General features: G+C 47.9%; 1 protein-coding gene across 1 annotated transcript; it reads left to right on the top strand.

Annotated features, from left to right (window-relative positions):
* Positions 1–44526: 44526 nt before the first annotated feature.
* ZNF516 (zinc finger protein 516) lies at positions 44527–102643 on the top strand (the record flags this gene model as incomplete). Its single annotated transcript, XM_079717155.1, has 5 exons — positions 44527–46309; positions 85481–86887; positions 92927–93031; positions 93883–93950; positions 102584–102643. The coding sequence occupies 5 exons, from the start codon at positions 44527–44529 to the stop codon at positions 102641–102643; spliced, it is 3423 nt and encodes a 1140-aa protein (XP_079573281.1).
* Positions 102644–143550: the final 40907 nt, after the last annotated feature.

Below are 143550 nucleotides of genomic sequence, written 5' to 3'. Positions count from 1 at the left end.
AAGGCGACTGGTGTAACCTGTGGAATTTGAAATGCAAATAAAAGCCCGTGGGAGTCGAGGCAGAACAAATCAGCGTTTATAAAGTGGAAAAGATTTAATGTCTTTGAGATCATTGCGGAGGAAAAAAACTGGAGAGGGGGAGTGATTTTTCAGGGAGTGAATTGTGACGTCAGGTCTTTTTGGAAAAGATGTTATTTTTAAGGTCTGAAACCCGGGTATGTAAAGTGCTTACAGGAAAAACAGATTACAAGATTAACATCTGTTAACATGATCGTTTATCTCCAGCCAAAAATAGGTCAGTTCTTTCTTAAGGAAACACGATTGCTGGCGCATGCTTAAATAATAAAATTAAAATAATGAGTTCATAAATTAGGACCAGCGTTTGTTCTAATCTGACCTGTGAAGAACATTTTTTAATTTCGAGATCAATGAAAGGTCAAAGTCCCTTTTGGGTGTTGAGAACAGCTTCACCCTGCGTCCATCCCCTCCCGGATGACCCCCTCCTTTTCACCGCGCTCTCCCTGTCCTCCCCCACCCCGATTGCTAATTTCCCCTTTCATCCATTGAGGAAGTACAAAATATATTTAAACGGATATTGTCTGACGCCCCCCCTCGTTAACGAAGGCAAACTCTCTCTCGGCGCAGATGGCTAACTTTCAGACCTCTGCTGTTGTTTTACCAATAAATGAAACGGTAGGGAAGGGGAAAAAAGGAAACAGCCTTGCGAAGTCTCCCTGCCCCCTGGGTGTGAGTGACGGCTCTCCCGGCCAATCCGCAGCGGCTTTCTCCATCCCGGAGGTAATTTGGGGTGTGAGTGTGTACGCGCGCGCGCGTGCATGCGCCCATGTGTCTGCACACTGTTAAATCCGACCAGCCCCGCGCGTCCTCAGGCTCCTGATTTGCACAGTTGTGAGCTGTAGACGTGGACACGCTTTTATCTGAGTCTTTGCAGCTAGGTGGGCACGCGGCAGTCCAAATGGAGACCCTCCCTCCGCCGAGTGTCCCCCCGTAAGGAATGGGCGTAAGAAGTGCTTTCGGATTCAAGTCGAAACCTGCAGACGGGGAAGAAAAGGAGTGATGCGATTGTGCTTCTCAGAGACTGGGGAATCGAAATGAGTGGTTCCTTCCGTCACGTTCCCACGCGGCAGGCGCGCCCTGCGCTCTTGGGGTCGGAGGGATGGAGCCCACTCGCCGGGCGCTAAGCGTAGCCAGGTCGAGGATTGTTGAAACTGGTGTTAACTGTAAAAGTGAAGGGCTCATGGACCTTGCAACCTCACATTTTATTTTCTCACTGGCAGTTGATACTTAGTCCATGGCAAAGGCTAGAATGTGACCTGCTCATGGTCAGAGTTCTGCTGCCCACCCGACTTATGAATGCGAAGGGCTGGCCGTGGCTCCCGCGCACAATGGGCACATTCACGGGCGGAGCGCGTCACGGGCCGCCAGTCGTTTCCTACGGGTTTAACCCGGCACCAACTTCCCTAGGAATACTGGTAGTGTTGTGTGTGGACACATGCTACTAGCCATGTAGCATCTCTGTTCCGTGTTGGAGTCGCTCTGGGATGGATGGTGATGCTGCAGGGAACGGGTTAAGGACCCACATGTGCCCCCTGCTTCTCCGATACCCCTGGGAGGCATCCTGCGACCCGGCCTGGTCCACGCACGGTGTGTCCGGCTGCAGAGCCGCGCGGAGGTCTGCCGGAGGGTCCCCGGGCGACCTTCGTCCTCTCCCATCAGGATCCTAACTCGGTTACAAGGTGGTGTCGAGAGCCCCGCGCCTCCCGCCCGGGCCATTTCCGCCCCCTAAATCCGAGTACGACTCGATTCCCTCCCCCCCGCCCCCCAATCTCTGTGAGCTCGCGGACTGAGGAATGGGCAGAAGGGGGAGGCGTCGCTAGATTAAATCATTCCTATTTCTGTTGCTCCCGCTGGTGCGGCGCTGGGCCTGGGGCGCCTGGGGAGGCGGGGGCATTTACCTGCCCGCCCCGGGGGCGGCGGCCTCTCGCGGCCCGGCTAACTGGGGGAGGGCCGTGGGCGCGGCGGGCGGGGCGGGGAGGTGGGGGAGGGCCCGGCCCGCCCCCTCCCCCCGGCGCCCGTCCCCCGCCCCCGTCATGTGGAGCGGACGTCACACGCCTGCACTGTAACCCAAGAAGTGAAAGAGACGGGGACCCACGGCCCAACTTCGCACCGTAACAAAGGCGGGGGTCCGTGCGGGCCGGAGAGGGTCTAACTGGGGAGGGGTCGGGACGGCGGGAGGGGGCGGGGGATGAGGTTGGGGGTGGGGAGTGCAGGGCCCGGGGCTGCTCTGGGGCGGGAGACTGGGGGGCCCGGCCGGGGGGTGAGGGCCTGGTCTGGGGCGGGGTCTGCGCGGGGCGGGGGAGTGCGGGCCGGGCCGGGCCGGGCTGGGGCGGGGGGCGGGGGGCGGGCTGCGCTGGGCCCCGGCTGGGGCGGGGGTGTGCGCGGTGGCGGGGACCGCGCTCCGGGGGCCGAGGCGCGGCGGAGGCCAGGTAATTGGTTTCTATTTTAAACTTCACTTTGTCCTGGCGGAGGTGGGGCGGTGGGAGAGGCGTGGCCCCCGAGCGATTACATAAGTGTTCATACCTGACCTGGTGCCGGGCCGCGGGCAGCGCGCGGATTTGTGCGCGAGGGGCTGGTGGGCACCGGGCCCGGGCGTCCCCGTGCGGGGCGGCCGCGCGTGGAGTTGCTGTGTCCTGCGCGTGGGACCTGGTGCGTGTCGGCCGTGGGGACCTCGCGTGCACTCTGGGCTGCGGCTGGAAGCCCCGGGGTGTCCGTGGTTGGGGGCCGGGCCTGCCGGCGGGGTCCACCGCGTAACAAAGGGCAGGGCTGCGGGACCCTGGGCCGCGCACCGCGCCGACCTAACGGCAGGTCACAAAAGTCTTCATTAAACGTGTAACAGACCGGCATTTCCCCCATGAACCTGCCCGTAGGTCTCCAGTCTTGATTAAAGATGACTTAAACATTGAGGTGCTCCCCCCCCCGTGGCGGTGTGATAAATACCATTAAAGGTCCGACCGGAGGAGAAGCAAGGGTGGTTATTCCCCCAACAGGATCTTCGCCAGATTATTTTTCATGCCTTCCTGTTAGTATGATCGGAGTATTTTGGTTTAGGAATGTAAGTGCTCCTTTAAGGAACTAGGCATGCATGCAATTTGGTAGGATCTTTCTACTGCCGCGCAAAAAAAGAGAGCTCGTTTTATCATTTGTTTGTCCCTCCTTCATTTTCTCTTGCATTCTTTGATTGTGGCGTCAAAATAGCTGTGTTATTTATGTTGACACAGACTGGCCAGAATTAACTATCCCACGTGCCACTGCCGCGCAGTTTCCCCGCCTGTGTGCGAAATTGGAGGGTGCGGAGCTGGGCGGCCGTGCCTGGGTCTGGGAGTTCGGGTCCCGGAGAAGGACAGTTTTACGAGAGCAGCTCCCATGCTGTCTTGAATGGACCCTGGGAGACCCTGAGCTCTGAGCGAGACTCCAGTGTTGTGGTAATGGAATTCGAATTTTGATGTGTTAAGGTACAAATATATTATGTCTGGTATTTTTCTTAGTTCATGAGTAAGGCTTTATTTTGTTAAATTTGCTAATTTGAATAAAGTGAAACGTTTAGAGCACATTAACATTCTAAAAAAAATAACAAGCCCAAGGGATGTGCCATAAAGCTAACTGAGAAGAATGCGAATGTCTGTAAAATGAAACAGAACAGCCGAGGAGCGTATTTGGTAGGTACAGGATTCAACAGTGGAAAAAGAGAGAGGAGTTTTGCTTCGTTTCATTTCCGAAAGCTTTTGTTTGTCAGCGTAATCTTTCCAAATGGCTTAGTATACTGAAACTTGCTCCATCAAGGACTTTTAACTTTTGGATGTGTAAGTGATACTAGTCAGTGATGACTTGAGAATAGTTTTCATCACTAGTCTTAATCCCATTGTTATTTGTAGAGGACCTTTAAAGTTGACTGGCTAATTTAGAGATTAAAGTTTCCTTGGGGCTCTGAAGTCCCACATCTAACTTTATGAGACATCTCAGAGACCAACGCAGAGTGAATAGAATGGGAGATGTCTGTGAAAACAGGTCGATGCTGAAATCACCTTGTCTCCACTTCCGGGAATTAAACTTTAACTTCATTTACCTTACTTGCTCCTACGTGGAGATATTTGAGTCTTACAGGTGGAGCATTTAATGGGGAGATTAAGTTTAGCAACAATTATGTGAAAAAGAAAAGGAGACTTCTTTAAAGAAGAACTCGAAGTGGGGTAAACTCTAACAGATGGTTTTCAGCGTTACTAAACAGGGAAAAATGATAATGTGACCTAGGAATTTAAGTAGAGTTTAGTCATGGATAGTTCTCGAAAAACCAGTGCTCAGTTTATTGGGTTGCTGTGGATTCTTACTTATTCATTTTCCAGGATACGTATTGGTCTTATTCATAATTTACCAGAAGGACTCTTATAAAGAATTTTGTGGGAGTGGCTCTAAGTCTGGCTGGAGATTGTGTTTAGAGTTTCAGCTGCATTATACCTTAATGGCATAGAAATCGGAAACTGAAATAGAAGCTGATTCTGTTCAGGGGGAAGGAGCTTGTCCAGACGTGTGTACTTTCCTTTCATAATATATTTGTTTTCAGTGTTCAAGACGCTGCACTCTTTTGGTTTTTATTCCATTTTCAACATTGCTTTTAGTTATATCATTAAAAGTGGTATTTTGCTTATAATGTGGCTAGATTTCCAACTGAATAAAGCAATGCTGTTGTGCAGGAAACAAATAACTTTTTCATTGGTGTTTCATGGCCAAATTTAGCTGGAGACAGCTAACCTTTCTGGGTGATAGGCATAGATTTCAGCTGAAGGCATAGAACTAATGGTAGAAAGCAAAAGAAAGTGAAATGTATTTGATCAGCTATCTGCAGTTATAAATATTTGAACGTAGAAGTAACGTTCCTTCTTCAAAAGCAGACATCTTACATGCTGTAAATGTTTATACCTTTTAGCACTTGGATGGACTTATTCTGACACAATCAATTCTTTCAAAAAATGCATCTCTTCGCTGCCCTGACCCCTCCCCCTCAAAAGCTCTAGAGGCTGTGGGGAAAGTTCCATTAACTCTCTTCTTACTGAGTGCCGTCCAGAGGATGCTTCCTAGTGGGCCTGTGTGCTGCATTGCCCTGGCCCCGCTGCCGGTGTCCCCCTCGCTGTCCTTACACCGCAGAACTAGCACCCAGCACGTGGACCTGCCTTGGCTTGCTTAGCACTGGGCACCTTTGATCTTTTCTTCCAGAATTATCAATGTCTAAACAGGAAGAATTCATTGCATCACTGTCTTTAGCTCCCAGACCCTTATGCTCTTGGTAGGAAGTCTCATCTCATTTGGATTTCATGTTTCAAGTGAATAGAGCCGTGTCAGGAGGTGGATTTGTTCTGAAGTCTGATCAGGTGGTGTTTGGAATACATCTCCATGTGTGGTATAGAGACAGGCTAGCAGGATGGAGCTTTGAGAAGGCAGATGTGAATGTGGAGTGTGGGTGTGCGTCCCTGGGCTGCCGTTCTGTCTGCTCTGGAGTTCGGGTACCAGCGATTTTTCGACTCTTGTTCTGCGCTGGGCTTGGTGCTAACTGGTGGCATGAGTCACACAGGTGACGGTGGCTCTCTTCTCCTTCCTGTCTTCTCCTTGGGGATGTCACCCCCAGCCTTTTCCGTCTGATGACCAGCAGTATGTTGGCAGCAGCCTGTTAGGGTTTGAATGTGCCTTGGGACCACAGGAGTGACAGCATTTTTTAGATTCATGCCTTTGCCTCCATCCTGTCTGGACCCAGGAACAAGTGAATTGTGTGTGGGGGGGGACGGTAGGGAGGTGGGACATTTCTCTTTGATGGAGGGGTGACCTCTGCCCTGAGTGAGCTGAGATCCCGCCCTACCTCTCTCACCAGAGGGGGAGTGATTTATGGGAGGGCATCCTCTTTATCCTCTGACTCTAGCTATGAATACCTTACAGTTTTTAGAAATTTCGGCAAATTGCCCATTTTAAGAAAGAAGTCACATCAAATGTTTATTTAAGAAGAATTTCTTAATACAAGAAACCTCATGGGAAAAATAAAGAAAAACTTTCACTATAAATTTAAAATGTCTCATCCAGTTCTTTTAAAAGCATCTTTATTTTAAAATTAATTTTCTTCAAGAGAGGACTATTTGAGGGTTATGACTTAAATAGTCATAGGGAGGATACATATATAGGCACTATAAATGCATTGCTTGTATTTGAAATTTATACTATCTGCTAAGGTATATCAAGTATATTTTAGATGGACTGGTAAAAATTAGCAGTTGCAACTGTCTGTTTTGTGTATTCTTTATCCCTTGCATCTGGCTACACGTGATTTGAACAGCTGAAGCTTTTCTTTCCAAAGCTAGTGCTGGTTGTCATATTTATGCCCAGAATGAAATGTTTTCCAGTAGCATACATTGGAATCGTAACGAAGTATAATTTTGTGGCTTTCAATATCCCTTAAAAGTAGTTTTCCGAAAAAGAGCTGGCATTTAGTCTTCAGTGCCAACGGTACTGAAAATTACAAAGCAGAAGTAATTAGAAACGCAACTATTTTTAGAACCCAAACATGTAAATATGTGTAAAATGATGAGTAAAACACCACACCGGTGAGTCGAAAAAATAAATTTAAAAAGCAGCTCCATTGGGTTTAGGTATGTTTTACAAATATATTTCAAATATACGTTTTACAAATATATTTTACAAGTATATTTCAAATATGTGTTCATTTGGTAGATGTTCTTTCTTTTTCTTTCTGCTCTTTTGTTGTTGTTGATGATGTTTTGCTGTCAGGAATTTAATCAAGTCATTGCACTCCAAAAACTGACTTTAAGAGACATGTATTTTATGTGATTGTGAGGTTCAGACACCTCCTCAATGGAGTGTTGAAAGTCGGTTGAGATATTAACGTATTTTATTTTCAAGACTAAAGTAAGCTGGTGTTTTATTCCTTCAGAAGCAGGTAGGCTTGTCTCTCACCGTTTCTGGCACCCGGAGGATTGCTGTTGTCAGCTCAGCCCTCGGATGCAGCTGTCTTGTTATTTTCTTGCTCATTTAGGGGATGGGGAGCTAGGCTAACTTGTGGTGTTAGCTTTCAGGATGGAGTTGAAGGGAGACTGAAAAACTGAGGTTCTCTGGTAAAACTCTAGTTTTTCTCTTAGGCAGTAAGAGTGAAAGAAGAAAGCTTTTTTCAGCATTATTTGGTCTCACTTGAAAAACCCTCCCCTCTTCACCTCTTCCCATGTGGAAAGAAAGGATATTTGTTTAGGAATTTTTGTCCTTTGTCTCAGAAAAGGGCAACATGCGCCTGTGTTTGCCATATAGCACCGTTTAACCTATGTTGCTTTGGCTGACTTGGGCTGCATGAGGTACTGATTCATTTCAGCATTCCAGAACGTTCTTCGAAAGTTAAGGCAGTGAAGGATGCAACCAGAGATGTGCCGAGAGGCTGTTCCTGTCTCTAGCAGCTTCTCATTCTGTTGATATTTGAGGGCTGTGAGCAAGTGTCACTTTTTTTTCCTGAAATAATTTTTGTGGGAAAGAGTTTGACATTAGACGTTGGCTGATTGTGTTGATTCAGGAAGACACACAGCCCAAAGTGAGCAGTTAAAACTTCTGCTGGTTGTAAACAGGCTGAAAGTTGGGCTAGTGAGACAGGACTTTCACTGTTTCGTTCCTGATTATTCTGGTGACTTTGACCTAGAGCTAAAAAAAAAATGTGTTGTTTTTTTTTCCCCTTAAAGAATTAGCTATTTTTTTTTTTAAATGGATGGATGAGCCAGTGGACAGATGGGTGACCCTGTTCTATAGTTTAAACTTTTGTGGTGCTGTTCTGGGATTATCTAGATGTTTTCACCTTGTTTTGTTTACACGTGTTATTTTGAATTTTCAGATAGACGTGGATTTAACCACAAGGGTAGCTCCTCTGCTAGATGCCATGTCTCAGGAAGCTGTGGACGTGGAGAATCAAGATTTCTGCCTCCATTTTTAAGGTCCCGTATGGCCGTGGAGTTGCCCACCAAAGCTCATGTGTGTCCAGATAGTCTCCTGCTGAATCTGTCTCATTAGTTTTAATCATACTGTGTTTCCTGTTTTAAGGAGAGGAGTAAACACATTTATACTCATTCATGTGTGTTGCCTGTAAAGCGTATGTGGATGGGAAGGTACCTCAGAGAATCTGAGTGGTGTGATTGAAGGCTGCTTTGGGTGACACATCATTTATATTGACACCGTCAGTGCCCCGGGGAGATTTTTGTGCCAGTTGGAGAAAATATGATCATTCACATTGATAATCATAGTCCCGCCAGGTGGAGATTCATCATACCAGAGCTTTTTGTGTCTTTAGCATGACCATTAGCATAACGGTGATAATTTGTTCCTTTGAGTAACACCAAGCATAATTTAAATTAGTGTTATTGTGATGACCCAGCCAGGTGCTCAGGTGGCTTCCTTAGTTCAGACGTGGCTTTTTACTTTTTAGAACAAGAGGCAAGGACGATGATCTCATTTCTAAAACCAACTTGAAAAACACAACTATGAGTAAATAACTGAATTCCTAATGTAAAAATACTTGCCATAGCAACGTAAACTTGGGACAATTCTGCAGAGTCATGGGATTAGTGGTTTAGTGGTAGGATTAAAATTGGCCTCAGTAAATTACCCTGGTGACAGAAAAGCAGAATCTGTTAAGGGTTTTACAGGAAGATTGGCTTATCAGTTATTTTCTAGGTTGATGAAAGATTATGGGCTGCTTAAAATTTGAACTTTACAAAGGAAGGTTAATTTTCCTAATAGCTACACATTTTCAAGTATCTGTCGGGATTGGTTAAAAAAAGAGGTTACAGCAGTTAGAATTTGGGATTTTTTGTGCATGTGGGAGTCCATTGACCATCCGTGTTCATTTAGCTACAGACGTTCAGAGGGCAGTTGAGAGTATGCATTTCAGCCAGCGGTTAAATTAGGTCTTTCCAGTGTCCATGGAAATAGTAGACTATTTTGGAAAGTGCATTAGATCTTTGGGGCCACAAAGGCACCATTTAGACGCTTACTGAGCCGTACCTTCGTGGCCCGAGCAGGTTACGGGAGTGCATTGCTCCAGAGTAGGGTTTTCATGTCTATTGGGAGTTTTCAATTGATTCTACAGAATGACCATGAAGGGAAAAATTTACTTTCCTGGTTATTTACCTTTCTTTGTACGTTTATGGTATTTCTATTTGGACTTGTTTTAAAAGGCTCATACTGAGAGTTATATGTGTGTTATTTGCAGCTGACTTAGAGATGATTTGGGGGTGAATCTGGACATTTTACAGGTACTGAACTGCAGAAGGACTTAGTGATTCGGCTGAGGCCCCAGTGATGGAGCCGAGCTCAAACCCAGGTTCCCTGAGTCACAGTCTGGCCTCTTCCTGGTACCCCGTGCTGAGCACACAGAAGAAAGTGAGGTCGCAGTCTGAGTCCAAGATGAGCCTGTCGAGAAGGTGCAGCGCTGATCGAGCTCTGTGAATGTAGACCCAGCAAAGTGGTGGATTATTTAGGACAGGAGGGAGAGGGCTCCACTTCACTTTCACTTTCTGATGCTTAAATCTGTCTCCAGAGAGAAGAAAAAATGTTGACTAGATTTTTGCAGCTCTCCCTGGGGATATCGTGTTAGTGGGAGAACTGGATAAGCCGTCCCACTTCAAGGCCACCCAGCATCGCCGAGCTCAGACTGGGAGGAAACGGGGAAGCCCCGTCGTCACCCAAGACCTGGCAGCTGTGGGCACCCGTTCCCAGCTCAGCACAGGGCCCGGGCACAGATTTTCTTGGGAAACCCAATGGTAACACCCTACTCTCATCACTTTTTATAAGAGAGTAAATATAGAAAGCAAATCACCAGCAGGGGATAGAAAGTCCTAGAAGAAAATAGCCAGCAAAACATGCAGGACAAGGGGTCCTCGAGGACCAGATGGCTGAGATAGAGCCGCGGTCTCCGGTGGGCCTCCTGTCTGAGGCCGCGGCAGAGGTGGAGCGCACGCTGGTGCAGAACAGGGCACGTGCAGGGCTAGGCTCTCGTCGCGATGGAGCGGGTGACGGCCAGGTGGCTTGGCGAGAGCCACAGGGGAGACCAGAGCAGGTGGGCACCTTCCCTCGTGCACATCTCTGGTGCAGGTGGACAAGGTGGCAAGGAAGAGGAAGACAGGTGGGGGAGAGTGGCAAGCCGACCACGGTGAGACCACACTTCCCTTTTCCCTGTGGGCGATGGCCGTTCGGACAGGTGACCACGGCACCCATGGGACGGGCTGGCGGGGTCTTGCTCTGCGCTCCTGGATGCTGTATAGGGGATCCGCTCCCTCTACCTGCTCCGGCAAATTTGGGAGCTGGGCCAGGGTGCCGTGAATGTGTCTTCATCGTGCAAGAGCCGCTTAGAAAACCTGTCTCCTTCGCGTTCTCCACGTGGGCAAACAGAGCCAACGTTCTAGGTTTTCGCTTAAGGGGAAGAATCAGTAAACTGAGACCCAGATTTTGCATTTGTTTTCCGTTCTCTTTAGAAGATAGTGCTGAGTGCTTCTTCATTATTTTCCTGACACTGTGCCCTAGGTAGTTTGCTACCTTTCTAGAAATTTCTCAAAATACGTAATGACCCATGTAAACTCAGATTGTAGAGATTTATTTAATCGGTGTATGGACATCATCCTGTATTCCCTTCTGTGAGGATTTTGGCAGGCTTGTTGGAGAATCTGGTGATTGAAATCCTGTTATTCGTCTGTTGGTAGGAAGAGTTTGCTTGTTTATCCCCATTCCATAAAGGGTATGAGGTACACTTGAGGTCTACATTAAATATAGAGTAAAACTTAAATAAAAGTCAAGAACAAGGAAATGAAATAATAGGTCCTAACAAGGGGAAAATAGGATTCCATATCCAGATCATCGTGTTCCCTCCCGTGGGTATACTTGGACCAAAATTTGTAATCTGAGCTTTCTGGTCACTAAAACAAGAGTGAAACAGGGCCATTTATATGTCGAATTGACAATACAGGCAAAACTCACCGGTTCTGTGAAAGAGAAGCCTTTTCTAGCCTGTAACCCTAAAGGAGACCCCTCACGTTGATTTGTATGTTGACCTTTCTCACAGGCCACGTGTTTTCATGTAGACGGTCTTCAATGATGCTCTTAGGGTGGGTCGGCGGTGGCTTTCCAAAGGCGGTTCCTTGGAGCTTCCCTGGTACGAGGAGCCGAGGGCATCAGAACACAGTACCCTGCATTGAGAGCTATTTTTTGAATCACCATGACAATATGATCCCAGGTATTGAGCATTAACAGTTTCTTGCTATATTAGAAGTTGAATTTTTATTACCAAGGACTTAATAGACGTGAATCAAATTGGGTGAATGCCTGAAAAACCAGCCCCCCAAATAAATAGCTCATAAATGCTCTACCAAGGCTCATTTCCTTTCCACAAACATCTATCTCACACCCGCTGTGAGCAAGGCTCCCACATTCTATGTGTATTTTTTTTTTTTTTTTTTTTGCGGTAGGCGGGCCTCTCACTGTTGTGGCCTCTTCCGTTGCGGAGCACAGGCTCCGGACGCGCAGGTTCAGCGGCCATGGCTCACGGGCCCAGCCGCTCCGCGGCATGTGGGATCCTCCCGGACCGGGACACGAACCCACGTCCCCTGCATCGGCAGGCGGACTCTCAACCACTGCGCCACCAGGGAAGCCCTTGTGTGTATTTTGTTGAGTATTCCTAACAGTTAGGAAGTCATTCTAGTCCCCTTCCCCCCACCTCCTTAACCACTGAGACTCTCGCGGTTAAGGAACTTGGGTTATCTGAGCAGAGCATCTTCTGGGTAGTCACCTTGAGTATGACCTTCCGCATGCTCCTTGAAGCCTAGAGACTTTGAGTCTTGGTCTGAGCCATCTGGAATTGTGTCGCTGTGGAGATCACATCGTGGAAGGCCAGTGTTCCTCCTCCCGGCCCCTCCCCCTTTCTAGGTGGCCGGGGTTACTGATGGATCCCCAGGAGGACCTGGGAGCCAGTGTCAAGGGTGCCCTGAGCTGGGGCTGGCCACCTGAGCGTGTGGGCCCCCGCTCAGCACGTGGCCATGTCTGCTGTGAAGGTGCGCGGAGGTTTCGAGTAATAATCCATCAAGAAAGAGGGTGGTCTGGGGAGTTGAACCAGGGAAACTCCTGCATCAGCGTCCAGCCGTCCGGCCAGCTAGGGGGGCTTGGCCCACCTCAGCTGCCTCTTCTGCTGGTCGGCTTAGTGAGCCTGCACCAAAGCCCAGAGGGGCCTGAGCTTGGGAAACTGGGGTCTGTATTTGCAAATCTCTAGGGCAGGCGTCGGCAGCCTTTTTCTTCTTCTCTCCCTCCCTCCCTCCCTCCCTTCCTTCCTTTCTTTCTTTTTAAAAATTTTTATTAGAGTATAGTTGATGTACAATGTTGTGTTAGTTTCAGGTGTATAGCAGAGTGAATCGGTTATACACATATATATATATATATATATATATATATCCACTCTTTTTTTCTTTTTTTAGCTTCTTTTCCCCTATAGGCCACTACAGAGTATTGAGTAGAGTTCCCTGTGCTGTACAGCAGGTTCTTATTAGTTATCTGTTTTATATATGGTAGTGTGTATATGTCAGTCCCAATCTCCCAGTTTATCCCTCCCCACTGGCAGCCTTTTTTTGTAAAGGGCCAGATAATAAATATTTTGGGCTCTGTGGGCCAGAACTTCTTGTTAGAGCTAATTCACTCTGCCTTGTAGCAGTTATAGAAGCAGCCACAGACAACACATCAGTGAGGAAATAAGCTTTATTTGTGGACACCGAAACTTGAATTTCATGTCATTTCGTGTGTCACAAAATACTGTTCTCCCTTTGATTTTTTTCCAGCTACTTAAGAATGTAAAAACCATCCTCAGCTCACAAGCCACACAAAAACAGGTGGTGGGCAGGCTGGCTTTGGCCTTGGAGCCGCAGTAGGCTGACCGGCACACGAAGACAGTGCTGCCTGGTAAATAGAATGCTGCTGTCGTTTTCAATTTTCTAGTTACCCCATGGAAAATGGTTAAAGAAGTGGGTAAAATTAATAATGTGTTTTATTTAACTCAGTAGATCCAAAATGTTCCTTGAACACGTAGATGACATAAAAGTTACTGCTGAGTTAGTTTTCACTCTTTATTTTACACTAAGCTTCGGAAATCTGGCGTGGCTCTTACACTTAGGGCTCAGCCCGACGTGGACTCACCCCTTTAGCCCCCATGGAGATGGCACAGCTGCAGGGCTGGAGGTGCTGCCCGTGCAGGCGCCCCTGCCGTCAGCCAGGGCCTGGTGCTGAGGTCGATGAGGAACCTCCACTCCTCCAGTTCAGCTGCTTGTAGACAAGGACTCTCAGGGGAGATACGATACTTTGGAAATATCTCAGTCGAATCCGAGCAGCTTAATTAAGGGAGAAAAAGTTCATTTTTACCACTCTCAAGCCAGGAGCCGGGGTCGGGGGGCGCTGGGCGCTGAAGGGAGGCTGGGGCCTGACGCCGCATTGTGTCTGTCCCTTGGCGAGTCCCTAGTAAATTGGCCCAGCACGCTGGGAATCAGGAGCCTTCCTGTCTCCCTGTTCCCTGCTGCCGAGCCCCGCCTCTGCTGTAGCATCCAGAAACTCAGAAGTGTTAATCCCGGGTTGTAGGTGTGTGGGAAGGAATTGTAGTAAGAGGCAGCCTCTGGCTTCCAATCCAACATCCAGTCGTGGTACCTTCTGGCCAGTTCTGGAGCCGGTATGCCTTTACTTGTTCATCTGTGAAATGGGGTGAGATGCTGGCCTCCCTCGAGGGCCAGTTAAAGAATGATGTGCTTTGTACCCAAAAGAAAGGGAGCGGAAAGCAGACTAAATTACTCATGAAGGTCACTTACCCGAGAAGTTCAGAACACAGAAGGGTGGTTCCAGTTTATTCTCTGTCACATCTAGTGGTAACATGTAAACGTATAAACTTTACATCCAGCATAAAAAAGCATTTGGTTCTTCCTACTTTTTGCACATTAAAAAAAATCACCTGTTTATGTTACAAAGGAGGTGAGGATCGTGGTCTAATTCAATTAGATAGATGTGCTTTATATTGAGCATATTAAGCCTTAAACCTGTTTTAGCCTCATTTGCCACCCTTTTGCTTTGTTAGCCTCACAAGATAAAAAGAAACTTTATAAAATATAGAAGCTGTTAACTTCGCTTGGGGGCTTAAAGCATCTGGAGTGAAAACCCTGGGCAGAGTTCATTGATTATTTTGTACATCGTTGTTGTAATGACGGTAGGACACCAACAAAATGCCCTTTGTTGGAGGAACAGAATATTTTTCTGAGATTATGCTTTTGCAGGGCCTCCCCCTGCATTCTTCACGGATGAACTCGTGCCGATCTCATTTCTGCTCCCAGGTCCTGGGGATGTGAAATACGGTTGTTGGATGAGAGCTCAGTACACTTTGAGCTCTGTATCAAAGCTCGTGAAAGTGCTGACGTAGGGGGTTTGCACTTAGGAGGGCCGTGTGGATGGAAAGGCAAAACTCCTTTTCCTCAGAATGGATCTGGAACCAGTGTGTTTCATCAGTCTTTTTAAAGTAGGTCATTTCCGTGTAATACTATTAATAATAAGAAAAATGAAGATTCTTTCCCCCCAAATGGGTAACAATAATGTTCAGAAAAGGTGTTTCTCAGAGGGAAGAATAAAGTAAATAATTCAAAGCAAATGACCTCCTTTAAAAGATGCTTCTGGGCTTCCCTGGTGGCGCAGTGGTTGGGAGTCCACCTGCCGATGCAGGGGACACGGGTTCATGCCCTGGTCCGGGAAGATCCCACATGCTGCAGAGCGGCTGGGCCCGTGAGCCATGGCCGCTGAGCCTGCGCGTCCGGAGCCTGTGCTCCGCAACGGAAGAGGCCACAACAGTGAGAGGCCCGCGTACCGCAAAAAGAAAAAAAAAAGCTTCTTTCAAGGAGATGAGGGTTAAATACAGTGTCGTGAATTTTTATTCCTTCATGTCAGCAGTATTTTTGACTATGATTTGTATATTATTCATGTGCTGTTAGGAATTACAGCCAGAGACACAGGTCCTGCCCTGAAGGACTTTACAGTGGGCCATTTTGTGAGTGTTGCAGAGATGCTTGGGGGTGGTTTGGCAGCCAGCTGGAAGGGGATTTATAGGTATAAAATTGCAAGGGAGTCACGTTGTGTTGGGATATTTATTACCTGCCACAGGTAGGCACAAAACCCTGCCGTTTTAGAAGACGGCGCAAAGCTAGTCTGTATCCCCGTGTGTCTCAAGATTGCTGTTCCGTTTGGTTATTAAGTTTTGTCACCTTTTGAAGGTGAGACCTGGTGAAATTGCTTCCTCATCCTGGGGCTGGTCCTGCTCTTTGCCACGATGCTGTGGTTTACCTGCTATTCCTGCCTGTAAATCCAGGTTCAGGTCAGCAAGTTTATTATTTAGACTGAAGGTCACGTTCCATATCTTGCCCTATCAATCACTGAAATGCTTCTTTGGATAGTTAAATGGTGTCGAGACAGACTAGAATTCTGTTTACTCTCTTGCCTGTGGACTCGTAGTATCAGTGTTCAGGAAACTTATCGGACTTTAAAAAAAAATAAGATCGACTGGCGTTCAGGTAGGATAACAAAGTCCAGATCCACATTGTTCAGCCCTGATAAAAAGCACTGTTTCTCTTTTTCTGTTTCAGTGGCCCAACAGAACAGTGCTTTGGAGACGTGTGCAAGTTTAGGCAAAGGGATACTTCCACTCAAAGAAGAAGTGAGAACTTCTTAGGATCACCGTTTTTTAGTGTGTGGGCCTGACATTCTTTGCAGAGTTTTCTAAATTCACATGCATCTCGAGTTAGATTTCATAAGTTGGCTCTTATCTAGGGAATGATTGAAGACCACAGAGCCAGTCACCCCAAATTGGCCATACATCTGGGGGACTCAAGAGCTTAGGCAATTTCTACCCAGTCACGTGAAATTTATGGGTATTCATTTGCCTGAGGATCTGCTCGTCAGATGGACTTCAATATGACAATAAATGCAAGTGTTCTGATTAAAACATCCCTTTCTTAGACAAACCATGGCTGGGTTTGGAGGTTAGTGGAAAACAGACACAGGACTGCAGGCTTACATTGAATCACTCAGGGCAGAATTTCTTTCCTGTTCACTTGAAAGTGACTTTGTTTAATTCACTTTAAGATGTCTGAAGTTGGAACTACGAATATGAGCTCTGTCCTATTGTTTTAAAATAAATTTATTTATTTATTTCTTTTTGGCTGTGTTGGGTCTTTGTTGTTGCGTGTGGGCTTTCTCTAGCTGCGGCGAGCAGGGGCTCCTCTTTGTTGTGGTGCGCAGGCTTCTCATTGCGGTGGTTTGTCTTGTTGCGGAGCACAGGCTCTAGGCACATGGGCTTCAGAAGATGTGGCTCTCGGGCTCAGTAGTTGTGGCTCGCGGGTTCAGTAGTTGCGGTGCACGGGCTTAGTTGCTCCGTGGCACGTGGGATCTTCCCGGACCAGGGCTCGAACCCGTGTCCCCTGCATCGGCAGGAGGATTCTTAACCACTGCGCCACCAGGGAAGCCCTGTCCTATTTTTAACTGAGAGGACTTGTAGTAGCTGAGCACAAGTGGGGTTCCTTTCCCGTTACCCCTTAACTTTGTTTCTTGTGTAGCATCTCATTTGCTGTAAGGGAGTTGATCTGAATGTCATTATTCCAGGGAATTAATATGAAGCTATACATTTAAATTATTGAACCAGAATTAAACGTGGACAGCTGGGACCCGAGGTCTTACACTGTATTTCTCTTGCATAAGGGGGTAAAGACACACAGTACTTCACTTTGAAGACACAGAGATTTTCAGAAATAAATTATGTAGAAGTTCACAAAATGCTACGAAGACACAGCACTTTTCCGTTAGGGGTGGGTGGTGTGGAATTCATGGCAGATAACACGTTAGTTGATTTTCAACCACATATTTGAGTAATTGAGTTATAGCCAAATACTTAGGGTAGTGTTCCAGTTGCCTAAATTAAACTATTCCTTTTCAGATAAGTATACAAAATGCAAAGTTCGTAGACTGCAAAGACTCCATCATCTTTGCCGGCAAGATATTTACCATCCAAAGAGGAAATTGCATTTTGAGAAAAAAGAACGTGTGAGAGATTTCACAGCATGAATGTAATTTCATTTTATGCAGGCTATGATTTGTTGAATGCCTTCTAGATGCCATTCGCTGTATTAGGCATTTAAATCCAATAATAGCTTAATGAATATATGTAGATTTTTAATATACATATATAAACTTTAACTTAAAAATTAAAATCTGACCATGTTATGTGAGTTTTCCTGCAACTTTAAAAAAAGATTTATTTTCCCAAATTAGTCCTTTTTAAAAAAGTGTTTTATTTTGTAGTCTTTATTTATCATTTTTGCCCACGCTGCACGGCATGCGGGATCTTAGTGCCCCGACTAGGGATTGAACCCGTGCCCCCTGCAGTGGAAGCACAGCGTCCTAACCACTGGACCGCCAGGGAAGTCCCTGCAACTTACTTTTTTTAACATAACCTCACAACTTAATCTTTAAGGGATGGGTGGGGTACAGATGTTTGCACACCCCGTCTGTGGTTTCCAAATGCCCAGTACCCAGTGTGGTCCATTCTGATGCATCGGAAGGGAATTGGGGGTGAGCATCAGCCAGTGGGAGTGGGCCAGCTCCCGCCAGGTGGATGTTGCCCGGGGCAGCTGCGCTGTGTTTGTCCCCGTGGGGGACTTTGTGTCGCTACCCATTTCCTAGTGTGCAGTATACCTCTGTGATACACAATTTTGTGCACGTGTGAGAATGTTTCTTTGGGATTAGTTCCCTGAGACGGAATTTTTGGCAGGAAGAGGCATTTTCATTGATGGATGTGGACGCATTTCCCAACAGGATATCAAAATGCCATTTTACAGCCCCGGCAGCAGTCAGGGACCTGCGGCTTTCTCTTTGTCAGCACTTGGCGTTATCAGTCTAAGTCTTGGGCAACTTGATAGGGAAAACACTGCATTGTGTTTTAAAAATTTAAAGCCACATTTAGCGTTTCTTAACGTTTGTTGACTATTATTTCTCTTGTGAACCACCTGTTCACTTAACTTGGTCGGTTTTTCCACTGAGTTATTCATGATTTGTTGCTTTGTAAGAACATTTTGTTTATTTAGGACAGTAGCTTTGTGCTTTGCTGTTGCTCCCCAAACATTCAAATAGCCTACATCTGAGTTGTTTCTCAAAAGGTGTGTGACTGAAACTGATTTTTTTTTTTTTTTTTTTTTTTGCATTTGAGTGGGTGAAGGAGTGTGTAACAATTCTTTTGATTTCTTACCTGATTATTGTTCTGGTTACTTTTTCTCTTGATTCCTGGATAGATTTTGGACATTTATATTTTATTAGAAAATTAGTAATTTCTTTCAATATTATCACACTTATTAATGTTTTGAAGAACATTGTATTCTTTTAATTTTCCTTCCTTTTGTGGTCAGTAGACCTAATTTTCCCCAGCCCCTGCCTTTTTTTCTTTTGATTAGGCCAGCTTGTCATTTTTCTCCTTCATTGGGCTTATCAAAGAGCCAGTTACGGACTTCATTTATCAGTTTTGCCGTTTTTTTCTTTTTTTCTACTTTGTGGTTACCTTTTAAAATTCAAATTTAAGGATTTTAATTTTTCTTCGTTACTTTTTGATTTGAATATTTCACTTACGTATTTTCTTTATTTTTAAATCCTGCAGCTGGTTATACTTTCAGTTTTCTGTGTGTCCCATAAATTTTGACACAGAGGAGTTTCAGGAGAGTTTTGCAATTGCCCTGTGATCTCCTCCTGCCCCAGGAGTTGTTACAGAGAGTTTAAAATTTTCCAAATGGGTGGACTTTTGTTAGTGTTGTTTTTGCTTTCACTTGTTAATTTTTGGTATCACAGTACTATGTATGGAGCTTGGGAGATCTGTGCTGTTTCTGATTTAAGGAACTGTTAGAGCCCATCTTTGTGGTCAGCATGCAGCCACCTTATCTCCTATTGTCACTTTAGCAAAGTGGCTGGTGTGGGGTTTGATACTTACATACTAGATTGGACTCTATTTTTTAATTCAAGTCTTCCATTGTTTTTGCCTCTTTAATCTGCCAGCTTTAAGAGAGATTTGTAAGTCTCCCAGATCCATTTTCTCTCTTTTGATCTTTCCATGTATTCACTGGGGTGTTTGCTTTGTATCTTTTGTTCTCTGTTATTTGAGTTTAAAGGTGTAGGACAATCTTATTCTTTGTGATTTCTTTTTTTTTTTTTTACCCTTAATCATTATAGTATGACTTGTGTGCAATTGAATGCCTTTTGAACCATGAATTAAACTTTTCATGATATTTCTATCTTCACTGTTGTTTTTGTTTGCATTTTTCTGGTATATTTTGTCTGTGTGTCCAAATTTTCTGAGTTCCTTCATTTTGGGTGTCTTCTGTACAGGGCATATAGTTGGATTTAATTTTTAACCCTTTCATTGAGTCTTTTAAATAAGTAGATTCCATTTATATTTTTTGCTGAAACAGATTTCTTAGGTGTTCTTTCCTAATTTTTTAAAAAAACTTTTATCTTGTTTTATGCTTTCTTCTTTTTTCTTTGTTTTCTGTTTCTAGGTGTATGAATTATGTTTCCTCTCCTTTAATCCTTGAAATCAGAAAGTAGATAGAAAGTCCAATGTTTTCAGTTTTACTAGTGGTTATATTTATAACTTTTGCCTAAACCCCTGTTTCTCAATTTATCAACTTCAGTAACAATATAATTTGACTTCCTCTTTGGGAAGGGTGAAGAAATGAGTGCTTCTGTTACCTTCCTCCCTTTCTTTATCTCTTCCCCCTCCCCACACAGTGTTGTAATTCCTTTTTTGGATGTTGTTTTAGTCTACTATTGTTAATTTATTATTTTACATTGTATATGCTGTCTTGCAAGGAATGTCATAATTACATGTTTATATGTATGTCACAGTTACTTAGACTTGATTCTATTTACACTTATTTCTTTGCTTATTGGGTTTAGTGATCATTACCAGATATTTTTCGTTTTTATTTTTTTGCCTGTGAGTTCTTTGAATCTTCTTTGGTTTGGCTGGATTCCCTTTCCAAGTAGATGGGAAAGGATGGCTCTGGGGAGGACAGGAGTCCTTGCTGGAGTTAGTTTCCTGAGCAGGAGAGGGTGCTGGGGAAGGACCGAGCAGCGGGCAACGGTCAGAGCCCAAGAGAGCCTCGAGGTGCTCGTGCGTGTGTGTGCGCGCGTGGGCACGTGTGTGAGCACGGCAGGTGACGTCTGAGAGGTTGTTAGGGGCTGTGAGTGATCTTGAGGATGCTGGGCTCTGTCCACAGGGTAGTGGGCGTCCTGAGGGCTCTCACCAGTGGTGAAGTGATGGGATCTGGGTGGCCCCTCAGTGGTCTTCAGCAGGGGGCTCGCCGGCGGGGGGACTGAAGAGGGGGCTGTTTAGGGAAGGCGGTGCAGGGCAGTGCGGAGGGAGGGTGGTGCTCGGGGCCAGACCTGTGGCCATGAGACTGGAGAAGGGGGACCCGAGAGGGGCATTGGAGGGTGCGGTCCTGGAGACGTGGAGACGGATTGGGCCGGTGGGAGATGGAGGGAGGCCCAGTGTAGACGTGGGGAGTGCGGGGCCCGGGCTTCCAGGTCTGGCCCTGGTAGAGGCTTCACCCAGACGGTGTGGTCCAGCTTCCTAAGACGGGCAGTGTCTCCTGCGCTGGGCCAGAATCTCTGTCCAGTTACATCATACAGTTCTGTGAGGCCATCAAATGTTCCGGAAGAGGCCTGACTGCTCCTGCGGGAATGTTTCGACAGCAGTGGCCTGGGCCTCCCGGATCCCAGAAACACTTGTGTTCCCTGCACCCCCGACAGAAGTGGGCAGGTGACAAAGCACTCAGTCCACACACGGGCACAGTAAGGGCCAGAGAAATAACGCAGAGGCCACACATCCCGGTACAGAGAAGGGGGGGATGAGGCCCAGGGAAGCTCCCCGCAAGGGGTTGCTTCTGTCTCATGCCAGGGGTCGGAGGGGATGCAGACCAGCCTTCTCACCTGTCCCATCAGCATGCTGGTGGCAGAGGATGCCTGCCTTCTGAGTTCAGGAGGTTGAGGGTTTGATGGCTGTCATAACCTCTGAACTGGTGATGCATTGTGCACACGTGTAGAATTATTCTTTAAAACTTCTTAACAGCAGTCGTGTTTTTATCTGATTCTAATTTCTTCTGGCCAGCAGGTTGGTGAGGGAGACCGTAGGTCATGTCTTTGATGCGGGTAGAATAGGCATCTGAAAGTTGTCTTTTAATTAATCAGCTTGCAAGAATACTTTTAAGAAAACTACGTGGGAAGGAGAAAGGAATATAGAAGGAATTTTAAAAATCAGGTTTATGGAACTTTATGGAAACATTGTCAAGGGAAGGGTAAGCCCTGCAGTATGTAGGATTTAACATAAAATCACAGAGAAGAAGTTCTTAATGTGAATTAGGTCAGAGCTTCAGTGCTTTTGGCCGAGGATGGTTGTAAAATATTTGTTACCAAAAAATGAAGTGGATTAAAATTCTCAGAATAAACCAGAGAGCACAGAAGAGGATTCGTATGGAATTTCCAGCCCAGGAAGAAGTGGGACATTCCAAAGCTGATTTATAAAAGGGCTCCTTGGATCAGAACACTGCATAGTGTCAGTTAAATGCCGCATCTAAAATAACTTGAACTTGGAATTTCTCAAGCCATTAGTGCAAAAAAGAGTCACTGTGGGAAGCATATCGTGCTGGATAGAAATATACCCTTTATGGGTCTCTTCCTTCCATATTTGAATTCGAATTGTATTCTGAAAACTTCTGGTTTGCTCCAGAGCTAAGTTAAAATTGGGGGAGAAAAAAAGGGACTCTTTTCTGTAAGTTTTTGGCCCAGACAACTCAGCAGAGAGCATGAAGTGTAACAGGGAGTTTACAAACAGGCTGTTCCAGATGCAACCCATGAAAACTGGCTGCCTCACCTAGAAAACAAGTTTTTAAGCAGTTCGTGGATTCTAGTGATGACCTCTGACATCTAGAGGTCTAATCCTCATTTGAGGATAATACTGTTTCCAGAGCAACATATTTTAGGTAATTTTAACAATTGATTATTGACCTCATGAGGCCTGTAAATATTATTCACTTTTGTCTTATGATCTTTAAGGTAGTACAGTATTCAAGCATTTTAAATGATTTTAAGCATTTAAAATCTACACTGTTTTGGCTTTTTATTGTGGTAAAATATATAGAAGGTAACATTTGCCATTGTAACGATTTTTAAATGTACAGTTAGTGCCTACGCTGGTTTTTTAATTAGTGAATATTAGTTGAAAGGAACATAAGACAACACCATGATTTTTCTAGGTACAGTGTGACTTAACCTTTCAGATTCCAGGGCTTGAGAATAAAAGAAGATAAACATAGAAAGTGAAGTCTCTGTTTAGTCCCAACATTAAAATTGTATTTTTAAAAATATTAAAGTTTCTGGTCAGGAGACTAAAGTTACCAAAACCCCTTTTATCTGAAAAGTGAATCTCCTCCCTTGGCCCAACTCAGTAATTTTATTTAATTTCTTTTTACATTGAAAGAAAGCACTTTTACTCTTAATGCAGTAGTGGAAACTATTACTAGGTTTTTGGTTATTTCAGTGTGGAAGGGAAAATATGTAACCTGAAATCATGAGTACTTTCTTTTAACTGTCCGCTCTGTACAATACATACATTCATAGATCTGTACTAAAACTTATTTTTAAAGAGCCCTCTAAATATAAGGATGTAATGAGTGTAGCTTTCTTAGTAAATGTAAAAACAGGACAGCAAATCCCTGATAATACTAAGTTTGGGTGTCATTTTGGGCTGGTGACCTCACTGTTGCTGCACAGTTTACTAATTTTACATTTTGCAGGGAGAAGGTAAAACCTTTCTCCAGGGCAAGGGAACTTTAGCACAGCCTGACTTGACTACATCAGCTATTTATATGCAGGCAGACGGAGCTAAACCTGTGGAAAGACTGTAACTTCATTTAAGAAAGACTCTTCAGGAATGAACTTTGAATGCCTGTAACATCGGTATGGGAGGCTGGAGGCTTGGGACCTGGAAGCTTCCTTTCAGTGCCGTATTTATTCCTTCTTTGCAGTGCTGTGCTTCGATGGTTCAGGATCTTTCATGGTTGGGGAAGCACAGAAACTGTGAAGCACTGCTAAATGCAATCTGTACACCCCAGGCCCTTTGTTGAGGTCTAAACAGGGTAGGTAACGGGAGTGTGGATCGAAGTTTCCATTTCTTCCCCCCGAGTGAGAGTTTCTGTCTCATAAATACCAAGTGTGGTGGGGTTTCTTATTAAGGGGACGTGGGCCTGTCCCCAATCACAAACGCTGAAGGACACTGCCAGTCTTCATTTTGCCGTCTCTAATTTCAGATAAATGAACACGTTTCTGCGAAAGTGGGAAGTAGAGATCGGTGGCCCGTTTCTCGACCTTTCTGGTCCACGAGAGCAAGTCTCAGTGTCGTGTTGTCACATATGCACCAGGAGACCTCCTCCAGGTGCCTGTCAGCATGTCTGGAAGTGGCGCTGAGGCTTCTGTGTGCAGATGGGCACGGGCCGGGCTGCGTTTACGGCCGTCCAGGGTTACTCAAGGTGTCCCCTTGTTCTCAAGCTCAGGTCTGGAAGAGGCTATGGTGCCTCTTGGGGAGAGGCTGTCCAGCAGGACAGAGGGAGCTAGAGATGACCAGGCAGTGGCCAGAGGCGCTCAGACTGCCCTGCGCCTATTCTTACTTTTCTGTAGTTGCCTTGAGGGTCTGTGATGCATGTGGTTACCTTATCCAGGGAAATGCATTTCTCTGGTAACAGAAAAATCAGGAATTGAATGTACTTACAGTTTGAACATGTCTGCAGATGCAGGAAGTTACTAAACTTCTGCTTTGAAAACGAGGCTGCCCATCAGATTGCAAAAGATTTTTGAGGCTCAGACTCTAAATTGATTTGACGTGTCGTGTCTTTCTGAAGATCACAGTCAGCACCGGGGCCAGGACCTGGCTTCACGTCCCCTGGCCAGCACCCTCTCTGAGCCAGTTGTAACTTGCAGTCCCTGGCGGAGAGGGGTCACTTCTGCCCCCAGTGCTCAGAGGGGTGGGCCTGGGCAGAGAGACTGGTGGGAGATGTTTGCTTTCACCAAAGTTGTTTGTTCTCTGAGGCGAGAGAAGCGGGACCAGTGGTCCTTCCATCCCTCCTGGCCGCAGATTCCTGGCGATGCTCCCCGAGACCCAAGGCTGCTTCTCATGGACTCTACATCCCGGACCCCAAGGCCTCACGTCTGAGCCTCCGGCAGGCCCTGAACTGGCCTCTGTTTTAGTTTCTCCTTGGAAATCTAGTCCTCGGCCCCTGCCTTGTCTGCCCCATTCGCATGTCGCTGCAGGGTCCACGGGCCGGGCGCTGCAGGTTCCCTGGTCCTCTACCCATGGCCACAGCACGTGGTAGCTTCCTGTGTCCTTGAGAGTCTGACTTCAGGTCCTCCTGGCAGTGAGGGCCTTCATCACCTTTGCCTTCTTTGTCCACTTGCCCCCTGTTCCCCGCCATGGTCCCCTCCCCTGGGGCCTGCTTCCCTGCCAGGGCCGCCTTGCCGACTCCGTTCCCCAGATTCGGGGTGCGCACCCCGAAGGTCCCCTGCGCCCTCTGGCTCTGCCACAGCGTCTCCTTCTGTGCGTCTGCGGGAGCCCCTCCTTCCATCCCTGCTGCCTTGGTCTTGATTTCCCTGGAACCGACTGCATGCACGGCGCCGCCTCCGCCCTCCCCGTGGGCAGAGCTGCAGGTCCGATTTGACCCGCCGGGCGGGGTTCTCTTTCGGGTCCTCCTCACGCTGCCCGGGGCTTGTAGGGTGAAGCCCGTGTGAGGAGGCGGGTCCGCGTGTGGACAGTGGTCGTCGTGCAGGAGACTGGGTGGTCTGGGCCGGGCGGGGGCCAGCTGGGCGTGGAGGTGACAGGAGGTGGAGGAGGCCCTGGAGCCACACGGGAGGAGTGTCCCCTGGGTGATGTCACCGCCCCTGAATCAGCAGAGAGGCATCAGGGCCCCGGCAGTAGGGGCAGCCACACAAATGTGCACTGTGCCCGTTTTTCAGCAGGACCCTAATAGCAATTAATGTAGTCAGTGTCACACATCAAGAATATGGAAGGAGGGCTTCCCTGGTGGTGCAGTGGTTGAGAGTCCGCCTGCCGATGCAGGGGACACGAGTTCGTGCCCTGGTCCGGGAGGATCCCACATGCCGCGGAGCGGCTGGGCCCGTGAGCCATGGCTGCTGAGCCTGCGCATCCGGAGCCTGTGCTCCACAACGGGAGAGGCCACTACAGTGAGAGGCCCGCGTACCGCAAAAAACAAACAAACAAACAAAAAGAATACGGAAGGAGCTTGAATTAATGTTTGCTCCCAAGGGACCTCGGCAATTTCCAGCAAGACTTAGATGAGTCACGGGGGACAGGGAAAGTCCGAGAAGCAGCGGTTGGAAGCCCGGGTCCGTTTTGAATCCAAAAAGCCTCTGTGCTTCTAAAGCTTGAATCCAGGGTGCAGTGAGCACAGGAGAGTATGGGCGGAAGCGGGTCTCTGCAGTCCTCCCCGCTGCTCAGGCTTGTCATGTGCCTCCAGCTGTAGAAGCTTCTCCCTGCCTGGTCCTCCGTGGGCCTTCGCCCTCCCACGCATGTCTGTCTTCTCCGTTTCATCTTCTCTGTTCTGCCGTCTTTATTTCCAAGGTGTCCTCTTAAATATCCAAGTGTGGAGCTCCACCCTCTGCTTCTCCCCGGTCAGAGCGAGACCCCCAGCTTCCCTGCCCGCCCAGCCCTTGCCTGGCCACCTCCGTGCTGTGTGACGTTAGCCACGTGCTTGCCTTCTCTGTGCCCTACTTGCCTTATTTGTAAAGTGGAGAGAACGACCATAATTACAGGGGAGATGGAATACGTGTTGAGCTCATGCCTGGCACCTGGCAAGCCCTCAAAACATGTTAGCTGTTGTTGCCTGTCCACTGAGTGGCAGCCTCCGTGGGGTGGTGTTCAGGTGCCCGCAGGGAGATCTCGGAAAGAAGCCACGAGGACCCTCATGTTGCTCCGTGGAGGCGGGTCCATTGTGTGGTTGGCTGGGCCGCAGCAGGGGTGCTCACATCTTCCTTAGTTTGGAGGGACCTGTGTTTCCCGCCTCTCACGTGCTGGCCTTCTCTTTACTCTCTCTGTAATTTTGTTTCAGTTATTTATTTTTTTGCAGGTAGACAACATTTCATTTAAATGAGACAGCCTTTGTAAAAGCATATGCTCTCTAATAAAACGTTTTGTTTTGATTTTAATGGGTGATTAAATGGTTTTCTGCACAGCATGCAAGGCAGTGTAATTTTATTTTAAAGTTTGGACTCATTCTAGATTTGCAGAAAGTTGCGACAGTAGTTCAGAGCGTCCCGTCTCCTCTTCACCCAGTTTCCCCTGATGCAACACCTTAGACAACATCAGTGCTTTGGTCAGGCCTGCAGGAACCGCAGTGGTGTGTTGCTCGGGGCTGACTTCCGGGCCCTGTTGGGATTCACAGTTCCGTGAGTGTCCGCCTCCTGCCCCAGCCAGGTTCCCCGCTGCATCTGGTGGTTACTTCTCTCCAGTTGTGATGGTTCCTTGGGCCTCCTTCGTTTCTCCTGGCCTTGGCAGTTTCCAGGAGGACCAGTCCGGTGTCTCGTAGTTTGTGCCTCCGATTGGGTTTCTCTGATCTCCTCCCCGTTAGACCTGGACTGAGGGTTTTGGGAGGAAGGCCACGGGGAGGGGAGGCTTTAACATCACAGCACGTCAGGGGTCAGTCTTTTAAAAATTGACTTATGCTTCACGGTCTTTCCAGCTCTGCTTCCTTTGTCTTTTATTGCTTAATGAATCTACAGATAAGGGTACAAAGCGCCTGTCGTCAAGGCGCTGGCCCTGAGATTCTCCCCTCTGACCGTGTGTTCAGCCGAATCTGGAAGTTTCCTCCCAGGTGCCATGGGGCATCACAGTCTCAGAGCTGTCCTCGATGTGGACTGGCTCCCTTGGCCCAAGGGAACCGGTAAATAGAGGTTTTTTTTTTTTTCTTTTTGCGGTACGCGGGCTCCTCATTGTTGTGGCCTCTCCCGTTGCGGAGCACAGGCTCCGGACGCGCAGGCTCAGCGGCCATGGCTCACGGGCCTAGCCGCTCTGCGGCATGTGGGATCTTCCCGGTCCGGGGCACGAACCCGTGTGCCCTGCATCGGCAGGCAGACTCTCAACCACTGCGCCACCAGGGAAGCCCAAATAGAGTTTTTAAACGGCCTCTTTCTTCTTTGAGTTTCCTTGACTAATGAATCACAGCCAGAGAGTAAAATCTTTTATGTTTCCTCTCCCTGTTCACCTTCTGTGTCCAGGAACAAGGAGTGATCTCTGAACACACGTGGCTCTGAGATATTCAGTCAAGGAAAAAAACTGTCAGAAAAAAGTTAATGCTTAGTTTTAAAAACTCAAACGTTGAAGACAAGTCATCCAGCTGGTGTGAGATAATGAAGAGCCTTTGGGCACCTAGAGAGTCTGGTCCTGGGGCCTCCTGGTCCTGGTGGGGGCCAGGGCCTCTGGGAGATCCCCTGATGGTGAGGCAGCAGTGAATTCACCACCGAATGTCGTTCTTACACCCAGTGCTGCTTCTCTGCATTGCTGATGCTGCTTAGATGATATCATCCTTTCTCACTGGCCCTGCTGCATCGTCCTGAGCTGCCCAAGATACATCTCAGGTCTTAAAAGATATGTCCAGTAAGTAATTTCTTTAAAAGGGGAGAAAGGAAAGGAAACGTCTCAACCTCTTCACGAGTGAAATGACCAGGCCTGGGGTGCAGGAGCGGCCTTGCAGGCCCCCCGTCACCTACCCTGCAGTGGGCTCTGCACTCCTGGACCCCCGGGACCCTGGTGCCTCCCAGCAGCCCTTCCTGGACACCAGCTGCTAGCTCGTGGGATGTAGTCTGAGTTCCCGCTCCTGAGCCTGGAGATGCCAACATGTTACGTGATCGTGTAAAGAAAGGGAAATTACCAGGAGCTCTTATGTCCAGGGATCCTCGCCTGCCTTGCTTCATTTATAAAATAGTATGTTTAATTTATGGTTAAGAAGATCGACTTGCATGCACTGCTTGTGGCTCATACAGCAGAAGTACTTCATTTTAGACTTAAAAAGATGTCTGCAAGTGCTGTTTTTAAAGCTCGCTGTCAGTTATCTACTGCAGAAGGCCTTTTGAATGCAGTGAGGACAGCAGCACACCCCAGTCAGACTCCCGATCCAATGCTTGCCCTCGTCAACACAGACGAGCAGGGCAGGATGAGGTATGGAGATGCCCTGAGATCCGAGGTCCAGGACAAGCAGCCACCCGGGTGCGGTGTTTCTGGTGGGGCTCAACCTGCAGGGAAGCACAGTGTCGCCCAGGAAAGCACGTCCTCGGGTCTTTGTTGGTGATGTGTGACAGCCTGCATCGGCGGACAGTCAAGGTTATGAAACGAAAGGCCCTGTGCAGTTGGCAGCAGTTTATTTCTTTCTTAAAGAAAACCAATAGCAAACTTTTCTTAAAAAAATTATTGATACTGTAATACCAACTTTTGATCATTTCAGATTCTGAGAGGCCGGGAGAGTCCTGTCTCTTCCCCAGAGCACCAGCGTCAGATGAGGGGGCTTATTACTTCATTTAACACATTCAGGGCAAGTCAAATTTGGTTCAGTTAGAATTCCTTCCTATTTAATCCGTCGGACTTCCGTTTCGCAGACCTGGGATTGAGGGCCGGCTAAGCACCAAGTTGTTACTTTGACCTTGGTGTGGGACCGCTTTGCCCGGCTTAGCTGGAAACTGTTAAAAGGAGTTTGATGGTAAATAGAAAAATAACTGAGCATTGAGAAGCCCTCTTATCACCTCCTTTTTATTAGGACCAAAGGATCATAGAGTGAATTTGAGCAAAACTCTTCAAGACTTTTTCCCTGAGAGGCAGCTGTGTAAGCAGATCTGCAGAGCCTATGAGGACTTTCACTTTTATTATCTGGGAAAGCCTTGCTGAAGGACATTAGTTTGCATATGAGTAAGATTTTTTTTTTTTTTTTGCCCACATTTGCATAGCTTGCTGCTCCTGGGACGGTATTTTTGGGCAGAGTGCTTCCGAGATGCAGAGAGCTGACCTTTCCCTGCTGGGAGGAGCCATCTCAGTGCAGAAAGCAATAATGCGATCATTTATAAACTTTGGGATGTTCCTGTTTCCATCTTTGGTTTTTCTGGGTGGTCTTTAACGAGAGGGGCTGTAGGTCTTTCTCTGCACCCTGTGTGCCCCGACATGCGTGGACTCATGCCTTTGTGGCTTCGGTGTTTCCACCTAAACAGACCTCTAGACGCTTAAGTATGTTGAGCCTGCAGTTCCTGATAAGGAGATGGACGGTGGTGACACACTTTTTCCTCCTTCTCCAGTAATTGTGTGGATTGTCCTTTGATTAAAGTCATGAAATGGTTTGATTTGAATTTGTACGAAGGAGTCTCTGGGTTTGAAGAACGGAAACCTCAGGTGACATTCCTCTCCCAGGAGGATCCCACGCGGTGCCTGGCGTGGCGATGGGCAGGCATGGTCTTGTGACTCCGTGTGGCCACGGCAGACTCACCGGGAAAGCCTGGATGGCGCTGCTCTAAGTTTAGAAGCCCGAAGGAAAATACTAAATGTGATTTTAATATGAAAGATGTTACGATGCAAAATAGGGTGGAAAGGGAGAGCTCATACGTTTTCTTTCTGGATTTGGGGAAAATCACTGGATTTTCAGTGTCAGAGAAGGAGGGAGCAGAGGTGGGATTTGCACGTGGAGCCCTTGGGGGCGGGGCGGGAAGAGGTTCCTTCTGGCGTCTGCGTGCCTGGGGTGAGGGTGTGGGCCCTCCTGAGAAAACCATGGACCCTTGTAACTCAACATGACGCAGATTCTCTTTTTGAAAGTTTCTTTCGGCGTGGCTTTTCTGTAAGTGCTTGTGACATCAGGAATCAGAGCTACAAGGGATAATTCGCTAAATGATCTGTGATTATGAAGCATCTGGAGAATACGGTCCTGCACACGTGGAGAAGTGCAGTGTGCACACATGCTGGGTGAAACTGACCCAACAGCAGTGGGTATCCTTTCAAACAAATAGCTGTGCTGCACGTCGGGACTTGAAGGTGAGTGAGAGGTTTACCTCCTCAGAAGAAAAGTGAGATTTCCTGTTTGTTTCCTAGTGAAGCCATGTCTTCAGAGCGTGACATGGGAAGGAATTATCCTGATTGATTGCAGGACAGGATGAGCGTGTTCTTAGGAAAGGAACCTCCTTGTGTTAAAACAAAACAAAACAAAACACGTTGATTATTCCTTCTGCACGCATCACTCCTTAAAGAGAGCATGGTCTTACTCGGTTCTAATTTTGAAGGGTCTCCTGTCACTTACTTAGCTTATTTAGTATAGTTTCCCTTGAGAGACTTAAGAACTAGTTTGAGAAAACTCCCATTGACTGAGAAAGCAGTGAGGGTTTGCTTCTCTAAAATGCAGGCAGGTTCAGTTTAAGGACAAAAAGCTTAAGTGTTTACAAATCCTGCAGCCCCTTACTGAGAACTTTCCAAGGAGGAGCTTCTAACATGCAAGGAACTTATGCAGATGTTTTCTCTGCCCCGCCCCTCCCGTGGTGTAATAGGGACTTACCTAAGAATTCTCAAAAATAAGCATCTTTTGTTGCGTGTGTGGGTCTTACTGGCAGGTCTCGGTAACCTTCCCATGAGCCCTGCCGGCTTAATTCAGCGGCTTAATTCAGTGGAAGGACAAGTCTAAGGCCCGAGTGTGGTGGCTCACCTTCCCGTGGCATTTGCAGCCCCTGTAACTGGGCACCCTTAGTGCGGCAAACCAATTTTGGAAAAAAAAAAAAAAGACAAAACTCAGAGTAAATGTAAAACAAACCGAAAGCAGTTTTATGGTGTACATCTGTACGAATCACTTGCTCATATGATTTTAAGTGTAGAGCTGAGAAGCCAGCAGTACTGTAGACTCAGAAGTCACAGCCCACGACTTCCCTGGTGGCTCACTGGTTAAGAATCCGCCTGCCGATGCAGGGGACACGGGTTTGAGCCCTGGTCCGGGAAGACCCCACATGCCACGGAGCAGCTAAGCCCGTGCGCCACAACTACTGAGCCCTCGCGCCTAGAGCCCGTGCTCTGCAACAAGAGAAGCCACTGCAACGAGAAGCCGGCGCACCGCAACGAAGAGTAGCCCCCGCTCACCGCAACTAGAGGAAAGCCCGCGCGGCGGCAACGAAGACCCAACACAGTCAAAATAAATAAATGAATAAAAATTAAACAAACAAAAAAGAAGTCACAGCCCGTATCCACCCCCCAGTGAATCAGTGATTGGTGACCGCATGCGGTTGTGTAACTAGGGTATAACTGGTCCATGGTTCTGAGGGTCCCAGTGAAGATGCTTGCACATCCCGGGGCACCCCTGGCTGACGTCACGATGTGCCTCTGTGTGTCTGAGGGTCTTGAGGCCCCGGGCTGGTCCCTCGTTCAGGGCAGCGGTGGTGCCTGGGGCGGCAGCTGAGGAACCTGGCGGTTTACGTGACTCGCCACCGGACATCTAATTGTCCTTCGATTTTGCAGCTGACCAGCTTGCACTTGGCTGTTTATGGATAGAAAGAGGCTCGAGCTTTGGGGCTGTAGTTGAACGAGACCCCCGATGTGTTTTGTTCCTCTTGCCTATGAGTCCCACGCGATGGTCCAGACCTGGCTTTGGAGCGCGGTCCCTGAAATGGTACAGCTGCTCGTCGCGGGTCCGGAAGGGCGGAAGGGTTTTGCTAGATGGAGGCTGGCAAGGCTGGTTCAGAGTCGGAGTTAAGGGAGCCGTGCTGTTGGCTGTGAGCCCGCTCCGGCGGGGAGTGGAGCCAGAGCATCTTCCTCCAGGAACGGGAGCCTGTGAGGGCATCTCAGGTCGCTGGGACCTGGGTCCTCCGCGAGTGAGGCAGGAGCAGACTGCAGTGACCCATGTGCCCTGTCTCTGGTTGGGAGATGGGAGGTCAGGGCGGCCTCCGATCATCAGCCGCATATTTGTCAGGGGACATAATAGAAGCTCATCCAGACGATGGAGCTGGAAACGCATACTTTAGAGCAATTGCATTGTGTTTCGTGTCATGTGAAGTCTGTGGGCAGGCTGTGCATGTCCCGCTGTTTTCTCCCCCAGGTCTGTGCTCACGGGACACCTGTGTGTAGTCACGTGGCCCTGTTGTGCGACAGACTTGTGTTGACCTGTGTCCTGGGTAAAGGACACGAAGTTTATGGGTAACTGTCTCTTTCACCAAACAGGTGTCGGCAGGGTTCGTGTCGGTGAACTCTAGGGCCTGAGTAATTGTCCCTAACCTGGATGTCACAGCCCCTGAGAACACGAGAGCCGCCGCCCTGGCTTTTGGGTCACCTGCCTTCACCCCGCCACCTGTGCCCACGCGGCCCCTCACCTTGTCTGTTGCCGCGATGCCTGCAGGGCTGCTCACAGCACCTGGTGGAACGGGGCGAGAAGGGCTTCCCGGGTTGGATGTGTAGCAGCCCGAGGAGGTGGGGGAGTGGAGGGAGGGAGGGGCACCCCCAGCACCCTCCAGTATGGCCCTGGTTCCGGGCCGGAACCAGACGGATGATCCAGCTGTGCTCGCCGAAGCGGGGTCCTGGTCTCTGGGTTCCTGGAAAACGTGCCCACTGTTCCCTCTCCATTCACCGCAGGCCCGCACTGTGGTCATAAAGCGCGACACTTCCCAAATAATCCAGGCTGGGCTGCCGGCGGAGAAATTCGATTTCAAGTTCGACATCTTTTCTCTCCAGGGACGGAGGGGGCAGGAGCTAGGAGCTTTGGAATTCAAGAATGTGCCTGGTTTTATTTTATATTTACTGTTTCCAAAAGCTGTTGCTGGGTAAGATGCTTAGTAAAAGCTTAGTAAAAGCCCGTCCTCTTTTCTTGCAAGATCATTTAGGATCACTTCAGGTACAGAATTTTCTTAACTTTAGTAGCTGAATCACACAATAATGTTATTATGGGGACTGAAAGTGGAATTTTGCTTGTTTATTCTTTTCTCCTTGCAAGGAAAGTATAGATGGTCTTTTATCTTCAGAACTTAGAACTTGCAGTGATGTGTCATTAACTGTGCTTGAAAATATATTTTTAGACAAGCAAGGCAGAATAAATCCTACAGCCATGCGATATCATGTTCTTGTCAAGAACTGCTCTTGGTAGGGCTTCTTGGTAAACATTCTGTGATAGATCACTCTGCTGAAGAGGCTGAACTACCCAGCTGCTTTCAAAGGCGCTGCTTGGGTTAGTGATAAACCAGGTCATGTTACAGTAGTTATTGCTAGTCAGGGACCTGGAAAATTTAAACTGATTATGGTGTATGCGCTTTATCTAGTAAAGCATTTGGGGAAGAATTTGTCCTTTTATAATTTTGATCCTCTTACAGTATTGATTGGTGTTGGTACAATGGCAAACAAAGTCGTAAATAACTTCTTGCATGATATACCTTTCTGCTGTCCTACCAAAACGGATTCAGTTCAATCAATTCCTGTATTCTTACAGGAAATGTTTGGTAAGCTGTTGCTTAGAATTTATTAAAATTGATTCTTGAAGTATTTATCTGCTGTGTGCTCTTCATGAAGGGATCTTTGGGGGCTGAGTTCTCTGCTGAACAGAACTACCTTGGAGGGTAATGTTTAACAGAATGGTTTATGGTTTACTGCACATAATTACCTCCTTCTGTATTCTTGGACACAATTCTTTCTTTTACTTTGTGGTGGGGACTTCTAGGTGCTTTCACAAAAAGCACAGAAGAAAGAGATACATTTAATAGGTGTTAATTGCGCTCTATTTTTTTATACTGGGAGAGAAATGTTGGTTTTAGGTAAGAGGCTGGAAAACAGGTCGGTGTATGCATGTTGGAGGTGAATATTGCCCTTTGCTGTTGATTTACATGAAATAAAATACAGCTTATTTCTAGAAACAGATTTCAGTTAAAATACATTTACAACCAGCTAATACACATTTCAAGGAAGTGTTCCATAGGAAATGCAATGCAGTGTTTCTGGCCATGACTATTTTGTTTTCACTGCTGGTAATTTCTAAACAACAAAAAAAATGAAAAACAATTTAAATTGGACACCGAATTGGTGGCAGTTTCTACACGTTTGAGGTTAGGCTGAGTAAAAACCTACAAGCCACTTTTAAACGGGATTTTTCCCTGCCATTTATCTAAGGCCTTCTGGTGTTCCATGTTTGTTTTAAAAAAGAAATTGATGAGTCTTCATTTTCTCTGGTGTTCCCTGAGTTTTCAGTGTTTCTGAATTAGTGGAAACGTTGGCTTTCATCATCTTGGTGCAGGATGGAAAAAGAGTGAAAGTAAAAACTTGTGCTTTTGTGGTTCCCGTACTGAATAGCAAGTGATTTTCTTCTATTTTTGTAAAGCCCCTCGGTGACGACAGATTTCATGGCCGCCCAGTTTGGGGGAGATGCGGTTCTGAGCTTCTGGAAATGCAGCTCTTAATGGAAATGTTGACAAGATCATTAACTACTGCGGCAGTGCTGGCCCCTCCAGGAAGCTGGATTTACTGCCTGATCTCAGCTCTTTGTGGTGGACCCGGGGCTCCAGCAGGACACCTATCTGCAGAGAATTACAGAGCAAGCCCCTGCTCCTGTGACTTTTCTCTTTTTCCGGCTTTGTGAAGTTTCCTTTTGTAAGGACAAATAGATTGATAAGGGCACTACTTAATATGAGACTTAGGAACTAGTAAATAACAAGTATCAGTAAGGTATTCATTTTGGAGAGCAGGAGAAAACGCAAGTAAAGGGATGCTTCTTTACTTAAACAAAATCCATTGCCTTTATTTTCACGTGGATGCTTCTTTATTAAGTCTCCATAACCATTTTGGATTTTCCAGGATATGGAAACGCACGCTCCCCCATTTATTCTTGGCCTTTTCTGAATGTGATCAAGAATTATATTTGTGTATTCATCTGCTTTGGTTGTTCCCCTGTAAGGTCGGGTTTGACCACAAATTTTTGTATTTTAGTAAGGACGTGTGGGCAGCTTATATATTAATGTTAATTTGTATTTTCTTTAGCAAGTATCTCAGTATACTGTCTTTACCGTGAGGAAATGTTCTTCTCTCTGGAGCTAAAGATGGCCTCTCTCTCTGCTCAACCAGGAATTTACTGGGTTTTTGACAAATTGTGGTAAGCAGCTTCATCGAAGATAACCTACTTGTGGAATAACGGTTAGGTCCTCTCTGCGTTTCTGCTGTAAATGGAGCAATGATTCCAAAGCTGTGGTCTGAGGTACAGAATGGAAGCAAGTCTTGCTTTTCAATGATCGCGGAGTTTGCGCAATAAACCCTCATTATGGACAGTTAGTTACATTTGGGGACTCATGCTGGCACTCGCATTGATTTATTTGGGGGTGCTAAATAATTTAAAGGACACCTTTGTTTCAGAAGATGGACTTTTGTCACCACTGTGTCCGTGCTTTGTTCACATCACCTTGTGTCCTGAACAAAGTGTTTTTGAGGTTTACCTTTAAAACGAGTGCTTCTGGCAGAAAAGTCCAAGCACACGGTTCTCTGGCTGCTTGGAAACAGGTCTGCCGGGTCCACCTGAGCCTCCTCCATACTCTGGGACAGCAGGTTCGTGTCCTTCTGCCCAAGTGAGGGAGGCGGGGTGGATCCCCCCACCCCGTGAACGTTGCCATTCTGGTCGCTCGCGTTCGTTTCTCCTTATGAGATGGAAATGGGGTCTGCTCTATAATGGATTATTGATTGGCTCTGCCATCAGCGCCCTGGCTCTCCAGGCAGTGAATGCACCACTTCATGGGGCAGCTCGGACCCCGTCTGGGGACTATAAGCCTGGGATTGTTAATCTGGGGCAGATTGGCGAGTGGGGAGAGGAACTCCTAGTTGTTGTGGAATTTCTCCCCATTTGTTCACAGAATGGGCTTTTTGTCTCCGCAGTAGATAAGCTTGTGCAGGATGTTAATGGTGTATTTTAATTCATGGCTCATAAGACCGCAGTGTCACTGGGAAGGCCCGTTGCATTGTCTGCTGGAGGACAAACGAGCAGTATGTGAAACTGACAGCGGCACCCACGGGCCCTGCAGCCTCACTGCCTCACGGCCGCCCTCAGGAGGCCACTTTTTAAATTTTATGACCTGCCTTCTGGGGCCAGAATATCCTGTAAATATCTTGAGGCTTCTGTCTGCCCTGAGCTGTTTTCTTTGTAAGGGCATCTTCCCCATAGCACCCATTCCCCACATTTCCCGAATTCTCCTGTTTCCCCCCACCCCGCCCGGGACAGTGGCCCCCCCACCCCGTGAGCTCAGCCCCCATCCCTCTGACTCCCGGAAGCCCCCCCTCCCCCGGTGACCAAGGGAGAGAGAAGGAGAGAGGCCACAGGGCGTCGGGGAAGCCAAACTCTCTCTTAGTGTCATGACGTGGTTAATTAATGAACTGGAATTGAAGAGACGTATTGGACAAACAGCACGCGCATCGGGCTTTGCATCTGTCGACAGAAAGGCCGCAGACCCAGTGTGGGAAACGCCCCTTCCAGCTTTCCTGCAGCCCCTCGAGCCCCCCTGAGGTCTGCAGTCTGATTTGGGTTCCCTGTAAAGAAACTTGCACAGTTGTTTTGTTATGCAGATTACTCTAAATATTAGAGGTTATTTCAAAAAAAAAATCAGCCTTCTGATTCCTTTTCCAGGATATGATTTCGACAGAACTGACTTCGATGGTTTTGAGGGAATCAGTAGAAAACCGTTTGGCTTTTGCTTGGTGTTGGTTTACTTCACAGAGCAGAAAATGGCAAGGTTTCCTGTAGAGTCAGAGCGATGCTTACTGTGTAAAAATACAGGATGTTCTACCTTTTCCCCCGACAATGCCACATTTAGTTGGTCAGAAAATGATTGTTTAAACTGGGGAAGGTAAACCCCGGCAGCCTTACTGGATTTTTGCCCTGGGACGCGATGGGAGGATCTTCCCCAGTGCCCACGTCTTCATGGCTGCTTCATTTTGGCTGCGATGGCTGACTTTGCACTGTCTGAACCAAGGCTGGGCCCCATGGAGCTTTGGGGAGATCCCTTGAATGTCTCGGGGCAAGCCTCTGGAACACCAGCAAACAACCTCTTAAAATACTGCTTTCATGTGGACCGTTTCATATTATTCAGATGATTTTTCTTTCTTTGACTTTCAAATACTAGAATTTAACAAAAGGTAATTTTCCCAAAGTGCATTCCTTAGAGACTTTTGAGCTTCCTGGGGGCCTGGGGAGGGGGAGGGGAGGGATGGGGATGGGGGAGGGCCCATCGGGCTGTCCCAGAGCATCTCTGCTTCCCATTGTGCTACTTACTGGAGTTGCAAGTGGGAGTTATTTTTTAACTTCTTTTGTGAAAAACATCCAAAACCCATAAAAATGGAAGGAGTAACTAATGAATATCTATACACCCACCATCTAGCCCCAGCAGTTGTTAGCACTGTGATATATCTGCCTTCTCCTCTCTTTTGTAAACCACCTCTAAAATACTTCATTACACATCTCCAAAAACTAAGAAAGTTCTCCTGTGTTACAGACCTAACGAAAGTAATAGTAATTCTCAAATATGGTCTAATACCCAGTCTATATTAAAGTTGACTTTGTATGGAGTCTTGAGCTGGGACAGGTTTGCACTTGTGCGCTGTGGATGATGATAGCTGTTCGTGGAATACTTTATAATTGTATTAAATAACTTCTGTGGTGAACCTGTCAGGGCCCAGTGAATACATGTGGGTTACTATTTAGCTATTTCTAACGTAGCTTCCTAAACTATTATTTCCTCCTTTTGAATTTATTAAGCCACACAGTGTCACTGCCAGTGACTAGGTATCTTTGGGTACTGCACTGACATCTCATTCATTTATTTAGCAATTATTAATTTATAATAATACCTACCATATATTGGCCATTTGCTGTGTGCTCAACATTGCACCTTGCATGCATTACTTTAAATCTCACAAAAATACTGTAGTATAGTTCTCATTACCATCACTTGCATTTTAAAAATGAAGAAATGGACTGGGGAACTGAGAGGTTGACACTTGCTCCCAGTCCCACAGCTGATCCCAGGGAGTGGCAGAACTGAGTTTGGATCTCGGGTAGCCTGACCTCGGAGCTCACGGTCTGGGCCACCTCTCGTGGTGCCGTGATGCCCCTGTGCTGGTGTCAGGACTCAGTGGTACTTGGTGGGTCTGCCTTCACAGAGTAGGATGCCTCCCACACGAGTGACCAGTTAAAGAAGCGGTAATAGAAGCACGTCCAGGCACGAGCTGGGATCGGGCCAAGGCTGGGGGGTGGGGACTGTGCCTGACCTGGTCACAGGGCAAAGGGGGTCAGGAAGGGTCTCTTAGAAAGACCACACCTGAGAAGGTGGACGGCGGGTGGGACCCGCACACCTGAGGGTTCCGAGGTGGGAGTGAACGCACGTCCAGCTGGGGTGTGGGGCAGGTGAACAGCCATTGGCTGGGGGCCCAGGGACCCCAGCAGTACGGGGGTTCAGGGCCTTAGAAGCCCCCTTGGGGGAGTTTGGGCCTCATCTTCAGGGTGTGCAAAGCCTGCGGAGGGTTGAAGCCTCAAAGAGGTTGCCCAGCTCTGCATTTGGGAAGATGATCTTGGTTTGAGATGAAGGAGAGCGTGTGGATTCAAGTGTGGATTGGAGGTCCAGCCCGCAGGATGATGGGGTTACCCCTGGGTGTGGGTGAGAGGGCTGGGGCTTGCTTGAAAGGCTAGTTGGGCCCACACTTACCTGGGTTTCCCTGGGGGAGATCTGGCCACCCTTGGCTAGGGCAGGTCATCACTTCCCTCCCTGCTCCGCTGCTGTTCCCTGTGTGGTTACGTGTTCCTTTCTGACGTCTGGGTCCCTCGAAGCCAAGCCTGTTGCTTAGTTATCCTTGCCCTTAGGCCCCATAAGTGGCCTGGTGCCCAGTAGCTCTCAGGGATTGTGATGAAACCCTCGTTAACTCGCCCCGCGACTGTGCCGTGGGGCTTCCACCGTGGGAGCTGTCACGGGAGGGCGTGCGGGACAATGACGGACTGTTGTCCCACGTGGATTCTTACAGATCTGACAGCTTCGTCACAGGGCTTTTCCTTCTGGTGTGTGTCCTGGATCCCAGCCCTGCAGGTCTTGTTCTGGGGGGAGTTACTGTCGGCAGGTGGAGATAACCGGGTCCTTGACGCTGTTTCACAAGGTCACCAGGGATGCTGCAGGAAGTGACTTTTCTGCCTTCTGTTAGGTCCAAGACTCAGTTCCCAGGGTCCTCACTTACAGAAGTGGTTTATTCCTTGAAACCTTTACCCACAGATTAAATGTATCCCAAATCCAGTGAGTGTAAGCGGTCTTGAGAAAATCACCTTATTTCATTTGTGCTGTGCAGGCATGAAAAGAAAGAATCAAAAAGAAAGAATCTCTCTAAGGTATGGCAGTGCCCTTACATATATGCATTTAGACCTGGTGCTTTATTTATTTATGCCCTCACATGATGACGTCTTAAAGTTTAGCTACATATTTTATTTTCAAAACGTTTATATTTTGCCCTCTCTTAAACCCCTTCCCCATCTCCATGATAATGCATTTTATGTTATGAATACAGATTTATATTTTCTGTAATAAGTATTTTACTTTTTCCTGTTGTTATAATTGTTATCATAAAATTATATCGGCAATATATATAAATATTTATGTAACATGAAATTACCTAAATTTTTCAAAAAGAAATTTATTTCCAAAATTATGGAAGGCATTTTAAAAAAGTAGCTTCAGACTGTTTGTCACATCCCTATGAGACACACACACACACACACACACACACACACACACACACACACAGAGGGAGAGATGCATTGGAAATCTATTTTAAAACCCTAATCAGCAAGCCATTTTTATGCCTAAACAATTAAATTACAGGCTTGTCTGGCAAGTTCCCAATTACAGCCTTGGAAAAAGTTTGTAATATAATAACAACAAAACTGTGGTTCATTATGGGCAAAATATGATTCAAATGGGGCTGTGCTCTGTGTATGTTCATGGGTCGTATGCCAGCTGAAACACACGTGTGGATTTTCTCTCCCCTTTACCTCCTAATATTTGTGTTGCTAGAAGACTTTCTTTAATCGCTCTGGTCTGAGTAAAAAGCTAGCATTTACTTACACGTTTTGTAAGGTTAGTTATCTTTAGGTTAACGCATTTCAGGAAAAGTTGGAACACCAAGTCGCACTCGGCGTGCGTTTGCCTGTGAGAATAAAATAGGGACAGCTCGGCACCGGAATGTATTTGCTGAAACCAGGTAGTGTGACACTTTATCACGGGGCGGTGTTTGGATGAGAACCTCTCACCACCAGAGACCCCAATCAATGTTGACAAACCGTTTGAGACCCTCCTGGCTCACAGAGGCTGGTGGGCTTTTTTTTTTTTTTTAAAGTATAGAGTCAGTTAGTGCTGTGGGTTATGGGGCTAATAAGGTTTCCCCTAAGTCTTCTAACTGGGGCGGCTGCCCCGCTGCATTTTCACATTGGAAGTTCTGAGGACACCATTCTTGTTCTTTTGGGGAGAAGAATTTTTGTCTGCAGCTGAAAAGAATGGTCACGAAGATCTGTTGATTTGGCCACTGACTAAGGAAAGCCAGTTGTGGGGAATTCCTTTTTGACTGTTTCTCTAAAGGTTTGCAAGAAACTTTGCCAGTCGACTGTGGGCTTCAGGAAGGGGGCCACTTAGTGGCCTCTTTCAAGTGGAGCCAGTTTTGTTGATGTTATGATTTCCTTAAGATAATGGTGTTTTGAGCTTAAGTGGTCATCACCCTTATGGTATTTTTCCATTTTCCCCCTCCACATATTTTTAAGTTCTTTAAAAAGACATCTCCTGTCATTCTCACAGAGATTGACAGCAGGGCTCAGTGTTGAAAGATGGGGGTGGGCAGAGAAGTGGAAAACAAAAGAGAAAGAAGAGCTGGTTGTGCTGATTCATGGGTACCCTGAAGGCCCTTGCTTGAGAATTTTCTTGTAAATTGCAGGGCTCTGCTGCCTTTGTGAGTTTTTAAGCAAGTTTTGCAGGAAGCCCGAATAAGAAATGAAAAGTATATTCTCTAGCGTTTGGGTTTCTTGAGGGGAAGTGTGTAGGCTTTGGCTGGGGGTTTGGGGGTGCTGGGGAATCAGAAATTTTACACATCAAGGCTGTCATGAAGAAATGGAATGTGGATTTCTCTGGTAGCAAAGATGGCAGCGCTAAGCCTTTTTAAATGTGCAGAAGAGACTGAGGTCCCCCATGGGAAGAAGGGGGGCTGTGCTCACATCTGATCCTCTTTGCACTTTGCTCTGGGCTCGTCCAGCCGGGATGCTACCTGGTGGTAGTAGAAGCGAGGCCCCGTTGGGCAGGTGTTTTATTGTCCGTGGACTGTTCGCTCTGCACTGTGACTGGGGGTCTGAGTGGCACTCGGAGAAAGTGCCTTGCAAGGGGCTTCGGTGTCACACGGCTTCCTCATGTCCTTTCCTGACTCTCGGCACCTGACAGGTGAGGGCACGCCTGGGTGTGAAGGACACCTTCTGAAATTCACACGCTGGCAAACGGGGGACGGGACTCCCGTTTCAGATGTTTAATTCCCGTGAACTGGAGAAGTTCTGACATGTAACATCCTTTATGACCCAACTTAGTGGTCCAGTGAAGCCTGTCAAATTACTTCAGAGACACCAATTTCTGGTGTTGTAGTTGTTTTTTCCTCTGTAAATGTATTCTAGACCGTTCTTTAAACTCCGAAGATTTTTGTACCCAGATTAGGTCACTAAGTTTAATGTAAATAGTATGTTTCATTTATATTTTTATGTATTATATCAAATTCAACATTTGGGGGACTGAAATAAGCCCTGGGATGGCAGGGGATGCATGCACATCATTTGTCTGATAAAATCATCATGAATAATGTGCAGCCGTCTAAGACCAAAACAGCTCGAAAAAACAAATTAGCTTAAATTGTCATGAAGAAGTGTTCTGATTCATCTCATTTGTTTATCCAAGTTTAGGGGAGATTTTGTTTATTTATTTTATTGGGAGTTTCCCGTCTCACCTCTCTCTCCCTCTCTCCTGGGGTGTGGGAGTGGCTCCGTACCCGTAGGTGTAAAGAGTAAGGAATATCTCTGAGCAGCTGTGCTTCCTGCTGCTTTCCAGAGTTTGTTGCTCAGACTGAGTTGGTTTCTTTAGGTGCCTGGGAAACTTGCTAGCATGAGGCTTTCTCGAAAGAAGTTTGAGAATAAATACATCATCTAAATGAGATTTCTGCCTCTGGCGTGGGTCTCTGGGAGGAGGCATTTGGAGAACAGGAGTTGTGTTGTTTTTTTCAGAAGGCGTCTGTCCCTCATGGTGAGTGGAGGAATAGAGTGTCATCTATTGGAACCCCTGGGGATGTTTGGGGGACACCCTCCCGCCCCCTGCCTTCCACCGTCAGCATCCTTCTCTGAGTCGGCTCCGGGGAAAACATGGCAGGTCGGACCACCCAGAGCAAACAACGCATTGCTGCCTGGCCTCGTCTCTGACCAAACGACGTGCATTGTACACTGTCTGCTTGACAATCAGAAACACACAGCTTCTTCACATTTTGTTGCTTTTCAAACATGAGTTCTTAGTGTGCCTGACGCTGAAACTTTGGAAAAAATGTGGCTTCCTTTCTACATGTTACAGCTTTTTTAAAAAAGGAAATCTGTCCATCGGGGCGCCTCTCTGTGCAAGTCTGGAGCCCCCAGTAGGGAGACCCTCAGAATCATTAACTCAGTTACTTCTGTTTAGAGATCAGAAGGATAAACAGACTGGGCCCCAGGGGCCTGTGTGTGCGGCGTTCTCCCCACTGCCCCACTCCTGCTTGCTTTTTAAAAAAATTTTTTTTCATTGAAGTGTAGTTGAATTACAGTGTTGTGTTCATCACCGCTGTACAGCAAAGTGACTCAGTTATACATATATATACCCATCAAAATACCGTCCAGAAAGACACTTTACCTCTCACATCCCTTCTGGTCAGCTGTTTTCTTTATTCTCTGTATCGTTGAGTCAGATGGAAATTCCTGAGATAGCTGCTTGTCAGTGTGTACTGTCTTGGGCCTGTTTGGCAGTTTACAGGCATCTGGGCTGGCTTCCCTGCAGCCTAGATTGTTGCCCCACGCGTGCCAGGCACAGCGCTGGGCCACCCCGTCCACTTCCCCTTCGCCTGTGCACAGGTGAGGGAGACGCCCAGGCGTCTGGAGGAGCAGCCCAGAGCTGCCCCGGCCCCTCATTCTCCAGGGGGTGGACAAGCATGAGAGCGACAGTGACCCCACAGTGTGACCCCTGCTCCTGCTGGGCTCAGACCCCGCCTCCCATGTGAGGACCTGCCGGGGTCGGGAGGGTGTCTGCACTGGGGTGGGACTCGGCCCTGCGGCCAGTGCAGGAGAGAAGGGACACGACCAGGTCGGGAAGGGCACTGTGAGGCCAGCCGGGGGGGTTGGGCTTTATCTAAGAGGCAGCGAAGACTGAATGTCGCGGTGGCAGCGGCCTGGCGGTCACACACCCCTGGGAGTGGTGTCCGTCGGGGCAGCCGGCGTGGGTCGCCAGGTGCTGGAGCAGCAGATTCAGGCCCAGATGTGGAAGGACCTCAGGGTTCTGCTCCTGACCTTCGTTGCCTCTCTTTAATTAAGTCATTTATGTTTCACCGAGACACAAAGATACATTTGTGAAGCGCCTTTTCCGGCTGTGAACGCCCTCCTCGCGGCTCACGTGTGCTGCACGTGCCCCCGCGTTTTGCCATCCTCCGCCTGGCCTGGGTCTCTGTCCTTCATTCTCAGACGCGCTCCTGTCCCGTCGCCCGTGTTCCGCACACTCCCACGAATTCTCTCACCACAGTCTTTCCTTAAACATTGGATATCTTTGATAAAAAATTATTCTAGTGCGCATTTACAATGATTTATTTTAATGATTTAGCACACAATTCTTATCAGTCATTATTTGTTTAATTACTGATTTTTTAAAGGGAAGCAGCTGCTCGTACGTCTGTTGAAACTTTCGTGGGTGCTTCCTTTCTTTAATTTGGACGGGATTGGCTTTCTGAAGGAGGAGCGTGCAGATCGCTGTCCGTGGACGTTACCGGGCTCCTATTTATGCGGGGAAACCTGGTTCCTAAGATCTCCGTGTCTTTTCTGTTCCAGGTGCTTGCTGCCCTCTACCATGCTCTCCAGGTAAGACATGCCCCTCCGCGGCGCAGGCGCACTTCTGCAGCCGGCAAGCGGGAGTTTCGCCTGAACATGGAGAGATAAGACGCAGGCCCACGTGACCGAGCGCCGTGCGTGCCCCGCCCCGGCCGGGCGAGCCATCGTCGTCGTCGTCGACGTCGTCGTCGAGATGGACCGCCCCCGAGAGGCCGAGATGGAGCTGAGAAGGGCCGAGATGGAGCTGAGAAGGGGCCCCAGCCCACCCAGGGTCAGCAGGAGCCCCGAGGCGGACGGGGACAAGGCGCTGAGCCACAGCTGCTGCATCTGCGGCAAGAGCTTTCCCTTCCAGAGCTCCTTGTCCCAGCACATGCGCAAGCATACGGGCGAGAAGCCCTACAAGTGTCCCTACTGCGACCACCGGGCTTCCCAGAAGGGCAACCTGAAGATCCACATCCGCGGCCACCGCACGGGGACTCTGATCCAGGGCCACGAGCCCGAGGCGGGCGAGACGCGCGTGTCCGAGGGCCTGGACGGCTGCGCCAGCCCCACGAAGAGCACCTCGGCCTGCAACAAGATCCTGAATGGCGCCACCCAGGTGGACAGCGGCAAGATCCTGCTGAGGAGCAGCAAGAAGGAGGCGGAGGGGGCGGCGTGCGCGGCGGAGGAGGCCAAGGCGGCGGCGGCGGCGGCGGCGGGGCAGTGCTCCTTCTGCAAGAGCAAGTTTGAGCGCAGGAAGGACCTGGAGCAGCACGTGCACCAGGCGCACAAGCCCTTCAAGTGCCGGCTGTGCAGCTACGTGACCCTGCGGGAGGAGTCCCTGCTCAGCCACATCGAGAAGGACCACATCACGGCCCAGGGGCCCCGCGGCGACACCTTCGCAGAGAACGGCAAGCCTGAGCTGCCCCCCGGCGAGTTCCCCTGCGAGGTGTGCGGCCAGGCCTTCAGCCAGACCTGGTTCCTGAAGGCGCACATGAAGAAGCACAGGGGCTCCTTCGACCATGGCTGCCACATCTGCGGCCGGAGATTCAAGGAGCCGTGGTTCCTGAAAAACCACATGAAGGCGCACGGCCCGAAGGCGGGGAGCAAGAACAAACCCCGGAGCGAGCTGGACCCCATCGCCACCATCAACAACGTGGTGCAGGAGGAGATGATTGTGGCCGGCCTAAGCCTCTACGAAGTCTGCACCAAGTGCGGGAACCTGTTTACGAACCTGGACAGCTTGAACGCGCACAACGCCATCCACCGCCGGGTGGAGGCCGGCCGGCCACGGGCCCCCGTCGGGGAGGTCCCGGCGCCCGGCCCCGCCGACTCCCAGCAGCTCTTCCTTCAGTGCCTGAACCTGCGCCCCGCGGCCGGCGCGCCCGCCCTCGGGCAGGCCGGGCGGCGCGTGGCCGAGCTGGACCCGGTCAACAGCTACCAGGCCTGGCAGCTGGCCACACGGGGCAGGGTGGCCGAGCCGGCCGAGTACCTCAAGTACGCGGCGTGGGACGAGGCGCTGTCTGGGGACGTGGCCTTCGACAAGGAGCGGCGCGAGTTCATCCTCGTGAGCCAGGAGAAGCGCAAGCGCGAGCCCGAGCCCGGCGCGCAGGGGCCCCCGCGCAAAAGGGCGGGCGCGCCCGGGGACCCCGCGCCCGGGCCCCCGGAACCCCGGCCGGCCGCGCGCCCCAGCCGCCGCGCCGCCGCCCCCGCCGGCCACGGCAAGTCGTCCGAGTGCTTCGAGTGCGGCAAGATCTTCCGCACGTACCACCAAATGGTGCTGCACTCGCGGGTGCACCGCCGCGCGCGCCGCGACCGCGACGGCCCCGGGGACCGCGCGCCCCGCGCCCGCTGCGGCTCGCTCAGCGAGGGCGACTCGGCCTCACAGCCCAGCAGCCCCGGCTCGGCCTGCGCCGTCGCCGACTCCCCGGGCTCCGGCCTGGCCGACGAGGCCGCCTACGAGAGCGGAGAGGAGGGCGCGGCCCACCCTGCACCAGGTGAGCACGTGCGCCCGGGTGGTCCAGGCGCGGGTAAGGTGGACTCGGGCGGTCCCGGTCCCGGTAGCCCTCTGCCTGGGTCGCCTTTGTCCAGGTATCTCATGTCCAGCTGGCTTGGGCTCAGGTAGCCCTGTGTCTGGGTCGCCCCCATAACTAGGTGTCCCAGGTCTAGGAAGCCCTTGCCTGGGTGGCTCACGCTCAGGTGGTCCAGGCTCAGGGAGCTCTGTGCCCGATGGCCCTGAGCCGGGGAAGTCCAGCCCCAGTAGACCGCCGCCCGGTGGCTCAGGCCAGGTAGTCCTGGTTCACCCATCAGCCATGTCCAGGTAGTTGAGGCTCAGGTAGCCCTGTCCCTGGGTGACCCAGGTCCAGCTAACCCTTCCCCAGGATCTCAGGGAATCTGGGCTCAATTAGCCGTGCCCCAGGTGACCCGGCTCCCTGGTTTCCCAGGCCCACATAGTCTTGGTGCTCAGGTAGCCTCCTACTTGGTGGCCCTACAGCCAGATAACCCTGCGCTTGGTGCCTTTTCCCAGGCGTCCCAGGCTCTGGTAGACTTGTACTCAGGTAGTCTGTGCCCAGTGTGTACTTGGAGCTCCTGTCAGTTCCACTTGAGGCTCCTGTTTGCTGACTGCCCATAGTGTTTGCATAAATTCGCACCTTTGGCTATGTAGGTGATGGTCTCTCTGGGGCATCAGACGTTTCTGAGCAAAGAACAGGTGATGGAGTCCCTCCAAGATGTGCCCTTCTCTTCTCGCCATCAGCTGGGGCACGCATGCTTTCCTCCACCCCTCTCCTTGCACCAGACAGCTGAGTGAAAGAGGGACTTTGGATTGTGTGCAGTTATAATTAATCTCTTTAGATTCAAGTAACCCTGTGGGTTTAGAGACGGCTAATTGGAACCAGATTACTTTCCAAACTGCAGCTATGTAAATATTTAAAGATGCTTGGCCAACTTTATTTTCATCATTTTCCTATTTTTTTAATTTTTAAACATTTCGATATTTTCTTCATAATTTTTTGTTTGGGGTAATTCTTTTAAGTGTAAGGTGATGTTTCAGTTACAAACTTGTAATCTTCTCTGCGTAGCCAGGAATGTTTTTCTCTTCTCCCTGAAAATTGGTTAACGGATGTTGCTTGTACTGGAAGGTCAGAGGCGATAGAGATCCAAGTGCTTCAGCTGGGCTTTTTATATTCTGTAGTGAGGAAGACTGCCCCTGTGCATGTCTCAAAAAACCCCACAAACATATGTCATCTTTCCCTTATTAAAGATTTAGCCAATTCTCCTGAACAGAGTTTAATTATTACAGGTCTATACAACGTATTGTGTGAGCATCTGATACACTCAAGTATATGTGGAGTCAGTAACTAAGTGTAGAAAAAAGTTGTTTCTTTGCTCCTATAAGGGCAATCAATCTATGCTGAATCTGCACATGTATGTACGTAGGTAAATGAAAATAACACGTTTTTAAAAATAATTTATTTAATTTATTTTTGGCTGCGTTGGGTCTTCGTTGCTGTTCGCTGGCTTTCTCTAGTTGTGGCTCGCGGGCTCTAGAGCGCAGGCTCAGTAGTTGTGGCGCACGGGCTTAGTTGCTCTGCGGCATGCGGATCTTCCTGGATCAGGGCTTGAATCTGTGTCCCCTGCATTGGCAGGTGGATTCTTAACCACTGCGCCACCAGGGAAGCCTCCCCCTTTTTTAATTAATTTATTTTTGGCTGCGTTGGGTCCTCGTTGCTGCTCACGGGCTTTCTCTAGTTGCGGAGAGCGGGGGCTCTTATCTTGCATTTCGTTTCTTAGTCATTAACCTGTGGGAAGGAGCAGTATAATATACTGTTCTCTGAAAATGCAGTGCTAGTTCTGTGAGCTTTTTTGGGTTCTTCTAGCAGCTTGTCACGTAAGATGTGGGGAACCCAATTGTGACCCCCTGGGTGGCATTTTTGAAGATTAATTTTTGTTTTTCCTTTTAAAAAATGTTGATGACAACTATAGATTTTACTGGTCATATTCCAGTAGTACTATGGCTACTTTTTGGAGTACATTGGATGAAATATTAAAGCTGCCAATAATTGTTTTCCTACTTTGAGGACAAATATTTTTAATATTTGGAAAAGCTGTCCTTACCTGCATTTATTATGACGGCAGTTAAATGATTAGTAATAAGCTAATTCAGTAGTGCTTTTAATGTCAATATGTGGGAAAGATCAAATTACGTTCACTGTAAGTTGGAATTTACTCTTTTTGTTCTTTCTCAGGTTCATTAAATTTTAGAGATTATCATTTAGTTTTTAATGAGATTATATCTCTTTTCTCTGTATTAATCAACTTTTTGAGAAATGTGATATCTCAGGTGATTCCATAACAAGATTATATATGGTGTGGGTGTAATGAGCTGACAACAGAATATTGCAGCTTATTGAGAGACTAGAAAAAGAAATTTATGGCATGACAGTGGCATAAGATGTTGAATAACATTGTAGGTCTGCATGGGTCACTTTTTGTAGCCCCAGAGGACAGTAGCTTTCCTCCTAAAAACACAAACTTGATATCGTGGCAGGCCTTTAATGCTCTAGCTGGCATTAAATCGCTGCTTCATGGATGCCCCTTAAGGAGAGAGATGTGTTATATGGATTTAATACTCACAAAGCAGTCTCATTAGCAGGGATTGGCAAGGCCTTGGAAGCAGCTACTTTGGAAGAGCAAATGGGTACGTTGAATCCTCTATTTTGATCTGCAGTGAGCCTTTCTCCTTAAAAAATGCCTTCAGCTTTGGAAAATACTTACCTTTCTTGTCACTAAAAGATGACTTAGATCTTTAAACAGTGACATGACTCTAATAAATTCTCAGAACCTTGATGGGATGACCGGTTAAAATGATTAGAGGAAACATGTAGAAATTGAGGGGCGGAAGGTCATGCTAGTTCTCAGAAAAATGAATCCGGCTACTTGTAGTAGCAAAGTTGACAATAGAGTTCAGATCTTTGTGCCCCTTCCAGTAAATCCCATTGTGCCATAATTTTCCCCACAGATTTTTTGACATCCAGAGGTGGATTTGAATGCTGCTCCTGGATCTAGAGGCAATTTGCATTATCAGATTAATTGAAAGAAACTTGCTTTTTTCATGAAATATTCTTTGTCGAGTGTTGCGTCTACTCCTTTGAAAAGCTCCGATTTTTCCATTACCTTTATTTCCACATCAGACCGGCTCCCAGCAGCCCTCATTACAGACTTAAAATAGTCTAAGAGCAAAGTTGTGAATAAAATTCAATAATTTAAACTGTGTTGCGGAGCTAGATTTCAATCTTCCTTGAGAAAGTGACGTGGCACTGATACAAAGTACCCTTTTGGAGTTCACAAAACTTAATCCTTTTGATTAGGGAAGAGGAGCTCTGAAAGGGCATTTAGTTGAAATTTAGAAAAATTAACATTTTCAAACACAAAGCGGAGTCATGGTGCTCAGAATTTATTACTGAGGACAGGTCAACAGGCCAAAGTGGAATTCTGCTTGGAAAGCGTTAGGATGACTTAGGAGTGGTAGAAGCCTGCTGACTGTGTCTCAAAGGACTCTCTTCATGAAGTCCCTGTACTATAAGACGTGGTGCCCTTGGAAGAAGCCTTGCCTGGTGCTGGGGGCCTTGCCTTGATGCAGAACCCATTCCTACTGTTTATCTGCATACTGTTTATCTGCATACTGTTTTGGCTAAAAGTTAGGTGACTACCCCAGGTATTTTTTTAATTGAAGTATAATTGCTTTACAATATTATATTAGTTTTAGGTGTACAACATAGTGATTCAGTGTTTTTATAGATTATACTTCATTTAAAGTTGTTACAGAATAATGGCTCTGTTTCCCTGTGTTGTACAGTATATCCTTGGTTTTGACTATTTTTTGTTATTCTAATTTCTGTCACATCAAGCGTATCGTCTGTTGAGCCCACCCTCTCTCTATATCTTTGGATACTGATTGTAACTTAATTGATAGTAAAACCCCAAGTTTTGAAATTGCAAATACAAAATTGCAATATTTGATTATTTTATTTTATTTTTTTTTTTTGCGGTACGCGGGCCTCTCACTGCTGTGGCCTCTCCCGTTGCGGAGCACAGGCTCCAGACGCGCAGGCTTAGCGGCCATGGCTCACGGGCCCAGCCGCTCCGCGGCATGTGGGATCTTCCCGGACCGGGGCACGAAACCGTGTTCCCTGCATCCACAGGCGGACTCTCAACCACTGCGCCACCAGGGAACCCCTATTTGGTTGTTTTTGACTGACAAACCCTATGGCTCAACCTAATAGAATAAAAAGTTCTTAGAGCAAGTGCCATAGCGTTATATGTAGTTGGAAGAAGTAAGGAGAGAGTTTTCAGAAATAAAAAATATAGTCCAGGGAAGAAAAGATGATTAGAAGGAAGACATGGATTTATTTCAGAAAGCCTCCACTTTCTCATATCTCTCTGCTTGCTGCTACCAGGGCAAAGTCTCGGACGTTAGAGCTCATCTTCTTTCTGTCGTCATTGCAAGAAGAGCCACAATGTTTTGATTATGTTAGTCGAGCACGTGCTGTGAGACTGACCGACCGTCTGCGTTTGTGCGCGCGGGTCACATGGGCCAGGCTGTGGTCATGCAGCTCTCCCAAAGGTTAACCAGCCAACCTTCTTCTTCTTTTTTTTTTTTGATAGACCATGGACGGTCATCAGAGCAGCTTAGGGAGGAAATGTTGTTACACGTCCTCCCATTGAAGCAGGATTGAGGGCGAATCAAGGGACAGAGATCAGAGTGTGAAGTGTGAGGTGGGCCTGGGAGGGGTGTTGGCAGGGGCGGCCGGGCCTGCTGGGACGGGAGGCTTTTATTGTTGCTTATTCTTAGAGGTTACTTTGCGGTAGAGCAGGCGCTCCAAGGGGACGGGTTCTCCCCACCGTCCTGCTGGTGCAGGGCGAGCATGTTCTGAGCAGGGAAGCTGGGACCTGTTTGCAGCCCCGCCCGGTTCCCATCTCCGAGGCTCAGTGATGGGGAAGGACTTTTGCCTTAACGCAGGGCTTCATCCGTGCCTCCCCCCACCCCGCCCAAGAGGCTAAAAATGACACCACAAAGAACGCGGGGTAGGAGACCGAGGAGGAGAGAACGTGAATAAAGTGAGAGGATGGGAAGTAGAATCCGTGTAACTGGGGGAAAGCAGCAGGCATGTCTGGGAACAACCCTGTACAAGTACAAACCCTGTGATCCTGGGCGGTGTCAGTCCTACGTGGTACCGGGGCCCCCCATTGAATAGGAGCCTTCGGAATGGGTACAAGTGAAATCAGGCGGTCGGCTCTCCTTGGACACTGTTCAGTCCAGCTCGCCGGGCCCAGTTTCCTCATCCCACAGGCATCTTGAGCGATACCTAATAAATGTCCATACGCATGCTGGTCGGCCGCTCTGGAAGTGCCCCGGCCGTGGTGATGCTGGCGCAGGTGCCAGGCCACAGAGCTTGGGATGCTGTCTGCCATGTGCCAGCCAGCGGCTGGAGCACAGCACCAGGGTGGGGACCGGTGACAAGGAGAATCCGGACAGCAGAGATGGAGATCAAGGAAGAGCTGGTTGATTCCAGATTACAGAAGAGGGACTGTAAACTGCAGACAGATGCCTTTCAGCCAGATGTGAGGGTGGCACCACCCTTAGTGTTTTCGGCTGTCCTGAACATCGAGGAATGTACTTAGTTGGGAATAAAGTGAGACTTGAAAACCGTCCTATTAAATTCTTATTCAGTAGGAAAGTGCAGTGAAGCTCTTTACGAAAAATATCCAGATGCACTTGACAGCCGACTGCAGAATGCCCTGTGGTTTAGTCAGCATCTTAGCAACCGGAAGCATCTCTGTCAGCATGCGCACGGAGACGACGGTAATTATTCACTGGCCCTGTGGTCCCCTGATATGCCTCCGAATTATCACAGGAAGATTGCATCATGATGAGAATAGTGCCTTAGAAGTGTGCTTATTATATTCTGATTCTTCCAACGTTGGTCATCTTTGCATGGGTGCATGCTCACATTTGCTGGGACACAGCGCTGCATCCCCGACCTTCCAGAATGAATTTATTATGCTGTGAAACGCGTTAGACTCTGGAGATTATATTCTGGATTTTCTTCCTGACACTGAGACACACACGTGGGATGCACGGTCCTCAGCGTCGTTAAGCAGACACCACACAGACCCTTTTTGTTTGTTAGCAAAGTTCAGACACTTGATTCGTCGTCTCTCTGTCTCCATCTCTCTCTTTCACACAAGATAGAATCACAGAATTTTAGATCTGGGAAGAAACTGAGGGATGTTGGTCTGCGCCCCCATTTTAACAGAGAGGAAACCAAGGTGTAGGGGGAATCATTGTAATTTGCCCGGAGCCTCCAGGTGTGTCTGTAGCCTGAGGACGGCATGGGTGGTGGAAGGCACGTGAGCGGGGTCGCCTAGGTTGTGGCTCTCCTTTTGCACGAAGTAGCTGTGTGTCTTCAGTCCTCAACCCCTGGGTGTCTGACTTCCTGGGTGGCACTATGTGGGCTGGGATCGCCACCAGCAGGGTTGTTGCCACCGTGTCCCTGTTAGCTGCCTGGCATGGCCTGGACATGCTGTCCACACGGCTCTTGTTGGTACAAGAGTTAGAACCAGAATCAGGGTCCACAGGGTCCATCTCCCAGCCCAGGAGAGGGTGTGTGTCCTGGCTTGTCACTTGAGGGCCAGGAGCGTGTGGTCCCAGGATGGCTCAGGCCCCGTCCAGGGCTCCAGCTCCCCAGTCTCCACTCCCACCCACCCTGGAGGCGACGGAGATGGAGGTAGCCCTGCCGAGCTCTGTGGAAGCCCGTGCTTGGCGGCGTGGGGTGCCCGCTTCACCCTGTCACCAGGAGGCTGCCTGCCTGCGGTAAATATCGAGTGGGCGTTGTCTGAAGGCAAAATTAACGATGTTCCTGGATTCCAGGAAAAATGCCTGCACTGTGTTTAAAGAGTCTGGTTTGATGTGACTGCTCTTCAGTCTTTTCCATCTCTGCTTCACATCCTAAGTCCTGTTATTTCTGTCCTGTTGCCCTGCTGGACTTAGTTTCCCCCAGTCTGCGGTATGGGTGATGCTGGCTCCGATTTTCGGCTCTTTCCCTGTGGTTCACACGTCACCAAGAGGAGCTTGGTCCCCTCCAGTTCAGACAGGAGCTGTGACTTCTCATGTGAAGCACGAGACCCCTCTTGGTGGATGTGACCCATCAGTAGTGAGTAGAAGCAACTGAATTTGGGTCTTTCACCCAAGTCCCCTGAGATGTGGCCTTCCGTGTGAAGAGGTGGATTGAACTGATTTTGCTTCTGAACCATCAGTTGCTGGTCAGTGGGGGTGTGTCCCGGTCAGCTCTGCAGGGGAATGACCCTGGGCTTTGGAAGTGAGGTTCACACCTGCTGAGCCGGGGTGTCACCCCCGAGACAGTGCCTTGTCCCCGCTGTTTTAGACACGTCATTCCACCCGGCACTGACGGCCCTGCCTGTGTTTGTGATCAGAAGCGTGACCATCATGTTAGTCTAGACCTGTGATGGGGCACACCTGACAGCCCCCCTTGTTCATACTGTTGGTTGAAAGTGCACAGGTGGCTGATCTGCTCAGCCCTTGGATGCTGTCATTGCAAGCCGGGGAGTTCCTGCTCGTGACACTGGCTTCCTGGGACCACAGCCGTGGCCCTGACCTGCCTCCCCGTCTCCCCCGCTGCGCCTTCTCTGTGCCCCGAATGCCCTGCCCAGAGATCCCCACTTACCCTCTGGGGGCCCGAGCATCCCGTTTCCCCGGCCAGCATGTTGGAGGCTGGAAGTCCCTCCCGCCCTCTCGGCCGATCCTGGACTCCCGCCTGGACTCTCACTTCCAGCCCTGACCCACTGTGTTCCTGGAATTTCTGCGTCTCTGCAGTTTCATGGTGTCGGCCTTGTGCCTCACACGGTGGGCACATCCCTCTCCTGGAACTGCGCTCTCGGTGGGCAGGGCCCAGTTGTAAGTCCTGGCGCCCCGTGGTGATCTTGACCGCGCAGTGGCCGGCAGCCCCACCGGGAGGGGTCGGTTCGGTCCATCCTCCGTCCGCGGTGGACTCCCAGGAGAGGGACGGTGTGTTCCTGGGAGGGACGGAGCCCTGGAGCAGCGGGGATGCTCACCCAGGTGTCTGGTCGCCACGTGTCCGTAACAGTAGCAACGACTAGTAATAGTAGCCATGGATTAACCAACAGCGTTTAACGTGAACTTCTTGTGATCCTGCAAAGTTCTTAAGTTGAAAGAGCCGCTTCAACGTGAAATAGTATCGTGGCCTTTTTGGATGGGCTGGAGTTAGTTATGTTTGGGGTGATTTTTGGTGAGTTTGGTATTCTGCAAGGAGCCTTTCTCACGACCTCTGATCCTGCGTGCTTCCTGTGGGCGCCGTGACTGGGGTCTGCGTCCCGGGTTCTTTGTGAGCCTTTATCACCGGAGGAGCAGAAGCGGGCTCAGCGCTTCCAGTGCTGGATGGCCAAGCGCACGGCAGCTGGTGTGCGTGCGGTCAGCTCCGACCTCGTTCACGGTCATGGCCGACTTCCCAGGATGTGGTGACTCAGGTCCCCGAGGGTTTCCCACCTCACTGCCAGGGTCCCCGTGCCTGGCGGCCGTAGAAGGATCAGGAGCAGGGCCTGGGGCTCTGGACGCCTCGCCCACCCGACCGCCCTGGGGCTCAGGGTCCACGTGCCACACGTGCGCTTGGGCTGATCCCTGACCCGGGCTGGGGCTGTGACCGGAGGGTAGGCTTGGTGCGCAGTCGGTGGCGGACACAGCTTTGGCACTCGAGGGCCCAAGACTGGGGCAGGGTGAGGAACTGTGGACTGTCTAGGGATTGTGTGGGGCGCTGGGACTTGGAGCCCGTGCGGGAATCCTCGGTGCCTTTCCAGGGGAGTCCTCGGTGCGCAGATGCTGAGAAGCTGCAGAGACCCTGTACCCTCGCCCCCGGCCCTGGGGTCTTTCCTGCTGAGAAAAGCATCCCTTTCCTGCTCCTGCCTTGGCCCAGCCCACTGGGAGTCTGAAGTTCACAGTCAGTGTCCGTGACCTCGGAAGCAGACCCACCCAGAGCTCAGGCGGCCCCTTTTTTCAGGATATACTGTCCTTCCCGTGGTATGTTCTGGCTCAGCCAGTTCTGTACCGTGGGTGCTGTTCGATTTGTATCATCCTTGGTCTGCATGTTCATTGTGGGTACAGTGAATCATTTAGTTAGCTGAGATTCTCTTTTCTCAAGCATTTAGGTTTTATTCGGTAAGTGTTTTTGTTGTGTACATATCTCTGGCACAAGTTCTTAATTTTTTCATTTGTAAGTTTAAGGTTTTTTTTTTTAAAGTTCTTAATTTCCTGTGTGCCTGACCTAATCTGAGGCTGGGTTTTCATGAAACCTTTGTAGGCTACTGATACGATCCAGTATTTGCATACACAGTTTGTCTAAGCCTTTGCGTATTAAAAACAGATTGTGGTTTCAGATCTATATTTTACTAGAATTGAAAAAGCTAGGGATAGTCTCCTCTGGCTTAAAGATTAGAAGGTCACACCGTCATTACTGGAATTTTACCGGTATCTGTGTGTGCGGTCAGTGTAGTCGTATCCGCTTAAAGGATGCCTTGTCTTCTGTTTTATTTACAAAGGCAGCCACTGATTTGAGAGAAGTTTTTTCACAGATTAGTAAGACATTTGGGCTGACTGCTGGCTGCCAGATATGTTCCCCTAACAATGTGCCAGATCTGAGTATTACTCATGTTCTTTTTGAGAAATCCAGAATAATTACTTTCAGCGCTGTGACTAAACTCTATTCCAGTTTTACTATGACTACTCTTTTCATGTAAAAGAATAACCTGATTGGTTACTGAAATATATCATTTGAAATGATAACCCAGTGGTACCCTCTGACGACGGGTTGGTCATCCTATAGAAAATGCCGCGTGGGCCTAAACCTAATATCTGAAACCTGCTGGGGGATGGCAGCTTCCTCCAAAATCATGAAGTCAGGTGGTCCCTGCAGACAATAACCCAGTGATTGAAGAGTTCATCAGTGGACTGGCCCGTTGGAGAGCATCATTTTTGATGTTGGAATGATGGTCAGTTTCCCAGTCTGACTCCTAGGTACTGTAATTGCTTTGATTTAAAACTTGTCTGTGATGTTCTTGGTTTTTTAAAATTGATTTCTGCAGAATTCATGAGATATGATTTATCCAGATTATTCCAGTATTGGACTTGAAATGCATAGTAATGGGGTGGAATGAGCATTTTCATGTTTAAGAAATATGATCTGGGGCTGTTTTTTCAGAAATGATGAAATTTGGTAGGGCATGGCCATGAGGTTGAAAACAGGCATTAAACTCTTAAAAGCTGTTTTTCTTGTAAAGCTCCTTGGCTGACAGAGGAGTGTCATTACTGGCCTCACAGTGCAGTTAAAATGTGTCACCTGGGAGGTGACTTACCGAGTTCCTGAATTTCAGGTGTGAAGAAAGGGATTGCAAAGTCCTGACTTGGGAAATTTTGGAAACTCTGAACATGAGGTTCTGGACAGGTTGTGTGTCAACACCAACGAGAGAAAAGAGTCTCTGCAGTTTCCACGGTGACAGCCTACTCACAAGTCAGAAACCAATTCTTGATATTGTTTTGAAACCCCAGTTACAAAAGGGCCTCGTGCTTGAAAGTTAGGTGGGAAGACATGAAATCGCTTACACAGAGCTGCCTGGTGAGCCGGACAGCACTGGGCAGATGTGATTCTTGGATCCCTTTTAAATTGTCCACATTTCTTTTCCGTTCTGGGTCTGAATTTCTCGGGTTTTCCTTCTTGTGTTGAAGATCTTTTCCTCTGAGTTTAAAGGTCTGGTGTATGGGGGGGTGTAGTAGAAGTTCGTAGAAGTTTTCGGAGCAGTGCCGCATCTGGAAGCCTCCCAGAGCAGGCGCACAGGGCAGGTGAGGGGCCGGTCTTTCCTTCCCGCCATCTGTTGGTCCAGCGTCAGCCACGCCCACCCAGCTGGCCACTGGTCAGCTTCATCCTGTTGAGGCTCCTCCCCCTCGCTCCTCTTCCAATCAGATGGGCACAGGGGAGTAAGGAAGTGGGAGGAAGCGGGACATCGGCTCACACCCAGTGCTCAGCTCACACCCAGTGCTCAGCTCACACCCAGTGCTCAGCACGCACGACCCCGCTCGATGTCGGGCAGCAGTGGGCCCACGTGGCAGTCTGTCCAGTCTCAGAGGACCCTGTGCTTGTTGTCTTAGCTGTGTCCCAAGGCCAGAGACAGAATCCCAGACTGTGACCAGTGTGCCCGGAACAGATCGCCGTGACCCTGACCTTGTCATTCCCACAGGCCTCCTTCTGGGAACCTCCACTGCTGCCATTCCCCCACTGCCCCCAACCCTGTCCCTCTGCCCTGGCTGCGGGGGGCGTGTCACTTCGCAGCTCCCTCGGATGCCCTTGGTGGGGGGAGGCCTTCCAGGGCAAGGTTAGGGTCCCCCAGACCTGGTCTTCCTGCCTGAGGACTGCTCCCACCGCTACCCCATGAGGAGAGGAGCGGCCAAGGCTGCCTTTGTCCAGCCCCGTGCCCAGGCTGACGACTGACTCTTCTCTGCTTCTTTCCTCCAGAACCTGTGTCCCCGGCCGCCATGGGTCACGGGGGCAGTGATGGAGGTGGACAAGCAAAAGGGCTAACATTTCACGGGCCGGATCCCGACTGGCACGTGCAACTGATGTTAGAATTCTGTTCATTCTTTGCAAAACGGACAAGTCTTTGGTGAATACGTGGCAAACGATCCACATTCTGCTGCCATGCTTCCCCACCTCAGCCACTCAGGAGATGTTTATTTTGTACCCTCAGCTCTTTAAAGAATATTTACATACGCAGTGTATACACGTGCACCAATTTTTTTCTCGTTTTGATACTTAATAAGATCATTTTATTTGTTTTGTTGCACGATTTGCTTTTCTAGCAAACAGCATGTCTTGGGAATCAGCCACATCCATGGAGTGTCTCCTGACCTGCGTCAGACGGAACATGATCATAATTTATTTGCCTGTGGATGGACATGGAAGTTTTTTCCCAGTTTTCATTACAAGTAGAGCCTGCAGTAAATGTGCTGAGAACACTTAGGAGAATTGCATGATCGATTTCTTTAATGAGATTGCTGGTTTGAGGGGTTTGCACATTTCATATTTCAGAAGATTTTGCCAGATAGGTTGTAACATCCTCACATCCACCAACAGTTTATGAGTTGGATCCATTGTCCCAGACCTTCAACAATTCTGGGTGTTATAAAGGTACTACAGTTGCTGCCGCAAAGGAAGAATGTTACACATTTATTGCTTTGATCTCTGTTTTCATAGTTTCTGTGAGAATAAGCCTGTTTTCATGTTTGTTGGTCATTTGTATTTCTTGTGTGATATACCTGTTCATGCACTTTGCCCGTTTTTATAATGTGTTGTCCTTTTCTTATTATGTTATAGGAACGCTTCGTATATTGTGGATATGAATCTTTGTTTGCTTTAAATACTGTCTCCTAGTTTAATAAAAGACTTTTTTATGAAGTCTTTTATTGCAGAAGTTCTAAAAAGTCAGAATTGGCAGTTTTTTTCCTTTCGGGTTCTTCAGTTTTACACACCACGTAGAAAGGCACTCCCTACCCGTACTGTTAAAATATTTTCATTGAATAAAGCTAGTTTGCCTTATGACATTTACGTTATTACACATTGCGCTCATCACGTGGGACTTGTGACGTATTCTGTGAGACGTTGTCACATTTTTTCCATATTGTTCTCCAGTTTTTCCAACATACTTTATTGTATCATCAGTCTTCCCTCCACTGGCTTGAAATATCCTTATTGCACACGAATGTCCATGTGCTAGCCACTTCACCCCGCGTCTGAAGGCGTGGTAAACCATCCTAACCCAGTGGGGTGTGGGTGTTAGTGGGGAATCTCAGGTAGAGGATCAAGGACGCTTTCTCCAGATCGTGCCAGTTGTAAGCGTTGAAGCCAAGTGACTCCAGACGTCAGGAGCTTGTTCTGTTACGCTGCTTGCACTGGCTGGGCAGAGGCAGGTAGGAGGGACCGAGGAGGAGCCGGTGGGAGACTCCCTTGCACCTGCTGGAGTCGTGCCTGTTCTCTCCTTGGCTCTTGGACAGTCCAGATCCTCCCCTTCCCAGCCGTGCTCTACCCCAAAGCCCAGCCCAGCAGCAGGGCCTCGGGCCGGGGACTGGGGGTGGGATGTCTTGGCAGCCTGCCCAGAGAAGGTGCAGGAATGAGGGGCTGCAGGTAGGCCTTCAGTTGCACGGGAGGGACCTTTGGAGTCACTGAGACTCCGAGAGGCCGCATCACAGTAGAGACTCGTCATTAGTTAAGTGCCTGCCCTGTGGTTTGGGTCCTTTGAAGGTGATAGTGGCTTCTCCTCTGTTTTCCATGAATACATTCAGCTCTTGTCAGTAAATGAACGATACTGCATCTAGATGAGAAGTAATTTTCTTTGTGATACATAACATTGGTGTTTCCATCAGCGTTCACACATTGTTTTTGGACCGTGCGTCTAATTCACACAGTGTTTCCTTTGAAGTCATTCATGTAAATAATGCATTTGTTTAGTTGATAACATGTTAGAGGTTTAGTAAATAAAAAATACAGGGTGCCTGTTAAATTTCAGATAAACATCGAATACTTTTTTTTTTTTTTTTTTTTTTAGTATAGGCACGTCCCATGTAATGTTTGAGACGTATGCTAAAAGTTACTTGTCCTCGGTGTGAAATTCAGATTACCTGGCTAGCCTGTGTGTTACCTGGTGCCTGTCTCTGGGTGAATCTTCTGGCAGGTGGTTATTTCAGGGCACCCGGGAAACATCTGGTCTTGTTTCCTGGCCTGCTGGTTGGCCGAGTAAAGCCTGTTTAGCGGCTCTGTTTACTACTAGATGGATATGCTGGGACCTCAGGCTGTGAATGTTCAGAGGATAATTAGCTGAGGAAGAAAAGGGGAGGGCCTTCTGGTAGAGATACCTCTCTTACTGTTGTTTACATGCGTTAATACTTTAAACACGTGCATTAGCTCTGTTGAGGGTCAGAACAACGCTGGTGGAAAAAGAGATTCAAGAGAAAACAACAATTGCCTTTAGTCTGTTTGCGTGATGAAAAAAATCTTAGCGTTTTCTAACACAGAAAATGTTCAACAAAGCACCTGGAGCCAGAATGACGTGACACATTTGAGTGCACCACACAGCACGAGGGAACCGTGATGCTGAAAGCTACTGAAACGCGTCCTAGAGAAGAAGAATACTGCAGGGGTTGCTTCTCTGGTACAGACGTCAGGCATCAGAAAGGAAAGTTCCATTCTGTTTGGAATTTGGTAGCTTCTGGGCTGAAGCTTGCTGTTGTCTCTTGGGTCAGTGCTGTTTCGTGGTGGGGTGTCACTATTCCGTGGTGGGTGTAGTATTGGGGTCACAGCTTTGCCCTGACTTTGTGGGACCCTTGCAGATGCCCCAAAGAATCTTCTAAGAGTCAAGGTATAAAAATAGAAGACTCTAGCCTTAACCGCTGAAACTTAGCTCACACCCACGGGCCTATCTCCTTAATTCAAAATAAAAAGGGACCCAAGACTCCTTTAGATCCTGCTCTAGACCTGGGCTGCCCAGATGTAGAGATGTGTCTTGTAATCTCAGTGGTCCGTGATCTGTAGCCCGTGATTTTCACAAATAATAGTCAATAATGACCGACGACTGACTAGCCCTCCCCCAGAGCAGCATAAGGAATTCGGTTCTAGTCCTGAAGTGGTTTATTTACTGGACATATTTCTTCTGATTCTGAGTTGATTTTGCCTGTGTGTGATCTACCCTTACTTAGTTTTGGTTAAGAAAATATTCCGTAAATATGTGAAACAAAATCCGGCAAATCACCACTGCCTTGGGAGTCCTTTGTCCCGGGTTTGAACTGTTGAAGAATTACTGACTTATCAGTTGTAGATTCCACGATGCACATGGAAACGTTCCCAAGCAGTGGGCTCCTCCCATCCCTCTGACGTCACAGAGTATACAGAGAGCTCTCGAGTTCATTTTAAAAGGTTGGTCTGTAATTGAAATGGAAGGTTCTGGAGTCTGATGTCACCTTGAGATGAGGCCTTCCTGAGTCAGCGGAAGGTCCTGACTCCACCTGAATGCGGTTCAGAGGTGAGTGTTCAGACATCTGCCAACAGGTGTCTCGTCCTGTCTTGTCGCTTACCTGGTGTTGGAGGCGAGGTCCTTCCAGATCACATCAGGGGAGCATCTGTGGGAACGTGCAGGAAGGCCTGGGCTGCATCTCTCTCCCTGAGGGATTTCAGAACTGCAGAGTTTGATCCCTGTAACTTCTCCTTTTCCAGCCCGTGAAAGGGCTGGTGGGTGTTTTCCTTCTGGGGATTCTTCCCTTGGAAAGACCGCACGTGAACCCTGGTGTGGAGACCTGTGTTCGCTGACCTTTTCGGGAGGGCTGCTTGCTGCTGGGCCGACTCCTGGCATCTCTGCGTGTATCCCAGTCTAAGCCTTGAGATGCGCTCAGCGCAGGGTTTCCATGCCGACGCCAGTCTGCAAGATGATGCAACATTTGGTTGCAGGACTGCGTACGATTTTGAGAAGACCGCTTGTGTTCTTTTATTAGGTAAAACTCAACTAACCAATTACAAACATGAATTATCTCTGCGTATCTTCAAGATTTGTGCAGAGGAGAATTATGTTAGATGGTTTTATTTTTCCAGTTTGACGTATTTTATAATCTGAGATTTCCTTCTCGCCTTTACTGCCTGTAATTTAAACTCTTTAGCTTGTTCTTTTCTTGGCAGCATTGGAAACACACCTCTCCTCTTCCTAAGGCCACCCTCCTCGCTGTGGTCTGTGTGCGCAGGTGTGTCTGGTCCACGACTCCTTTCCGTTTAGTCGCTGTCTGGGTGTCTCCTGTCCTCACCTCGCCATAAACGTGGAGACACTTCTTCTATAGGCTTAGAACTACCTCGTACTTAGTTCTTTCAATTCGAAACAATACTTGTTTCGACTGTTGCATTGACCTGCACTTCTGATTCCTCGGTTTCCAGAAAGTTAGTGCCCAGTCTCACGGTCTCAGGGATAGCCCTGCTGTGTCTGATCCCCAGCGTCTGCCTGGGTCCACAGCCAGGCCCTGAGAGCTGAGCAGGGGGAGGGCCTGTGCTTCACCCTTGATTCCTGAAGGGGAGGGTGCTGAGACCTGCCACCTGGAGCCGCAGCCCTTTGGGTGGACAGACACCACCTAGGGGGTCGGGATGGCATTGTCCCCTGGCTTCTCTCCACGAAGTGTCTGCCTCGGCCTCACTTAGGCTGTATCCTCCACACCCGCAGCTAACAGCAGTGACTCACTGGGTTCTGATCAACGCCACCAAAGACCAGGTTGGCATGATTAGCATGTATAATAACTCGGCTGAATTTGGCTGGGATTTACTTTATTTTATTTTTTTTTAATTTTAAAATTCTGTGGTTTATGAATTCTTCTCTTACAAAGAAAAAAGGTATTCAATGATCAATTTCATAGGGTTAATCCATAGGAGGTCAGGATACTGGCAGTCCTGTCACAAATGCCCAAAGAAATGCATATCCTTGCTTCCCTATGGCTGATGGCTTTTTTTTCTCTTGAAAAAGCATGTTCTTCATGCATTTCTGTTTTCTTTATTAATTTTTATTGGAGTATAGTTGCTTTACAATGTTGTGTTAGTTTCTGCTGTGCAGCAAAGTGAATCAGCGATATGTATACATAAATCCCCTATTTTTTGGATTTCCTTCCTATTTAGGTCACCACAGGGCACTGAGTGGAGTTCCCTGTGCTATACAGCAGGTTCTCATTAGTTACCGATTTTATACATAGCAGCGTATATATGTCAGTCTGGTTGGGATTTACTTTAAATTGCTCAAGTAGCCATACTTTTACTTAAAATAGCAATAAGCAATAATAATCATTGATTTTTCTGGTGCATTAATCAATTAAGAGTAAAAAAAAAAAAAACCCTTCCTTAAAATGGCCAAAGTTATACAGATTGATCCATGCATGAGACAGAAAGACCCATGATGGCTTGGGTGCCAGACCTGCCTGGTGACTAAGATCTATGAAAATGTCTTCAAAAACTCCTTTTTCTCTTGAAAATACATATTCTGTGGCACAATGTATACACTGTTTTACTGTAAGTAAGACCAAAGAAATGTGAAGTGTTGCCAAAATATAGGCATCCCTCTGTGTAGTTTAGAGCAGTTCTTCTATAATAACTCCATCGTGGGCTTGGGAAGGTTTCATCGGATTTACTTTAGGATGATGTGCACCCACCGGTCCTGCTCGGGTGTTTTGAAAAGACACTGGCTGTCTGGAGAGTAGGGAACTCCAGTGGCCCGTGTGTCCTTCAAGCCAGCCCTTGCCTTGAGCTGTCCAGCAGGTTTCTTTGAGGGCAGAGGGAGGGACGAGGTGGCAGCTTTGCCAGAACAGACCTCACCAGGGGCTCGGGCTGGATTCTGTTCCGCTCTGAGACAGGGTGGAGCCCGAGGGCTCAGGACGTGCCCCAGACGTGTGACCTGTCCCTTAAATCAGGAAGCCTTGACCTGGGACCTGCCAGGTTTGTGTCCATCACCCCACTTTCTGCTCCTGTGCAGCGGCACGTGGGCCAGGCCATCTGCCCGGGCGGCCAGGAAAGCAGCAGCAGCCGGGCCAGAGCTGTGCTCTTCGTGAGTTTGGCTCTTCCTTTGTCTCAGGGCTGATGGCACCCTGAATGTCACCTCAAGCTACGTCTCCGTCCCCCTTTCCGACGTGCCCCAGCCTAAACTCAGGGTGACTCCTAAGCTGGCACCACTTTTGAACATTTCTGAGTCAGTGGTCTCCCTTGACGGTGGGAAATATACCTGAGAATAGTGTTTCAGTGACCTTGGTAGTGTTTCACTTGACCTTCAGAATTCAGAGGTCTCCTGCCTCTTTGTTCTCTTCTGTTTTTCCTTTTTCTTGGGGGGTGGGCAGGGAATCACCAACATTTTTTGGGTCTGTTACTAGTGTCTTCAAAAGATTGCCGTAGTCTGTGGAAGTTCAGTAACCTTCAGCAGTTGTCGGGTCAAGTACTTGTTTGGGGGAGAGTCTGGGAATTTAACTGCCCAACATAAAACTTTTTGAGAAAAAAATGCGATTTTATTTTTGAACAACTGGTTTATATGTACTTTGTTTTTTAGAATATAACACTTTCAGGGGGTATACCCCCCAGCATTTTAAGACGGCATAAAGGCATGTGAAGCATAAACTTTTATAGCTACAAGAATTGCTTTTGTGCCCAAGTTCTTTTGATCATCTTTCAGATTTAGAAATTACTTTCTTTAGGTATCTGCTGTTTTCCATAAAAGAATGTAACCCTTGCCTCTGCCTCCGCCTTCCCCACATGTAAATAGTTCCCCAAATAGTGTATATGCCCTTAAAATGAGAAATCTACATGACCATAGCTTCAGCTGGTTGGGTTTTCTCCCACATCTAGTATTTTACCGATTTTAGCGGTTTGACAGGTTACTTTTCTGGGACTTGGGTATGTGGTCAGGTGCCCTGTACCGAGATGAGGGGGTGGGATGGTGGCAGGAGCGGGGGCGTAGGTAAGAGGTGCTTTGAAGGACTTCACAGCTTCAGACAGTTGAGCGGTTGTGGTTGGAGATGGGATGCGCAGCTTCCTTAAATCTCAAGCCGAGCAGGGATCTTAAGGAAATGGGAGCAGCAATAAGTGACTCCTAAGAATGAAGAACTACAGAAACGCAGGTATTAGACAAACATTAAACAAAAAGCATCCTCGCCCCTGGAGCTGTTGGCGGTGTCAGAGCCACCGCGGTACCTGGCTGCCATCCTGCCGACCTGGCCGGGATTGTTGTCTCTGCCAGGCTTGGGCACCAGGATACCGGGCTCTTGGTCCACGGGGCCTTGTACAGCCCCAATTCCTTGGCATTTGGGCATAAACGGATGTAAAAAGATGATGGTTATGAGATGATTCGTATTTTTAGTATGTATATTCTGATGAACATTCCTGGATTGTTTGGTTACGTACAGTGTAATCATTGTAGAAAATGCAGATAAGGAAAAAGGAAACAAAGTGGCATCCTTACTCAGAGGCAACTGTGGTTGAGTGTTTGGTCCAGCCGTGCCTTCCTGTGCATCTCCTCTGGCTACACTCTTTATACACGAACACATTTGTATCTTACGTGAGTGCGTATACACATACACTTGCACGCATCTGACAAATAATGGTTCTGTTACCCATTTTAAAAAGCTTGATATATTATTAGCTTTTGTTTACAGTTTAACGTACAATTCTGGACAGTTGGTGCCCGCAGGGTCTCGGAAGCTGGAGGTGTACCTCATTCCTGGCCTTCAGAGACAGAGGGGACAGCCTGTGACTTCACGGGTCTTCTCCCAGCTGACGGGCTCTATTTGTGAGATTGCATGAGATACACAGGAGCCCTGTCGAAGCGGGGTTCCAGCCCCTCCTGGACACCGGCTCTCCACGGACTTTTTGTGTGTCTTTTCTTACCTGGGAAACGAGGCCTTGGGTCCCATCCAGGTCCCCTCTCCGCAGCCCCTGCTTCTTCTGTGTGGCATTTCTGTAGTTGCCTCAAGCAGAAAGACATTTGTATCTTCACTTAGTAGCAAACTGGGTCTGTCATCATTTGTTCAGCTTTGGACACACAACTAAATTCTTTATATTTTTAAAGCGATTGTTCCTTTTTCTCTTGCTTAGCACTATATTACAGGTTTTCAAGAGAAAATAGAGATTAACTACATTTTGAATGAAATTTTTGCTAAAGCGTTTTTGTTTTCATCTTAACTCTCACATGTAAGGCTAGTCCAAGAAACACAATCTTCTTTTTCCTTTTTTTTTTCCCCACATATGAGGCCAGTTTATTTCAGGCGGGGATCTGAGCGAGTTACTGCTGATGGAGGATGTCCTTCTCAGCGGTGAAACCATGTATTGGGGACCCCAAGAGCATTGGGAAAGAGAAATTCTAAAAGACTGTATTTTACTGACATACTTATTTTATTCATACCAACAGACTGCTTATAATTTACTTTTAAAAGTTCACAGTTGTATTTGACCCCTAAGCGGAGAAACTTGCAACTTGAAAACGAGCAAAATTGTAGGATTTCACATTTAATAGGTGAGCACCGTTTTGTCCGTTGAGTGTTTAAATAGCATTTCTCTTTAGAGATGTAAATATTGACCTAGGAACTTCTGAAACGTATGCAGAAACTTAGTGACAGCAGTAATTCCATAAAAGGAACTATGCATTTCTTTCTTTTTTAGGAATAATAAAATCTCCTATGCAGTAGTTTCTCTCATTGAAAGCTACCAAGTTAATATAATTAATTACATCAAAAAAAGGGATTAAAAACTGCTTCAAGTTTTATTACTTCTTGGCTTTAAATAGCAGAAAGGTGTCAGATGTGAATTCTGAGATAACAGGTTTTTATTGAGGTTTACTTAATGGGATAGGTTAAAACCATAAAAAGTTGTCCTTGGATTATGCACTTATTTAAATATTTAACAAAGTGTGAGTTAGAGAAATTGATGCACTGCTTGCAGATATCCTCGGTAAAGACAAAAAGTCATGAATGTTTTCAAATTGGGTGAAGGCAGAAAAGTTTTCAGATTTTGAACGTTCAGGATTCCTGGAGTTGTCCTGATGGCTTTGGTTTCCACGTTTTCATGGGTTCATAAAATGCTGAAAGAGCTGAGAGCATCGTGAAGTAAAACATTTAAGGCTGAAACTGCGCTCCCAGATCTCTGCCCTTGCCGGGGACAGCGCGAGCCTGTTCTTTGAAGTCAGGAATCAGGGACCAGATGAACCACTGGGTGAGTTGTTACAGAGTGGAAGCATTCAGAGTTCAAAGGCATCTCGCGGAGACCCTTTGCCAAGTTTCATTTCAAAACTTTACAGCAACCATCAAATGGTCGCAAGCTGCGAAGCATTGTGAAAATCTGTTTATTTCTCGGTATCCCAGGCCGTCCTGACCCCGTGTTCTCCAGGTTCCTTATGGAGGTCTTTGGGGCTATGTTGGCCAAGCATGGGAATGGCTGGGTGGACATCCCTGCCTGCATCCTTCTTTTCCTCTTTGCTTGCTGATTAACAGCAGCCGGAACTGGAGATTAATTTGGAGGAGGGAGAGTGGAGAAATGGAGGACATGTTTTTTTATCTAGACTCAACTTGGGAAGGAGGCAGTATTTAAGACGGAGGGAAGCGTGTATCTTCAGAAAGACTTTTTGCCAAAGATGAAGACTTTCCCCAAGTTTTTCTTCCTATGACTCTAAGCCTTGGTCTCCACTACTGTGGAGGTTCCGTGTGTAGTTACTTCCCATCAAAGATGGCTCTACATTGACTGTTCAAAGATGTTTCAGATGAAGTCTCAGGGTAAGTAGTCTAGGAACTGTTGCCTTCTGTTTCTTAAGGGCTATAGAGAATATAAGTCGCAATTTCCTAATCAATCTGATATTTGGGCTTGGGTTACATCTTATGATTTGAAACAGGATTATGTATTTGACTAAAGATCAAAAAGCCCCAAACAGTAAGTTTGGAAAACTTGCACATCTTGGCTTTGGTCACTAATGGGCAAATTCAGGGCTGTTGACATGGTCTGAAGCATGTGCCACCGTCCCAGACTGACTGTCCAGGTGCCCACGGAGCTGGGCTCGGGGGGCTTCCCAGCTCCACTTGAAAGAGAGAAGGCCATGTGTCTTCTGCGATGTGTGTGACACACAGGGGACCTCTCTCCCTGTGGAGCTGGCCTCCTCCAGTGGGACTGAAGTGTGTTCCAACTATGAAGCTTTCATCCCTTTCATAAAATGTCTTAGTGCCCTGTGGTTTCCATCCTTAAAGTTTTGTCTGTCTTTTCTGTGGGCCTGGCCTTCCTCTCAGTGAGATGCAGTGATTCAGCACAAGGTACGGGGAGTCAGTCTTTCCTTCACAGTATCTGTATGTCTAGTATGGAGGGATTATTGCTGGCACAGCTCACGCTGTTCGTGGAAGTTAGCAAGGAATTTCCGGGTGTTGGAGAAGCTTGCTAATGGCGCATTGACTCTTTTGCAAACCTAGCTCCTTGCTGGTTGGAACCGAAACGGCTGCGAAGACCTTACCTTTTACAGTCAGGCTGATGCTGACTCGCTCAGCAGTGCTTTGTTGAGGGACTGGAGTGAGAAGCTCCGAAACAAGCTCTGTCTTCAGGATGCGCTCACGCGGTGCGTGTATGGGGTGTGTAATGTGTACATTTGTGAGTGTGACTGGTTTGTGTCTCTGTGTGAGTGTTTGTGTGCATGTACATCTGTGTGTGTGTACGTGTATTGCTTCTTTTGAGAAAAGGATTCAAGGCCGGACTCACTGTGTGTTTAGTGTCCAGTGTTTAGTGGGAACAGGAATGGCACATGCACGTTTATATCATCCTTCTCATGACCCGCCATTAAAAAAATTAAGACGGTTATTTAGGAACAAAACTAGAATTTACTGACTTATTTTACCTTTCACATAATTAGATGATTCTAAGCCAGTTTGGCAAGATGCAGAGCGCTTTAACAAGCTTCGCTGCTAACGAAGTAGGTAAACCTTATTTTTGGTGAAGACAATCTAAGAAAACCTAAGAAAAGGTAACTTCGACAGTTCTCAATAGATGGGAATATAGGTTGGGGCTCAAACACTGAGCTTTAAAAAAGTCACCAGACCCGGGAAGGCTGTTGGGTGCCCACCTTGCGCCATCCCCTGTTAGGGTACCTGCCTCTGATCAGCTGACTCTTAAAACCTCACATTAAACTTGAGGGGTGCAGACTTTTAAAAAACGCCCTGAATGAAGAAAATCATAGCTGGCATGCCAACTTTACCTAAGATTATGTTTTTCAATGAAATCTTACTTAAGTACATCCTAGTGTGCTATTCATGAAAAAAAAAGGGAAATGCCTCGTTTCAGAAGAAATAGGGTTTTTTTCCCACAGCGGGATTGTGAGCAATGAGTAATGCCAAAAGCCAAGCAGTCATAAATGATGTAGTTTATTTAAGTACTTAGGAATGTATGTGTGTGTATGTACGTGGAAGTCTTTCACATTCTATTAGAAGTACAATTTTAAAGTGAATTGGTTCAGAATAAGGTCAGAGGATAATGTGGTTTTGGTGGTATCAGTTTCTCCAAAAAGCCTTTTTGTTCAAATATTTAATTTTTTTTAAAATAAAAGTTAAATAAAATTTCTTAAGCTATTTGGTAGTTATATAAGGTGTTTAAATAGTGTATCAAATTTGAGAAAACATTTGACAAAACCTTTTAAATGAACAGATGTTCACTAATTTCGCATACATAAATGTTGTGTTGGAACATTTTCGTTCGTGGGATTTCATGAAGGTTTGAATGGGTGGCTGGGCCTTGTTTAGCGGAGCTGCTCTCAACGCTTTGGGTCCCAGTGTTCATGGTGACCTTACTTCCAGGTGTTAAGGAGATAGATTATTAAACGCTGATGCTAAATATTTCATAGGAAAATTTGTCCGCCGAGGTAGCCCCTTACGGGGCTATCCAGGACAGCTCTGTAGAGGTTGTTTCATAGCAATTAGAGAACAGAGACAGTCAGCCTGGAAACACGCACAGCTGTCAGCTTTGAAGCCTCTTCTCAGACTTCTCTTGTTCCCTGCCGGCTGCCTTGGTCCCTCTGGGTTTGGGGGGATAACGTTGATGCAGCCTCGTGACCAGTGCCCTGTGGGCTTCCTCATGGGGACGGCAGCCGTCCTCACCTCCCATCGTGAGGCGTTTTCCACTTCGCGGGTTCTTTGACGCCACCCTTTAAATCTCAGGGTGAGCTGAGTCACCCTCGGTCCTGCATCCTCCCAGTTCCCTGGGGGCGGGTCGCACAGGACTGAGGGTCCCGGGAAGCGGCGGGGAGTCGGAGTGGCTCCCGGTCACCGGCTCACGGCTCTGCCGGGAGCCGCCGTCCGCTTCGGACAGCAGTGTGTGGTTAGGGACGCACGTCCTGACGGTGACAGCAAGGTCATCGTGACGTGTGATGTGAAACGGAGCGCATTTTCCCCTCCTACCAGTTTTGTCCCCCGGGACCCAGACCGCTCCTCACCCCTCCGGGACGTGAGGCCTCGTCTCAGTTCTGGTGACACTCCTCCGTCCTCGTCACCCCGGGAATTCGTAGGACAGGCGGCCAGGCCAGCTTGGCACCAATGCCGAGGACGGGAGAGCGCGCCGACCGCACGGCGCCCGCAGGTCAGGGGTGTCCCGGTGGAAACGGGGGTAGGAGGAGGGCGGGGTGGGGACAGCTGGGGGCCAGAGGGCCTGACCTGCAGAGGCACGTGGTGGCGCGGGAGCGAGCGCCGCAGAGCCCGGGCTGGAGGCTCCGTGCGTGTGTGCAGGGGGCACGGTCGGGGCTTTGGGGGGCGGCAGCGCCTGCTTCTTGACCTGGGTGCGGTTACGAGAGCGATCGCCTTAGAGTAACTTATTGAACCGTGAACTGGTTTTGTGTATTTTCGGAATCTCTGATTTATTTTACCATAAAAAGGCTCAAAGAGTTCGGGGGGATGGAGGTGTTGCCTGGGATGGCACGGTGGACAGGTGGCTCGGCTGGTGTCCGCTGCCCTGTGAGGGGACGGCCGTCAGGGGCTCGTGTCCTGCTGATTTTGGGCTCAGCCCCTCACAACGGAGGTGTCAGCCCATTTGATAGAGGGGGGAGCGCAGCTCCGAGTTCACGCCTGCGCACCCTTGCTCGGAACCAAGAGAACCTGGGTTCTGACCGGTGGGTCTCCCTGCCGGGGGGACCCTCCCAGGCTTGGGTGTCCGAGGATGCCCAGGCAGGGGCCAGGTCAGGGCAGGGAGGCAGCTGGGCTGCAGTCTCACCTGCACACTTAGAGCTCCGCGTCTCTGACTCTGAGAAAGAGACACACTGTCTGTTTCAGGATCGTCCGTGGATTCGGGTGGGACCCGCCGCTGATGGTGAAAAAGAGGGTGTTCCTGACACCTGGGCATTTGTACATCTCTTGGGTCGACAAAAAAGTTTCAGCAGAAGCCCAGAAATCCTCACCCATGCTGACAGGTTAGCAAAACTGTGAAGGGTTAGCCTGGAAAGGGAAGGCCTTGGTGAGACGTGAAAGCTGCTTTCACAGGCTCTGCTGTTTGTTTTAAAAAGAAGAATTAGATTAACAGTAAGGCCTCAGGTGCAGAAGCAGGCAGGCCGTACCCAGTGGTGAAGGAGTCCGGTGTCCACGGGCAGGGATGCTTCCTCACGATGACTGAGATCGGGACATAGCGGCCGGGGATGTGGGCCCTGAAGGAGAGGCCGGCTTAGAGGTCCTAGAGGCCGTGCTGCCCTCGAGGTTGCTGCTGTTCTGTGGCCGGCTCCGCCGATGTCAGCACGCCTCTCCTGTGGACGTTTCATGGCAGGGCGTGGTGTGGCACTGGGATGACATGTCAGAGCGTGGCGCTGTGCCTGCTGGCTGGCGTGGAAGCCTGTCATCCTGATGGACCCCTGGCGGTCAGCAGACCCCTGGCCTGGTGCAGTACCAGGCTCGATGCGTGCCCGCCGCCCCAGGGGACTGCAGGTGGGTTTCCGAGCCACGGGGAACGATCTTTTGACCCCAGGGACGCGACAGGCCTTTTCCTCCGTGAACCCAGTAATGAGGCTCTGCAGTTAAAGCGACACGTGTTTCTCGTGTGCCATGTGGGTGAGTCACAGACTAACAGACCGATATGTAAAAATACAGAAGGATTTATGACTGGGGTTGTCCGTAGTGGGTGGACGCTTCATTGTGGTTTTTAAATTAACTGTGAGGACACAACAGCCTTGAGTGTCCGGAAGGTACAGGGGACGAGAGGCTGTGTCCTCGTCACCCCCCCAGGACGTCTCCCGCCCCTCCGGTGCCGTCCCGCCCCTCTTCATCTCCAGACCCATCCGTGTCGTACCTCTGAGCCTTTCCTGGGTTTCCTGCCCTGCAAACAGGGCTGCAGCGGCTCCACATGCAGCCGAGGTCAAGTCTGAGCCGGGGCCGGGGCCCCTCAGCCCCCCGTGTGACGCTGGCGCATCGCTTCGTGGCCAGGCTGTCGGCGCGTTGCAGCCTCTGGGGTGCTGATCCGTTGGACGTTGTGTGAGCATCCAAGGGGTCCAGCGTGAGGGGCCGCGGGGCTGCCTTGGATCGTGGTGCCTTTGCAGATCCTGCTCTTGGGGGCGACTGTGTCCCCTGTTCCCTGATGGGTTGCGCCATTGCTGTGGCACCGGGAAGCCATTTCACCAGGCGCTTCCAAGGAAAGTTCATATCCGCTGACCCTGTTCCCGCCTGAGCTGTGGCTTTGGAAGATTTGCAAGGAGCAAGGGGCAGGTGTGTATTGCAGAGTTCACTGCCGGGGACCATGAGGGTGGATGCACCGTCTACTGTGGCTTAACAGATTCTGCGGTCTCCTGGGGACCACAGTGCACATGCATGTACCCAGGGGCACACACATGCACGTGCACATGCACACGGGGGTGATCACGGGGTCACGGGGGCTTGAGGGGGTAGTAGGGACGGTGACCGAGGGTCCCCTGGAGCGGCGCTGAGGCCGTCCATGGAGCATCCCCCGTGCCCAGCGGGCAGGCAGGCAGAAGTGGTTGGCCTCCGAGGTCCCTGCTTCGCTCACGGCGTTTGCTGAGCTGTGTTGCCGTCTAGCTCAGGCCCAGAAGTCGGTCCGTGCCTGCTGGGTGCTTTGCAGAAGCTGCTGGGTGGGAGTGGAAGGCCGAGGTCCTCTCCCTGGCCACCTGCCCCCCGCAGAGCGAAAACAGGGCGATTTCGGCCCCAGGGCTGGTGCCCCGGGTGCGTCCAGGGAACTCGTGGCACACAGGCCGAGCGGTAGCCTTGACTGGTGCGCAGAGACCCGAGGTGACCCGTGTGGATGTGTCGCCATGGAGCTGTGGTTCCGAAGACACAGCGACCAGGGCGAGTGGCTGTGTAATTTTTTCCCAGATTCTAAAGATAATAGCCATTTTGTGTTTTGCAGTTATGTGTCTTAGGTTTGGTGAATGTGTTTTCTAGAAATCGAGAAGTTGATCGAAGTCTGAGTGGAAGAAAGAGGCGGGGACCCTGGGTTCCTGCTTGTGTGGCTTGTGGTGGTGCTGAGCTTGACCACTTGAAGGTTTTCAGGGTATGGATTGATGCGCTCAGCTTTTAAAAATAGCCCCAATGCACACACGCACATTTTCTCCTTTTAAAGAATGGTGTATTCATTGGGTTTTGAATTCTGGACTTTGTAATTGTCTGGCTGTGGGAAAGGGAGCGAGTTCTCAGGACTCGGGGTCACGTGGGCAATTATCTGGTTGGATAGTAGCTGCCCCCGGCGGCCCTCCAGCCCAGATACGCCGTTCTCTTGTGGGAAACCGCGTGTGTGTGTGAGCCTGTGTGTGCACTGCGTACATGCCTGTAGCTGGGCGTGCATCTGTGCACACGTGACGGTGAGTGTGTGTGGCCACGTGACTGCCTGCACGTGCGTCCCCTTTGTGCCTGTGAGAAGCGAAGGCTCAGGACGGACAGACACAGAAATGGGAGGGTGCCGGCTGGGCCTGGTGATTCCCAGCCCCGGGATGACTCGGCAGCTCTGCAGATAAATCACGTTCATGAACACGCTGCATCTTTGAATGTGCTTTATTATGGCTTCAGCTCTGCCGCCAGAATCAGTACATCTTTTCAGTCCCGTATAAAACTGTAAGCTGCCGGCATCTGTAGGGACGTGGAGGTTATAGATGAAGGGGGCTAGAACCCCAGCAGCCTGGTGAGGATGTTTTTTAGGTCAGAGAGAAGAGAGAGCATCAGTGGCTGCCGTTCTTATAAAGTGGGTTTAGGTCACAGAATCTAGACATTCAGACCAGTGGTGACTTTTCAGATCGCTTCCCATCTTACGTCTTGCTGTTGTCCAGTCCAAACTCAGTGTCCTGGGGAGGATCCGGGTCCCTGTCCCCAAGGGGCCTTGGGAGGTGGGTGCACAGGGAGAACGCAGGTCACAGGCATGGTAGGGCGAGCAGAGCGGAGGACGTGGGGGAACCTTCCGGACCCTGGCGCGTGGCCGGGCCGCCGCCTTCATCACCGCGAGTCCGCTTGTTTGCTGGCGGTTTGATTAGTAGCAGCCCTGTCGCTGGGGGAGGCTCTTGTGAGGGCCACGTGTGTGCTCAGCTCACCACTGAGTCCAGCGAGAAGCGTCGCAGTCACGCCTGGGTTTTATACAAAGAGCGAACAAGTTAATTAGTATTGACCGAGATGGCACCTTTAGCGAGTGGAGGACACGGGGCTGAGACGTGACTTGTGTCCTCAGAGTGTGTCTTCCGAGAGCCATCCCCAGCCCCTGGGGTGGCCACCGCCCCCTCCCACGCGTGCGCACACGCACAGGCTCACGTGCACACACTCAAGTGCACACATCACTGTCAAGGAGGTGCCCACACTCAGCCGGTGCACAGAGGATGCTGAGTGCGCCTGAGTGCAGCGGGGCCTGTCGTGGGCTGAGTGACAGTGGTGACCAGTGTGTTTGCTGATTCCACCCCCCCCAGAGATCTCTCCACACGGGTGGGCGAGTTATTTCGGGCTGGGCGGGAGGGACCCCACAGCTGCAGTTCCCCTTAGTCTCGGATGGGATGCCAAGCCCGTGGAAGCAGAGGGACCGGGGTGGAGGGCCTTCCCTTTTGAGTTCAGCTGATAGAATTTGACAGAAAACCCTCTACTTAGCTTTAAACATTTTTAATTCATAGATTCACAGCTCCCACTTAGCCAACGAGCTCCTGGAAAACAGTCACAGAAATACGATATTGCAACTGCTTCTCAAAATAGAAATATGACTAAAGGATTGAGAAAATAAACGTTAGTAATTGGGGCTTTCCTGCGATTTTTCTGTGCGGCATTGCTCCATCGGGGTTGTAATTCTTTGTCTAGACTTTTTTTAAGTCTGGATAAATTGAAGGTGAGCTATCAGTCAGGAGAAAAACCAAAGATATGCAAGAAAGGAATACAGCTATTTCCTCTTTATTAAAAAAAAAAAAAAGGGGAGAAAGTGAAAACCAAAGAGTGAAGTAGTTCATGAAGAAGAAACGTATGTATGCTTTGTTTTTGCATTTTAATGGCAAACAGTATAACTACAGCCCCTTGTACAGCAGGCCTGGGCAGCCTGCCGAAGAGTCCAGAAACAGTTTAGTGATGTGATTTGGGAATATTTGCTTAAATTATTAAGTAAAATATAAAATAATTCTTGCCACTAAATGTCTCTGGGGGAGTGAAACATCTGAGATTGGATATTTATAAAATAGTTTGAACTCTTTATGTGAGCGATACAGAAAATCTCTGTATTTTATGCTCACTTATACATTTATAACCATAAAAGGCTAGAGAATCAGCTTCTGGTGGGGATGAGATGACTAGGCAAACAAGCTGGTGCTGCTTAGTTAACAATTGCCGTGGTTCCTTCCCAGGCTCACAGCTTCCTAGTTCACAGTTAACTCCGTGTGAGGTCAGGACCATCCTTGTTACACATCAGCTGGTGCCATAGGAGGAGGGATGCTGGACCAGGCGAGATGGGATGCTTATTGTATACGGTCAGCTTCATGAAATAATAAAGGTTTAACTTTGCGGGCATGTAGATGCCAAGTGCTCAGAAATCGTGTCTCCAGAACATTTTGCCCACCCTCAATCTGAAGGCACATATGACAGTGCCCCACGAATGAAAAGAAGTTTGGGTTTCATGTAGACAGAGTTCTGTGTGGAAGGACATCAGGCCATGTCGTGCCTGTCTTGGGCTGGTTCCCCTTTGAAGCACCCCGGTTTTCTGTGTGTTTCTGTCCAAAACTTGGACCTTTGTAGGTGCTGCCTGTAATCTAACCCTCACGGTCTAACGGCATAGACAGATCATTTCACCTGAATTAGCCAGATCATCCAAGTGTATCACTGGTTTACAGCTCTCCACATTTTAACCTCTGAAAATGCTGATGAACAGAGACACATCAAGATGTATGTAAGACACTTCAAGAGCTTTTGATGAACTACTGTTACCCATTTCACATACATTCGGTACTTGCGAAGCCCTTTCCGAGGAAATATGCACAACTGTACAGATGCGCACTTAAAGCAAGTTGTCGGTGTACCTCTTTGGCTGACACGTACCTGTTGTTCAAAAGTCATGCCTCCTCGGTCCGTTTCTGAAACCCGGAACGCCACGCGGAGCGCGGGCGCCGGCAGCGGGGGTCTCGCGTTGGGAGCGGGCGCCATCTAGTGGTGAGGTCCGCACACGGCGCCGGAAGCCGCGGCTCCGGGGACAGCCCGGCCAGCACTGTGCCCCAGAGTGGCCTTTGTTCTGCAGGTCAGCACGTGCTTGGTTTTACATCTGAAAGATTGTCCTGATAAAGAGTCCCAGTTTCTTTAAAAAGGGTCATTATAATTTGTTTGTAAATACACAGAACTCGGGTTTTGTATCTCGGGATAATTAAGCAGCAAACTTTTCAACCACGTGAAGGCTAGTTTTTGTCTGTTGTAATTGTTTCTATGTTGGAGATTTACAGGGTGACTTCTCTGCTGAAGTCTTGCTCCGAGCTTGGTCTCTTAAAAGGCAGCTTGTGGAAGAAAAAACTAAGGTGGTTTAAGGGACGTGCGTTCTTTGTAGCGGTTGAGGAGCTCGTGTACCCGTCCTGCCCGTTAGGAAGCAACAGGGCTGGAGGGTGACGCAAAAGAAGCATCATGTGCTAAGCTTCCCTGGGCTGTTCCTTGCTGCACTTTCTTAATGACATTTTAAAATCTAAAAGCCATAAAAATGCCTTCTTTCAACAATTACTTCGGCTTCAACATACTTCTTTGTAACATTCGATTTACTTTCTCTTTGCCGTAGTAAAGTGGAAATGTTCATTACTCTTCAGAGCGTGGTTTGTAAAGTTTTGTTTAATGGTTTCTTTTCATTTTTACATTTGTTTGAATTTTGTCACGGGGACAAGTTTATAACTTCTGTTAGGATTTGGGGGTGAAGGAGGGTGTATAAAATGGACAGTAGCCGTGAAAATAGACTTGAATTCTGTTCACTTCAGTATGGATTCGATTTAAAAAACACACACACACAAATGACCCGAGTGACACATTTTTATGGTTGCGTCAGTGAGGAAGCAGTTAGTAAGTTCTAGATTTCTAGAATGGGATTATGTTTCATGGCAGGACGGACTACCCTCTAGTTACTGGAAGCTTGGGTGGAAACGCGAGGTATTTGATTAACCTTTAAAATGTTGGTTTTGTACTCTCTGAATAGGAATGTTCTTGAAAACATTATTTCCCAGATTTCAAGCTTTAAGTGTCCTTGTGGAACGGTGGTTACACTGTTTAGTCAGAAGTCCTGTATTTAATCTGTAACTGTTTTTCTTCAGCAATCAAAATCCGGCTTCCAAAGTGCTAAGATATTTACATATCTTTCTATTAATGCAAATAAATTACAGTTTTGTGAGTTATTTATGTGAATAGATTAATTACTTAAAATGAAAACTCCTCTACTGTATCCAGACAGACAGAAAACCAAGCAGGAACGATTTAGGGAATAAAATATTGGTTCATTTATAAAAATTTAAAACATGATTATTCATTTGTCACTCATTGTTCCAGTTCTGTCTGGTTTCCTTACTGAAACTTTATTGTTGTTATTATTATTAATTATTATAGTTCACATTATATGTGTAATGAGCAAGAGAGCTTTGAAACACTTCTTGTAAAGAGATTTTTCTGACCATAGCGCTGAATAGCCCTTGATAGATACTGGGCCATTAGAAGCAGTTTCTGTATTAGTCTCTGTGGAAACAAAGCCTGTCCTTTTACAAAGGGTGAAGTGGGCCAGAGCTGGGACTTTCACTTTGGTGCTGGTGTTGTTCCTGGGCCTGGAAGCCCTGGTGATTTCCTTGTTTGCTGTAACCCCTCCTTAAAGCAGCCTCGCAAGTAGGTCACTTGGTCACGTGCTTTTCTGGATGCCCCTCTGTATACGACCAATAATAAGCGCGTCTTTGCCCCTTGGTTATTTTCCTTTATTTTCCCAGAAGGAGAACTTCCAGATTGAACCAGCCCGGGGCAGTGTTTTTCAGCGTTTCCTTTGCTTCACTTGCACAGAAAGCTTATTAAACCGTGTTTGTTAATTGAAAAGCCCCATGGATATTGCAGCTAAAACGTTTTCTTAAGTCATTTCTGTGTTGTATCCAAGACATCCTATGATAATAATAATCCTCTTCATCACATTTCATTGAGATTCAGTGTTTCTGAGATTCTTTTAGCTGAAATATCTTTCCAGGGACTCTTTCCACCCCCAGACACCTATGGAGTTTTCTCTTTGTTAATTTCTTGCGTTTTAATCATCTCAGTTAACTCTTAAATTTCAGCTAAATCTCATGCATAATGGCTCTCATTTCTCTTGAAACATCATACCTTTTATTCTTCCCTGTATCTATTTTTGTTACCAGCTTTCCCTTTTCTTTAATTTTTTTTATTTAAAAAATTTAAAATTTTGGCGTTGGGTCTTCGTTGCGGTGCGCTGGCTTCTCATTGCGGTGGCTTCTCTTGTTGCGGAGCACAGGCTCTAGGTGTGCAGGATTCAGTAGTTGTGGCTCATGGGCTCAGTAGTTGTGGCTCATGGGCTCTAGAGCGCAGGCTCAGTAGTTGTGGCTCACGGGCTTAGTTGCTCCGCGGCATGTGCGATCTTTCCAGACCAGGGCTCGAACCCGTGTCCCCTGCATTGGCAGGTGGATTCTTAACCACTGCGCCACTAGGGAAGTGCCCCAGCTGTCCCTTTTTAAGACGGTAAAAAAAAAAATATCAGAAAAGAAGGGTCTTATGAGAAACATTCTTTAAAAACGGATGTTCTTACTGTCACAAGTTTTCGGTAACTGGTAATATTTGTTATAAAAGTTACTAGGGGGCTTCCCTGGTGGCGCAGTGGTTGAGAGTCTGCCTGCCGATGCAGGGGATGCGGGTTCGTGCCCCGGTCTGGGAAGATCCCACATGCCGCGGAGCGGCTAGGCCCGTGAGCCGTGGCCGCTGAGCCTGCGCGTCCGGAGCCTGTGCTCCGCAATGGGAGAGGCCATAGCAGTGAGAGGCCCGCATACCGCAAAAAAAAAAAAAAAAAAAAAAAGTTACTAGGAACTCACAAATATTAAAAATAACTGCTGAAATCTCAAAATTACTTTTAATCTGGGAGTTCTTAATGGTGAGAATTCTTCAGGCTTACTGTACTTGGGTTATTGTATCTTTGGAGAGAGAGTTGTTTGTCCCATATAAGGGGACAAATTATTCACAAGAGTAACTTGGGTTTAGGCTATTTTCTGTCTCGAAAACCTCCTTAACCCCACCCCGCCTTCATACACTCGTGTGTGGAATTAGTCTGGTGGATCTTTCTTTTCAACGAAGAGGAACAGCTAGGAAGGGGCGGGAAGAGAGTCTCATGGTCACAGCCCCTGGGGTTGGGAGAACCAATGACCTGAATGTGCAGATTGCTCTCAGCCTTGAGCGCCAGCTGCCGGTCGTCACTACAGATGTTACATCTGGGTTTTAATTCAGGGACGGGGCTGCTGATGGAGTCTCATACTCAGGTTGTTCCCGGATCACCTCCTGGGGCAGGAGGAGGGGCCGCAGGAGAGAGCATCTCTTCCTCTTTCCTCTGCAGCTCGCACACTTCCTGGGGCCACGCGCTGGTCCTGTGGCCGTGGGGCATGAGGCGCTGGGGACGGGGAGGCCGTGGCCCTGAAACCTCTGGGCCCTGGCAGGCGGCCAGGCGGCCCTCTCCAGCGGGACCAGGGTCCATCAGTACTTTGCGAACTGCTTTATCTGGCCGCCCTTTGGAGTTTTCCTGCATTACCATGTGCTTGTGCATCCTATTTTGGAGAGAAAGTTCGTCTTCTAGAATTGCAGGACCTGAAGTCATCTGGGGTCCAATATGAAAAGTTCTAGAAACTTGCTGCACATGTGAGGCTCAGTACTTCACCTTACGAGCACCCAGCCCAAATATGGGTAAGTTTTTGGAAAAGTCAAGTTAGGTTTCCCCCATAGCATCTGATTCTCCCCCAGCAGTTACTGGATAGGGTCACCTCCATCCCTGCGGACCCTCCCCAGCCTTGGACACAGCGGGTGGACGAGGGCTGGATGGCTAGGGTAGGGATCGGGCTCCACCAGCCACAGCGAGGCCTTTGGAAGCTGTTTTCTGCCCCGGTTTCCTTACCCGCAACGTGGAGGAGAGCAGCATCACCTCCTGGGTGTGTTGAGAGAGGTGATAGCAGGTGTAGACGGCTCCGCTGGGCTTGTGGCTCCTGGGGAAGGGGGAGTCCTCCTCCCAGCCCCGCGCGGGGTGCTCCCGGCTGGACGGCAGCTCACCGACGGGAGCCAAGACGCCTCCTTCCCCTTAAGGGCGACAGCCTTTCATCTTGCGCCCAAGACTGTCAGGACACACCAGGTCCATGTGTCCTTCTCTCCCCTGAATGACCAGTGTGGTAAGCCTCTCAGAAGAGGGAATCATGGGCTTTTACGGCGCTCTTGCTTTTTACCTGTGTGGTTCCTGCTGCGAGCCAGGCCCTCGCTGCCTGGGGACCCCATCAGGGCCACGCCACCCCTAGACGAGGCTGGGCGATGCTGGCCGGATGGTGTGGTCAGCCATGACTGGGGTACCGCTGCCGGTGTCTGGCACCACATCCCGCTCGCCTACGGGAACCAGGCTGGCGGGCGCCGGGGACCGAGTCTGGCCAGCGGCAGTTGACCCTCCCTGGTGACGTAGAGCCGCGTCTCAGCAGGCGGGACTGGTGATCCACATTCCTCCTGCTTCCTCCCGATCCCATTATAAACATTAGTAGCTGATGACATCCTCTGAGATTTACTTAGGTTCCTATCAGAATGAGTCATCTGTGTTCACAGCGTAACTAACTGGGGTGAGAAACTGGGGAGACTGGTCAGGAATCAGTTGACGGCGGGGACAAGTCATTCTATAAAGCTCCTCCCTCCACACCCAGGACACAGTTGCCTGCGGTGACCGTAGGTTTACTGAAGGGACACTTGTGCCAGGGGAAGGCCTACTGTAAGGTAAAGGCATACAGGGTTTTGTGCTGCTTTAGTTTCTGTTTTGTTTTTGTTTTGAGTGTTTCTGTTTTTTGTTTGTTTGTTTGTTTTAACCAAGGGTGGGAAGCGAAGAAATTATAATAAACATAAAAAGAGAGGCAAAGAGCCACAGTCATGTACTAAGTGGACAGACCGAACCAAGATGAGCTGATGAGGTGACATATGATAACCGAGGATTTACAGACGAGGCTCTTCTTGTAAAAGCGCCTTCAGTCCCCAAACTTGAAACCGTTCCTTGCTGGCCCATCCCGAGTTTACGTGTGATGGCTGCACACGCGCTCCCCAGAGTGAAGCGCTAACTTGCTACTTTTAAAGTTATACATGGAGCAATGACAGAGCGTCTTCTAAAAAAAGAAGTGTGTTTCCCCCTTACATCACTCAGACACACCTGTGCAGAATCCACCACCTCTGAGTCCACTGAACTGAAAGAAAAGCAGTGAGGCCACTGAGGCGCCTGTGAAGCCAACGGTTCATTTCTGGTGGTCGTTGGTCCCTTCTGCATAATCCTCCCAGCCCTGGAGTTGAGGGAGAGAGAGACAGCCTGTGGACCCCGGAAGGCCGGCCCCTCCCCGCCTGCTGGGAGCGGACCTCCAGCCCCACGGCAGCTCTTTGTCTGTCTCGGCCTCTCCTGAAATCCGGTTCTCCGTTACTCCCAGTTATTTGTCCTCTGTCGACCCCAGTGCACCTTGATCGTGGCCAAGATCAAGAATCATCCCAAGGTTTTTTCAAAAAACGTGCAGACCCTTCTTCCCAAAAGGCTGGTTTTTGGTCTAGGCACTGGCCTTGGGTCTTTCTTCCAGTGATGGTTCACGTCCTTTGCAGATGATTCCAGGGGGCAGCCAGAAGGCTGCTGTGGATGAACTAGCCCTCCCTCCCTCCCTTCAGGACACAGGGACTGAATGTCAAAGTTTGTGGTGGTCCAGCCAGCAGCCCTCTGTTTTAGGTGGCACAGTCCAAGTTCCTGCAGTGATTCTCCACATTACTTGGTTTCCAGAGACCCCTGTCCGTGAGCCTGTCCTGGATGTGCTTTTGGCTCTTCTTAGTATGGGGCTCAGAGCCGAGACTGGGCTCCTCCAGCTAGGTGGGCACGGTTGGTGCCCTTGTCTCCCTGGCTGTGGCTGTGGCTTTACCTTGATATATCAATAAAACCCTGGGCCATGGAGACTCACACTGAGCTTGTGGTCCCCTAGGAGCCTGGACTCTTTTTCACAGCACAGCCCTTAAGCCAGACCTTTCACTTCCTGCACTTTGTTTCTTCTTGTTAGTTTTGAGCCTTTGTTCCATCCTGTTGAAAACTTTTGAATCTCTTTTTTTTTTTTTTTTTTTTGGATGAAGGTTTTGGCTCTCCCTCCTAGCTGAGTGTCAGTCCTGGGTCTGATACCTTTGTCCAGCCCCATTTCTTCATCTAGTCCACCGATGAATGATGGCGGGGCTGTGGGAGGACCGATGCTGTAGCCCCCTTAGGAGACCTTCCTCCCTGTGGATTCTGGGCGGGGCTGTCGGGTCAGCTCCCAGTGCGCCTTCTTGTGCAGCCACATTTCATCTTGTGCCCAAGACCGTCAGGGGACACCAGGTCCATGTGTCCTTCTGGCCCCTAAATGACCAGTGTGGTAAGCCTCTCAGAAGAGGGAGTCATGGGCTTTTACGGTGCTATTGCTTTTTACCCCCTAAACCAGAGATACAATATTTTGAAACGGTACATATTTTATAAACCAGAATACCAAGGCTCACAGAATTGATCTAATCTGCTTTCTCAGCAGGTCAGTTAAAAAGTGTGTTTTGATCTGTGTTAACATAGCTACAAACTGCTTCCTTTGCTACTCGGTACAATTTAAGACCCATGCACAGAGGTGAGAAGCTAGGGGAGGCGTTTCAGAACCCTCACGCAGGTGTGCCGGCCCGCTGTGGCGTGCGGGGGTCTTCGGAGCCGTGTCTCTGACTTGCGGTGCTGTGATGGAGGACCTGCTGTAATTTTTCACTTGGTGTCTTGGTCAGAGGTACTGGAGGTTCTCGTGATGTTTGAAATCCTTTGTGGGAGCATAACCTCTGGGGGCTCTGACAGATGTACTCTGAACACCTGCAGATGTGTAGTGTCAGGTACAGTGGCCCTGTTGTTTCAGCTAATAGGCTTCGGTGTGTGTTCTCATAAATCCATATGCCTTTAATGCAGGAAAACCTAGGTCCCCCAAGCTGCCGTCCTGACTCTCTTCGAAAATGTAAAAGTGAATTTGACAGACTGAGCCTCAGCCTGAATTAAACAAAGGCCAAGACGGTCCCCTGCATTTAATTCCAGGTTAAATGCCCTTTTTATCATCAGAGCTTTCCAGGGCTGCCCGGTTTGCTTTCTGAGTAACGCTAGGTACCCATGACAGGCAGGTATATCTAACTTTATTTAAATGTTAGTTTTTCAGAGCCTATAGCATCAGAAAATGTATTCCTCTTTTGTCTTGTTTCCTGACCAATTCTGCCGATCACTACATACTGGTAACATTTCTTCTGTGGACGTAATCCTTTAAAGTTGCTTATAAGTGGCTGTCTAACTACCTACTAATTGAAAATGAATATTTGTTACTGTGTTCCTTCAGATCTCTGGTAAATGCCTTCTATGAAGGACACTTTCCTGCTTTCCTGAAGATCCCTTTGGAATGCACTTTTTTTTCTTTCTTTTTTTTTTTTTTTTTTTTTTTTGCCAATTTGATGTGATTACTGTCTTAACTCCAAAAATATACTTAGAAAAATTTTATTTTTTGTTTTTTATTGAAGTATAGTTGATTTACAATATCATGTTAGTTTCAGGTGTACAGCACTGTGCTTCAGTTATATGTGTGTGTGTGTTTGTGTGTGTGTGTGTATATGTGTTTTCAGATTCTTTTCCCTTATAGGTTATTACAAAATATTGAGTATAGTAAAATACTAAGTTTAGAAGTATAGTAAAACATTGAGTATAGAAAAATTTTAAAGAACATTCTGTGTAAACAGATACCTACATTCCATGAGAATATTAAAATCTCTAAAAAATTCTTATTTAAAAATCAACAGTATTGGGCTTTCTCATAAAAGAAAACCGAAGATTTTAGTCCATCCCCGCTATGACACCTTTAACGAGAAAAAACACTTCTGAGCTCGTACTGATGGGAGGAATCCACGCTCTGTAGTTCGGAAAGGTTTAAGACATCCAGAGATGCTTGTGCACCTTCTAACTGAAATAAACCCAAGGTCATCAGTCCAGACTTCAAGTGGGTTTTTTGTTAAATCGTGTCGAATCCACTTGCAGTGCAGTCTGGTCGGGGAGAAGCTTTGCAGCCTCGGTGTCCAAGCTCAGGGAGCCTGGCTGCACTTGGGGTGATGTCGCCGGCACTCACCCGGGAGGGTGCGAGGCCGCCCCGTGGCAGGGAACCCGTGCCCGGCCAGCTCTCCTGTAGAAGGCTCCAGGCAGACCTCACAGGAGCGGCAGCGGGCGTCCCACCCAGGGAGCACCGTTTCTCCTGGGTGTTCCCCCCCGGGAGGCGCGGGGATGAAGAGTGACTCACCCTCTTCCCTCTCATGCCTCTGAAGGAAACTGTTGGTGTCCAGGTTTTGGAGCTGAATGTTGGACTTTACTAGACAGTCACAGGGGCCCATCCTGAATCGGCCCGTAGTTTCTGAGGCAGCTGCAGGATCCCTGGGGGGAGAGCACACTGTTTTCCAGTCCTGCCTCTCTGTGACCATGGGCTGAGGGGTTCTTTGAAAGCCACGGAAAGCCTTATGCTGTTATAAAGAATTAAGTCTTTCTTCCTGGTTTTTGATAAAACTAGTCCCCTTCTGTTAACTAGTAACAGTGTAGTTATATGTGACTAGATAGGCAGCTATGTTATTTTCCCCTGTAGTCTACTGAGTCATCTAATTGGAAAAGAAGCCCCACCCCAAATAGTGCCATTTTGCCCTCAAGGTTGATCCACTCTTAACAGAGCTTACTGATCCAGGTCCTGGATCGCACTGTTCCTGAGACCCACACGCTTCCCTCCACACGTGCACGTGGCGGTTTGGGTGTGCTTCTCTGTCTTCTGTTCTGAAGAGAAATGGTAACGTCATGTTTTCCATTTCGATCCTCCAGGGACAAAGCCACACCGCTGCTGCTTTCCTGAAGAAGTAGCCTCCGCTGTGCTCTCCAACGGAGACCAAAGTCACACACTTGGAAATAACCCATCGGGAAGAGCTGCCAGGGAGCCCAGCGCGGGGATCGCAGCTTCTGTGTCCGTACTTGAAAGCAGTGGCAGAGACACGTCCAAGAGAGCAGGGCAGCCCAGGTTTGCTGTGGACTTAAAGACGCCAGCGTTTCTCCCCAAGCAAGGAGGCCCCGGCTCCAGGGATGCTGCGGACTTCCCTTCTCATCCCACTCAGACTGCAGATCTGCAGCTCCCCTCTGAGAGCCAAGCCACCCACCCGAAAGAGAAGCTGTCCGATTTGCACAATAAGCAGCATTCCGGGGGAGGGAAACGGGCACCGGCCCCAGACCTGATCCCGCTGGACCTGAGTGAGCGGTCGACGCGGGATGACCCCAGCCACAAGGAGCTGGCCTCCTCCCTGCAAGCTGCTCTGGCCGTGCACCCGTGTCCTTACTGCAACCATAAGACCTACTACCCCGAGGTGCTGTGGATGCACAAGCGCATCTGGCACAGGGTCAGCTGCCACTCCATGGCCCCCCAGTGGATTCAGCCCAACGGTTACAAAAGCATCAGAAACAACTTGGTTTTCCTCACCCGAAGCGGACGCACGGGCCCCCCGCCTGCCCTTGGGGGCAAAGAGTGCCAGCCTCTGCCCATCTCCCGGTTCACCCGCACTCAGGTGCCGGGCGGGGCCCTGGGCCCCAAAGGGAGCCCGTCGCCCCTGGGGGTGCCCACGAAAGCCGCCGGCTTGCCCAGGAGCAAGGAGAGCCACCCCGGGGGGCCCTGCGCGCTCTGGGCGGCCGGCCCCGATGCGCATCGGCAGACCAAGCCCGGCCCCGGCCCCGAGCAGCCCGGGGCTCCGCCGCCCCCGTCCAAGCCCAAGCAGGAGGCCGGCCCCAGACCCGGGCCCGCGGCGGGCAGCGGGGGCTTCAGCAGAAGTGCCACACCGACGCCCACCGTCATCACCCGGGCGGCTCCCCAGCCCCCGGCCAACAGCAGGCAGGGGGACAAGTATGGCCTCCCCCCAGCGGGGGCCGGCCTCGGTCCCCCAAATAAGCACAGTGCCCTGGACCCGCCCAAAGCCAAATTCAGCCCTCAGCCTCAGGGTCAAGCGCACGGGAAAGGTGACAGGGGGCCCCCTCTACCTCCCCGAGAGCCCCCCGCCAAGGTCGGCTCCAGAGGGCCTGCGGCCTCGCAGGCCCAGCCCGTCCTACACATCATCAAGCAGGAACCTGCGTCCGAGGGCCCCGAGAAACGCCTGGACATCCTCAATATCTTCAAGACGTACATTCCAAAGGACTTTGCTTCTCTCTACCAGAGCTGGGGCGGCAGCGGCCCTGCGCTCGAGCACAGAGGTAAGGGCTGAGGGCCCTCTCCCCGCCCTCCCTGGGGGCTCTGGGGCCTCACGGGGGTGCCCCTCCTTAGAAGGGCACAGTGCTGCCCACTGGCTGTGTCTGAGCCCCAACGCAGTGCGCCCTGGCTGCTGTGCCCGGCCTCCCGGTGACGTCCCCGGCGCACCCAGTCCCGCCCCCTCCACGCCTAGCAGGCTGCCTCCGTGGCACTTCTCCACTGGGTCATTTTATCTTATTTTTATTCTTAGTATTTTGGTGGCCACACCCGCAGCTTGTGGGATCTTAGTTCCCCGACCAGGGATCAAACCCAGGCCCTCTGCAGTGAAAGCGCCGGGCCCTAACCCCTGGATTGCCAGGGAGGTCCCTTCATTTGGTTATTTTAAGGAAGAATCAGTAGGTGTTCATTGTCTCATGCCTCTCCAAAGACAAGATGTGCATTTGAAGTGGTTACTTAAGTTTTATATCTTTACACGTATATAATTTTAAAAGCACACATCGGTACTACAGCATTCGTTAGCAGAGCCTTTGCAGAATGTGAATATCCCTTACCAGGTTTGGGGAATTGACTCATGTTTAAAATTCTGGAAAAAATTATACCTCAGATCATTATCTTCCTTTCCTCCCAGTATCTCGGTATTAACACTTAATAGGAATAATAATTAGGAATTGCCAACGAATTTCCACAGGCTCCGCTGAATGCCTGCATGGGACACGATGCCCTCCTTCTTGATTGTAAATTGAAGGTAACTGTCAGTTAATATCCAGAACACTGGGAAATCTAAGTATTTCCATTAAAAAATAAATAGACAAAAACCCCTATGGGGCTCTGGCTGTCAGTTACCTTACCTGGGTGGTCCTAACCCTTCTTTGGATACAGCTGTACATCAAGCATCTGTAATTTATTAAAGTAGGGCACCATTTCAGATGAATTGTGAGATCCAGTCCCTCCAATTCCAGGAGCTCAGAAGCACCTTTGGGGACAAAGTTCAGATCAGGGGAGTCACGTGCACAGAGGCACCCAGTCCGCTGTGTGGGGTGCCTGGTGGCCATGGTTCCCGGCAGATGGATGTGCGTCTCTCAGTTCCCGGTTTCCTCCTGTGACTTGGAACCTGCCCAGCTCCGTCGCTGGTGCCACGTTGGTGTGAGGAGGAGGCCTTTGGTCCATGTTGACCCTTAGAGAAAAACCAAGGTGTTTTTCAACTAGCAGAAAACTCAGGCGTTCCACAGGTTGAGATTTTGCCAGTGGGGTCCTTACCCCAGGTGGTTCTGGGGCTGTGGCTCAGAGACAGAGCTTCTCGAGAATTTCTAGAATGAAGCGGAGGCCTGGCTGCCTGGAGGTGGTGGAGGCTTTCATTAAGATGCGGTGCACAGGGCGTGTCCTGGTTAAGACTCTCATCCCCTCCCCTGTGCTTCAGGTGCTCTGGGCTCACAGCCCTTGGTAGGTGGGGAAAGGCTGCTACCACGTAGCTTAGCGTTTCCACCTTTTTGGATGTTGTTGAGTTTAGTGGGCTTTCCATGTTCTCAGCAGTGTTTCCCAGTCGCGCAGATTATTTGCTCTGAGATGGAATAAACGTATATTGGTTGGCCTTTTGGGATCTCATGCCAACCTCAGTTCTCTAGATACAGGTTATCGTGGACCCTGAAACAGAGAGGACTTAGATATAGATGATGGTGAGTTTCGTGGGCGCTGTGCTCCTGGCCACCTTCTCCCCTCCGTCCAGTGCTTCCCGGAGTCTATACCTGGCTGCAGGGTGAGTGCAGTCAGCAACAGTGTTTGGATGACTTACACTTAGCCAACCAGACTTGAACTTCATTTGTTACAACCCACAGCCTGCCTGATCACAGCTCTAAACCTGCCAGTTCGCACCTAGTAAGCGGCCCACATGCCCATTTCTGTTGTGGCCTCTCCCATTGCGGAGCACAGGCTCCGGATGCGCAGGCCCAGTGGCCATGGCTCATGGGACCAGCCACTCCGCGGCATGTGGGATCTTCCCAGACCAGGGTACGAACCCGTGTCCTCTGCATCGGCAGGCGGACTGTCAACCACTGCGCCACCAGGGAAGCCCTGTTGTTGCTTTTTTTCCCAAAAGAGTAGAAGTGAGTTTTAAGTGAAGGTTTAGAGAATTTCAGATGACAGACTTTGAAGTACAGGTAACCTGAAATGTTTTCCTTTTCCATAAGATTTTTTAAATAAATGGTTCTAAGGCTCCCCCCTCCCCTTAAACAGAGGTTAGATATTTATCTTTTAAATGTGAAAAATGCTCAGTCGTCCTCAAAGCGTGTGTGCTGTTCTTGGATGCTTTACTCTTCTCATGTCAGGTGTAAGTGTGCAGATTTATGGTGTTTTCCCTCACCCTGGTTTGGGTTTCTTAGGGGAAGTGCTTAAGTTTTTTTGGCCTTGATGTGTGAGTTCGTAGGTGTGGTTTGAGAACCGAAGCTCTTGGGTCTAGGGAAGAACTGAGGTCAGCTGTGTAAATCCTCATTGGTCTGCCTCAGTTTACCTTGAATGCCCCACCAGGAGGGACTTGCTCCCCCCCGACGGCCCCTTCTCTCCCTCATGGACTCGGTTTGGCTCCTGGTCTGGACTTGGGGGTAGTTCAGAGCAAGCCTAGAGCTCTTCTCATTCCCGGCCCATCGCGTCTTCAAACCCTGTCCTCTGCCTCTCCTGCATCCCTTTCCTGGTCCAGCGGCGGACGGGTATCAGTCCCTGCTTGGCCTACGGGGGGCCTTCGCTGGTTCCTTTCTCCTTTGAGTGTTTGTTTATGATGCTTTGAACATGCAGTAGCTGCAGGGAAACCCAGCAGGTGTGGTGAGGTCTATTTGAGAGGTGAACAGAGAAGTGATGTTTCCTGTTACGGAACTCTGCGTCTACTGTTGCAGCCTAGGAACTATGTGCAGCCCCCTCCCAAAAATTACATTCCCGGCATGTTACTGAATTTGCAGTAACTAAACTCTCAAGGTTTTGGTTTCTACTCCTTGCTGAGCACCCGTTTTTTTCTTGAGTTACATATGTGGTTGACTTTGGCATCAGAAGTCTAGAGTCTAGAATCTGAGCTAATTCATCTCCATTCCAAATAATCTCTGCGACTGTCCTATTCCACGAGTCTGTCAGCACTTCGGGGGCTCACGCTGTCCTCTGATGCAGTCTTGCTGTGTTTCCCCGAGGGATGTCGTCTGCGAGGGAAGATCTCGGCCTTCCCATGCGGGCCATGGGTGACACGTATCGCGGTAGGAAGGCAGAAACGTGCAGAAGGGAATCTTGCAAAAGGAGAGGCACTCACCTGTTGTGGACACGACATCCTTGTGGTGCTGGAGGTGTGATGCTGTGAGTCTCAAGGGAGGTATTGTCTTGAGACGGAGAACGGTGCTCCCGGGCGATGCCTCTGAGACATCAAGGTTTTACGAGGTTAAGAGAGAGAATTCTCAGAGAGCTTTTCCCCACCTGTGTTTTGACCAAATGATGTTTGTGTAGAAATGAATAGTCTGGAAACTCTGCCAAAAGAGAAAAGATGTTACATGGAAACGATCATCGTCACTTCCCTTAGGGACTCGAAGCCTAATCCTTTAAGGATTAAAAAAAAGCTACATTTCCTGTGATCATTCTGCTGTGTAGATCCCAAGTCTGGGAACAGGTATGAGTGTAACGTGAGTGGTTTGTTGATAGAATAGTCATAAAATAGTAAATTATCTGTGTTTCCAGAATTTGTGTCCAGCCTGTAGTAGAGGATGATATGGAGTTTAGAATTTAAAAAATCGAAAATAAAAGAACAGGATAATTCTGGATAGGATAACATATAAGGATTTTTGTTGGGACGTTAAAAAAATCTTATATGCCCAGGACATACTAATAGGATAATGACAGAAGCTTTGTACTTCCTTTGTGTGAATCTCGGTAGAACCTTTGCAGGATCCTTCGGTTTCCTTCCTCCCCTGGCGGGGGCAGGGAGGACCTCTTGCAGCCTAATGAAGTTGAATGAATGTTGGCAGGGCTTTGGAGGAGAGTCTGCAGGTGCCCCCGAAGACCCGCCAAGGCCTCTTCCTTTCCTTTCTGAGCCCACTTGCTATACACAACTTTACTTCTGAGGTCAGAGTGTCAGAGCTGCTTGCTCACCAGGTAGCCTTCAATTCAAATGAAGTTTGTAACCTTTCTCACTAGCTCAGAATTTTGAAGTAGCTTGGGCATAATATTATTGACCGTACAGGGCAAGGGTCTTTTCTTTAAAACGTCGGGAGAAAATGATATGATAGAATGCATGGGAAAACGTGTGTGTGTGTGTGTGTGTGTGTGTGTGCGCGCGCGCGCGCGCATGTGTGCTGATGCACACTTAATTCGAGGAAACCAGGATGGGTGAGTGGGAACAAGGGCTGTGCTTTTCCTGCTGCTAGTTTGGATGGGAATTACTTAGAAAAAAAAGTATGAGAATGGCTTCGTTTTGCATGTTGTGACCATTAGATGCAAAGGCCACATGGGGGAGTCGTCATCATCGGTGGGTGTCCTGGAGGCATCCTTAGGACCTACATTTAGATGCAGCCCCATTATTCTTGGGAAAATCCAGGCAACCACAGCTGCTGGCAGAGAGGGTCTTCTTAGGAGCCCAGCTGGATGGTGCTCACAGTGAAAAGGGGGGAGCAACAAAGGCGAGGATAAAGTTGACATGTTCCTGGACCTGAATCAGAGGAGGGAGGGGCCGCCCTGAACGGCTGAGTGTGTTAGCCGGTGATAGAAGCTGTCTTCATGCTGGCTGCCTGTGATCAGAAGAACTGGGGTGTCCGGTGCACGCAGGAGGCCCGGTCCCCCTCTTGGGCCCATCGGTCAGTCATCCAGGGACGCCCTCCTCAGCTTTTCCTTCCCCCGACTCGGCTTGGTCAGAACTCCAGGAAAGAGGAGGCGGGTGGTCTCAGCACATGAGCCTGCAGCTCCTGGGTTCGCATGGCCGGGTGACACTTTCCGTGTTTTACCGGGAACCTGACACCCTGATGTTTTACTAATGACAGGGCACGAGTGGGTGAAAATGTGTCTTATCCTTCTCCTCGCATCCCTGAAGGAGGTGGTGAGGAAGCTGAGAACTTTGTGGGCAGATTCTTCTCTTTCTTGGAGACTCACATTCATGACTTGTCCAACGAGAAATCCACCAAGATCTGCCCTACAATTTGTGCATTTCTTTGACTGTTACCTCCATAAACATTACCTGTAATGTAGAAACAATTTTATATTATTTTTATGTGTTGTGGCTTCTGAATTAGGACAAGAGAATGATTTGGTTTCAGCTGTTTTGGCTAAGACCCTTGGTCATCCTTTCACTCACCTTTTACATTCAAATGTCAGACTTCAGGTGTGTAAATACTCAGCTCAGGGAACATCATTTAAAAAAATTTGTAGTTATAGGCATAACTTTTTCTAGTTAGTATTTTTGATTTTTGTTTTCCCATTGAGTTGAGCTACCATTGAGCCTGTTGGGGAAGATTAAGCTCAGGGAGGTCATTTCAGAGCTACTGTTACATGAAAAATTAGGCTTTTCTTCAGAGAGATGCCCTCATCCAGAAAAGGCGGACAGACGAGTATGCGTCTTCTGCGTCCCTTTTCTAGCAAAAGCCAGACATCTTTTAGGGTCAGGAGGGAACAGGAGGTCGGCGCTCTAAGACCGGCCTCCTTCCTAGGTGTCCCGTCTGTGCTCTGCCCGGGATGCGCAGGACACACAGGTAAGGGGCAGGGGCGGGTAGGTCGGGATGGCGCAGCTCCCGGGCGTGTGGTCCAGCATCGCCTTGGGGGCAGGGCCCAGCCCTGCTTCCTGGTCCCTCACTTGGTCTGGCCGCATCACTCCATCGGCCGGATGCGGGCCACCAGCTGCCCGGGTCCCACACGCCTGAGGGCGCATCATGGGAGTGGAATTTAATCCTCTCGGATCTGTGCTCCCTCGCGGTCCTGCGTGTGCGGGCCGTCCGGGGGCCTGGAGGTGCCTGCCGTCGGGACACAGCGGAGGGGCTGACGATGTTTTCCTCTCACCCCCTTCCTCCCTCCCCCGCCCCTGCACCGCCGCCCAGGGACGCTCCGGACGCCGGCCCACCAGGGAGACTTGGTCTGCGTGGAGTGTGGGAAGTGTTTCCACCAGTCTAGCCATCTCCGGGCCCACACGCGGGCTCACACAGGTACCTGCCCGGGGGGCCCAGGGTGGGGGGCAGTCTCTGTTTTCCACAGTCGGTGACAGGTTTAGATTTCGCCTGGGTGAGGTGAGGGGCCAGGCCTTTTCTCCTGGGATTACACTCTAGGCCGTCCCATCCGGCACCTGCACCTGAAATGATTTTTCCTTTGCATCCAAGTGCCGTGTGCTTTAATCTGAGATAAACCTGTTTTGCAAATGCTCCACTTTAATTAGAGTGGACTCCTCAGAAGTGCACGGGGTAATGAGTTATGCTGCCACCAGGAAGCACTGAAACCCAAGTCCCCCATCGGCATGACACCCGGCTGCCTGCTTTCCTCCTCGGCACCAGCTGGCCTCTGTGGACCGGTGGGTGCTGAGTGGCAGAATTCCTCGGCCTGTTTGTCAAGAGCTTGCCTGAGATGGAATCGGGGGGAAGCAGTGCGTGTGTGGTGGGAACACCACACAGCCGGGGTGAGGCGGGGCCGGGGCTGCTTTATCCCAAGCGTGAAGGATGCATCCGTACCCGGGTCGGGTCTGATGCAAAGTGACAGGGGCCAAACGGTAAGTGACGCAGAAGGAGGGGCCCTCTGCACGCGCCCGGCTAATTAATGTTGTCACTGACGGGTCTCTTTGGCGATGAAGCCTGAATTAAAAAGGGCACCGGCCCCAGGCAGCGTTTTCAGTCTCTTACAGTAAGTGTTATGGTAAACTGGTATTTTCCGGCCACAGGCTGGGCGCTGGGTCTTTTTTGTTGTTGTTGTTGTTGTTTGCGCAAGTGCTTTAATCTGTAAGGGACGCGTGTCACGGGGCGTCGGGAAGCTCGTGTCCCCCTGCTAACGCACGTCCTTGTCCTCACAGTGTTGTTTGAGTCTAACGGCCTCCGAGGTGCTGAAGCCCACGCCACCTCCGCAGATGCCCCCAAACAAGTAGGTCTCCCGACTCACGGGTGTGTGGGTTTTCATGTCATAGCTGGGAAAAGGGGTGTCACGATGGTCATCGCAAGGGTACCACGTGGTGTTTTACCAGATGTATAAGTAGCTTTTCGTTGCTGCGAACCAGAGCCCAGTCCTGCGGGACAGTCTGTGGGTGCCTGATAATCACTGGAGGTGGCTCAGGCCGTGAACGACACGGTCGGGGTCGATGCAGCTGCGTTGGGTCTTGTTGGGGGTGATGGAATTGGTAGAGACCGGTGGTGATGGAAAACACCAGAAAGTCATACTTTTCCACTCAAGATGTTTTGCTTGGAGGTTAGCTTGAGAACAAGTTAGGCTTTGTCTCTTGTCTTCAGAACCGTATTTTAAAAAGTTTTTATTGGAGTAGACTTGATTTACAATGTTGTGTTAGTTTCAGGTGTACAGCAGAGTGTATCAGTTATACATACATACATCCCCTCTTTGTTTAGATTCTTTTCCCATCTAGGCCATCACAGAGGTTTGAGTGGAGTTCCCTGTGCTATGCAGTAGGTTCTCGTTAGTTGTCTGTTTTATGTATAGTCGTGTGTGTGTGTCAGTCCCAGTCTCCCAGTTTGTCCCTCCCTCTCCCTCCCCTTGGTAACCAGAAGTTGGTTCTCTACATCTGTGACTCTGTTACCACTTTGCAAATAAGTTCATCTCTACCATTTTTCTAGATTCCACATATAAGCGATATTATACGATTAATATTTATCTTTCTCCGTATGACTTACGTCACTCTGTATGACAATCTCTAGGTCCATCCATGTCGCGCACATGGCATTATTTCAGAACCGTATTTTTGAATCACTCCATAAAAAGCGTTCTGCTGAGTTTGGTGTCTCAGGGCCTCATCTTTGTCCTGATTTGATTCTCTGTCTAATGCACACCACCGGCTTGGCCATAATGCTTAAGATACCCGTATGCGTGTATATAGAACGCGGGTCACCGTAGATGTGTGGCCTTAGTGCGTTCAATCTACAAAAGGTGGCCAGCTCCTGGGCACGAGTGACTGTGGGATGCAGTCTGTAGCTCTGAAGTAAGGGGGTACGCGCCATCCTAAGTGGTCTGTCCCGTCATCCTGGGCCAAGAGCACGTGGTTTCAGGGCTCTGCTTCCTTTCTGCCCCCGACAGGATGTCACACCCGTCCTCGTTCTCCCACAAGCATTTTCTCCATAACCTTCTTGCTTTCTGATTGGTTGCCGTAGAAGGTTCTGTAACTGCAACCTCTCCCCCTTGTAAATGAAGAGGGGTTTCCTTGCTGCCAGAATAAACACCCAGGATCCGGTCCAGGTGTTCAGATCCAGTTAGCACACCCTGCCTGGACACATGTGGGATTCACGGTCGTTGACCATGATGATGGTGACATAGATGTCAGAAGAACCTCCAGAAATTCCAGTCCGTTTCTCTAGAAGAGAATAGTGAGCGATAAACACACGGCCCAGAGCCTGCTGCTAATTGATGGTTGAGCTGGCCTTAGGATGGACGGTGCCTGATCAGAGGCTTTGGTTTTGTTTTTTATCGAACTTTCAGAATCCCTGTTTTTTGTTAAAAGCCTTTTCTTCATATGTCATGGACAGAATGCCTTTCCCTTTGTTATAGTTTTTTAGTAAGTGACTTCTCTCTTAATAAAACCCATAGTTTTAGAATGAAGGCTGTTATTTCACAATGCTGTGACGATGAAAAAAATAACATCTCACTGAACGCAGAATTAAAAGATTTCTGGACACATGTGACCTCAGCTCGAATTAGGCAACGCTCTCCTTTTAAACAGAAGTAAAACCCCCTTTCGACAAGGCACACTGTGATGTGTCTGTGGGTTGTAGTAGCAGCAAGGTCGTGCCGTAATTGGAGAATTACATACTGACAGTACAAGTGAAGTCAGTCCAGAGCATTCCTGCAGACACAGCGACCCATTCAGTCCACCTAAGATGCGGCTTTTCCAGAAGAGTGTTTGACGGGGCCGGGAAGCACCAGGCAGGTCTCTGAATAACATAGTGAGATTCTTCAGGAATACACATCAGTTTATCTGGTGCACATGGATTCTACCTAAGCCTCTTTAAAAGGCTTCTGGTACAGGGAGAAATAGATCAACAAAGCAAATCACTAAGACTGTATTTAAAATTAGTTTTTTGTTACTTATAGTTATGCTGGGAATTCATCACAGTTGCTACCCATTCTTGGTGATGAAAGAGAAAAGACGTATCTATATTTTTGTCTTTGTCTCTGTAAACCCGAGTTCTGCAGTTTTGTACTTACTACCAGCCAACCTCTTAGTTTCACGTGTACAGTGACTCAATGCTGTGGTCTTAGGAACTGTTTACTCCTGTTGCAAGGCCTCCGTGGGTCATCTGGCCTGCTTTTCAGTCTCCGGACCGTGGTTGTCAGGCCCGTGACACCAAAACTGAGCTGGATTTCTACACCTCTCGTGCTGGCATATTCGAGATATGGCCTCTGGAAGTACTTCTGGTCCTCTGTTACATTAAAAGTAGCTTTTGTTGATTAATCACTGAACATTTTGGTTCTTGAAGGAACTTCTGTTTTCTTTAATGTACTTTGGAATTTAAGAATTCTTATAGAGATGTGTCTGCCAGGATAAGTGAAAACCATAGCAGTAGTAGTTATTGGCTTCTGTCTTACTGTTCTTTCTTATTCTGGAGTTCTCATTGTTTACAGAAATCACAACTGCTGTCTTAGATTTAGAATATGGTATAGATTCATAGGACAGTTCTGTGGTTATTTATGTCGAGAACGGGACTCATTATACTTACCAGCCATGTTCTTTTCCATGCTTAGTGTGCTTTACAAACATTAACTAATTAATATTTAAATCATTCTTTTCCTTTAGAAAAGAATGGGCTTTAGAAGCTGTGGATCAGGGGAGTTTTTAAAAATCACACAACAATGTATTCACGCATAAATTATTTGATGTAACACTAACAGTTGATAGGCTTTTATAGATACACGTAATAGATGTTAAATTATCTGACTGAAACAGAATCTGGGAATTCAGTTTTACAATAATCATTTATTCACTCATTAACGGTATTTATTGCGCACCTCCTGTGTGCCAGGCTCTGTCACATTGGTGGAGATAACGAGGATGTTGGGAGACAAGGTAAATAATTTTCCTGCTTTCATGGTTCCTGAGGTCCAGTGGGTGGTTTAGATAAGAAGACAGGGCAGAGAGGTGCAGCGCTGTGATAGGGTGAGGGTCCTGGAACCAGGCTTGGGGCGTCGAGAAGCCCTGTTCCAGGGCTTCCCTGGTGGCGCAGTGGTTGAGAGTCTGCCTGCCGGTGCAGGGGACACGGGTTCATGCCCCGGTCCGGGAAGATCCCACATGCCGCGGAGTGGCTGGGCCCGTGAGCCATGGCCGCTGGGCCTGCGTGTCCAGAGCCTGTGCTCCGCAACGGGAGAGGCCACAACAGTGAGAGGGCCCGCGTACCGCAAAAAAAAAGAAAAAAAAAAAAAGACTGTGCCAGGGTGCGGGTAGCCGGCAGATGCCCCCGCCGATACCCCCCAACCCCAACCCCGGAGGTGGAAGAGATGTCTCGTTGGAGGAATTGTATGGGGGGAGAGCTGGGCGGGTGGCCAGGCGCTCAGGACGTGAGCCTGGGGAGACACACCGCCGTTGGGTACCAGCGCAGAGATGTGGGAATTCCATCCTGAGGGCAGTGGGGGTGACGTCACCAGTGTCGTGTCTGTAGGAGAGTCAGGTTGGTCTGGGTCGGGGATGGATTGCGGAGGTTGCGGACAGTGAGCTGAGCCCCACTCTGGAGGTGCTTGGGGTCGTCCCCGCGAGACCCAGAGGCAGCCCGAGCTGGGGTGGGGCTGTGGAGAGCAGATGGGTGTGGGGATGTTTGACGGCGGGGAGAACTTGGGAGTTGGATGCAGGATGGGGGGGGAGGGGTGGAGTGGACCCGGGTGCCGGCTTCAGGCTCCAGCTCTTGGCAGGAGCCACTCCTGGAGCCTGGAACGTGGCAGGAGGAGCTGGACAAAACCAGTTCCAGCTGACCTTCAAGTCAAGTTTGTGATGCCTCTTGGCAGGCGAATATGTGGGTTTGAAGTGGGTTTGATCCTGGTGGAGAACATGTAAATATTTAATAGCTCTCAGCGTTGAAGATCAGCCAAGATCAGCCCGTTCTACTCCGAGGGACCCAATAACCTGAATCATTAAGATGTTGGGTTATTGAGTAGGAGGCTCTAACCTAGACCTCAGCTCAGGCAGGGGAACTTCACCTGAGTTTCCTCATTTGTAAAATGAAGACAACGGCAACACGTACTCCTGTGCTTGCTGAGAAGATGAACGGGGACGGTGGACTGAGCCTGGCGGAGACCAGACGTCCAGCACGTTAGCTGTTGTCAGTTATTCCAGGAGTGAACAGTTGTCCTGAACAGCTGGGGAGACGCGGGCGCTGTGTGTATGTACGGTGCACATGCGTGTGAACATGTAGCCGCACGTGTTGATGCCTGTGTGGATGGGCCCATCGTGGACCGTTGTGCTCAGTCGTCACGGCCACTCACTCTCCTCCGCATCTCCCTGCTTTGTCAGAACCTGGTCGTGTGCCTGTAAACACCCTGGTTTTGTCTTGTTTTGTTTTACAGTCCAGCTGCTAGTTATGCCTTAAAGGGAGGATGGGAGAGCTCTTAGCTTGAGAAAAGTGTTGTCAACATAAATGTAGTTCCCTAGTTTGCTGCCTTGTGTTCAGACGACATCACGCTGGTGGGCAGACGCCACGTCTGTACCCACAGCCATACGGCAGCTGCCCTTACTTTGCTGTATTAATATCTGAATTTTCTATGTGGGGTAATCCTAATGTCATAATACACATACGTTGGAGTGGATTAAATTCAGTTAATTTAGTTACTTGAGGAATAAAAGTTTTCTTTTTGTGTTTACAAGGTCATACATGTAGTTTATTTATTTTTTCTTTTCTATTATGGTTTATCACAGGATATTGACTATAGTTCCCTGTGCTGTACATCAGGACCTTGTTGTTTATCCATCCTATATATGCTAGTTGGCATCTGCTAATCCCAACCTCCCAACCCATCTCTCTCCCACACCCCTCCCCCAAAGAGTTTCATTTTGATGTGTTTTTGGTCGTGGTCTCTTTTCTGCACGCACACTGGCTAAGCCCCTTCTGTGTTACAGGCTTATGCTTGAACTTGGAGATCCCAGAGCAGTTTCTTTATCAGCACATTCCTCTGATGGGTGGGGTGGAAAGGATTACTGACTCCTTACAAGTTAAAGGTCTGGATTAGGTAATAGTATGGTATCGGATAGTTTGTTCCTGGGCACAGTATCTATTCTCTAGGCATCCCATTCCTTTGCATTTATTGTAAAAGGATTTGAGCCCTGGCAGCCAGGAGCCCTCTTCATTAGTGGAGCTTCCCTAGCTGTGGGGATGAATCTCCCAGCCCTCGGGAATAAAGGCACCCGCTGCTGGTGCTTGTTGTATTAGGAAGATAATTCTCGTCATAAGAGAAGCTAATATTCCAAGCAAAACTCTGTATAAGAGGAGGAATTCATGTATATCATCATTTTCAAGATGCTTTGCTATAGATTTAACACAACTGAACATTTAATTTCTAGTAGTCATCAAAATTCATCATTAGAAAGAACATTTTTTGAAAATAATATGCTTTTTAAAATATTGGTATCACTGTGCTATGGATGTTAGAGAAAAAAAAGTAAGGGGTTTCTTCAATGTTGTGGAGAAATTGTATTTTTCCAATTGTATTGTTCATTAAATGTTAGAAATTAAATAATGGTCTTTCTAAAACCAAGAAAAATTAACCCCGTCTCTCTCCATTCCCCTGGTTTTGGGATTTAAAAGACCAGACCGTCTTTTGCTGAAATATGAAATCTGGTGTTACGATTTGTTTGGATTCCTTGCCAAAATTTATAGACTATGATTAATAGTTTATTTATTATTCTAAATGTTATTTTAAAATAGTTAAGCTGGAGAAATAATTCCATTAATCAAAATAAAGGGAAATGAGAAGAAAAATGGCAACTTAATTTGTCTCATTTTTAGCTACGGAGGTTAGAATGCAAACGATGGAGAAATCCCATAGGCTGGTATATTTGAATCCATGTATGATCTGTTTTCAGTATCACTTTTAGATTCTCAGTATCACAGATCGCATTTCAAAATTCAGCTGGTTTGTCTCAGTAATTTTCTTACTCATGTAAACCAAATGCCTTGAAACACAGCATCCATTTTCCCACTCAGTATAACATAACGTGAAAAGTCGTGAATGTAACTAGTGATTTATCCAAAATGATCTGTGATAACGCGAGTCCCAGCTAACTGTTGGCTTGTTGGGAAAGGTCCTTGTCAGTAAGATGTTCCCTGTACGCCGTTAAGCATTTAGCATCACCACGCACGTCTAATGCAGGCCTTGGTCCACGGAGGCCGAGAGACTCATGTGTGTCCCAGGGGATATAGGCTTTTGTGTGTGTAGGTCACTTACTCCCACGCATGAGCACACATGCATTCCTTTACCTTATAAGACAAAAGGGGAAGAAAAAGTAGGCCTCACCAAGTTCCAGAAGTCAGTATTCGTCCCTGGAACACTGAAACGCCTTAAAGAAAGATAATATTTATTTCTGAATAAATATTGTTCAGTTTTACTGAAGAGTCCACAATTCACACAGCTGCAATAAAGAAAAGCCAAATTTTCTAAAAGCGTGCTTCTGATTTTCTGATGACTCTTTCTTTGTGGGAGAATAAAAGCAACTTGTTTGTGCTCAGATATCATGTGTCCACTTAATTTAAGTATTTCTGTGACTCCTTTCTTCCATGGCTGCATTTTCCCCTGGGCCTCATTTCTCAGATGAATTTCAGTCATTTCTTGAAAACCCTATATAGGACTGCTGTATTGAGGAATAAGGTGTTGGTCCCAACAAATTGGAAGTGAAAACAGCTCACTTAAAAGTGAGATGCTGTTTGAACACATCCCCTCATTTATAAAGAGAAACTTGGCATCTGTGTCTCTGGATTTGTGGACTGAATTAAACAACCTGGTTATTCGGGTTAGCCAGATTTTGCAGTCCCTCTGAAATACGTAGCTTTAAAACTTTCTGAGCCTGCAGTGTAAAAGTCCTTTACGGACAGAGGGCCATCTCCATGCTTCTTCTCTAACCATCCTTTTTCCTTCTTCCAATACAAGTCTGTGTGTTCTGGTCCAAAGGAAGGGAAATCCAAGGAGATGCCTGGATTGTGTATACAGAATCTAGACACACACAACACACGTGTTCATACACATTCTTTGCCCATTTATGGAATCCCCAGCAAGTCTGTTTGCTACATACTTCCTCAAAACGTTCAAGGCCAGCCACCTAACAGCTAACAATAACTCCTGTTTTTCTGTCCGTAAACACAAAGGCCATTTTCCGTCCTCGAATGTATCTGGAACCAGTTCCAAATGAGCCCTGTCGATGATGGATCTCCCCACGGCGTGATGTTGCTGTGCAAAAATGCAAAACATCCTTGTCAGTTTACTGCAGGAAATTCACCATCTACTTAAGGAAGTTTTATCACCTCTCTCATTCCGTTACTGTTTCCTACATTTCAAATAAACTACTGTCCGTACCACTGTGCCCACTCCCCCCAGCCCCCCATAAAATTTTGTTGAGTATCTTTCTGACTTCCGCTAGATGTCGACTGGTAGGTGTCGTGAATGCAGAGCTAGTTTTCCGTAGGAGTCTTCTGAAACTATTAACTAGAGAGAGGCACTTAATTCATTATGTCAACCAGACCCCCCCCCCCGCAACACACACTTATTTCTAGGGTTCCTGCAGGCATAGCTGGAAACCAGTCGGACTTTCACACGAGTGCTGCATTTTATGTGTGCATGTTAATTTCAAGCTGTTGGTTTTACTTCCTCGAGACTTCAGCTGAAGGTTAATGCAGTTAAGTAAGATTAATCTCGCCCTGTTGTGTCCTCAGGTTGTAAACTCCATTGTTCAAACAGTGATGCTTCACATGTCGTGTGAGAGCCTTCTCTGAGAGCTTCGCCTCTCCTTCGTTCTCATTTTCATCTTGCAGTTCCCTTGACTTTAGAACACCCTTTCTATTTTTCCAACGTGGTAATTATTTATGGAAATGGGTGGAAGCTCCCTCAGGTGCTGAGAGACCTATGGGAGTGCTGTACTTTCGGTTCGTATGACCCCCAAATTCAACCCTGTTTTGGCACTGTCATTCACCTGTGAACCCCGCTTTGTATTACTCATGGTGCATTGTTGTTTTGAATCCTCCTCCGGTCCCATCCGGCCATCTTTTTAACCTTTCCTCCGGAGCTGGTTCAGGCACTATGATTTGCTGTTCTTGCATGTGGAACAGAGATGGCTAATGATCCTCTGTAGATCATTGGGGGTGATTTTCTCAAGCTGCCTTGGAAGGCAGGAAGGCACAGTGCAGACATACCCTGCTCGTGTGCAGTGAGTTAAAGCTGAAGCCAGGGGTCTCTGCCGACCTGACTCAGTGGCTCTGTGAAGGTTGCTGTTTGTGCTTTGGGCGTTGCTAAGACAATTAATAGGAAAAATGCACTTGGAAACCAAAGGCAGAAATGAGCTTTTCTCTTGTCTCTTTTTTCCCCAGGGGAGAGACCATTCTAATGCAGATACTGTCCAAACAGTGCCTCTCAGAAAGGGAACCTAGAGACACGCTTTCACCATCCCCGGTGCCCCTGGACGGTGTCCGCAGTTCCCTTGTGGATGTCCCGACCGTGACCCTGACCTCCCCGTGGAAGAACTCCCGACCGGACACCTCAGATCTGCAGCCGCTGGGCGGAGCGGAAGCTGAAGGGAGGGCTTCTCCTTGTTACACATTAAACATCAACGAAGATGCTCGACTTAGAATTACATGTAGATATTCTGTATGCATATACGTGCTCACCGACCATAGTCCGTATTTTCTTATAATAAACGGTGGAGGTGGGAGGCACGGTAGGAGCACAAAGCATCGATATCGTTCAAGACAGGTTTGAGACACTGGAAGAAAGATGCTCCTGTGTGTCGGACAGAGTGAAGCAGCCAAGCACTGTAACAGAAGCCGCCGCCGATGCTCAGAGGCCTGTTGGAGGTGACGTCAGAACGGACAGCGGAGGGGTCCAGGTTGACGGAGTTTTGATGCTCTGGCCTCTCCTTGTCTTAGTGGGTATTTAAAATAGTGAGTAAAAGAGGAAGGATGGGCGTTGAGGTGCTGTGGAAACAGGCTCGATGGGGGGCGGGCGGGTGACGAGGTCCTCCTTCCTCAGTGGTCCCATCGCATCCCCTTGGGGGCCCCCTGCGTTTCCCAGGTGTGTCCCTTTCTCCCGTCTGTGCTCAGTGAATCCGGCAGAGGAAACACATCCACGGGAAGGCTTTTGTTGTGCTTCGGAAGAGAGCTAGTTGAACACTAAGAAAAGCAGGCTTCTTTGTTTATTCTCAGGACCTTTTGGTAACAGGGCTACATTCTGCAAACTGCTTACAACGGAAGACTGCCTGTCTTAACAAATTATCTAGCCACTGAACCCCCCTCGATTTGGACCCTTTTAGTCATAGCGGGAGGATCCCTGAGCCCGTGGGGGGCCCAGGTCGCCGGGGTCCTGGTGCTCTGGGGCCTCCTGTGCCCCCCTCCCTCCCTGCCTTCCTGTCCATCTGTCCCAGCAAGTAGGCGTCTTTTCTTCTTGGGCCGGGGAGCCTCCATGGGACGAGTCCCCTCATTCCCAGAGTGTGGAGGCCCCCCGGCCCGTGGGTCGGGCAGCTTTATATACCTCTTCCTCAGTCGCGCAGATGCCAGTTTTAGCGGTGGGGCGTTAAGGGCCGTAACAAAGGGTCTTAAACCTTGGCAGTGTCCGCAGTTAAATTGTATTCCACAGATATAAATATTTTCTTTTCCTATTACCATGACACCATGTGTGATGGTAATGTTTCTGAGAGTTTCAGATTTTTGCACATAATGATTTTATGCATTATCAAAAGTTACTGCTGCCTTGAATGAAAATGTTCTGTGAAATTTTTTGCAAAAGCTTTACTAGGTTTTTTTTAATTGTGAAATTTTGTAAAGGCAGGAAGTGGATTAAAACGAGCATGCTAAATATATTTTTCAAAAAAGCAATAATTTTACATGTACAGAAATTATCCTAATCTTTAATACTGGTGAGAGCGACAGTTTACTTAATACAGTAATGGATTAGTGCAGTTTTTGTAGAAAATGGGCTTCTGATACAAAGACTTGTTTAAACACACACACACACACACACACACACCCTAAAGTGTGGTTTTCCTGTTCTAATGATTTGTTGAATTATATTATTATTATTATTATTGTTATTGTTGTTGTTGTTTTTAGTTAATGTTTGGTTCTGGATTCTACTTGTTACTGAATTTAAATTACTTGACGGTTCAGGTTACTTTGCAACATTTGCAAGCAATGCAATGTAACTGGCTAGCTTATATCTATAAATATATATATACATGTATATACACACACATATAGCTGCATATATGTGTGTGTATATATATATAACTTTTTTACTTATTTTTTCCTGATATTCTTACACCGGATATGTACCAGAATGATCTCTCATGTTGGTGTCATTAGGAATGTCCTTGCAGATACGATTCAGTGACTGTCCTCTAAAGTTATTTTGAGCAAAGTTTCAGAGATACATTCCTCTGTTCACCCTAGAAATCAACATGCCTTTCTGTTGACTTGTGTTTGATCATTTCCATAGTCTCCCCACAGTGATGATTTCTGCATTTTCTGGCTTTTATTTTCTTGGCTGACAGTGAAGGGTGACAGTTCAGGAACGCACAGGGGCTCGTGATTCGGTCTGTTTCTCTGTTTTAGTTATTCAGAGGAATTCGTACCCAAAGTGACACGATCGTGTACTTTCTTACCGTTTCAGAGGCGGCCTTCAGAGCCGCAGGTGTCACCCCGGGAGACCCCTTTGTGGGGAGCGGGGTGGAGAGGGGCGCGTCCTGGGGTCCCGTTGGCCGGACACGCAGCCCGAGCCAGTTGGAATACTTGTTTCCGCCTGGAGCACAGAAATAAGGTTTTCCCTTAATTCAGCAGACGGGGGTCGGGGGGCCGTCCAAGAACACCACCCTCCAAGGCAAGCCGTCTGGGGGCCCGACTGTGCTTCCTTTCTTCCACTGAGCATCAGTATTGTATTGGTTTGTTCATGTGTTTATGTCAGTTTGACCATAGTATTTAATAAGATTTGTGTTTTTCTTATTTATTTAGCCAATGTGTTTTGATTCACTTTTTTTCGATGGATAATTTCCGCATGGTCTCTCTTGTAAGTCACCCTCTGACTGTTACAGACTTTCTACTACCTCTACCAATCTGCTGTTTCCTTGTTTCTTAACAGGATTTGACAGTGTTGGCGTCAATGTAACTTAGACAATAAAGGGTTTGGTTGTCTACACTGCAGCTTCTCCGTGTGTCTCCCCGCCCCCGCCTGCACACTCCTGCTGCTGGTGTCACTCCTCGCCCTCCCCTGCTTGTTGTAACACAGATAATGAGCTTAGAGACTCTTTCAGGTTATTCACTCATATTCCTTAATTTGAAGAATGAACATTTAACTTCTCTGAAAAATCAGCTGTTGGAGCATCTTCTCCGGGCACTCGTCAGCCGTTCTGTCACTTTTCTCCCCTGGTTCCTGGAAGGCCTTGGGGCCATCTCAGGTGGATGCGTTTCACCTCGGTTATGGCACAGTACCGATTTTCAAGCCAAGTGGATTTTGCCATTTTGGTTTTGAAAAGTATTCAGTGCTTTACGAGATGGCCTCCCAATATTTACTTAATTTATTTTGTAAACCAAGAAAGACACTAGTTTCTTGAAAAGAAGGTGCTCCAGGAAATGGCCCCGGGGATGACAGATGCCACTTTGGCAAGCTTACGGAGCATTGGTTTTGCCCAGGATGTCGAGAACCATCTTCAGATCTGGCCGCTCTGTCACAGGTTGTACAGCGTCAGGCAGACAGTACACGGAGGCACGTGCACATGCAGGGTCATCATTCGGCACGCCTCTGGGATGTGGCATTGGACCCAGCAGGTCGCAGGTGACACCTCCCTGCTGTTTCCCAGGCACCTGGCTCAGGTAGCTGCACCTTCTTTCCACCAGGAGATAGAGTGTAGCCCACAGGGTCACAGAAGGTGACTGGCAGTTCTCAGTCTGTGCCTGGAACGCAGCGCACCTCCTGGGTTTTCACGGCCAGATTCTCTTTACCAACGTGCCGTCTTGAAAACAGGCAAATCACCCCCAGGGGGGTGTGATCGATGCACAAAAAAACGACTGCGTTTGTACAACTTTACTTTTCCACTTTCAAAATGTCTCCGTGTCTGAAGTAGTGTATGCTGTTTCACTGCTTTTAACTTGGGTGCGTTCTAATCGCAGGACATTTTATACACTGAGCAAAAAGAAAGAGAATAAAAAAATCACAGGCCAGGACTTAAAGTGATGGTTTAGGTGCCCCGTAGTGTGTCTGTGTGGAGTGACTGAGGGAAAATGTTCATTCTTCAACTTTGCTAATTATGCTTTGAGGCAGTAAAATGCAAAAGACCATAGAGTTTGTATTTCTTTTTTAAAATACAGTTTATAACATTATATTTTGTACTCTTTATATTAGAATTTGTAACTAGATTGATGTATTTAACTCTATTTCTGAAAAAATAATTCAATGTTTCAGTTGTGTGATAAAAAATATTTAGAGAAAACATATTCATTCTATTGGAAATTGAAATCAATAAAAACATCTTGGAGTTCTTGAGATTTGTAAGACCTTTTTCCCCTATTTCAGGAGGTGGCTTAAATCCTTTGACAGCCCGTCTGGATCTGTGGTTTGAACATTTTTGTTGACTGAACACAAACCCAAGTGTTAGTGTTCTGTATTTATATAAGCAGAAGAGATTTTGGATGATTCACAAGATAGTTCATCTAAAAGGATGCCAAGATGGCCACAGTATTTTTTTCAAGTCTTTTGTGGACTCCAGGACACGCACACTTTTTTTCTTTTTTAAAGGTGACCCTGTATTTCTCATTTTCCCCGGGCACCTCTCATTTCCTGACTCCAGATACACACACTGTTCTAAGACTTGCAGTAGATTTACTGCTTAGATGGCAGAAACAGGACTTGGGGGCCTCAGATGCACTAACAGAATTTTAATGTAAAAAGATAACACGTGGGCTTCCTTGGTGGCGCAGTGGTTGGGAGTCCGCCTGCCGATGCAGGGGACACGGGTTCGTGCCCCGGTCCGGGAAGATCCCACATGCCACGGAGCGGCTGGGCCCGTGAGCCATGGCCGCTGAGCCTGCGCGTCCGGAGCCTGTGCTCCGCAACGGGAGAGGCCACAGCAGTGAGAGGCCCACGTACCGCAAAAAAAAAAAAAAAAAAAAGATAACACGTGTTTTGAAGTTAAAAGATCTGTGTCCCAATTGGCAGGAAAAGGAAGGGATGGGGTGAGGACCTGAACGTGGCTTTCACGTTGTGTCGGTGCAGAAAATAGAGCATCCAGGCCTGGGTCACTGGTGGCCTCTTCATGCCCCTCCATTCTTAGATGAAAACGCCGATTTGAGGAGCTTGTGGAAGGCCTTGTGAGTTTTGTAAACTGCAGAACCAACCTGGCGCGGGGGAGGTTTATGACTCAGTTTATCTAGAACCTCTCTCTTCCCGGGCGGCGGGTTCTGAGCAGAAGGGTGCTGATTCTAAATGAGGAGGAGCAGTGCCAGCCTGGTAGCACTCCTGGTGTGCGACACGACCGAAAGAGGCCCAGATCTGTGTGTGTGTGTCACCAGGTGTGGGGGATTCCCTCCAGGGAACACAGGCGTGGGATGTTCGTGGAGTGAAACCCAAGATAGACACTTGCCCCGGTTCTGGGGTGTCCTACCGTGACCGTGCTCCTTCCTTCAGGAAAGCGGCTGTCCTTTCTCTCTGTCCGTTCACTGGTCACCAGAGAGCGGTGTGGATGTCCTGCCACATGCCCACGCAATGTCGTCCTTGGCGGTGGGACTCAGGTGGCAGACGGCGCCTGAACGTTCGCTGTGGCTGTAATCTACCCCTTGCCCTGCTGGAGGCAATCTGGCCGAGCTGCGCACACAAAACAAATCACTCCACTTGTGATGGCACCTCTCTTTCCCCCTCGCTGTCTCGCTGTTTGAAAACAACAGCGGTGCATTCCTGATCTGTGCTACTCATGTTCTCAGTCTTACCTTTTAAAAAGACGAGGTGTTCTTCGAGAGATCAGCAAGATGATTGAAACAAAATGTGAAATGCGCTGGTCTTCGCCTCTGTGACCAGTTCTTGGAATGTCTGACTTCCTTTCTGCCAACTGATGCACCAGCCCTGGCAGGCTTCAAGGTCGGGGAAGTCCTGCAGGAATCTGGAAGCATGTGATGGTCACACACCCCTCTCCGGCCAGTTTCCTTTATGGGAAGAGGAAAGATTTAGTGAAAGAAGAAGATTGCACTGAGACTATTTCCTTCCCCCGCTCTTCCCTCCCTCCCTTCCTCCTTTCCTCCCTTCCTTTTTTCCTTCCTCTTTCTTTCATTCTCCCTCTCTCTTTCTTTTTTCAACTAAAGAAAACATAATGGAGAGACCCATTCCAAGCCCCCTCTCCTAGCAGGATGTCAGTTCTGCTAAGAGTGGGTCTTCAGAGTGAACCCTTAGCTTTGCTGCCAACAGTTCCAATCTTGTAAGGGCAAGAGGAAGCTGGCCTTTTATCGTCCTGGGATTTGTCAACAGAAGAGCAGTATTCAGGTCACAAGAAGGGTCATTCCCACTTGGCTTTGTGCTCCACGAGTCTCCTTGTGTCATGTTCTCTTCAGTTTTGGGCATGATGTGTAGAGAGTGGTTAAGACAAACTAGAAACATTTCCAGGACGGAGTAACAGAAATCAGAACAGGGGGTTTCTTTCAGAGAAGACAGGTGTCACACGAGGCAGGTGAGCAGTTACGAGGTGATTGGAGGTCTGCCCTGAGAAATAGCAAGTCAGAACTTGTGGATGTTTTGCATTGCAGACCTGGGTCTAGTGGGCGGAAGGTACAGGCTGACTTTGGCTAAACAGACAGGATGACCTGAGGGTCAGGCCATTCAGCAGTAGGACAACAGACTCCCTGACCCCGGAGAGGTCAAACAGAAGCTCCATGTTCATGCGTGATGGGATCAGTATCAGGGCCCCTGTGCAGTGAGGGCGGTTGGAACCAGATGAACACGCAAGTCTCATCTGATCAAAATACGTCAGGCTTCTCTGAAATTGTGCAGAAACTTTGACATTATACGTTCATCCAACACATTCTGGGTGCCTGCCGTGGCTAAGTACAGGCAGGCCTGGATACCAGGATAGAAAGAGGAACAAAATAGCACATGCTCTTGGCGCTCCCACAGTCGGGGAGGAAGGCAGACGTCAACATGAGTTCTGAGCCAGAGGGTTACAAGCTCTGGGGGCGTCGATGGAAGAGGGATGGGGTCCACCTGGGGAGAGAGGTCAAGGAGCTCAGAAAATCAACCAGATGCCCATGTGTCCCCAGGACCGGGTGGCACCCGCCTGAAATTTTGGAAACAATTTTATAAAATGCTTGGGGTAATGACTTGGAATTAAAACAGAATCTGCATCTGGCATCAAACCTTAGTTGACTTGGAACATCTGTAAGAAGATCTTGATATGAGAGAGAAAAGTGACATGTGAGTTTCCGCGAGGAAGAGCCTAAGGAAACGAATTCTGCGAAATGCCCCTCGGTCCATTTAGAACATATTTTGAATTGTCAAATCTGACAAGAGGAAAGGGGTGGAGATCATTGTCAATTATCCCTTGATGACATTAACTCAAAGTGAGTCTTCAGGCAAAGATCCACAACATGTATCAGTGGGGAAGTTGCTGTGACAAAACCCAGCATCAGCACAATAGCCTGCCTTTGTGTAGATTTCATGCATCTATCTTGAGTTCCTGTGTGTGTCTGTCGTCGTTCAAGGACTAGAGACAAGCCAGGGGTGGACAGTCCAGGGGTCAAGGGGAAGCTTGAACATGAGACAGAGAAGGTGAGACCTTTTAGGTAAGAAAGACAAAGGCCAGGAAGGACATGGGTCAGACCGTGTTGCACAGTGAATTATCTTAGTCTAGGTCTAGGTGATACACCTTTCAGTCTTGAGGTATACATTCAGGACAGTAGCAACAACGGGCTAATGTTTTAAAGGACTGTGTGCTAGGGACTGAGGTAGAAAGTTTTCATCTATTTTAACTCATTTAAGCCTCACAACACTCTTCAAAGCAGGCATTACTAGCTCCATTTTATAAGCGAAAAAGATAGAAGGTCAGAGAAGGAGATACAGCCTAGTCAAAGTGACACAGCCAGTAACTTGCGGCCACACCATCAGAGCCCAGTTGTGTTGGGCTTGCGAGCCCCCTGCTCTATTCTGCCTTGATGCCCTGCATGCAGCCTAGTAACGATGAAGATCTTCACGGGACGTGCTACCACTTTCCAAAGCACTGACACCCATCATCCTGTGGGTCCCTGCAGCCATCCGCCAGGTAAGGGGTGTACATACCATGGCCCGTCAAGAGATGGGCGGGGGACCATCACTGGATCAGAACAAGACATTTTGGATTTCTGAGTTCATATTTCAGAGTTATCAAAGTTTCTCTTGGCTGACCTTCTGTAAGTTAAGAACTAACATACATAGAGATGAAAACACTGACTGCGATTTCTGAGTGTGACTTCCAGGTGGGTCCTGTAGTGAACCATTAGCCAGTCTTGCCCAGACTCGGTCTTTCCTCCTCTCTTGGTTCTTTCCTTCATGCTCCAGACATCGGCTTTCCTAAAACTAAGTTATCAAGGCCCTTATAGTCGTATATTGGGATTATTTTTCCTTCTATTCTACATTTATTCTAACTTTTTCTTAATGGAAAATTACACACACTCTCACTCATATTCATCATCCAGATTCCAACAATGACAACATTTTGCCAAGATTTGTTGGTATCTTTTTTTTTTTTTTTTTTGCGGTACACGGGCCTCTCACTGTTGCGGAGCACAGGCTCCGGACGCGCAGTCTCAGCGGCCATGGCTCACGGGCCCAGCCGCCCCGCGGCATGTGGGATCTTCCTGGACCGCGGCACAAACCCGTGTCCCCTGCATCGGCAGGTGGACTCTCAACCACTGCGCCACCAGGGAAGCCCATGTTGGTATCTTTTACTTTGTTGTCATGGTTGTTTTGACTTAGAATCATTTAAGTAATTCCCAGATGTCACGACATTTCAACTGTAAATATGTCAATGTGCATCTCCGAGGGATGTATTTTTAAAAACCACAATAACAGGAATGTTGCATTCCTTATATTCCTTGAGCCTTCCATGGAATTTCTTCTCAAACCTCACTCCTCGCTTGGTTTTCCATCACCCAGTGTCTGGGTCTTGGTCCCAAGTCTCATTCTCAGGAGTGAGGTGGTGGATGTTTTCTGGGCATGCTCTGCTTGGGGGCTGGGCAGTGGCCGGGGCCTGGATATGGGGCAGGGGGGCCTTGGCTCACGCCCTGGGATGGTTTGAGTGCCCGTCCGGCGTGGAAGGTGGGCTGAGGTGCCCTGCAGGTACCACCACACCTGGGAGCGATTAGGCTGTGCACTGAGAGTGTGGGAGGGTGTGGGCATGGGGAGGGAAGGGCTGCCACTTCCGAACCCCCAGGGCTTCTTGGCTAATTTCCCCAAGAATAAGATCGGCGCCCATCCCACGGTTGTCTGTGTAGCCTGCGGTCAAGTAATATCTGGGATTTATTAAAACGCCTGCTGGTGGATCATCACAGACAGCGATTCGGTGCCTGTTTATGACGCTGTGTTTGGCCACCTATGTGGCCTGACTCGCCCCATGCCGGGGCCGCCACGGCTCACAGAGTGGCAGGCCCACTCCCGTCTCCTCAATCCCATGTCTTTTCAGCTTTCTCGAAGCCTTGTTAGGATTCCACATAACCGAGGCGCAGGCTAACGTATTAATGAATCCTGTAACATTTCATCTGGGATCAGCACCCTTCAGTTTGAGGTGAACCCTACAGAAACATAACAAACCACTATTCAAGGAAATATTTGAAAAGTTCACACCTGTCATGAATGTACATTAAGGTTTTAGTTAGGGATCTGCCTAGGAAACTTGAAGGTTGTAAAACCCCCAGAGACCACATCTTCCAAAATTCTTGCTTATACGAAGGAAGCTGGGGTCCAGAGGGGTCACGTGACTCCCTCGCACCCACAGGTACCTGGAGTTTGCAGTCTTACTGCATTTTTGTAACCTTATGTAGTGAGTGTGTGTCGTTTGGGCATCTCTGTGATTCCTGATCCGTGCTTTCTTCACGTTTCCCTCATTCTCATCCTTCCTTCTTCTCAGTTCACTTGAATGTCCCCCCACTGTCTGTAGGTTCCCCAAGGAAACTCGGAACGCAGTGTTGCTGTACTTTTCAGTCAAAACTCCGTACAGATCTGATCCCCCCAAAGTCGGGAGAAAAGCAGATCGTCCCGCTGGAGCACCAAACCCAACCACGAATATTCGCACAGTCTTACCTGTGGGACCACTGGAAGCTTAATGTGCATTTATCTGGGGCTCCTTTTCCTTTGCATCATTTACTTTGCTGGGGTTTCAACGTGTTACCCACCCTACTCCGCAGTAACGTGCAAGATTTGGCTCCACAGCGGAATGCTCAGGGCTCTTCCTACAGACGGGAGGATGGAGGTGAGGGCAACCCCGCCGTCGCCCTGGTACCCATAGGCCTTCATCCCTGTTCAGCTCCCTCACTGCTTCTCCCAAGCTTGTCGTCCTGAAGTTGCCCGCTCTCACCACTAGATGGCAGATGGCGGTCACACTAGAATGTAAAGGAACCCCCATTTCAAACTCATTTTATTCATCACTTTTGTCAGCAAACAAGTATTGAGCACCTACTGCATGCCAGACAGTGGGCTTACTGCCTGGTGAGGGTACTGCCAAGATGAAGACATATGAAGGCGCTGGGGGCGCGCAGGCCTTGGCCGTCGGCGGCGATGGCATTCCTTCCGCTGTCCCCGAAGTGAGCACCTGCTGGACTCCCGCTGGGATCCAGGCACCTGGGATGCGGGGGGGGGTGCAGCGGACGCCAAGTGCTCGTCTCTCAAGGGCGTTTACGTTCTCCTGGGGGTACACTCAGTGGTCAAAAGGACAAATGCACAGCTTTCGGAAGGAGATGAGCGCGGTAAACAGAGAAAGGCCGGGAGTCGTGAAGAGGACTGCCGGTGGCCGGCAGGGCCTCTGCGGACGTGTACCCTCCTCCAGAAGGACAAATGTCACATCCAGGCCGAGGCCGAGAAGGACAAAGGGCTGGAGGGGAAACCACGTGGTGTGCGCAGCCAAGGAGGTCCCCCGAGGCCGACGCAGCCGCGGGGAGGCAGGGCTGCAGGAGCTCAGACCGGCGGGGGCGGAGCCAGAGGAGCGGCCGGGGGCGGAGCCGCGGGACCCTAGAGGGCGGGGTCGCTGTGGGCAGACGTGACCTCCCTCCTGTCTGTCGAAGGCCACTCGCTTTGCTGTTGGCGGAGTGGATTGTCGTGCCTGCGGGAAGCGTTTGGGTCGTGGAAATGAAGGACTCTGTCCTCGGGCTCGGAGCAGACCGGGCGAGCGGGTCCCGAGTGTGGAGGAAGGACAGACAGGCTGTAGGGCGGACACATCCCCAGGCTCCCGGGACGTCCTGCTTCCCGGGCCCCGACCAGGGCTGTGCCGGGCCTGAGGCCTCCACGGGGGCCTGGGTCTCGGGGCATGTGCACGGCGCTTTTACCAAAACGGCGGGGCCGGGACCTCGCATCCTTAGAGGTTCGGGAACAGGGCAGGGCAGCTGGCCCCGTGGTTGGCGCCGGGCGCAGGAGAGGAGCGCTGGGCTGCATGGCGGGGGCAGCCAGCGTCTTCACAACATCTCCGGTCCGGAGCCCGGGGGACGCTCCAGAGAGAGAGCCGAGCAGGGAAGGGGGAGCAGGCTGGCAGCTCTGCCTGGAGGGCACTGGGAGGGGCCCACGGTTCAAACATTCTCACGGGATGAGGGGAAAGAGGCCGCCAGCCCCGCGGGGAGAAGGGCCGGGCGCTGTGGCCGTGTGAGCGGAAGGAGGGACAGGACGGAGCCGGGTGGGGAGACAGGAGATGGGCCGAGGCTGGCGGGGGCGGGGAGGGTGGAGAGGGCTGGGGCTGCCACGTTCTTCCGGGGCAAGGGGTGCAGGAGGTGTGACTGCAGGGGACGCAGGCTCTTGTGTTCGGGGAATAACATTGTCCACCTTTTTGTGATATAAACGGAATACTGAACGCATTTGTCCGCTCAGGCTGTCGTCACAGAGCACCACAGGCTGGGCAGCTTAGACAACAGAAATACATTGTCCCACAGTCTGGGGGCTGGACGTCCAAGAGCAGGGCGTCTGCAGGACTGATTTCTCGGGAGGCCTCTCTCCTTGGCTTGTGGACGGCTGTCTCCTTGCTGGGTCCCCGCACGGCAGAGAGAGAGAGGTCTTCGGTCTCCTTTAATTTTTAGAAGGGCACAAGTCCTGTTGGACACCCCTCAGTCACGCCCCTAAAGCCCCATCTCCAGACATAGTCACACTGGGGGTGTGCATCACCAGTGGATGTTGAGGGCTGCAATGCAGTCCGTAACAGTGAGCATCTCCCCGAAAGGAGCCCAGGGAGAGAGGGCGGGCGGGCGGGCGGAGGAGGCGCAGGAGGAGAAGGGGATGGCCATTTGGACACAGCATCCGGGGACAAGGCGAGGGGAGATGGAGAAAGCTGCCCCCATCATGCCTGGGGTCAGCCCTCCGAGGACCCGCTCTGCCAAAGGCTGGACCGAACGGGTCTAGGCGGTGAGCTCTGCCCTCAGGCCTTCGGGTCCCGGGGACGAGAATAAAGGCCCACAGGGCTTGGGGGTGGGGTTAGGCAACTGGGCCCTCTGCGCAGAGCTCCGATGTGGCCTTGGTGGGTCGGTGACGCACTTGTCTCAGGGCTCCGGGGCTCGCGAGTGAGTGAATTGTCTTAAAGGTGGGAAGATGGTGCCGACTGTGGAGGAGGTGGGTGGGGAAGAAGCGCGGGCACCCGGGGGGTCTTTGAGGCCAGGCCAGGCCAGGCCCAGCGTGGGTCACACAGCAACTCCCCCCGGCTCCCGCCGGCCCCATACGCGCGGGTCTTGCTGACCCCCGGGATCCAGGTGTGCAGACCTGGCGAGGGGAGTGTAAATCCCGGAATTTGGCAAAGATGAAGCGAGAAGCACGGCTCCCGGTCCAAGGCCACATCCCAGGACACGAGCTGGGGGCCCACGCAGGACACAGCCCCCTCCTTGGAACTGGCCCATTCGTCTGCCATGAATGACTCCAAATGACCCTGGGGTTTCCCACTTTACTAAAAATACTGGGAAGATTCTGGAAAACAGTGCTTGGCGAGTGAAATGTAGGTGAGTAGACTTGTAAGGTCTTTCTAGATTTGCAGATTTAAGCATTTTTCTAGATCGAACGTGTCAGTGAGTCCACCTATAAATACCGTTAGTTTCACTAATGCCGGAAGTACTTCTGGTTTGGGGAAAGACTCATATCTAATTTTTTTGGTCAGCATTTGGAAATATCGCTAAAGCCCAATATACACACTATGCTTTTCCACATTCTGGTGAACAAATATGCAGCGTTATCTGCATCCCAGGGAGTGGGCTACACGTTGTGGTGGATAAATATTATTGTCCTTGACAAAACCTTTGTGCTTCTTGGAGGCTCTTTCCCTAGATCTTTGCTTGACTTGTTCCCTGACTTCGTCCCACCCCTTCTCCGAGCAGCCTCCCCTCCCGCACTGTCTTACCTAAATGGAACCATCCTCCTTATTCTCTATGCACTTCTCTGTTGTTTTTCTTCATGGTACTTGTCACTATGTGTCGTGTATGTGTATATACATATGTTTGTTGTTGTTTATTTGTCTCACACACTGGAGTGTCTTGATCTCTCAGGGATCTGCAGATTTATTAGACTAGGTTGTTCTTCTTTCTCTCCCTGTAAATTATCTGCTGAATGACCATCTTTTCCAGAGGCAGGGATTCCGTCCAGGGCAAGAGTGAGGTTCTGATGATGTCATCATCACCATCACCATTCTGATCACCACCATGCTCACCATCACCATTACCCTCATATGTAAATGACAGTATCCCAGAATAAAATAAAATAGCTGGAAACATAGACCTAAGATTTAGGGAGTAAGATTGAAAATAAAAATTTGTATGCAATTAGTCGCTCTTGGCAAAAACCGGGAAAATATGTGTTCTCTTTAAAGAAAACATAAAAATGAAAAAGAGATCAAAGTACTGCTAGGTGACGATGCTTCTGGAGGAATGAAGGTGGAGGAACTGTAGCCAGTTAAGGGTCAGACATAGAGCTGCCGGGACGGGGAGCATTCCATGCCTGAGTGAGATCAAGGCAGACACGGATCATGATGAGGCTGCTGTGCTTTGGAAGAAGCCCGCCTTTGTGGATGGGGAGCGGGGGCTTTCTGGGGAGTGTGGAGACAGAGTTCAGAGTGCAGGGCTCCTCTTTCACGGTGCCAGACATGGCGGAACTTCTGCCACCCAAATGCCTTTGCTCCTCAGAAGACGTACAAGTCTGGCCCTTGGCTGGACACCTGCTGGGTTTGTAATGAACCAAATCAAGGAGGCTCTTTTGACATGTTTGCTTGGGGAACTAGAATTTAAACTTGCACTATTAATAGAAAACATTTAGAAGCCATGTAAATCAGTTACATAACTATTCAATGGAAGAAAGTGGTCAATGGAGATTCTCAGACCATTTCTTTTATCATAGTATCACTTCAGGAAGCCACGAGGAAGCATCTGTTACAATGTAAGACTTGAGGGGAGAAAAAGAGTGAACTTACTGCAGGCATTACTGTGATGAAGTTACAGTGTCACTGGAATACTTTCTCATTAAAATAATTTGCAAGGCAAATAGATAAGTGACTATGATATAAAATGTCTGGCATCAATAAAGCTGTTTATTATTTTCAGATAAATTCTAGATTATGTAACCATGAGCCGATACATTGTAAAGCATTTCTCAAGGGCAGGGACATGTTTATGTGTCTAATACCTTACACTGTGACTGGCACTTTGATGAAAGATGGGAGGGAAAAGAGAGGGGTTCAAAAGAATTTGTGGGGTTAAAAAGAAGTGTTTCCAAGATATTTGAAATTCCTTTGAATGTCCTGTGCTGGATCAATTCCATCTGAAGACGTGGAAAGACGTTGCAGATGAGAGGCACTGTCGGTGACCTTAGAGGGATTGTGAAAATTGAGGAAGTGCCAAGACAGAGACAAATGTCGCTCTAGTTTTTTTAAAAATAATAAGATGGTAGATTCACACAGTCCATACCGGTTTGCTTGAGCAGTCTTCTGGAAGATGGCATTACGGAGATGGTCTGAGAGCCCCTGGAAGAGGCAGCAATTCACTGAGAACTGTGTCACGGGTCCCTCCACATCATCCCCTCCCAGCCCAGGGCTGACATATCGCTGTATTCTGGAAATGTCTATTGAATAAATACAAATGATTGAAACAATCATGCTGAGTCTAACCGCATTTCCTCCTTTGAAAGCTTTAAAAACATTAGTAAATGAACAAATTAAGAGAGAAATCATATATCTGGACTGCAGCAAGGGATTTGACCAGCTCTTCTTGCAGAAAAGTGAAAAATATGACCTGGACATATGTACAAATGAAAAGACCTCTTCATGAGTTATTTATTTGTTCACTCAAAAGGTATTTAATGAACCCCTATGCAAATACATTTATAATGACAAATTGATATACTTTAAATTTATTTATTTTATTTATTTATTTTTGGCCGCGTTGGGTCTTTGTTGCTGCGTGTGGGCTTTCTCTAGTTGCAGCCACTCTGGGGGCTACTCTTCATTGCGGTGTGCAGGCTTCTCATTGCGGTGGCTTCTCTTGTTGCGGAGCATGGGCTCTAGGCGCGAGGACTTCAGTAATTGTGGCGCGCGGGCTCAGCAGTTGTGGCGTGAGGGCTTAGTTGCTCCTCAGCATGTGGGGTCTTCCCAGACCAGGGCTCGAACCCGTGTCCCCTGCATTGGCAGGTGGATTCTTAACCACTGTGTCACCAGGGAAGCCCCCAAATTGATATTTTTAAAATGTGGGACCTGATGTGGATTTGGGGTCAGGGAACTCTCAGCTGAAGGGCTGTGGAGGCTGAATCCTGAAGGCTGAGCAGGGAGGCACCAGGGAAGGCGGGGGAAGAGCTTGCAAAGGGAGAAGCGTGGCTTAGTAGGGAAACGAAAGGGTGCAGATGTGGGAAGAGTCAGGATGTGTAGCGGCCAGAAAGGCAGGACCTATTGCTGTGCCCGGGCCAGGACTTCCGGTCCTGATTTTAAGTGAAAACAGGAGACACGGATGGCTCTCAAAAGCAGATGATGACGTGATCTGAACTGTATTTCTGAAGGCTCGTCATGGCTGTTGGGTGAGGAGTGGACTGAAAGGGCTGGGGAGAGGAGGATGTTGTGACCCAGGGTGGAGGTGAGGAAGACCAACACCAATGTACCGGGGGGGCAGAAGTGGCAGCATCTCGTGATACTTTGGACGGGAGGGGACCGGATGAGGGCGTGTGAAGCTGCTGCCAGATTTCCTGGAGGAGAAGCCCATGGGGCCCTTTTCTGAGCGGGGGAGTCAGCGAAGTGGGAGCAGGTACCTGGAGGGAGGGCAAGGGTCGGGCCGGAGCCACGTGTAGTGGAGCTGAGAGGACACCGTCATTTGTGTGCGGCTGCCTCGGGCTCCGAGCTCTACCGTATTCATATGAACGACTCCCACGAAGACGGAGAAGACGGAGAAGGACAAATGCTGAGGGGGGTGAACAGGACCCCCGTGGCCCACCGTACGGGCACAGAACACCTTGCTCCCGGCCCTATGCTGACTCATCCCAAGGGAGACTCCCACACAGAATCTTCGCGGCCCGCAAGCGCCCCTCCCCGTCCCATAAACGTCACGTCACTGCTCTAACGTGGAGAAGGAAAGAAAGAAAAGCACGTGAAGGACAGAAAGCTTTCGTCTCTTTTACTCATCACACCAAAGCTCCTCCCCCAGGGGAGGAGGACCCACTGCATTGGCCAAATGATCCGGGTACCTGTCGATGCTGCTTCCTAAAGCGGGCTGGGGAGGTGGAGCTCGCAGAGGACGCGAATTAATTAAGGCAAAACCGTTCCAATAAGAGAGCTTCTAGAGCTCTCCATCTTCTAATGTCGTGGCCTTTGTGCGTTCCTGTGGACACACCGAAGCAGCGTGAATAACATCGGACCCTCGATGGCGCTGTCCTGTGCTCTCACACGGAGGGTTGGGGCCTTTGGGAGGGATGTCAGTGCAATATTTTTGTCTCTGTTTCATAGTTTGGAAACCTGGAGCTCGGAAGGGGGTGCTCTGTGGTATAGCCCCTTGCGATGAGCTGGAGCTGGAACTGACCGGTCCCCAGGTTCTCTCCTTCAGGCTTGGCTCTTTCTTCTTTACCGCGTGTCTGCTTTAAACCTCAAGTGTGCCGTTTTCCCTGGGGTTCTAGGATGAACTGGTGGGCTCTGCTGAGTTCCCTAGGGTTTTACGAGCAAACAAGACTGGGTAAAGAGGGTGCCACGTTGTCTGCCCACCTCACCCAGAAACGGACACGTTATGCGCTTGTATTGTTTAACCTTTGTGTCCCTCTCCTTGTATAAATGTTCTCCCGGGGCCTCCTTCACCTACAGAGCTGGAAACAGCACAGCCTGGAAAGCGAGGTTGACTAAAAGCTCGGATGATGTTTGGGAATCTTCGGAGAGCGTGTGTCCCTGTGAGACACCTGAATGCAGTCTCAAATAACCAAAAAGTAAGGGTGGAGGTGAAGAGCTAGTTATAGCCCTTCTGTGCTTTGCATTAAAATGATGCATGCCCCTCATGTGTCCTTGTAAGTTGCTTGGTCCTTTTCCCCACGTGCAAATGATTTTGTGCCACGTTTGCAGCAGGAAATCTCTCTAGCCATAGGCTCAGGGTGAAGCTGGGCTGATTCTTTGAGGGATGTGGTGTGTGTCCTTGGCTGGCGCCCAGGAGAACACGCTCAGATGGTGTAGAGCAGCACGACGAAGCCCCGTCACGTGGGGTTCAAGGGGAGAACTCCCCTCTGGCTGATCTGTAAGAGGTGGGGCTTGCTCTCAGGGGCGTTGACCCAGGAAGCAAATCTATGTCATTGTTACAATCGTTCACATCCTGTTTCTTTTGGAAAATGACCCTTTTATAGGTTTGTCTTGGCAGCAACACCAAAACCATGCAAATTATTTGAAAAAAAAAAAGTGGGCATTTCCAGTAATCTGGTCTGGAGAAAGCCATACAAGATCCAGCCAGCTTGCAATGAGCTTGGCTTCACCGTAGAAATGAGGTTAATGAAAGAAATGCTTTTCACCCAGGAGATGCCATGGGAATGGCCTCGATATTGACGAGGAGTGGAAGTGATTGGAGGCTGCAGTGTTCTCTGGGGGGGGCTGTGGTCCTGGGCCCGGGGGGTCTGAACTTCGGCTCTCCCTCACCTGTGCCCGCAGGCTCCCCAGGAGAGGGGCATCTTTTCCATCCGAAGCGGCCACCATCTCCAAGCACCTGCCCACCACCATGTGCGGTGTGTCCCGTGCTGTCCCTCAGTGGATAGCGCTGCTGGCACCACGTATCCAAACATCTCCCTCATCCTGCCAGCGACGGTCTTATTATAGATCTGTGTGTGTGTCTGCTTCCGCATCACACACCCATGTTTATTTTAAAGACATGTCACCTGTCTAATGAATGACTATTGTCTGGGCAGCCTTGCCTGATTTTGGATTTACTGACACTATTCTTTTAAATGAATTAGTAGGAAAAAAAAGTCAACGGGTAGAGTATTATGTGTGCTGAGTCTCTAGCTAATGATGGACTATTAAACTTACAATGTGCTTCGGAAAGCCAGGCATCTTCTGCCGTCACCCGGGGCTGGTTTTGCAGGCTTTGTTTCTATTACGTTCAGAAACAGAGAAGGAGACCATGACTAGTGCTTGGTCTCACACTTTGGAAACAAATGGATGGGGCTGATCATGGACAGAAGGAAGGAAGCCTGTCTGTCTGTAGCAACAGCAGCTGCATTTCTGTATCACCCTGCCTCCTCTGCTGTGTGCTTGTGGGCTTTTTCTTTTTCTTTTATTTTCTTTATTTTTTTAGTATGTACTATGACTGGCTATTTCTTCCTTTTCACTTTACTTTTTAAAAAATTCCAAATGGTTCCCTTTTAATATTAGACTAGGGCTTCCCTGGTGGCACGGTGGTTAAGAATCCGCCTGCCAATGCAAGGGACACGGGTTCGAACCCTGGTCTGGGAAGATCCCACATGCCGCGGAGCAACTAAGCCCGTGTGCCACAACTACTGAGTCTGCGAGCCACAAGTACTGAGCCCGCATGCCACAACTACTGAACCCGCATGACACAACTACTGAAGCCCACGCGCCTAGAGCCCGTGCTCCGCAACAAGAGAAGCCACCACAATGAGAAGCCTGCACACAGCAACGAAGAGTAGCCCCTGCTCGCCGCAGCTAGAGAAAGCCTGCACACAGCAACAAAGACCCAATGCAGCCAAAAAATAAATAAATAAAATAAATCTATTAAAAAATATTAGACTAAACATGTTAATTTTTTAAAAAATTAGAAAAGACTGGTTCTCAAAAAGAAAAAGCAACTATCTGAAATCCCACAGTGAAGGGATAACCACCGCTGTTAGCATTTTGGTCACTATGTCTCCAAAGAGCTTTTATATATGATACGATAGCTAATATAAAAGGATAGAGTATCCTATGTTCTCCAAAATGAGATTATATTTTACATGTGTTCTATAACCTGTTTATTTAATCTATCATGTGAACATCTTCCATGCTAATAAATTTTTGTCTACAATATCCTTTTTGGTGGTTGCAAAGCCAACTGTTTTGTGGATGTATTATTTACTTAACCAGTTTTGTTTTGAAGGGCCTATAGATTATTTTCTATTTTTGAAAAAAGTTAGTATATAGAAAGCTCTGATAAGCATCCTTAGCTCACCCATCTCTGGGCACTGTTCCAGTCTTTCTTGTACCCTGATCTGAAAAAGCAATTGAAACATTTTGTCAATGACCATCCAGACAGGCTCTATCGGTTCTCCTCTGCTCTGGCTCCTTTGCCCCCCAACCTAAACATTTTCATTAATTTCATTTTAAAGCAGGCCCCTTTCTTCTAAATTTTATTTTTATTGACTACCTGGTTCTTGTCTATTTGCCATTCTCATTTCGAGCCAATTCTCTCATCTCTGGTTAAAAACAAGAAGATAGGGCTTCCCTGGTGGTGCAGTGGTTGAGAGTCGGCCTGCTGATGCAGGGGACGCAGGTTCATGCCCCGGTCTGGGAAGATCCCATATGCCGCGGAGCGGCTGGGCCCGTGAGCCATGGCCGCTAAGCCTGCACGTCTGGAGCCTGTGCTCTGCAACGGGAGAGGCCACAGCAGTGGAAGGACTGCGTACTGCAAAAAAAAAAAAACGAAAAAAAAAAACCCAAGAAGGTAGAGATTCGGATGCTGAACCAGTCTCTGACTTTCAGGGACCAGGGATGGACCCAGTCCTGTAACCTGAGAAGTATCTCCTTTCCCTTCTCTGTGCCACCCCAGGGCCTTGACACCTCTCCTGGGCCTCTGCATAGAGTCCCCTGCAGTCTCAGCGGTGAGTTGTGTCTAGGCCTGTGGGATGGGCCCCTGGGTCCCTGAATGATAAAGGAGGGTGTTATCCTGACTGCCCTCGTGCTCACCTTTCATCTGTGCTCAGTTAATTTTTCAGTCAATTACTGAATGTTTCCACTGTTTTTCTCCAGGTAGTAGATGCTGTTGGGGAGGTAGACATTTGCCTCTACCCTGTAATTTGTTTAGCTCTTTGTGCAATAGATTTCATTTAAAAAAACAAGAGGTTTATTTGTTTTGACAAGTCCACGTGCCACCCTCGTGCTGTGCCATGAACATGTCATAATATAAAATGGTCCCTGCAATTAGCTCGGTGGTGCTATGACTTAGAAAATGGCTGCTCCATAATTTTGGACAATTTGAAACTCAACCAAAGTGCTCTCTACAAACACCCTCGTTTATGAGATGGATGCTTCTTGGGTTTCAATGCAGGGGAGGGCAAGAGAAGCCCCCACCTCCATCTCTCACAAGCAGCGGTGGGTCGAGAACCCCCAGAAGAGTTTAGGCAAAAAGTCCACAGGAACAACAGTTGGGTCGAACAAGGAAGTGGCCCTCCCGTCAGCGCCTCTGACGCCATCATCCGTCTATCATGAGTCAGGGGATGGATTCTGCTACACAGAACATCAATGGAAGACGACTTTGACTCTCTACATCCTCCATCTTTTGGTCCAGGCTTGGAATCAGATCTAAAATATACACTCACTGGTATTTCTAGTAATTTCTTCCCGAAGAGTAATTATTTTTCATATTTCTCGACATTTCTGGTGCCATTCTAGCTTTGGTTGGAATCTGGTTTTTTTTTAATTAAAAACTTTAAAGTTATGGGATAAAGATACAGCCAACAGTAAGCCTCCTTCTCTTTTTTCCCCACATTTCTCCAGGTGTTCTGGAGGGTGTGTGTGATGGTGTACTTTGCAGACATAAATCACACACAGCATTACAATAGCACCATGAACTCTACATTTACTTTAAAACACCACCGAAACATCTGACTGAGACAATTCGGAGGCTGGTTTTATGTCTTTGTGATGGTTAAGTAAAAATAGAGACCATGTTATTGTCTGTGTTTGGTAAAATGTCTTGCTCATTTAACATGTTTTATAAATAATAACATTAATAATAGTGCAGCTGAATCACTAAATGTCTTTTCAATTTTTTTTCTCTCGCCAAGTTCGAAGCCAGCCTTTCATTCTCTCCTCTTCCCACTCACCCTGGCTTTTCATGGCAGTTTAATGAGTTATTTTCATCTAAAATATATTGTTGTATTCTTCATATACACGTCTTATTTATATCTACTTCTTAAGGATGATTTTATTATTTGCAAATTGGAGAGTCAGAGCTAGTAATATCACCACTCTGGGGCTCAGAGAGGTTAATTAACTTATCAAATGTCGCCCCATGAAAAGTGGCAGAACCAGGATTGGAACTTGCATCTGTCTAGTTCCAAAGACTGACTGTTTTCTTTGCTCTGGGGCTTTGCTGCTGTAATGCTCTGGGGGCCTCAGACTCGACAACTTAACGACAGCTGGGGTCTTGTCCAGTGCTACAGAGCGCCTGGGGGTCACCGGGAGCCTTTTGCACAACGTGCATGCTGCTTTCTGGGGACTCAAAGTCATTGTTAATAAATGCAGCCGCCATACGCCTTGTCCACTTTGCCGTCCAGTTTGCCAGCATGTTCTGTGAGCTCGTGTCACAGGCCACACAGCCAGCGTTGCGCGGTTACGGGTGTCGGTCACCTGCACGTGATGGAAAGGTGGCCCCGTTCATTCATTAAGAGACTGATCACACCTGGACAGGACAGATGTGGTTTCTGGTTCCGGAAGCCCAGCACCCAGATGGACAAGCGGGCTGCACTGACACACATGTTGTGATACGTGAGTGGATGGGAGGGCAGGTGTCCTGAGCGTCAGCTGAGCTCTCTGGGAGGGCTTCCCAAGAAGGGATGCCTGGTTCCCGGGCCAAGACTTGAGAGGCGAGGGAGACTGGAAAGGGACTGAATCAGGTCTGGGAAGATCCCACATGCCGCGGAGCAACTAAGCCCGTGCGCCACAAATACTGAGCCTGCGCTCTAGAGCCCGCGAGCAACAACTACTGAGCCCACGTGCCACAACTACTGAAGCCGGCGCATCTAGAGCCCGTCCTCTGCAACAAGAGAAGCCACCGCAGTGAGAAGCCCGTGCCCCGCAACAAAGAATAGCCCCCCGCTCGCCGCAACTAGAGGAAGCCCACACACAGCAACAGAGACCCAGCGCAGCCAGAAATAAATAAATAAATAAATAAATAAATAAATAAATAAATGTATTTTTAAAAAGAGGAAAGTGAAGGTAAAGTTTTGCTTTTCACTTTTCCTGTTTTCAGAAAATGATGGATGTGAATTCAGGGGTGACCCAAAGCCTCTGCACCAACAGTGGATTTGTGGAGAGTCACTGACAGGTGAGCTGGTGTGGAGAAGCCTTGGCGATTCTCTGTGTCCTCACCTGAACACAGCCCTTCTCCCTCCTGAGATGAAGGCGAACAGGACTTTTCAGTGCCTTTATCCAGGTAACCAACTGCACCACACTGAGAAGACGGCTGGGTTCCCTTCTTAGATCACGCCCCGTCACACCCTCAGGCTTGTGACCAATCTTAAGCTCGTGTGAGAACTGATGAGTAGGAAGACCTGGCTTTACTTTCTGCTTTTTCTCCTGGCATCCTCCCCTTCTTAATTTCCCCTTCCTCCCTTTTTTCTGAAAAAGAGAAAGGAAGCAAAAAGATCGACTGCCACTTGCCTAGTCCAGGATCATGGAGGAGAGTGAAGCCTTTGGGATGAGACCGTGAGCTCCTGCCCCAAGGGGAGCGGCGAGTCAGAAGTCTGTGTATTGGGAAAGGGAGGTGAGGAAGAGAGACATGTGCCTTAATCCACAAAGGAATAGTAGCGCCACATCCCTTAAAACAGTGTGGAGATGAGTGCAAATATGTTTGAAATGTCGGCCCTACCCAGCACATGGAACGGCGAAGAGAAGAGAGTGGGTGTCAATGGCATAAAAAGAACGCTGCTCCTGGTCTCAGTGTCCACCGCCAGACCCCCCTGTGTGTTCCGTGTTTGGTCGGAAGGGCTAGAATTTCCCGAAATCTCAGTGGGGAGTGCAAAGCCCGATTCCTCCCCTTTTCTCATCTCACCTCTGTGGCTCTCATCTGATCGGGTCTTACACATACGTGCCATGTGCAGTAGGTGAAATCTTTGCCCCCAAAGAAAACTGCTCCTCTGTGGTAGGTGTTCTATGGAAGTTTGATCTGCCTTTCACTGTAAGTTCAGAGGTTTAAGCAGCATTGCTTGAAGAGACTCTTCTAGAAGTTCAGCATCCCAGGGTCTGCAATGTCATCTGGCAGCCTTTCTTAAACTGGCCATATACACCCCGCTCTTTATGACTTTTGAGAATGCATTCCAAGTTAGGAATGAGATCAGGGTGGGGGACTGCTGCCTGAGAATAAAATTGAAGACACAGCCACGAGAGCAGCAACACATGATTTTAAATTATTTATGGGGATAAAATACCATTTGTGACCTTTATCCCATGCCACGGAAATGACATGATTCAGATCCCTAAGATGGGCCAGGGTAACCCTTGAGCAAAGAAGAGAATCAAGGATGAATCGTCTTTTTTCACTCAGCTGAAGGCAGAACTTCCTCTTATTTTTATTGTAGTTTTTTTGTATTTAATATACAAGAATTTGACAAAGTACTACAGTATAATCATCTAATAATATCCATTTTACCCCATAAAATTATTATATCCAGTCTTAAAATGTTAAATATGTCACTGTTACAAGTGAGTAACATAAAACTCAGTTTATAATATTAAAGCTCGTAACGTGACACAATGTTATCAATCACATTCCCTGTAATATTACACTTTCCCCATTTTTCTTTAATTTTGCATTTTTAGTGTAACAAATTGAGATTAAAGTAGCAGCTCTTGTTCATAATCTCTTGGCAGTGAGTGGCAGAGAAGTTACAAGTAGAGTGATGACAAAGCAAATCACACGAATCCCTAATATTTAATAATGTTTCAAATAGATTACTGAGATTTAAGATCCTGAGCGGTAATCAGCCCTGGATCAGTGTGGAGGGTACAGTAATTACAGGGTCGTTGCATTAGACCACTTTTGAATAAATCCAGGCCATTAGAGAAAGGCTTGAATTAAATTGTGTAGCTTGGAAGAAATTGAGATATTCCTCTTGGAAGGTTTCAGTTTTCTCTCTGTTTTTTTATGAACTCTCTGAATATTTTACTTTGAAGATTGAGCAGCCTGACAAACATGGAGTTATTTTTTAAATAAGCAGGTTAATACAGCTTAACACAAAGGACTGCCTCTCTGTATCTTCCCCTGGAACACTCAAAAGGCAAAAATATTTTCCCGTGAGTGTTTAAAAATGTGCCAGTGTACTCACTTATGTTTCCTAAGACAACAGAGATGTAAAAAGTTGCCTTTTAAAATTTTCCTAATAAACGGGGACATCTTTTAAAAGTTGTTGAGATTGGTTCTGAATTGAGGACTTTTGGATAATTATGTTTTTAAAAATGTACAGGTAGCCGGACTTTCTCTTGGCCATCATACACACGTCAGTTACTTTGTAATTAGTTACATAGCATCATCTAGGTCATCTCGTCAAACTTTTCCACCCAAGTCGTAAACCCAGCAGTATCAGCCTCTGCGTTGTGTGCTCCAAGCAACATTTAACCTCTCAAGAAAGAGGTACTTTCTTGGAAGCTTTGGGTAAATTTACCGTAGGTGCAATAGCATTTGACCCGATTAGTCACTTGGCAAAATGAGTGTGAGCTTTCCAAACAAAAAAAGGACTCCCTGTGTGCTGTAATTTTCACATTGAAGTTGAACGTTCTCCTCTGCACACATCTTGAATGTATCCATTTCACCTAAAGTGTGTCTCTGAGAATTTTTATGGCCAAGAAATGGAGACGCTGGCTACCGTGCTATGAGAAGACCCCGTGAGTTCTCCTCCATTATTACCAAGAGTCTTTGCTGTTGCCAAGGAGAAGCCTCATGCATCCACAGCAAATTCAGAATTGGTTGCATAAGGCTACATAATGATATTTACCAGGGAGGTTTGTTGTAACACTCCTGTAAACGACCACAGCCAAGACAAAGTCTTTGCCTGCCTTTCCAGAGAGCGTTACCAGCCATGAGCCCCAAAGGACACAAGTAGGTTTTACACGGTTTTTGAGCACTGGGTACGAGCCACATTGTTAGACATGGAGACACGACCAACGTTCACATCATACAAGTACTTTCTGTGTCTATAAAGAAAATGCTGCAGAAAGGGTTAATTTTCTTGTGGAAATGGGAGAATTGAGGATGTCACGGGGTGGGGGGGTGACACTGGGAGTTTGCAAAACCGTGAAGGAGGGAGGCGGGGAAGGGGGGGTGACCCTGGCAAGGTATTAGGGATTCAGGGATAGAGCAGTTTCTAGAATTTATCCCACGACTCAGCTACTGTGTTGGAAACAGTGGTGACATGTGACGGGAAGCCCTTCCTGTGCATAAGCTCATTGACCCTCACAACAATTTCATAAAGCACGTCCTATGATGCCCATAATATTGATGAGGAAACCGTGCCTTTGGAGCCAGAGCTGATGGCCTGAGTCTCGAGTTAGTGGTGTGGCCGGGAATCCCCCCCAGGGCTGTCTGACCCAAGAGAGGAGTCTAAAGTGAGACAATCTACAAAGTGCAATTTTAAAATATATTATTTAGGCCTCTTCTGTGTGGTGTTAAAGCAATGGTTCATGCAACTGCAGATTTAGTTGGGTAAAGGATTAGTTAAACTGGATTGACCTCATATAAAGGAAGAAAATGTAAAGGAAGAAATAAAGTTGGTGAGGAAGAGGAACTACATATACACATATTTAAATGATTGAAATCCATATTTATGTATATATATTCCAGTTTCCTGTTGCTGCTGGAACAAAGTACCACAAAGTTGATGGTTTAAAACAACACAAGTTTTATCTTACAGTCCTGGAGGTCAGAATCTGAGATGGGTCTCACAGGCTACGGTCAAGGTGCTGGCAGAGCTGTACTCCTTCCAAAGTTTTCTGGGGAAGAACCTGTGTCTTTGCCTTCCCAACTCCCAGAGGACCCTGCGTCCTTGGATGGCGGTCCCTTCCTCCGTCTCAAAGCCAGCGGCCTGTTGCCTTCCAGCTGCTCTTCGCAGCTGCTTCCGACTTCGCATCTCTGACCCTCCCGCCTCCTTCTTTCCCTTATAAGGACCCTTGTGATGACATTGGTCCCTCCAGGGCAACCTTGGATCATCTTCCCACCTCAAGACCCTTAACTTCATCACATCTGCAAAGTCCATTTTGCCAGGTAAGGTGACATAGTCAAAGGTTCTAGGATGAGGTTGTGGTCATCTCTGGGGGCAGTGGTGTGTTGTTCTGCCTGGTACAATACCTACAACAATATATAAATACCACAGTGTACATAAATATCATGATGTGCATTTCTTTATATGCTGATTAACATATTTCACACACATAATACACTGACACCTGTTGATTATCTATTATTTTTCTGCCCTTAACATTTTCAACTATTTTTTTTTAATTAATTTATTTATTTTTGGCTGTGTAGGGTCTTCGTTTCTGTGCGTGGGCTTTCTCTAGTTGCGGCGAGCGGGGGCCACTGTTCATCGCGGTGCGCGGGCCTCTCACTATCGCGGCCTCTCTTGTGGAGCACAGGCTCCAGACGCACAGGCTCAGTAGCTGTGGCTCACGGGCCCAGTTGCTCCGTGGCATGTGGGATCCTCCCGGACCAGGGCTCGAACCCGTGTCCCCTGCATTAGCAGGCAGATTCTCAACCACTGCGCCACCAGGGAAGCCCAACTATTTTTTTTTTTCTTGATAGAATGTTGTCAAGGCCTCGTGTTTTTATGAGGACACAGCTGGTAAGAAAAATAAGAGATTGAAAAGCCTGCTCTCCCCCATCGTGGGCAAGTCACGCTGTCCTTAGGCCTTGCTTTTCTCGATGGTCAAGTGAGGGCACTGGGTTACTTATAACTCTGAATTTCTAAATCTGTGCTGCACTTCGATTCATGATCTAATCACAAACCACTTACCACTTTGAAGGGTTTGCAACAGTGACCCTGGTTCAGAGTGTGGGTATAAAAGCTAATATTTCCCGAGTCTGCTTTTGTCGCTCCTGGATTTGGTCTCTGAGTGTAACTTCCTGCCGTGTGGTCTGTCACCGTCTCAGATCTCTCACCTTACCTCCGGGCCCCTCGTACATGCCCGGGTACCATTGCCCAGCCCCCAGCAGGATCAGGAGCTCTGTTGGTGCGGCCTCCTACCTATGATCCTGCCCCAGTGTTTTGTCACCGATAACCTCCATGTATAAGAAGCTTGCCTGGCATTAGGTGAGCTGTGTGAGGCCCCAGAGGAAAGCCAAGTTAACTGGGGGCAACAGGAGTCTACAGTCTGCTTCAAATAACTAGTCCAGTCAGCTAGTCCCCAGCAGGACTGCTGCCTGGGCTAACATTCAATCTGGGTATAAAAGTTACATTCATGACTCTCACTGTGCATTTTATGGGCTCTTGGAGTATAAAGCAGAGTGATTTCGTGAGTTCTCAAAGGTCTGTTCCATATCTTCTCTGCACCAAGGGCCAGTGAAAGAGGGACAGACAAGTACTCAGAGAACAGACTCTTCTTATATAATCGTTTCGAACTTCAGCGCTTTGGTGATTTTCTCGCCGGGTAGGAGCGTTTTCTAGAGAAGGGGGAAGAAAGTAAATGTGGAGGGACAGGGTGTGTTTGGGTAGAAGAGTGTAATTGTGTGTGGTCACTGTGGTTACCCTGGTCGAGCGAACATCCGAGCACACGTGAACCCAGGGGGAGGCAGCCCTTCCCTGGGTGTTCGCCTCAGTCACCATGTAGAGAAAAGAATGTGTATTTGCACTGAATTGTAAAAGTCGGCCTGACACACGTCTGTGTGGCAGGGTGGTTCTTGTGCAGGCATTTTCCCCTTGGACTCGGGGCCTGGTCTTTGATGGGAATATTTTGAAGGGGAGACCAAGTGTTGGTCAAAAACCGAAGTCTGTGCACACGGGGCTTCCTTCAGTGCACACGGCCAAGAGCCGCACCGGCCAAGCGCTCCATCAGTGTAATGGATTAAGTGTCGTGTGCAGCTTTGTTTTCTGAAGCAAAAGCACTTGTATCTGTTTCCGAAACTGTCAGGGATCAGTCAAGCAAATATTCCCTTGAAAACGAGAAATACACATTTCTAAAGCTCAACCAAACTTAGCCCTCTCTGCTGTAAGGAGTAAATTCAAGGCAAAGCTGTGCTACAGCGTGGAGCGTTTTTGAGAGTTGCTCCGACCTGGAGTCCTAACTGATGTGTGAAATAAATAAGTCCTCCTCCCCTTTTACATCAGCACCCAGGCACCTTCATCAAATCCATGGGCTGCACAGGAAGACCCACTTTTCATCCGAAGGCAAGGTGACCGAGAATTCAAGGCACCGGGTGGGTGAAGGAGCCGGGGTGTTGGGTTCCAGGCTTCCCGCCTTTGCTGTCGAAAGGGGAAGGGATGTGGTCACATCAGGCAGAAGATGCCGTCCAGGTGCTGAGCACAGGCCGTCCACAGACCCGGAGAGGACGGCCTCGTCCCAGGTTCTGCGAGGGGCCTGCAGCGACAGCACAGCACTCCTCAGCCCGCCCTTCCTGCACGTCCAGAATCTTCCAAACTGCCTGGCTTGGAGCTCTGCACACAGCTGCTTCCTCCCCTTTTCCTCTGCAAGCTCCCCACTCATGTGGCCTTTAATGACCAAGATGGAGGTAAAATCCTTCTACAGAAATGGTGAGTGTTTGTTTTCTTTTAAATAAAATGTTAGGATTCACTTTTATGAATAAGGAAGCAAAGTGACCCAACTCTCTGCCCATGTGCACACACAGTGAGCTGTTGGGACTTGGAACCTGTGTTAAAACGCTCGTGGATGCCTATCAGAGTCGTGTTCGAACCCTCGAAAGAGTGGACAGACCGCAGTGCTGAAGTCCACTGGACTTGCCTGGTTGAACGGAACGACGCTAGTGCTTGTGGACTTCCGGGTGTTCTCCCTTTCCTCTCATACTATGTTCACAGCCTGTCTATTCTGGGGAGGCTTGATTTGTTTCCAGAGGTTTACAGAATGCTCAGCTGCTGCCGATGTGAGCTAAGATCTGAGGGCGGTGCTGAGAACGGCCCCGTTTGCAGGATCTAGGTTTGCTCTTTTGGTCAGATATTTATTCTTCTCCTTTGCATGAACGCTTTTGACTTTGGCAGACTCTGTGACTCCCCATAGCGATAAAAGTGTGTCTCGGAGTGGATAATCCCAAACTGAGAAGAATCCTCAAGCCATTTGCGTCTGTTTTGGGAAGGCATGTTTGTACCTGCATTGTAATAAGAGACAAGAAGACTACACAACCCATAACAAAGCTGGATATGGCCAGTCTGTTTCTGAAAGTGGCGAGAATCAGCCTTTTCACTGTATTTTGTCATTCGGACACAATTTATTGCCCCCTTCATGCTCTGCTGGGGGAGGGACATTAAACTCTTTTGGATCAGATATTTTCAGAACAAGGGGCTCTTCAATGAGGCGGTCACCTCCTTGTGTCCTGTCCATCACAACCGAGATACAAAACATGAAACCAATGAAGGGAGAGGAAATACACACCTGTAATGACCTCGTGGTCAAAAGCAACGGCCTGAGGTCAGACCCAAGTTCAAATCTCTTTCTTGCCATCATCAACCTCGCTGTGATTTTAGACAAGGTAATTTCCCTCTCTGAACCTTAGGGTCCCCAGCTGAGAATAAAATTTCCAGCTCTATAGACGTTATAACAGTGAGTCTTAAGTAATATGGTGGAAATAACTTAGGTAGCACCAATACTGGCATATAGTAAGGGCTCAATAAATGATAATTTTACTTCGTAAACCAGCTTCCTGTCTGCAACACATATGCAGGAGTCAAAACGAAAAAGTCTGAATGCTTCTTATGCTAAAGTGAAGATTCCTTGCCTAGAAAATGTGTATTATTTCAACCATACTTGTTTCTCTAACCAAGCTAAAGAATTAACATGTTTTTCTAGAAGCTAGGGAGAAAGCATTACTTGTTAACAATATATTTTCTAACTAATATAATGCAAAGATGATATTCTTTGATTTTATGGATTGAAGTATAATATGATATCATTTACTGTCTCAGGTGTTTTGAAAACATAGCTCTATTAGATACATATACTTTGTTTACAAGATTCTGGGTGGACAATCAGAAAGACTGAAAAAGGTTTTGAGAAAAGAGAGGAATAGGGTTGGAAAATGGGAATAAGAAGGAATATTAGGTGAAAGAATAGAAACAGGTTATGAGTAAAGATCTGAAGAGGAAGTAGGGGAAGGATGTCAACCCTCCTGTGTCTGGAAGGAGTGTTGTAAATGTCCACAGGACTCACCCACTCTGGTCTTCTCAACTTTGTCCTGCTTGTTACCCCTGTGCGTCTACCAGCCCCGTCATTTTTACAGGTGGGAGACAGATTCCCACTTTCATCATCCAGGGCAGACTGGACGGCTTCAAAACATAAAATTTAAAAATACCCTTGTTTCTCTATTGAACCAACATATTTTAAACGATGCTCAAAAGCTTCAGGTGGGAATTAAGATACGTGAGAGAGAAAATCCTTGAAATATGAAGTTCCACTAGGCATCCACACGTGCGAATGTCCTGGGAGAGAGACCATTTTGGGAAGAAGATAACAATAACATATCTGTCTTTTCAAAACCACAGTGCAGCTCGAGCAGCAGATTAAGGGAGATTTCTAAACTCTGTTTCTGACGAAGTCCAGGAGATTCCTCCGTTTCACTGGTAGAGGAATTCGATGCTCTGTTTCTTGGGAGACCTCTACCGTACCTCATGGACACATTTTCTAGGTTAAATTTTATTAAAAAAAAAAAAAGACTCAGCAAAGTAACCTGGAGTTGATAGATCTGTTGGGCCACTGTTTCAGTACTGGAGCATGGCAGGCTTCAAGAGTCTACGCAGCAGCAACAAGCCAGCCGAAGACTCAGCACAGCCAGTGGAACAATGTGATTTGGCAAATTAAAAAAAAAAATCCAGCATACATTGACCATGCCACATAAACAGGAGATGCTCTGTTATTATCGAACATCCCAGAGTCCTGACTGGTGATCTCTTCCTATACAATGTTGCAATAATTCAATGATGTTCTCACAAATTCCAGTAAATTTCCACCAGTTCAAATCTTATTGAGGCCATTAAATCAAGGCTGATTTGGACATAAATATTTCTCTTATATGGTAACATATAAATGGGATCACACGGTCAAGGTAGTTCGGGTAAGTGGCAACTATTAATTTTATTGAAAAGACCTCCTTGGGTTGATGTTACTGGTTTGAACGACTTGCCCATCTTTAAGGGGTTAACGGCATCCCATTAATGGAACCACCATCACGAGACAAAGTCATATGGTTTAATGCACCCTGCTTTGAATTCAGAGTTCATGCAGAGTCTAGACTAAAGGCCAAACGAATTTACAGCACTTCATGCATTTCTATGGAGGAACACTTTTACTGAAGGATATGTAAATATTGCACTAATCAGAGGTTCTGGAATTCCAAATGCCATAAAAGGTTATGACCCAAAGCTCTGTTAATATATGAGTGAAGGCGTAGTCTACATCCTTCTGAATGACAGCTAACACGGGGTGTTTTGCATGCAAAGTCACCTCTAATAAATGACCTCTGCTTTTTTCTTTTCAAACCTGTGACAGTAATGAACGGGAAAGGAGGAGCCTCCTACTCAGGCAGTGTTATTTACACCTAAACACAGGAAAGTCTTGCATGAGTCTTGGCTTCCATTCAGGAAGATGGAGGGGCACAGAACTGATCGCAGAGGACAATTTCTTCTCTTTCATTTTGGGGGCTTCCCAAGGAGCTCCAAGGAAAAGGGAAAGAAGTACAAACATGTGCGAAGGTGTTCAAACAAGTGTTTCATTTCCTGAAGAATCCGTTCCGTTGGAGGGTAGGGATGCCGTCTTGGAATGCTGATAAAACCTTTCTTGCTCTGAGAGCCCCTGACCTTTACCCTGTCAGATCTGTGTCTCTTGCAGGGGAAGAGGGTGTTTCAGCAGCTTAGAATCCCCTTGGGGCTGCCTTCACATGCACAGAAAGTTCTGTTATTTTCCCAGATTTCAGCTGGATCCAAAAAGTCACATATCTCCTTAAGAGATGGAGAGCTACTCCTCTCCCCAATGGGACAGGGTTTTTCTGTATTTTATCTTTTAAATCTGGTCAAAGATCCATTCTATTTGCCTTTTTTTTTTTTTTTTTGCTCAAAACAATGACCAGTGCTTTGTCAGGCCTCCCTAGATGTGAAGCTGTGTCAGGCCCATGGCCGTGATTATGTTCGGGGGTTTCAGAGGAAACATCTCGTGGTGTTTGGCCAAAATTGCTTTCCAAAATTTAAATCAGGCTACTATCAGTTAGATCTCTTTGGATTTTATCTCATGATTTCTTTCCAAGTCTCAGGTTTGTGCTGTTTTAGTATTTTGGGATGCTCGTGTAGCTCTAGGTTTTCATTTTCCCAGAAACTCTTCCCCTTTTTGCTGCTCAGCTGTGAGTTTTCCTCCACTCAGCCTCTTTCAGAGGCTGCGATTTGTCTGTGCACTTCTCACCTCCACAAAGCTGGTTCTTTGAGTTACCCTTGGGAAAATGTTACCCCTTGAAGTTCAGTGGTCTTCTTTTAGGTATTTACAAAAACACGACATCTGGTTTCCCTGCCTCAAAGCTCCCCTCTAGGCACAGGGTCTGTGACTCTGTCTATTTGGGGTGGCTGTTTTGTGGGCTTTGGGTAGTGACCCAGGGCCTTTGGATTCGGATTTAAAACCTGACCTGAGATCCGGGGTGTATGGGAAAAAGCAACCTCACAGTTGGATTCTCTAGGCTGTACCTCTGAAATCAAGGCACTTGCTGAGCAGTTTGACTTTTAATGGAGAAACCCCTCCTGGCCTTTTAGGTCAGAATCATTACTTCCGGACCTCGGAGTGTGAATAACAGCTGACCTTGAAGCCGAATCTGACTTCTGTTCTCTGACACTGAATTAAATCTCGGAGACAGAGTTTTGGGTGAAGTAGAAAAGAATAGCTTTATTGCTTTGCCAGGCAAAGGGGACCACAGCGGGCTCATGCCCTCAAAATTGTGTGTCCCGACCTGGAGAGGGTAGTGAGGAGTTTTATAGCCATGGTTCAAAGGGGGCGTGGTCAGCTTGTGGACATTCTCCTGACTGGCTGGTAGTGAGGTAATTGGGAGTCGGCATCATCAACCTTCTGGTTCCACCAGTCTCGAGTCTATGTGCTTGTGGGCAGCAAACAGTTAACTCCTCCCACCTGGTGGGGGTTTCAGTAGCTGCAAAACGACTGGAAGATATTGTTCTGTTTATCCCTTGAGGGGGACCAGGACCCTCCCCAAGGCTGCGCTATTGTTTCTCTTGACTGTTCCTCCCGGGTCTCTGCATCCCCTCCCTTTCCTAATTAGCAACTCTTTGAACCTGCCCATTGGAACTCAGGGAAGGTCTTGGAGGCTGAATGAAGCCTATTTCCTATAATCAAGAAACGGGGGACACAGAAAAGCTTTTGTGCCCAGGAGCCCCACGGGGCCCTGCTTGGTTTCCACCTGCAACCCACATGGAATCACCTTCTTACCCTAAAGAGAACTCTTCCATGTACACTACAGGACCAATGAAATATAGGCGAGGAGAGAGAGGGAAGGCATTTCCTTTGGTCAGATTAGGAGTGAATCACACAAGTCTCTTTATGCTGTTACTTCCGTGTTTCAAGGACAGGACTCCTCTGTTAGACATTTCGATGAAAACAGCCACGTTGGCCTCAATCCTCCACAACCCACGTCCTTAGGGAGAAGCGAACGTTTAGTCTACTGTGTAGGCTCAGTGCTCCTTGTGTAGACCTGTGTTTAGATTCAGCAAGCATTTATAGCGTGACTCGAGCCTGGCTGGCACCAGACCAGGCAACTTGAAGCAGGCGAGGAATGAACCTCTTGCCCCCATAAAGCTAGATTCTTGATCCTTTGGGTGGAGAAAAATAGCCATCACCAAAATCATGCTAAGAAAAGGTTTACACCTTGATTTACCCTTAGTCTTTCATAGTGAAGTAATCTTTGTGTTTTCTTTGTTCCATTTTTTAAACTTGAATTTATTGGTGGAACATAATGATACATACATAATATTCCACACTTACATATGTGAGGCTGCACAATATTTCAATCTGAGACTGTGTCTTGAGAAAATAAATTACATTCAAATTCTACCTCTGCACATGCAGACCATTTCTGTGGACTCTACACAGTATGATGCTCATCCCAGCCTGAGGTTTTATCATCTGGGGTTTTTGCTTTGGAATAATGCAAGAAAACTTTACCATTAGCTTGAACAGAACTCCACTTTGATAGCAAATGTGCTACAAAATCTGTATAATACAATCTCAGGGCAAATAATTTGGGATTATGTGCATGGATCTTCCTAAGTGTTTGAAGAATCCATGAATTGAGCAAATATATGGGCTTGGTAAATTCTTTTTGCATAAGAAATTTAGACTATTCTGTCCAAATGATCCATTTATCCTCCTGTACTCACATTTGTTTCAGTGTTCTTTCTGTTCCTCCTTAATTCAAACATTCATATAGTTTATTTTCTTATAACCAAAGAAGTAACTGGAGACAATAGATGTTTCAAATTTGTATCTTCCCTTCAATTATTTCTTCATTATAATTGTATCTACTTATTGTGATGCTGGAAGATCTCAATCATGTGAACAAAATGCTGAATGGGTCAACTGGAAAGGAGCTTCATCTTGGTTGTTACAGTTTTTTTCTAAAGTTATCCTCCAGAACCAGAGCAAATTATAATTTTATTCAGAGATGCAAAATGTCCTCCCTACACATATGCACTTGTAGTCAAATTTTGAATCTGGGTGACAAAATAACCTCTGATTGAGCATTACTATCTTAGATCAAGGAAAAATGACATTTCTGACATGGCCCAGGTGAGGAATTCTTTTTAGCTGGGATGACAGAATAAAGAAGACAGCTGAGCAGAGACCAGTAGAACTACAGTAGACCCATCATAACATATAACATGGACAGCAATAAACCACTGTTGCTGTAAGCAGCTGCAATCTTTGGGATCATTTATTATGAGGAATGACCAAGTAAGAGCTGACTGATACACGTAGTCAGCACAGGCCTGAAGCACGTGGTCTTCCATGAGTCAGAGGACAGAATCAACTCTGTGGAATTATGTGGTTAAGAATGGAGAGATAGGGGCAGGACTTCTGGAAAGACAGACTGAAGACCTCCTTAGATTTGTTTGTAGCAGACAGAATAATGGCTCCCCAAAGATGGTTATGTTCTAATTCCTGGAATCTGTGAATATGTTCATTTACATGGCAAAAGGGGTTTTGCAGATATGATTAAGTCAAGGATCTTGAGTTGAGGGATGATCCTGATTCTCTGGGGAGGGGGGCAGTATAATCACAAGTCATGTAAGTATGGAAGAGGGAGACAGGGGAGTCAGAATCTGAGAAAGAGATGTGACGGTGGAAGCAGAGGTTGCAGAGGTGTGATTGGTGGCTGTGAACATAGAAGTGGCCACCATCCAAGGAATGTGTGTAGCTGCTAGAAGCTAGAAAATTCTAGAAAACAGATTTTCCCCCTAGCGCCTGCAGAATGAATTCAACCTTACTAACATCTTGATTTTAGTCCTGAAAGACTCCTTTCAGACTTTTGGTCTTCAGAACTAAGATCATATATTTGCGTGGTTTTAAGCCACCTCATTTGTGCTAATTTGCAGCAATGGGAAAGTCATATGCCACTCCTCTATAAAAGCAAAAAAAAAAAAAAGGGGGGGCATGCAAAATCAACTTCTTCAGAACTCCAGAAATTAACCAAGGACTTGCAACCATCTGAGAGGCATGGGAAAAAGAAAATGGTTCTTGAAGGGACCCAGATATTGGACTTTCTAGGCAAAGATTTTAAATTAGCTATTACAAGTAAGTTCAAAGAACTAAAGGAAATCATGTCTAAAGATTGAAGGAAAGTATGATTAAAGAATTAAAGAAAGTGTATTTGTCTCATTATTAACTTGAAAGAGTTATTTATATGTTCTGGAGACAAATACATCATCAGACATTTGTTTTTAAGTCTTTTCTTCTAGCCTATATGTTTTCTTAATGGTGATTTTTTTTTATAGTTTCAATTTTTTTATTGGAGTATAATTGCTTTACAATGTTGTGTTAGTTTGTGCTGTACAGGGAAGTGAATCAGCTATATGTATACCTATATCCCCTCCTGTTTGGACCTCCCTCCACCCCTTGATGAGCAGAAGTTTTCAGTTTTGCTGAAGGCTAATTTATCTTGTTTCTCCTTTATAGTTATCACTTTCTAGTGTCCTAGGTACATGCTGCTTCTCAAATTAATTTTTGTGTATAGTGTAAGGCATAAGGTTGAGGGTCCTTATTTTTTTCAACATTTTTTTTTCCAATTTTTGCAGAACCATTAAAAAAAGACTTTTCTTTTCCCCATTTAATTATTTGAATGTCCTTTTCAAAACTATTTGATTACAGAAGTGTGGGTCTCTTTTGGGAATCTATGTATTTTTTTTTTTTTTTTTTTAGATGTTGGGGGTAGGAGTTTATTAATTAATTAATTAATTTTTTGCCGTGTTGGGTCTTCGTTTCTGTGCGAGGGCTTTCTCTAGTCGTGGCGAGCGGGGGCCACTCTTCATCGCGGTGCGCGGACCTCTCACTGTCGCGGCCTCTCTTGTTGCGGAGCACAGGCTCCAGATGCGCAGGCTCAGTAGTTGTGGCTCACGGGCCCAGTTGCTCCGCGGCATGTGGGATCTTCCCAGACCAGGGCTTGAACCCGTGTCCCCTGCATTAGCAGGCAGATTCTCAACCACTGCGCCACCAGGGAAGCCCCGGGAATCTATGTATTTTTAAAGAAACCCTTTTTCCTGTCTTTATGCCAACACTATGCCCTCTTGATTACAGTAGCTTTATAATAATATTTGAAGTCAGGTAGTGTGAGAATCAGGTTTGTTCCTTTTTTTTTTCAAGATTTTTTTTTATTAATAACTGAGTTCTTTGCATTTCTGTATACATTTTAGGAGCAGTTTGTGAATTTCTATTGAAAAACATGGTGAGATTATGGTTTGGAATGAACTAAATCTATACATGAATTTGTGGAAAATTGATCTCTTAACAATATGGAGGATTCTAACTCATGAACATTGCATATCTCTACTTTTTATATATTTCTGGATTTAATTTGCTCAATTGTATTAATAATTTTTGTGTCCATGTGAGGTATTAATCTATACTTTTCTTTTCTCATGTCTTTAAAAGCTTTGTTATGATAATTATCTTGGCCTCATAAAATGCTTTGGGAAATGATCTATCCTGTATTTCTGAAAGAGCTTATATAAAATTGGTTTAAATTTTTTTGTAAATATTTGATAGAACAGACTGGTGAAAAAATGCGGGCTTGAGATTTTCTTTATGAGGAGTTTTGATAATTTGAGGTAATAGAATATATATATATATCTCCAATTCCTGGCAAGAGGTCCTAAAACCCTTGTAATTTCCTAAGTGATAAGACCACTAGAAGAATCTTTTATCCTAATATTTGGTCTTTGATCCTGGTTTCTGACACTGAGTTCCTAAATCCTTAGAATAATCTGGGTGATAACAGTGTCTTTGGTTCTAAGGAGGTGAGTCTTGGTGGGCTCCTGGATGGGGGTCGGTCACCAGAAAGACCAATCCGAGATTAGAAGCTTGGAATTTTCATCCCCACCCCCCTTTCTCCATAGAGGGGACAGTGGCTGGAAATGAATCCATGATTGATCATGCCTACATGATGAAGCCCACATAAAAATCCCCAAAGTGTGGGATTTGATTAGATTCCAGGAGGGTGAACATGTGTAGGTGTTGAGAGGGTGGCTAGCTCAGAAAGGGAGTGGAAGCTCCGCCCCTTTCCACTTAGCATCCCTATGTGTCTCTTCCTTCTGGGTGGTCATCCATATCCTTCATCACATCCTTTTATGAAAAACTGGTAAATAGCAAGTAAACTGTTTCCAGAGTTCTGTGAGCCATTCTAGCAAATTAATTATACTTTTTATTATTATTCAGTTCAAAATATTTTCTAATTTCCTTTATATTGAGTCTTATTGTTATTTTAAAATTGACATGTGTCACCTGCTGTATTAGTCAAGGTTCTCCAGAGAAACAGGATATTTATATTTATCTATATCTATCTCTATATCTATATCTCACATCATGGCTTATAAATGATTTTGGTGAGTCCAAAAATCTGATGGGCAGGGTCGGCAAGCTGGAGAGTGGGGATGTAACAGGAAAGAGCTAAATCGGACTCCATGTTTGGTCTGTGTATTTGACTTTAACCTTTGCTTTTCATTGCTTTTGTTATATAATCATATATAATGGCCTGCCTCAGGGAACCCTGTCCCACTGCCTGAATATTAAACCAAAGTGCCTTTGTATCTCCTGACCCTGTCCACCTGTGGATGGATGCAAGAAAGAAGAAATTAACACATCCCCTCCCCAAGACTGGCCATTCCAGGGGACATTTGCAAAACTTATGACCTTTTTACTTTACTTCCTCATCTCCTCCCCATCTCTGTGCTATAAAAGAAACCAGCATTCAAACCCCAATAAGATGGTTTTTCAGAGACGCTAGTCTGCCATCTTCTCAGTCTGCTGGCTTTCTGAATAAAGTAGTATTCCTGGCCTCAACACCTTGTCTCCGATTCATTGGCCTGTCCTGTGGCTAGCAGAGCGAGCTTGGACTCAGTAACAAGGAGAGAGCTGTGATTTGAGTCCACAGGCTGTGTGCTCTAGAACCAGGAGGAACTGACGTTGCAGATGAAGTCTGAAGATCATCTGTTAGAGGACTCTCCCATGCTTGGGAGTGGTCAACCTGTTCTATTCAGGTCTTCAACTGACGGATGAGGTATATACATGATGGAGGGCACTTTGCTTTACTCGGAGTGCACCAGTTTAAATGTAAATCTCAATCAAAAACATCCACACAGAAACATCCAGAATAAGGTTTGACCAAATATCTGGGCACCACGGCCCAGACAAGTTGACACATAAAATTAGCCATCACGCTTGCTTTCCAAAATCAGAGCTTTGCAGTTACTTTACTGACTTTTAATTTAACCACATTGTGGTAACAGAACATGCTCTATGAGATTTGGATCCCTTTAAATGTGCTGAGACACGTTTTACAGCCCAGCATATGGTCTATCCTGATGAACTATCCATGTACAGTTCAAAGAGTGTGCAGTTTATAGTTACTGTGTGGTTGACCGTGTTATCTAATTGTGCAATAAACTACTAAGAAAGTGGTGATAAAATCTCCAACTATGATTGTACTTGCATCTATTTTTCCATTTAGTTCTGCCAGTTTTTGCTTCAGGTATTTTGAAGCTCTTTTATTCAGTATGTGCATATTTATGGTTATTTTGTCTTCCTGATAAATTGATCCTTTTATCATTATGAAAAGGTGTTTTATCCTGAAAATACTCCTTGTCTCAAAGTCTATTTTTTTCTGATATCAATATAGCCATTGCAGCTTATTTTGATAATAATATATATTCCATCCTCTTTCAGCTTATATGTTTATATTTCATTTTATATTTATGGATATCTCTAGTAGCCAGAACAGAGTTGAGTCTTATTTATTTATTTTTTAATCCAGTCTCAGAATCTCTGCCTTTTACCTGGAGTGTTAATCCATTTACATCCAGTGTAATTACTAATATTATGTGGTTTAGGTTTACTCTTTTGTTTTTGGTTTTATGAGGTTTTTTTTTCTCTTTATTCCTCCATTTCTGCCTTATTTTGGGTTATGTAACTCCTCAGTTGGCTTTTTGACTATAGCACTTTGCATCATTTATTAGTGGTTGTTCTAGAGACTACAATGCATCTTTAATAACATTCTGCTTAGAGTTAATATTATACTATTTTACATAATAAGTAAGAAATGTACAATAGTATAGTTTTCTACACTATACTATTGTTACATATTGTAACTTTGTGCCATAGTTATTATATATTACAACTACATATGTCATTATCCCTATAATACTTGCTATAATATTTGCTTTAAATAGTCACACCTTGAATGAATTTAAAAATAAAATTATATCTTTTTATAGTAACATATATCATTTCTAGTGCAAGTTTTTCCTTCTGGTGTCCGTCTGGTGTCATTTATCTTCAGCCTGAAAAGTTATTTGGCATTTTCTGTTATGCAGGTATACAGAACAAGAATAAATGCCTTTAAGTTCTTTTTTTTTTTCTTTTTTTTTTGCCGTATGCGGGCCTCTCACTGTTGTGGCCTCTCCCGTTGCAGAGCGCAGATTCCGGATGTGCAGGTTCAGTGGCCATGGCTCACGGGCCCAGCCGCTCTGCGGCATGTGGGATCTTCCTGGACTGGGGCACAAACCCGTGTCCCCTGCATCGGCAGGCAGACTCTCAACCACTGCGCCACCAGGGAAGCCCTTTAAGTTCATTTTTGAAAACTATTTTTGCTTCATAAGAAATTCTTCTACATTGTTTTATACTGAATTAAAATTTCTGGGGAATGTGCCCAGGCATTGTGTTTTTCAATACCTTAAGTGATTCTAACATACAGCCAGTTTGGGAATCAAAACAAAGAAATGTGAAATTAAACCTGAAGGAGGTTTAGTTCCAGGTCACTTGATTTTT

The sequence above is a fragment of the Hyperoodon ampullatus genome, assembly GCF_949752795.1.
Source record: "Hyperoodon ampullatus genome assembly, chromosome: 13".
In the NCBI taxonomy this organism is placed as follows: domain Eukaryota; kingdom Metazoa; phylum Chordata; class Mammalia; order Artiodactyla; family Ziphiidae; genus Hyperoodon; species Hyperoodon ampullatus.
Note: the sequence above shows the minus strand (reverse complement) of the source record. Positions and strands in the feature narration are given on the sequence as shown.